The sequence below is a fragment of the Lineus longissimus genome, chromosome 6, assembly GCF_910592395.1.
Source record: "Lineus longissimus chromosome 6, tnLinLong1.2, whole genome shotgun sequence".
Classification (NCBI taxonomy): domain Eukaryota; kingdom Metazoa; phylum Nemertea; class Pilidiophora; order Heteronemertea; family Lineidae; genus Lineus; species Lineus longissimus.
The window spans coordinates 1,852,785-1,957,143 of NC_088313.1; the positions used below are offsets into that span (position 1 = coordinate 1,852,785).

General features: G+C 41.0%; 8 protein-coding genes across 11 annotated transcripts; 6 read left to right on the forward strand and 2 right to left on the reverse strand.

Moving 5' to 3' along the window:
* The first annotated feature begins 5,487 nt into the window (after window positions 1-5,487).
* LOC135489547 (acetylcholine receptor subunit alpha-type acr-16-like) lies at window positions 5,488-9,136 on the forward strand. The gene is made up of 7 exons (XM_064774944.1): window positions 5,488-5,623; window positions 6,102-6,304; window positions 6,804-6,913; window positions 7,045-7,231; window positions 7,556-7,907; window positions 8,298-8,419; window positions 8,709-9,136. Exons 1-7 carry the CDS (start codon window positions 5,527-5,529, stop codon window positions 8,913-8,915), a joined length of 1,278 nt encoding a protein of 425 aa, XP_064631014.1. The 5' UTR covers window positions 5,488-5,526; the 3' UTR covers window positions 8,916-9,136.
* Window positions 9,137-12,864: 3,728 nt separating this feature from the next.
* LOC135489112 (large ribosomal subunit protein uL24-like) lies at window positions 12,865-14,927 on the forward strand. Its single transcript, XM_064774296.1, has 4 exons — window positions 12,865-12,924; window positions 13,764-13,939; window positions 14,355-14,495; window positions 14,757-14,927. The coding sequence occupies exons 2-4, from the start codon at window positions 13,772-13,774 to the stop codon at window positions 14,877-14,879; spliced, it is 432 nt and encodes a 143-aa protein (XP_064630366.1). The 5' UTR covers window positions 12,865-12,924; window positions 13,764-13,771; the 3' UTR covers window positions 14,880-14,927.
* Window positions 14,928-16,072: 1,145 nt separating this feature from the next.
* Window positions 16,073-33,993, forward strand: LOC135489009 (VPS10 domain-containing receptor SorCS1-like). Its single transcript, XM_064774072.1, has 26 exons — window positions 16,073-16,356; window positions 16,825-16,889; window positions 17,157-17,256; window positions 17,554-17,709; window positions 18,153-18,223; window positions 18,396-18,460; window positions 18,720-18,838; window positions 19,525-19,617; window positions 20,089-20,259; window positions 20,762-20,911; window positions 21,238-21,343; window positions 22,065-22,236; window positions 23,046-23,153; window positions 23,480-23,597; window positions 23,891-24,030; window positions 24,339-24,449; window positions 24,775-24,937; window positions 25,295-25,481; window positions 25,838-25,968; window positions 26,630-26,768; window positions 27,307-27,419; window positions 27,731-27,844; window positions 27,980-28,079; window positions 28,454-28,577; window positions 28,990-29,123; window positions 29,572-33,993. The coding sequence occupies exons 1-26, from the start codon at window positions 16,078-16,080 to the stop codon at window positions 29,643-29,645; spliced, it is 3,303 nt and encodes a 1,100-aa protein (XP_064630142.1). The 5' UTR covers window positions 16,073-16,077; the 3' UTR covers window positions 29,646-33,993.
* Window positions 33,994-36,645: 2,652 nt separating this feature from the next.
* LOC135489403 (uncharacterized) lies at window positions 36,646-48,003 on the reverse strand. Its single transcript, XM_064774746.1, has 13 exons — window positions 47,961-48,003; window positions 47,643-47,678; window positions 46,919-47,181; window positions 46,235-46,418; window positions 45,869-45,933; window positions 45,262-45,421; window positions 44,382-44,524; window positions 43,994-44,153; window positions 42,673-42,958; window positions 42,203-42,300; window positions 41,199-41,776; window positions 40,961-41,005; window positions 36,646-39,069 (listed from the first exon to the last, which is right to left on the reverse strand). The coding sequence occupies exons 1-13, from the start codon at window positions 48,001-48,003 to the stop codon at window positions 39,013-39,015; spliced, it is 2,118 nt and encodes a 705-aa protein (XP_064630816.1). The 3' UTR covers window positions 36,646-39,012.
* A 508-nt stretch (window positions 48,004-48,511) lies between these two features.
* LOC135489301 (uncharacterized) lies at window positions 48,512-69,421 on the forward strand. The gene is made up of 2 exons (XM_064774596.1): window positions 48,512-48,543; window positions 49,463-69,421. The coding sequence occupies exon 2, from the start codon at window positions 49,524-49,526 to the stop codon at window positions 51,687-51,689; it is 2,166 nt and encodes a 721-aa protein (XP_064630666.1). The 5' UTR covers window positions 48,512-48,543; window positions 49,463-49,523; the 3' UTR covers window positions 51,690-69,421.
* A 4,021-nt stretch (window positions 69,422-73,442) lies between these two features.
* Window positions 73,443-87,039, forward strand: LOC135489888 (histone-lysine N-methyltransferase NSD2-like). Its single transcript, XM_064775497.1, has 17 exons — window positions 73,443-73,542; window positions 74,410-75,174; window positions 75,618-76,277; window positions 76,527-76,660; window positions 76,964-77,080; window positions 78,291-78,698; window positions 78,931-79,144; window positions 79,801-80,001; window positions 80,303-80,488; window positions 80,650-81,015; window positions 81,263-81,375; window positions 81,748-82,011; window positions 82,394-82,515; window positions 82,699-82,835; window positions 83,515-83,621; window positions 84,187-84,388; window positions 84,849-87,039. The coding sequence occupies exons 2-17, from the start codon at window positions 74,436-74,438 to the stop codon at window positions 85,556-85,558; spliced, it is 4,680 nt and encodes a 1,559-aa protein (XP_064631567.1). The 5' UTR covers window positions 73,443-73,542; window positions 74,410-74,435; the 3' UTR covers window positions 85,559-87,039.
* Window positions 87,040-87,587: 548 nt separating this feature from the next.
* On the reverse strand, window positions 87,588-89,703 carry LOC135489520 (vesicle transport protein SEC20-like). The gene is made up of 5 exons (XM_064774908.1): window positions 89,623-89,703; window positions 89,156-89,248; window positions 88,796-88,887; window positions 88,323-88,549; window positions 87,588-88,076 (listed from the first exon to the last, which is right to left on the reverse strand). Exons 1-5 carry the CDS (start codon window positions 89,701-89,703, stop codon window positions 87,850-87,852), a joined length of 720 nt encoding a protein of 239 aa, XP_064630978.1. The 3' UTR covers window positions 87,588-87,849.
* Window positions 89,704-89,900: 197 nt separating this feature from the next.
* LOC135489889 (ectonucleoside triphosphate diphosphohydrolase 4-like) lies at window positions 89,901-102,620 on the forward strand. Of its 4 annotated transcripts, none has more exons than XM_064775498.1 (12): window positions 89,901-90,005; window positions 90,234-90,358; window positions 90,672-91,072; window positions 92,565-92,715; window positions 92,966-93,156; window positions 94,090-94,211; window positions 96,843-97,012; window positions 97,412-97,736; window positions 98,028-98,110; window positions 99,083-99,154; window positions 100,585-100,746; window positions 101,034-102,620. In XM_064775498.1, the coding sequence occupies exons 2-12, from the start codon at window positions 90,351-90,353 to the stop codon at window positions 101,308-101,310; spliced, it is 1,962 nt and encodes a 653-aa protein (XP_064631568.1). In that variant the 5' UTR covers window positions 89,901-90,005; window positions 90,234-90,350; the 3' UTR covers window positions 101,311-102,620. The 4 variants fall into 4 exon arrangements, with proteins under 4 accessions (XP_064631568.1, XP_064631569.1, XP_064631570.1 ...); XM_064775499.1 differs by having other exon boundaries at window positions 92,966-93,129; XM_064775500.1 differs by lacking the exon at window positions 99,083-99,154.
* The last annotated feature ends 1,739 nt before the right edge of the window (window positions 102,621-104,359 follow it).

The window sequence follows — 104,359 nt, forward strand, 5'->3', positions numbered from 1 at the left end:
TTTGGTGTCGGAAGTGCGCAAGCACACGGCAATCGTATTCATACAGCTCCGTGCACGTGATTTGAAGGGACAGTTTGGGTGTGGGATATAGGTGACCAGAAAGTTGATATGTAATATAAATCTATCCGCGCGCCTGCTCATCACTGTAGTTACAAACTAAATGCTCATCACTGATAATGAATTTAGCGCCCACTTGTCAAACCATTCTCTGGAGTGCTCGAACACCTAAATCAGTGTGTACTTCAGCTTGAAAAGTTCGGGTGAAGGGGTTTTCTTCGTGATAATATTCATAATGGTATAAGATGATGGTATAAGAGGGCCGGCGAATCTAGGAACTGGAAGAAGAGGGAGCGTGCTCTGCATTTCTCACCAAAATTCCTGGACAGGTGTGTTCCAAAATTTCATGAGTGGTAAATTAAAAACATTTACATCAATTAGGAGCCGTGCATCTGGTGCACCCGCTTGGATCCGCGCCTGATAAACGTACATGAATGAATAATAACAAGAACATTTTTCAAAAAAACTCGAAAAAATAGATTCGCTGGGGTTCGAACTCGTGACCATCCACTCCACAGTGCAACCGTCTAACCACCGAGGCCATCAAGGCTTTAACAGTAGACCGGGATTTTCGTTGTTCAAGTCGTCGCCATATTGAAGAAGCGCCATGATTGTGACGAGGTCTCGCTTGCGGAAGGGTAATTGGGTGCAAATAGTTCCAAGCTAACCGTATAATTCGATAGTGCGACCGATTTTTCTTGATATGTCGTATTTATATAGCTCGGTGATATAAAAGATAATGTTCGTAGTTGATTTTAATGTTTGAATGGCTTTCTCAAAAATGTTTTAGAAGCGAGGTCAACAGGGTCAAAAGAAATAGTCTTTGGCGCCTATGATGTCAGCAATGGCGAATTTGAATTAAGATTCGAGTCGATTCTTTTGGTGTCGGAAGTGCGCAAGCACACGGCAATCGTATTCATACAGCTCCGTGCACGTGATTTGAAGGGACAGTTTGGGTGTGGGATTTAGGTGACCAGAAACTTGATATGTAATATAAATCTATCCGCGCGCCTGCTCATCACTGTAGTTACAAATTAAATGCTCATCACTGATAATGAATTTAGCGCCCACTTGTCAAACCATTCTCTGCAGTGCTCGAACACCTAAATCAGTGTGTACTTCAGCTTGAAAAGTTCGGGTGAAGGGGTTTTCTTCGTGATAATATTCATAATGGTATAAGATGATGGTATAAGAGGGCCGGCGAATCTAGGAACTGGAAGAAGAGGGAGCGTGCTCTGCATTTCTCACCAAAATTCCTGGACAGGTGTGTTCCAAAATTTCATGAGTGGTAAATTAAAAACATTTACATCAATTAGGAGCCGTGCATCTGGTGCACCCGCTTGGATCCGCGCCTGATAAACGTACATGAATGAATAATAACAAGAACATTTTTCAAAAAAACTCGAAAAAATAGATTCGCCGGGGTTCGAACTCGTGACCATCCACTCCACAGTGCAACCGTCTAACCACCGAGGCCATCAAGGCTTTAACAGTAGACCGGGATTTTCGTTGTTCAAGTCGTCGCCATATTGAAGAAGCGCCATGATTGTGACGAGGTCTCGCTGGCGGAAGGGTAATTGGGTGCAAATAGTTCCAAGCTAACCGTATAATTCGATAGTGCGACCGATTTTTCTTGATATGTCGTATTTATATAGCTCGGTGATATAAAAGATAATGTTCGTAGTTGATTTTAATGTTTGAATGGCTTTCTCAAAAATGTTTTAGAAGCGAGGTCAACAGGGTCAAAAGAAATAGTCTTTGGCGCCAATGATGTCAGCAATGGCGAATTTGAATTAAGATTCGAGTCGATTCTTTTGGTGTCGGAAGTGCGCAAGCACACGGCAATCGTATTCATACAGCTCCGTGCACGTGATTTGAAGGGACAGTTTGGGTGTGGGATATAGGTGACCAGAAAGTTGATATGTAATATAAATCTATCCGCGCGCCTGCTCATCACTGTAGTTACAAACTAAATGCTCATCACTGATAATGAATTTAGCGCCCACTTGTCAAACCATTCTCTGGAGTGCTCGAACACCTAAATCAGTGTGTACTTCAGCTTGAAAAGTTCGGGTGAAGGGGTTTTCTTCGTGATAATATTCATAATGGTATAAGATGATGGTATAAGAGGGCCGGCGAATCTAGGAACTGGAAGAAGAGGGAGCGTGCTCTGCATTTCTCACCAAAATTCCTGGAAGGTGTGTTCCAAAATTTCATGAGTGGTAAATTAAAAACATTTACATCAATTAGGAGCCGTGCATCTGGTGCACTCGCTGGGATCCGCGCCTGATAAACGTACATGAATGAATAATAACAAGAACATTTTTCAAAAAAACTCGAAAAAATAGTTTCGCCGGGGTTCGAACTCGTGACCATCCACTCCACAGTGCAACCCTCTAACCACCGAGGCCATGAAGGCTTTAACAGTAGACCGGGATTTTCGTTGTTCAAGTCGTCGCCATATTGAAGAAGCGCCATGATTGTGACGAGGTCTCGCTGGCGGAAGGGTAATTGGGTGCAAATAGTTCCAAGCTAACCGTATAATTCGATAGTGCGACCGATTTTTCTTGATATGTCGTATTTATATAGCTCGGTGATATAAAAGATAATGTTCGTAGTTGATTTTAATGTTTGAATGGCTTTCTCAAAAATGTTTTAGAAGCGAGGTCAACAGGGTCAAAAGAAATAGTCTTTGGCGCCAATGATGTCAGCAATGGCGAATTTGAATTAAGATTCGAGTCGATTCTTTTGGTGTCGGAAGTGCGCAAGCACACGGCAATCGTATTCATACAGCTCCGTGCACGTGATTTGAAGGGACAGTTTGGGTGTGGGATTTAGGTGACCAGAAACTTGATATGTAATATAAATCTATCCGCGCGCCTGCTCATCACTGTAGTTACAAATTAAATGCTCATCACTGATAATGAATTTAGCGCCCACTTGTCAAACCATTCTCTGGAGTGCTCGAACACCTAAATCAGTGTGTACTTCAGCTTGAAAAGTTCGGGTGAAGGAGTGTTCTTCGTGATAATATTCATAACGGTATAAGATGATGGTATAAGAGGGCCGGCGAATCTAGGAACTGGAAGAAGAGGGAGCGTGCTCTGCATTTCTCACCAAAATTCCTGGAAGGTGCGTTCCAAAATTTCATGAGTGGTAAATTAAAAACATTTACATCAATTAGGAGCCGTGCATCTGGTGCACCCGCTTGGATCCGCGCCTGATAAACGTACATGAATGAATAATAACAAGAACATTTTTCAAAAAAAACTCGAAAAAATAGATTTGCCGGGGTTCGATCTCGTGACCATCCAATCCACAGTGCAACCGTCTAACCACCGAGGCCATCAAGGCTTTAACAGTAGACCGGGATTTTTGTTGTTCAAGTCGTCGCCATATTGAAGAAGCGCCATGATTGTGACGAGGTCTCGCTGGCGGAAGGGTAATTGGGTGCAAATAGTTCCAAGCTAGGGACGCGCCTGCTCATCACTGTAGTTACAAATTAAATGCTCATCACTGATAATGAATTTAGCGCCCATTTGACAAACCATTCTCTGCAGTGCTCGAACACCTAAATCAGTGTGTACTTCAGCTTGAAAAGTTCGGGTGAAGGGGTTTTCTTCGTGATAATATTCATAATGGTATAAGATGATGGTATATGAGGGCCGGCGAATCTAGGAACTGGAAGAAGAGGGAGCGTGCTCTGCATTTCTCACCAAAATTCCTGGAAGGTGTGTTCCAAAATTTCATGAGTGGTAAATTAAAAACATTTACATCAATTAGGAGCCGTGCATCTGGTGCACCCGCTTGGATCCGCGCCTGATAAACGTACATGAATGAATAATAACAAGAACATTTTTCAAAAAAACTCGAAAAAATAGATTTGCCGGGGTTCGATCTCGTGACCATCCAATCCACAGTGCAACCGTCTAACCACCGAGGCCATCAAGGCTTTAACAGTAGACCGGGATTTTCGTTGTTCAAGTCGTCGCCATATTGAAGAAGCGCCATGATTGTGACGAGGTCTCGCTGACGGAAGGGTAATTGGGTGCAAATAGTTCCAAGCTCACCGTATAATTCGATAGTGCGACCGATTTTTCTTGATATGTCGTATTTATATAGCTCGGTGATATAAAAGATAATGTTCGTAGTTGATTTTAATGTTTGAATGGCTTTCTCAAAAATGTTTTAGAAGCGAGGTCAACAGGGTCAAAAGAAATAGTCTTTGGCGCCAATGATGTCAGCAATGGCGAATTTGAATTAAGATTCGAGTCGATTCTTTTGGTGTCGGAAGTGCGCAAGCACACGGCAATCGTATTCATACAGCTCGGTGCACGTGATTTGAAGGGACAGTTTGGGTGTGGGATTTAGGTGACCAGAAAGTTGATATGTAATATAAATCTATCCGCGCGCCTGCTCATCACTGTAGTTACAAACTAAATGCTCATCACTGATAATGAATTTAGCGCCCACTTGTCAAACCATTCTCTGGAGTGCTCGAACACCTCAGTGTGTACTTCAGCTTGAAAAGTTCGGGTGAAGGGGTTTTCTTCGTGATAATATTCATAATGGTATAAGATGATGGTATAAGAGGGCCGGCGAATCTAGGAACTGGAAGAAGAGGGAGCGTGCTCTGCATTTCTCACCAAAATTCCTGGAAGGTGTGTTCCAAAATTTCATGAGTGGTAAATTAAAAACATTTACATCAATTAGGAGCCGTGCATCTGGTGCACTCGCTTGGATCCGCGCCTGATAAACGTACATGAATGAATAATAACAAGAACATTTTTCAAAAAAACTCGAAAAAATAGTTTCGCCGGGGTTCGAACTCGTGACCATCCACTCCACAGTGCAACCGTCTAACCACCGAGGCCATCAAGGCTTTAATACAGTCCCTCTTTAACGTGAGTGTGTAGTACGTCTTCATTCATCCAGGCATAACCAGTGGTTTTCAATATACTCCGCCTGTCGATATTTTGTAGGCCTATTTTTATGAGTGAGTTGTATACAGGCGTTAAAAAGCCTGATCTCAGGATGGTCTTCATTTATCTTTGATACTCTATATACGCCACTCGATCTTTGCTAAACTAGATTGCGTAATAATCATCGCATGCACCTATCTTTGTAACAGTCCACGACATTTTGTTCATTTGATATGTGACAGTTTATTTTCAACACATCACTTAAACGTGTTAGATAAGGGTTAAGCGTTTGATACGGAATATATTGAGATACTGCAATAAATTGTGACACTAAGTGGAACAACCAGCTGTACTTCATGGTCATTACACATACACTTCATAATTAAATATTGTTCAACGCAATTAGGCCCAATCAGTGCCTCTGCAATCATTGTCAACTATGCATTTTCAAGAACAAAATTGGGCATTGTCCAATGTCTGCTGTTGTCTGCCGGCGCTATGTGTTTTATCAGGCCACTGATGTTTGTCCCGACTGATCCTAACCGACATGTCACACTGCATCATCAAGCCGTCAACGATGTCCATTCCGTCCTTATTTCTCGTCTTTGGGACCTTTTTCATAACCTTGCGATTATCAGAAAAAGGTGAGTATTTCTTTTTTTCCGCTTGACACCCTTTGACCCACCCCTCTTATTGCATGTTCGTGTGCGTTCGCGATATTTCGGAGAGCGCATTACTGAGACCTGTTGCAGCTTGCGCTCGTTTGCCAGACCCGTCGGTGAAGAAGAACTCTTCTCATTGACCTCTTTTAAATCGTTGATTACCTGACATGATGTAGCCAAGAAAGCAAAGATTTTGAAGAAGTCAGGTTCATCTCATTCTCCCCACTTGTTCGACCGGAATATTGAGAAAGCAGTATCAGGACGCTTGGTGCACTAAAAGATTGGCACCGCAACAACTGTAATAACAATGTACACTCCGGACGCAGTGGAGCGACCTTGTCCCTCAAAACTACGTTCATATGTAGGATGACTATGAATTAGTGCCTCCGGAGTATATCATAATGGAGCTCCCAACCTGTATCTGATCAAACTTGTCATTTTTTTATTGATTTGTTTACAGTTTCAGCCTACAAAGGTCACGTGAGAGATGAGATGCGTCTGCACGACCAGCTGTTTGCAAAAGATGGCGGGTACTACCCGCACATTATCCCTGTCGCCAACACAACTCAGCCGGTGATGGTCAAAATTCGGATGACGGTTGATTCGATTGTTGAAGTGAATGCTGTCGAAAAGAGTCTTCTGGTGCAGGCAACTGTAGCACTGGTAAGACAATGTCACAACCTCACTTTCCTGCAAATTATACCCACCTGAAGAACACAACCGCGCAGTATTTACTGACTAAATTAACATCTCTGGCTGCATACAGCATAAAAGTGCATTTAAAACGGCAAAGCCCGTTTCAGGCCTATAGTCTTGAGTCCTGTTGCCGGTGGAAGTGTCACCTAATGAAACATTGTTCTTCAATATTTAATGGTGACGGATTAAGGTAAGCAGAGAACCTTTACCGTTTAGTACATCGGAGATAAAACAGTTATAAGCGCATGATAGTAGAACCCGAGACACTCTTTGCATGGTATAGGACGACTGCACCAATTTGAAATGTTTTCTCTGTCCACAAATTCCCAGGGGGCCAATGAGAGTGGCGTCCATTATGAGGCACCACGGACGAATATCGAGAGGATGTAATTTTGAGTTAACTTTGCGCGCGGTAAGCAAATAACGCTTAGTAGCTGAGATGTAATCTTTGTATTCGTGTCTTCAGCAATGGAACGACTACCGTCTGCGGTGGAATCCGACTGGCTACAGTAGTATTGCCAAGATTCGCCTTCAAGCTAATAAATTATGGTGGCCTGACATTGTCCTTTCCAATGGGTAAGTCACTCGATGATATCTAATTCGAAATTTCCCAATACTGCGCAATTTTGATAAACTGTCTTCGGTCGTCTGATTGTGCCTTTGTCTTTACATGCAAATAACTTACGATTGAGCGTTTGTTTCTACAGGATGGACTCCGCGCCGTTGAAACCACATCCAAACTCCTTGGCTCTCGTAACCAATGACGGGAAAGTGTCCATCACAATGCACCAACGACTAAAAATCATCAACTGCAACGTGGATCTGACGCTTTATCCGTTTGATCGACATTCATGTGAATTCATGTTCATATCTTGGTCTTATGATGGATATAAGGTGAGGATAAGGCAAAGAAAATAACTGACATTTTATAGCATGAAGTCATTATGCTGGGATTCCTATATATGTCACCTAGCACCCAGAGTCATAGCTAAAAGGTGCCGAGCTTTTCACAAACTCAAAACCGTTTAGGATTTTTTTCTGATTCTCAAGAACTGATCGAGAGGTGTTTGTTGTCGGTCTTTGCTTTAAGTTCATTGCGATTTGGCGATGTGGTTGTTCCTGAAAAAACACTGATTTGATGACTGAAATATCAACGAGGACATTGTAATGAAGAAGAAACAATACATTCTGATTTCCAAAATACCATGTTTCTTCCAGGTGGACTTGGACTTCGACACCGATAAATCAATCGGTCTCTATTTCTTCCGACGCGGAGAATGGAACGCCATCGGGTCGAACGCAGTCAAGAAGACAAGTTTCTACGCATGCTGCGAGGAGCCTTTCCCAAGTTTGAGATACTACATTCAATTCGAGAGAACGGCGACCGTCTTGAGTTGGGTTTTCGTCGCCCCTGCTGCTTTCTTTGCTCTGACTATTTCCTTTGTTTTGTTTACAAAGAGAGGGATTGACGATCCCACTGCTGGGTTATTCTCGAGTATGCCAGTGTGTATCTTACTTATTTTGGCAATGTTGAAGCAGCATTTTGCCTCTGAACAGACTCCTCTGATAAGTGAGTACAACCAGTACTAGCCAGAAGTAACATCTCTTACTATGTACGACGCTGTGGTAGCGCGTAAACATGCGCCACCTATAGGCGATTATTTATACGGCAACTGTATTCAGAAGGACGTTATATTGGTGGTCTTAAGGCGACCATTATCCGCAGAAAGGTAACTGAGCTAGGTTTCACAGAGTGATAAAAGAGGTTCCTCGTATTTAAGCTTTCTTGCTGGTGTACTGTGGGAACACCAAATACTTAAGGCGTGACTATAGACTCCCATTAATGCCATCATCAGACTACGTCAGTTGTTATAGTCTTTTCCCCTGTTGATTGCACGCTCGTCACAACCAACCATCATCCGCGCCATATAAGTAAAAATTACTGTTCTCTTTGTTACAGTCGTTTTTTATGTATTCTGCCTCCTGGTTATGGCCGTTTTCCAAGCATTCTGTACCCTCTTCAACAGTATTTTCTCGGGTGACAGCAAACCGTCATTGGGTTGCTTATCCTGCTTATTCAAGGTAAGATCTTGTGAAATGAGACGTGTTAAAATGAAAAGACATTGACTATTCTCTTTTACTTCGCCCAAATGCAGTCAGTGTCGTAACCTTATACATGTAATTTATAAAATGAGTTGGGACTTATGCACGTTTTGGCCGGATGAGAAGTGACTTGAGCATCCTGTCCACTGTCAGGTCTTTGTACTATTCGGTCATCATGGCCTTCAGCAATTAGTCTGAGACTTTTCTTCAAGTCACAACCAGTGAACACTAATTTTGTAAAGACTGATGTTTTGAATTACTTTTTCAGATGTGTTCTTGTTTCGGCTGTTGCAGACGAAAGAAACTCCCACGACCACAAGAAGACATTCCCCTTGGGCGGGTGCAGGTAGCCGTCGCAGACGATACTGAATATATTCGCTGGAAGTGGGTGGTGGTTGCGAACGGAGTGAATCGTCTGCTGTTTTTGATATTTATTGGTGGGACAATCGGTATTGTCGTGAAAGGGTTTATATGAAGACAGAAAATGTTGCAACTTGGAGTAGTCTATGGATGTTCATCTGAATAAGAAATGCAGGTTTCAATACGTTCCAATTAGGGCGTGACGCCTGCAGAGAAAGACTAGGGCCCGAAATAAAGATGTGCTATAAGATTTTAGTCTAAAGCCTTTCGTCACTTTAGTCATTGAACCTTCTTCACCGAACAATAGATTCGGACTAAATCCAGGGGAAGTAAGTTAGTAAGTAAGTAAGTTAGTTAGTTAGTTTATTCACTCCAGACGACCACGTGCGTGATGTACAGGAGGTCAAATAAATATCATATACACGTACATGTATATAATTATAAAGTGAAAAATTAACACCACATTGGCTCCCTCTGGAGTTTTAGTTCATACACATGTCACATGATTGTCAGTTGAAATCAAATTTTGCATACAACTGCTGACATAGATATTTTCCGTAAAAGTATACTCTTTTCCTGTCATGCAAGTATATACTTCAAACATGACCGTTTCATTGGTTCATCCGTTTAAAGTTGACCCCAATAATGGTTATCTCGCTGGTGTTTCCCTTTGTGCTATTTTGGTAAAAGGAAGGTTTTCACCCCGTCGTGTGAACGTCACGAGGCAGACCACGTGGCCAGGTCGGAATGTATAATGAGGCTGTAACTCTAAAACTCAAACTACAATGTAAGACAAAATTCCATATAAGGCATACTCCTTGCGCAGTGATAGTTGTGTGATGAGGCGATACATATCTTACTATGCTTGAATATTATGTCTGTTAAGGAGAATGATCAAAGGATGATTAACTAATTGGTTATTAAAAAAACAGTTAAAAGTTGCGTCGCTGTATTGTACGCGCCGGTCGCCGAAGGTTGACCGCGCTCAACGTTGCTTAACTTCCACTCTGGGGCCAACGCGCCAACCACTGGGCCATAAAGGAATTCCCTCATGGCCGGCGGGTTAAGCCGTGCCATATGCCTGGGGTACTATACAGTCGCCATAGCCTTGCAGGATTCTCAGCCTTGGTATTTACGCGCATTGCTAACAAATCTCCGATCAGACTATACCAGGGATGTTGCTTGTGTATTGGTCGCTGATTTGGTTGAATTTGCGCCAAACATATGTTCGTTTGGAGCAGGGGTAAACCCCACCACCAAAATGTTAATAACAACAGTAAAAAGTGTTAAGAACCCCAAAATGTTATCGTTGTTTCTTACATAGTCACTTTCTTTTTTTTGCCCTTTTTCTTCGTCGCTGGAACATGAATACGAAAACGTAAACAGCATCAAAAAAGCAGACATCATTTGGAAACAAATGGAAATGCCCAAAAGAGCGAGCACAAAAGAATAAAAGTGATGGTTCTCGGGTCCAATGTCCACGACTTCGCGAATCTGGGCGGCGTTTGTCATCATGAGGGTGATGTTGATGAAATGAGTCACGTTATTTCCGTCTTGTTCCTTCTTAATCTTGCTTTCTTGTTCCATCTCGATCTTGCATTCTTGTTCCTTTTTTATCTTGTCTACCCTGCTGGGGCGTCGTTTTAGTTTCATCTGGTTGTCTTGCTTCTTTTTGATCGTGTCTGATTCCATGCTGGCGGATTGTTTCAAGTTCATCTGTGTCAAAGTGTCTACGACATCTTCCTGAAATGAGGCGAAGATTACTGACATTAATCTCAGTCTCACTTGGCAATGAAGTGGGGCAAGCAAAAATCGGGCTCATGACATTACCATCAGAAAATAATCGGGTCAGAGCTCTGGAGGCCAAGCTGTCCTATATACCCCAAACCGTCACAAAACCAGACACTTACCCCAGTCTCAAAAGAATGTGTATGTTCGTCAATTTTCCCGTCGTCGATCTCTCTCTTACAGGGGTTTTCAACCCTTGAATCTGTATGTCTTGCTCCACCGACAGATTCTATCCTGTCATCCATAATTTTCAAATGCCTTTTTTATCTCCGAAAACTTAAGCCCGACCGGCTTACTTGCTGTTATATTATAAATGGCGTATTTTTTAAACTGAGGCTGACACTAAGACTGAGTTCAAATATCTGGAAATGGAGAGGAAATTGATGTCAAGTCTGATTGGGGAATTTTCAGTTAATTATTTTCTCAGAATGAACGGGACAAGGAAACTCCACGCTGCATTCTGAATGGCTGTGATGCTGTCCTCAAAAGACCAATTGGTAATTATCCAAACCATAATTAATAACACACTACGGAATCTATTTGTGCAACACAGCAATGCTTAGGAGGTGGGTGTAGTCTCTTTCTTTCCATTACAACAATGGTCATATATAGCTAGACATAATGCTCAAGGAACATGATGTAGTTGCCGTAGTTTTGTCTCACGCGAGATCCGGGCGTGGGATGTGACTCCTCGGCCCCTTGAATTGGTGTCATGCCAAAGGTCACTTCAAGGAAAGTAAAATTATCAGATGATGTCAAGCTGGAAATAATTATTCATGGGATGAGGATGTTTGTGATGTAAGTCACATCATTTTAGTTTTGATTGTCGACTTGCATAACTAAGTAAGAGTTTCACTGTTTGATAGCGATATGGCAACGCTGAACCAAATCAAGGAAAACCAAGTGTCGGATAAGGTAAGCTTGTCGCCTAGGTTTGTTTTTTTAAACTTCTCAAAAATGGTATCCCATAATGTTGGAGAACATATTGCAGTGTCTAGGCTGCCCGCTGACCACCCTATGCGTGTAAAGACCAAGTAAAAGCAAATATACATCAAGGCACTATACTGGACTCAGTCAACTGCGTCATCCTAATTGGATCGTACTGGCCGACAGGACGAGGCCGGTCCAATGCGTCCGAAGTGTACAAGGCCGCACTGGCTACCAAAGACAAAGATATCTGAAGTAACAGTAATAAGACTTTTCTTTTGCACCAGGCTTATAGTCGATATTCTTCAAGGGACAGAATTTCGTCATACAGACTATGAGCGTGCACAACTACGGACTTATGTAAGGTCCGTAGCACAACCAAAAGTGGTTGTGACCTACATGGATACATAAATCTTACATTCAAAAATACTGTCTCCTCTTTCTCAGGTCGGGCACGATGAGCAAGACGGATTAAATGTGCACCCACTCCCCACCCCGTCGCAAGTCAAAGACTCAACCGACTACCCGGCAAAGGTCTCGGACAACACCGCCAAACGAACCGTCGCTAAAGGTCTCCTAAATATCTCCTTGATGGCTTCGAACACCTCGCAATTAAAGACCATTTACCTGCTGGGGGCGGAGGGACACCCGTATTTCCACCCCTTGATGATCCTACTGCCGCTTTCCCTCTTTATCCAGATACTGGTGGGCATTATCATCATGATGACTGGGAAGATGGAGATTGAAAGTCAGCCTGGGGCAAATGAATCCGGGCCGACGACTGATGCTCGGCGCATCCGCCTGCTGTGGTATTACAACGTGAAGAAGTTGCTGGTTATTTTCATTGTGGTTGGAAACATCTTCATATCGCAATTTTCGTTCATAAAATAACTACGATGACTATGATTATATGTTGATAAGTATGTGAACCTTAGAGACTGGTTGCTCTAACTGTGAACCAAGGACACCACCAGTACGTAGATGAAACAATTCGAATTTCAAGACTCGACAAGAGTGAACATTTTCTTTAGTTTTTCTGAACCTACTGGTACGTCAAGGTAATACGTATTAGTAGTACGTCCAAACTAAGACGGGACACTTGAATCATGAAATTCTATAGAGACTTATGACCTTCAATGCCTGATATGTTAGAGCATACAATTATTCTGGAGGTTCAATAAGATTATTGTGATTATCCAAGGATATTTAAAGGTGTTACCCCGGTAGCAACTCGGGACCACTACTTTAGCCAATTGAAATAGGCTCTAATCCGCTACACACTGTGCTTCTCCAAAGTTGTGACAAAGCAAGAAGCATTTTTATTGATACGCCCTGTATAACGACTGCGAACATCGTGACCCGGAAGTAAAACCTCGCAATTCTTTCTCTTCCGCTGTGGTCATTGTTAGGTCTGTTATTCTAGAATTTTACCAATAAATAATCCCTCCTAATCTGGTGTTCTGATTACTCATCCATCCTTGAAACAGCAATGTTATAAAATATAAATGTTCATAATTGCTATCTCTGTCGTACAGTATTAAAGTTTGCGATGAACACACCTAAAAGTTACATTGTTGTTGTGGGTCGTCTCGGATCTTGTGGGCATTTTGTGTGTGCCATGCATGCATTTGCACTGCGTGTATACTGTATACACGACACAATACTGTCATGACTGTACATGCAGATTTACTGCCTTGGCACCGTTCATGCCCGTTCTAATCATGACTGTGGAGAGATGGGGTGGTGTATACTTTGCCTGCCAGTTATATCATAGCTGACAAGCCTACAGCTACAAGTCAAAACTCGAATGCCAACCCCAAATCCCTGTGCTGAAATCGCCTTAATCGGATCCACGTTTTCGTTGCCGAAAGCCGGCTGGTCTGGCCGTCATCAGATCAGCCACATCCATTGCTTGCACAGGTCAAGCTTGCAAGAACTCCCTCGACGCGTGGGGCCGGCCGTGCAGTTTCGCCGAGATCCACACAAGATACAACATGCATGATGATGGTGTTGATGTAGCGTTGATCAATATGTAGCGTTGATTGATCGAATCGCTGTATACAATACTGGAGTGTTGTGTGATGTTTTAATCAATGAAAATTATTATGTTGCCGTCTCATACTGTGGGTGATTGTCTGTGAGAGATCGGTGTACAACACAATACAATCTGGGTTGGAATCGGATTGGACACCGGTGTCGCGTGATATAGCCTACATCTTGAATTTCACCCCTTGGCTTTTTATTCCAGTCGCCATCATGAAGTTCAACAAGATGGTAACCTCCTCAAGGAGGAAAAACCGCAAGCGATACTTCAATGCTCCATCTCACATCCGTAGAAAACTGATGAGCTCTCCACTCTCCAAGGAGTTGCGACAGAAGTACAATGTCCGCAGCATGCCTGTCAGGAAAGACGATGAAGTTCAGGTATGTTGAAATGAAAGAAGACACATGTAGTTATTTCAGTGTCAACTGGTTCAAATCAGTCCCTCTCAATATTATCTCGGACATTGTCTTTTACCAAAACTACCTCCTCAACCTACAGCAAATATTGGGACGTCTTGTGGCGGCACCTGACTGTTGACAGTGGAAATGGCAAGTGCACTTTTGATTTAGGAATCGGTCAAAGTTTCTACTTAAATTTAAGGTGTATACAAATTTATTCGGAAGGTATTCGAATCACTCGACAGGTTATGAATTTTGAAGATGTAAAATGAGTTTGGGTAGTGATCTTTCATAAGATAATTGTTGGCATGTCAGCAAATGAGTCGGCAGATATATTTTTGGTATTCTTTTTTTCTGATCCTAAGTCATTCATTGTTCGGTCTTGTGTATTTTCCAGGTTGTCCGAGGACACTTCAAAGGCCAACAGGTCGGAAAGATTGTCCAGGTTTACCGTAAGAAGTTCGTCATTCACATTGAAAGAATCCAGAGGGACAAGGCAAATGGTGCGACAGTTAATGTTGGCATTCACCCTTCAAAGGTCAGTTGATTCAATATATTATTGACAAAGCTTAAAATATGATGAGAGGCAGTCTACAAGGTGTTTTCTCTGAAAATGCAACCTTGCTCTATGTGCTACTGCATCTTGTCTAATCATACTCCATGTCTGAAGTTTTTGTTATGCACCTGTGCACCACATGTTATGCTATCGTGTTGGCTTATTCAGGACCATTTGGGTCTGAGCCAGGCAAGCATTATTTGCTAACCATCAGCCTTATGGATCTTCCCTTCGTTCTTTCAGGTGGTCATTGTAAAATTGAAGCTCGACAAGGACAGAAAACGCATCCTGGATCGCAAGGCCAAGTCCAGGGCTTCTGCCGACAAGGGCAAACATACAGAGGAATCCATCATGGAAACATCATAAATTTTCTGTAATATTATATGTAAAAGAAAAAAAATGTACAAAGTCAAATTGATTTGTTTTTGTCGTTTTGTACATTGATTGCTTGGGATGTGGATGTGGTTTGTTGATTGGGACCAAGCAAATCGCAATGTTGCATCGCAAGCATCAACTAGAAATACTGTTGTGGAGAATGTTCAGGGCTGTTAGGTGTTCTTGTTGGCAGCAGCATCTCGGTCCTCTGCCCCCACCACCTTGAATATTTGAACAGCTCTTGCATGGTTTTACAGTACTTCTCAGTCTTGCACCCCTCCATTTTCCCAGACAAGGCTTTCCATTAATTCACTTGATCACCTGAAGGCCAGTCACTAGTGGAATAGTATCTTTGAGAAGTATTCATCGTCCCACCACCCCCCTTGAATTGCCCTCCTGTGTTGGCAATTTCGAGGAGGTTTGAAGACCCTAGACATACCTGGAAAATTTCTCCTGAAGCTCAGCCCAACACTCGGCACTATCATTGAGCGTATGTAACCTGTGCGAGGGGAGGAGGATACGACTGACTCTGGACCACGTGGATGCCCACTTAACAGCCCCACAGGCCACACACTGTCGCCACCCCTCCTCCTCCTCCTCCCCCACTTAACAGCCCCCCCCCCCCCTCAGTCTTATCCATCGGGTCACGCACCTGTGAGGCTGTGTTCAGCACGCGGCAGTTCGAGATCAATGCGTGGTCTCACCATCAGTTGAATGGTATTTTCCATTTTTAAATGGAAAATACCATAAAGATATAATTTTTCCAAAATTGAGAATTAGGTGTGTTTAAAATGAAGAAAATCATGAAATTTCAGTCCAATTGGCTTACTTATGTGGTTTTGAGGCTCCATTCAACCCTGACTCGCGGGTTAAAAGCCGTAAAAAATCATCCCCCAACTTCAGATCCCCCAAACCCTGAAATTATCATGCATAACGTACAACGAAAATTTCAGGGTTTGACAGGCAAGGATAGGCCTATTTGGCTTTGAAAGCGTTCCTCCCGGATTACGTCTCGGAAAAAGTTATGAGCGTGTAGAAAGTGCCGTTTAAAGGGAAAACGGCAGAAAACTTTATTACAGGTACGTGGCCATCGAAACTGCCATACCGATGGAGATTCCATATTTTCTTCTGCTCCCATCCCGGTGGGCTGGGAATGAAGACACCGAACAGGAAATAACAACAATCCAAAATGGAGGTCAAGAAATATTTGTTGATGTTCGCATTCGTTATTTTTTTATTTATTACCAGCTCTGAAAGCAAAATATTCAGTGAAGTACAGAATGAATTATCAGAGCATCGTGTGGTGCATCTGAATAGTGAATCCCGGGTTGATGACCATCCTCATAGATTCAGGAGAGCGGTAGATACTGCTGCTCAAAAACCACCCCCTGGATTCAGCATCCCAACACCACTTCCAGATAAAAACCACAACGAAGCTGTGGTGCATTGGTCTGGAGACAATAGCAGTGTAAGTATTGGTTGACGATGTGCTGCTTGTCTGCGTAATGTGAGCTTTAAATGTTACACTCGCAATACTGTGGTACCAATGATCATAACCCCGGCCATAGGGCGGTAGGCCTAGTCCTACTACCCCTAGGCCCTAGGCCTAATGCTGTGTAGCCCTACATCAATCATGATCGTGTGATGTTTGATTATGTATATAGTTTGTTTTCATGGTCAGCCATGTTGGAGGGCAGATTGATTATAGGGGAGGGCTGATTGATGATAGGGTCTACAGCATAATGAGGAACAACTCCCGGTTGAACAGTGATAAGTGAAATGGAGACCCATGGGGAATGGGAAGAGCTGCTGTACTCTCTACACAACCCCAATGTTGAAATTAATATTCAGTTCCTATTTACGCAATTACAAAGTTTCAAATTCAATTACAAATTTCAAAACGGCGTAGGCCCTTTAAGTTCCAAATTATTTTCAGGTGATATTTGTGCTGACAAGGGAACATCAACCCAATGGGACAATTGCTGATAGCAGACTTTGGGGGTAAGTAAACTATCGGAATAGATGATCACATTCATTCAGCAACATAGTAGGCCCGGAACGACAGCCTCCAAGTATGCCCAAAGTGGATAAAGAAGGTCTAAAAGCAACTGATCAGTGCAGAGGGAACGCTGAAGAAGATGTTCTCATCTTTTGGAACCTTCATCAACGCCCTTGTGTGGACTCTACAAGTGCCTTATATTAAACACCTACACGTACAATGGCTGTGGACAGTGTGGTATCTCAGTGAATTTTTGCCCTTGCTTTCAGGTCAGTCGATTATGGTTCAACATTCCAAGACAAGTCCAAATTGTTCCCTAAAGGAACAGTCATCATATACTTCTATGTAGCTCCTCTCAATAAGGAGAAGGTGAGAAATATTAAAGTGCATTCCCTATTACAAGTACAATGCCCTTCCCGTGCCTTAGTCGGTATCTAAACAATTGATGCATATAATCAAGTTATACGCAAGTTTCTGACAGGAACCCTATTGCGGACCCTATTGTCCAAATGTTCCGCAGACCTAATCTGGCTAACTCATCTCCGCCATACTTATAAATAGGAAATGAGATGGTTCATTTTTACCACAAGGGTGGTGATTTGCATAATCGGAATTATCATCTGCAACAATATCCAAACCCGAAACACAAACATTTGTTTTTTCCAGCTGGTATTTACTGATGTCAAGAACAAGCTTCTCTTCACAACTGACGATGAGGGAAAGACTGTTCACAAACAAAAAATTAGCTTTCGCCCTGATCGTCTTACATTCCATCCATATCATGATGACTGGCTGATGGCATATTCCTACAATGACACTTCCGTAAGTACAAGGGATCTATACGATAAAATAGAAAAGTGACACCAGGTCACCTTTGCTAGTGGTACGGTCCTTTGAATTCGTAGTGGCAGGCCAAAGATACCACACAGGGGGTAAATTTGTAACTTTTGAATCCTCCAAATATGTACACAATCACCAAACAGCAGTAATAAGGACTACTGCTTCAGAGTTTACAAGGAAGAATATCTATATTGTCCCTATCTGAGCTCTGCACTCGTTGAGGCACTTGTGTCATATGATTATGTCCTATAAAATGAGGATGGGCTTTCTGCCGGCTTCAGTTTCATTTTGAGATCATGCTTCCACCTTTTGCAGGTTCCACAATACTGATGTAAGGCCTTTGATGTCACAAGCTGTGAAAATCTGTTTCTCCTATTTTCTTCATCATGAACAGTGAATTCAATTCCTGTACTTCTATCTTCCAGTTGTATGTAACGAGAGATTTTGCCAAAACTTGGATAAAAGTTCAAGATCATGTCGGATCAAGGTCCTATTGGTAAGTGTTATGACAAAATGGAGAAACAAGGCACCTGTGTTGGAATGCGCTTTGTTGGCCTTGCTAACAAAATTAAAGCTAGTGCTAAAATTCTAATTGACAAATCCTTTTGAAAAATGACCACAGAAAGTAATGTTTACAGAAAATGACCAATGTGAAACCTGTTTTTCAGGGCTGTCAAAGATCTTGATAAGGATGATTCCACAATTCACATGGAGGTCCTCGATCCAGTTGAAGGTAAGATCTGTTTGAGAATCTACCGGTATTCAGTATCACTGTTGAGCCCCTGGAAAGAAAAGTACGTCTTGTTCTGACACAAACTCTTCGTAAAATATGAAGAGTTTCTCCCAGTTGTCAAGTCAAAGTTGCAGACTTTAGATTTTCTTTGGTCGGGATACCTTGTCAGAGGTGACAGATGCTGATGTTACCACCGTGCTGCTACGACAGCCCATGGATTAGTTAAAAAAATCAGCTGTGAACCTTTTTTCTATTTCAGTGACCTACTCCTACAAAGCGTGTGCATTTCCCTACTGCAAAGATGTTACAGTCGACAAGAGTCTGGGAAACATTGACATTCATTCACTGACTGTGCAAGATCAATACATTTTCGTTCAGGTTAGAATACGATAATAAAAGAAATATCCACCTGGATTGTAATAGATTAGTTGAGATGTTCAGCTTCCAACACTCCAAACGTTTGCACTTCCGAATCCACAGCTTCCTCCTCTCTCGTTCAACTGGCTTTGGAAATTCATGAAAATGGGTCCCATCCGTCATTCGATTGTTCTTTGTGCTATCCTTGACACAATTCGGAGCCACACAATACACCATAGTGAATGAAACACATTACTTCCAGGTGTGCATAATTGATTAAGGCCCTCCTGCTTTTATGATTGCATGACATGTACAGATAGCCTGATCTACATCACAACTTTTGCTGAACCCGCCGCCTGGCTCTAACAAGCCAGTTGCTAGCCGGATTAGGTAATCAAGTTGTCAAACACATAATTGGCTATATCTTCAAAATGGATGGAGCTAATTGCATTTGGTTTTCTGTATTGTATAAAGTGTTAGGTACACTTTTGAAATCGTCTTACAGCAGAAAATGGCAAAAAACCTGGAGTTATGGCCTTTAACCTGGTGGATGTCACTGCATTATAACCCCTATTCAACTTAGTTGCGGGTCGAGGGGTATCAGGTGAAAGTTAGAACAATATTTTTTAGAAGTCAAGGTCTGGACTGGTGAAAAAAACAAACCAAATTCTGATGCAGATTAGATGACAAATTTTTACTTTTTTCAGAAAAGTACCGATTTTTCGAGGAGTCAGCTGTTTGTATCCTATAAGCGTCAACCATTCAGGGAAGCTCATTTTGCCCCAAAACTTCATCCCTTGGTAGGTATTTCACTTGATTATAAACCCATTCTTTTTCTTGGAACTGGGGGTCTGTTTGATCTTGTGGTTTTTTAGTGACTGTCACTGTCCGAGAATTGCTGTTGCTGCTAGTTTTGTATCAATGTGCCTGTTACTAAGGAGACACTGCAGATGTAACCTTTCTTAATATCTGTCCTGATTAGAGAGGTCAAATTGAATGGAAACAACAAATTTGGGACCAAAACTAGTGTCCTTAATAGAGAGGTTGTCCTTAATAGAGAGTTGTCCTGATTAGAGAGGTCAAATTGAATGGAAACAACCAAATTGGGACCGAAACTAGTGTCTTTAATAGAGAGGTTGTCCGTAATAGAGAGTTGTCCTGATTAGAGAGGTCAAATTGAATGGAAACAACCAAATTGGGACCAAAGCTAGTGTCCTTAATAGAAAGGTGTCTGCTAAGAGAGATTCCAGAATATTCAATTACCTTTTCAGGATTTTAACATCCTAGACAGTGACGAAGGTCAGGTTTTCCTGGCTGTGAACCATCAAGAGAGAGTGGTCAACCTCTACCTCTCCGACGTGACAGGACGTTTCTACACCAAGTCATTGGACAGCGTGGTCAATCAACACACTACTGCAGGCATCATGGTTGACCTGTATGAGGTAAAGAAACGATTTTATCAGCTGTATATTACCCCCAGGTATATGGCACGGCTTAACCCGCCGGCCATGAGGGAATTCTTTATGGCCTAGTGGTTGGCGCGTTGGCCCCAGAGTGGAAGTTAAGCAACGTCGAGCGCGGTCAACCTTTGTATCGGTGACCGGCGCGTATAATACATCAGCAATGAACTAAAGTTCAGCTGAAATGCTTTCAGTTCAGCAAGTTGTCAATATCGGATAAAAGCAAAAACAATTTTAAAGGACAAGTGACGTCACACACAGAACGTGACAGCAGTTGACTGTAATTTCATGCGATGACACCAACTGTGACGTCACCAATGCTCTGACATCTCAAAAACCATTTTTGGCATATTATAACCCAAATATTATTTGATATATATGCATAAAACTTACATATTTGTCAGCGCCACAGTAAAACTTCTCCTCAAATTCGAATAGTGGACAAAGGAGTTTTACTCCTGAAAACTTTTCTTCCTCTTTTCAGGCCAAGGGTATCAAAGGTGTTTTCATTTCCAACCAATTGGTCGCCGAGCAGACGGCAAAGACATTCATCACATTCGATAAGGGTGGTAACTGGTCGCTCATTCCTGCCCCAGAAAAAGACATCAATGGAGAACCAACAAAATGCAAATATGTGAGTTGACTAATACTGGCATATGTTTATACAAGGGTACAAATTGTCTGTGTGGTCAATCTCTCATCAAAATGTTTATAATTATCATTAGAACGTCATCTTGTACCTCCTTCAGAGCACTTTTGTGGAATGATTATTACCCCAGTGTTCACAGAAATCAAGAGCTGACACAGAGTGCTCATTTGAACCAAGTTGAGACTCAGCTGTGAGTCAAATCCACAGTGTCTCGATCATGGACAGATGCCACAACCCCACAACGTCACTGCTGTCCCGTGTTAGAATAATGTTGGCCTGCGTACAGTGATTGACATCCCCCTCCATTTCAGCCCGAGTGTTCCCTACACTTGCACCTCTGGTACAGTTCCAGTTCCGATCGGAACATCCCTTACATCCTCTCGGACCAGAATGCTCCTGGAATCATCATAGCCCATGGTAGGTATGGTGCTGCTCCCCAATTTCGCAAAATCCCGTTTTTTCCCGTTTTCTCGTGCGTCACTTCGTTTCCGGAGAAGAAATTATCTGATTCATGATTTTCATTTCGTTCCGTTGTTATTGATCTCAACTTTCGTTATAAATAAGCTTTTGCGTGTGTGCAATCGTTGGAAGCTAGTAAATCGGCACTTAGTGATGAGACCCGCGAAAACTGGCTCCGTCATGCTACAACATATTTTCAAAAAGTATTTAAGTATAACACCTCCCCCACCCCCACCCGAAGGCTATAAATACAATTTGCACTACTGTCTTGTAAATTGAGATAGTCATACCTGTCAAGAAGATTGAACCTTAGCGATCTCTAAACATAGTTAATTCAACTACAGTAGAACCTCTCTATTAGGGACACCCTCGGGACTGACAAATGCTGTCCTTAATAGAGAGGTGTCCTGATTAGAGAGGTCAAATTGAATGGAAATAACCAATTTGGGACCAAAACTAGTGTCCTTGATAGAGAGGTTGTCCTTAATAGAGAGGCGTCCGCAAAGGGAGGTTCTACTGTAGTTTGTTGTCTTATCTTTCTGTTTATTTCGCCCTTTTCCCCAAATGTGACTTGCGGATCCCTTAGCCAGAGTCGGTCACATTTTGTGGCCGTATCAGGTCTCCAAATGACTTTGCCTCTCCAGCACTTCTGACGGTTCCTGTGTTGTTCCACCTGCAGGTGTTCTTGGTAATGAGCTGACGCTTCAAACAGCCAATGTGTTCATTTCCCGGAATGGTGGTCTGACTTGGTCTGAGCTGTTCAAAGGAAGTTACATCTTCAACATCCTGGATCAAGGAGGAGCAGTAGTTGCTGTTGATAATAATGTCCATTCACCGATGAATGATATTAGGTAAGCTTACAAGTTAAGGCTATCATCGCAGCATTAGTTAAAGTGATACTATGATGTGATTTACAACTTTGCGGAAATACGTCCGTTTTTAATTGTTGATCACAAATGTAAAGCTCAAATTTTCCATTTTTGATTAGATTTATTATAAAATCGCTGAATGTAAACCACCGCGACCGCGAAAATGTTCATGTTGTGACGTCATCAACGAAAACGGCATCGAAGCGAGCCGTCCGGGCGGGATTAAACCATCAATTTCTAGAAAATGTGCATTTTGATTCGAAAACCTTACCAATTTATGAGAAAGTGATGCAGTCATTTGTCAAAAACAGCTAAAACATTATATGGTAAAATTTGACACGAGTTACCCTTTAAGGAATTCACACGGCACTGGCAGGTCCTGTGCTGAAATTGAAACCTGGATGGTCGAGCTAATATGCAGGCCTATTTTGTCGTGGGTTCAGAGCGATCGAAGAATCGATTCCGCTGCCACCAAAGTGAGGCACTGTGTGTAATCCTTGGTTTATTGTTATTAAGTTGTGTTGTGTCGAGAACGGAACTATGGTCAAAGTGCTTAGGTCTCTTATGATATATATACTCATATTGCCGGGCCACATTGAGAATCAGGTTGGTTGAGGCACAGGTGCTGATAGCTCAAGTGCTGGTCCTTGATACTGACCTGGTGGCAGCCAATGTGATCCATCAACCTTTACACCCCCATATCTCTGTATAGACCGCTCTTGGTAATGCACTAGAAGAGTCCATTTGGGAAGGTGGGGGTGTATTGGTTAATCCATCCGCTCTTTTTGCAGATACAGCTGTGATGAGGGGATGACATGGGAAAGTTACAATTTCACAACAAAGCCAATAATCGTTGATGGTGTCCTGAATGAACCTGGGATCACCACTCGTATTGTCAGGTGAATGCCATAAAAATTTACCGTCATTGTCTATATGAGACTTTTAACAGTGGGCACTCAGCTCTTTACCCTTTAAAAACCAAATACTTGTTCTAATTTTCATAACCTGTCCAACTCAAAAGAGTGTAGTATGAACACAGAAGAGTTTGATTCCTCAAAATCGCCATAGAAACGATCTACCACCTGCACGCCATCTAACAGTAGGCGGAAAAACTGAGGAGCAGACGATCTTTTCAATAAAACTCTTGCTTGTTCAGACTGTGGGTTTTCGAAAAAAGAGCAGTCTTCCTCTTTATCAAATCTGTCATTCTCATAACTTTTTGCAGTGTCTATGGTCATGAAAATCGAGATGCAGGATGGATGATCGTAAAGTTGGACTTCTCCAAGATATTAACTGTAAAGTGTAAGAGGAGTGACTATCAATTGTGGACACCTGCAGACGAGGTAATTACGAATGTATCATAAGGTCTTCGTCCTGGAAAGGCACTTTGCTTGTAGACAAGCAACACTTGTTTTAAATTTGACTTGCGCTTGCAAAAGATGCCCCATGCATAAAACTCGAAAGGCAATGTTTGTCAAAATTCCTCAGTGTCCCTGAAAGATCTATTGGTATAAGAATTGCTTGTGCTTCCATCTTTTTTTTCATGTTTCAAGCCTGCATTTTAAGAATTTTATTGCAAAATATCCAACATTTCCATTTCCATTTTTTATTTTATCATATCTGTCTCGATTTTCAGCTCGAGGGCCACGACTGCATACTCGGTTCGAAGATAACATATGAAAAAAGAAAACCGAAGGCCAAATGTTACAATGGTAAAGACTATGTGAGGCAAATTAATACTACAGCCTGTCAGTGCACGGAAGATGACTATGAATGGTAAGGATGAGTGTGTTTATCTGATCACCCTTGGGTATGAAGTCAAGAAAGAGGAATCCAAACTCTCTCTGTCAACGAATGCTCCAATCATTTTGTAGTTTCTGACTGTCGTCGAGCTCCCACCCACTCTTGTTGCGGTGGATATTTCTACTTATTTTGGTGTTGTAATCTAGGAGTAGGGCCCTCCAAAGAAGAAACCCCAACCGAAGACGGAGGGAGGCAGCCTCAATGCTGTAATGGCCATATCAATTGCAAAAGAAGAAGAGAATGACCTGAAATCTAATTTAGCTGAATTTGCTTTTTTGCAGTGACTTTGGCTATGAGAAGACGAATGGAAAGTGCAATGTATCATCGTGGCTGGACCCTAAACTTCCCCGAGGAGACTGTCCTGACAGCACTAGCTACAATAAGACTGATGGGTAAGTATATCATTGTCGTTCCTGGTTGATGCCAATTATGACCTACGATCCCAATTTTTTTCAACATCATGAAATCGTGAAATCAGATTGCCGTGAATATTTTCAAGTTGACAGTAAATTGATTAGTGAATTTTAAAAATCGTTTTTTGCCCTGTGGTAAATTTCATTCAGTTATTGTAGGAGTTAATTTATTGTAATTTAATTTAATTTAATTTAATTTAATTTAATTTAATTTAATTTAATTTAATTTAATTTAATTTAATTTAATTTAATTTAATTTAATTTAATTTAACTAATTTAATGATTTTGCATTGTTCCATTTTAGATATCGTAAAGTCGCCGCTGATAGTTGCCAAGGTGGTGACATCCATCCGACGACAGAAACAAATTGTTCCCTTGTTGCCCCGAGTCAACTTTCCATCATTCCTCCAAAGAAGATGGTTCTTAAAGTGAAAGAGTCGGCAAATTTTACGCTTATTCAATGGCAGGCAAGTGAAATGCAAGGATTTTTCAGTCACAATTGATGTTTCGGTATCCAAACCAAACGATGCCTTTTGTGCAAGATCAATGTTTCATCCAGTTTCTGGAAAATGCTGGTCCATGGCCTAGGGCTTGAAATAATGGCCCTGCGTCCATGTGAGACCTGAATTAGCATTTCAGATAATCCCACTTTACTTAGTCTTGCGATTACAGATGGATACTTGAATAATCAAGTATGATGATTGAATCCCTGCGTCCGGAAAGACAACCCCCAGCAAAGTAACTGAGTATAATAGCTGCCATGAAGAGTTGTGTTTGGTTTGCACAAATAACTTTTATGATAATCTCCAAGTTTCATTTTCTAGGGTACAAAGAAGACAACAACATATACTTGGAACTTTGGCGATGGTCATACGCTGCCTAACCTCAAAGGCTTTGATGGCAATTCGGTGCAGAATCACTCCTACTCATCAAGTGGTCATTACGTAGTTAATGTGACAGCCTCTAATTCGGAAGGACGTGATGTAGCTAATATCACAGTTGATGTGCAAGGTTTGTATCTGGGCATAACCTACTTTTTTTCTTTTTCCTTGGACTTGAGCATTGGGCGCACAGTAAGGCGAGACTTTTTTTATACCTTGGTTAGCATGCTTTTTCATCCAAGGACAAGCTGAGGAGAGTTGAATAAAAAAAAATATTTAAAAAAATTTTGCTCTCGCGGAAGACTTCTGTAGAGACAGCTCAGAGGAGGAAGAAAAGAAAAAAAATTTTTTTCATTTCAAAAATAAAAATTTCTGTTTCCATCTTTGCGTGGCATTGTGGGTAAATCTCGCGCAACTCTAGTTTGGTCTCACTCCACAGTGCGGCCGTTGTCAAATTTTAACGGATTATGGGTTTTTTTCTTGCAGAGGAGATGCTAGCCCTACACGTTATTGTACCCCACGGAGTACACATCTACCACGATATCTCATTCTATGCCACGTTGAGTCCTGACATAAAGTTTGGTGACACTTTTTATGTTTGGCATTTTGGGGACGAGGTAAATATGAGTTTAGTCAAGAGTCTATTTCACGAGTGCTTGTGTGTTTGAAGTGCATACAAAAAAGCCTTAAATTGGCCAGGAAAATTTGGAAGCGTTTCGTTCAAATCACTTGTTCATTATCATGATTTGTACAATTTTGGTAATTTGAATGTTTTTAGATACTTCAGACTTGAATACATTTTGTTCAGCTGCTTTGTTTTCTTTGAGAAATCAACAAAAATCAGAGCATCGCTTTTCATAAAATTAACTATATAAGTTGAAATTGATTTTACAGAGTTGTTAGTAATTGAATTCAGTTTGTTGACTGTTTGAAAAGGAGTACCATAGTCAAATACAGTCTCTCATCTTGTTCTCATCGAGCCCACAACCAGTGAAGACTGGAATAGAACTACTATATACCTGTTTGCCACAAGACCTGAGCCAGTCTCTCATCTTGTTCTCATCGAGCCCACAACCAGTGAAGACTGGAATAGAACTACTATATACCTGTTTGCCACAAGACCTGAGCCAGTCTCTCATCTTGTTCTCATCGAGCCCACAACCAGTGAAGACTGGAATAGAACTACAATGTAATTTATCATTGTAGTCTAGTAAAAACTTGAATATTTTCTTTCGAGAAGTGTATGTTTCATGTCAAGTGTACCTTGATTGTTTTTAGAAGCAACATGACAGACCCTTGCTCTCCTGGAATCCCAGCGTACAACACAACTACACCAGGCCGGGGATGTACACAGTTATGGTTCAGGCAGCGAATGCAGTCAGCACCGTATTCCGGCGCTTCAATATCATGGTCTACGGTAAGTTGTGACTGTTACTTAAAGAAATAAAAAGGAATGAATACCGTTTAATATACTGATACTATGATGTGATTTACAACTTTGCGGAAGTACGTCCGTTTTTAATTGTTGATCACAAATCTAAAGCTCAAATTTTCCATTTTTGATTGGATTTATTATAAAATCGCTGAATGTAAACCACAGCGAGCGTGAAAATGTTCATGTTGTGACGTCATCAACGAAAACGGCATCGAAGCGAGACGTCCGGGCGGGATTAAATCATCAATTTCTAGAAAATGTGTATTTCGATTCGAAAACCTTACCGATTTATGAGAAAGTGACGCAGTCATTTGTCAAAAACAGCTAAAACATTATATGGTGAAATTTGACATGAGTTACCCTTTAAGCCATTTCAGTTCCTTGTGAAAGTAATAACGTCATTTGTTCAATATCATCGTCTGTGGTATTAAGTTGTTACAGTTACTAAAAGCAATAAAAAAGGGTTAAACGCTGTTTTAGCTGGGCCAGTGCATGGTGAAAATTCTTCTTCCAATTCTAGCCAAAGTGAAGACTGTTCGCCTGTCGTTCTCTGTGAATATGGAAATAGCAAACAAGAGGACTCCAGCCTGGAGACATCTATTTGAAACAAGTCTGAAGGAACAACTCATGTCTGTAAGTTAAAATTAGGGAACTATTCAAATTGTCTGATGTGTTCTTTTGCTGTCCAGTTTAGAACACTGACTCAGCTACAGAGCTGTCCACAGTAAAAACCTAATGGTCATGCACCTGTATTGAACCAATCAGCTTGCGATTTTACACGAAAATAGTTCAGTTTGAGATCAATGCATTGTTGCGATGTTGTTAGATAAATCTCCCCGAGGATTTATTTGCTGATTATTGCCAAATCTAATTCAGTTTCATCGGGTGCTGTTTCATGCATCGTCAGATGTTTTCGTCACTGATCTGTCCTTGATGTCATGTAGGTGCTGGCCATTGAGAGAAATCGCCTCGAGGTTGTACTCCTGACAGTCATTCCTTCTCGAGCAGACGTTTCCATTTTGCCCTCACCAGATGGCGCCGATACCGATTTGGACAAGGTAAGAATAAAAGTAGTCATCAGAGTTGTCGTTTTAATCTTAACGCTTTAGCACTCAGTATTTTAATTATTTTTTAATGAAATTTTCTTTACAAATTTTAAAAGCTATTGTTTATGTTTTTTCTCCATTGTTAAGGTTGCTGATGATTTAGTGAACTCTGCACAACAGCATAAGATCTACCTAACAGTGAATGGGTACGGTGTTGTACATGTGGTCAATGCATCCATTCTACCTGGTAAGTCGCGATTCAGGAATTCCATTTTTGCCGTCCATAGAGCAAGATTTGAAAGTGAAAAGTCTCACACCTTAAATTTCAGATGTTTTCTGAAATTTTACAAGGTTTTTGTTCACCATCCCTGAAATCAGTGGAGTGTAGGTCCATTGTTTTTTGCCCGGGATTGCTGTGATCAAGAGAGCATATACCCACTGTCAAGTATGGAATCGATGCTTGCTACTGTCGATGAAACTCTGCACTCTGCAGGTGAAAGCAAATGAGTTGGGTACAAAAGAAACTTTTCCTGAGTTTTAACCCAATACAATTCTTGTCCAAAAAAAGATTGTAACACAACACATGTAGATTACGCTTTAAAAAGTCGTTTCAAATTTCAGATAATCTTCACCCTGCGAAGCCAACTTCTGAAAAGGAAAGGGACTTCACTGCTGTGTACATTTGTGTTCCAATTCTAATCCTTGCCGTCTTTGTGTCTGCCCTGGTGGTAATGCACTACAAGAAGTAAGTATCACGTCTGTTTTCAGTTTCAGGGCACATCAGTTTCAGTTTCACTTCAGTTTTTCTCCTCAGAGCTGGTCGTCGCTGAAGGTCTCTGGTAAAGAGATAATGCCACAAAACGTGCGACGTCCCCGAACTCACTTTTTGGATTGATTTTTTGCATTATTTAGCCCTAATAAGGAAGAAATTGAGGCTGAAATAGACTTGTTTATACTTCTTGCCATGTGTTTGTTGGTTAAAATGTGATTGGGGAGTCAAAAACAAAAAAAAATTTGAAGAAAAAAAAAAAAAAAAATTTTTTTTCTGGCGACAGGCTGCTGACCCCAGTGTTATTGTTTTGTATGCTGCACCTGCCAATTAGTCGAGACTTTGGTTTTTATCCGACTTTTTGCTACATCTCGTTCTTCACTTCTAGAAAATTCATGGAATTCCGTCGGTATTCACTGCTACGAGATCGGAATGCAACAGACGCGTTACTGGATGAAGACGACGATGACCCACCTCTCGACCCTAACCCAGATTTTGGACTCGCGGATGATGACGATTTAGGTTAGTTATGATGAAAACTTATGCTACTTATAATAATGACGCAATTTTGTTGTAATTGAAACTAGAGGCCGCCATCTTTAACTTTCAAGCATTGAAATTCATGCAAGATGTGAGTTCTGTCGATTGAAGCACTCACTCACTCACGCAACATGACATTTCTGTGTCCACTGCACCACAAACTGTCACTTGAAAACCCTTTTTAAATAGTCCAGTGCTTTTTTATATAATTTTCAAAATGAATGCATACATCAAATTTGACATCCTTTTACTGAATTTTACCTGTAATTTGACTTTTAATGATGTACTTGGATTGAATTTTGACACCGCAGTCCTGATACAAAAATAGCATGTGTGCTGGTCATAAGAAAACTAATGTCAAATATAAGATGTGTTATTACACCACAAACAAAATCCCTTCATACACTTATATATTTGGTTCATATTTCAGTTGGAAATGAGCCACCAGCTCTGGTTATGATGACGGGTGATCGCTTACATGGTGAAAACCAGGTAGAATGTTAGCAGCAGGATTGGTGCGTTTCACTTAACCCTCTAACCGCCACCGTCACCGAATTGTGACGAGCACCTATGCGTTATTCATTGAGTTTCATTGAAAAGATCGTCTGCTCCTCAGTTTTCCCGCCTACTGATAGATGGCGTGTAGGTAGTATATCGTTTCTATGGCGGTTTCGAGGAATCTAACTCTTCTCTGTTTCAAGCCACAGTCTTTTAAAAACAGGTTATCGGAAAAATCTTTAAATTTTTTTTTTAATTCTTCAGTTTAAGGGTTAACTAGGACCAAAAAACTACAATTATTGTGATAAATTTTGTACGGAATCTCTTCCTGATACGTTAAACCGTCAATTTTTTGTGGGCGTTTTATTTTTGCGGATTTTCCAACATGTGTTGATTGAGAAAGCTGACTTAATTCTCCTTATCACAGTGCTGCAACAAAGCCTAATTATTCTACAGTAGAACCTCTCTATCAAGGACACCATCGGGACTGACAAATGCTGTCCTTAATAGAGAGGTGTCCTGATTAGAGAGGTCAAATTGAATGGTAAGTACCAATTTGGGACCAAAACTAGTGTCCTTAATAGAGAGGTTGTCCTTTATAGAGAGGTGTCCGCTAAGGGATGTTCCACTGTATTTTAAATGGAAATATGAAGGAAATCAGGCTTATTTTTGGCCTCTCCTGAAAAGGAGGAAATGTGACTTAGGTTGTTTTGGCCAGGCCTTCACAAATGTGGACGAGAATGTGTTAGACATGTTTTATTGGAAAGCTTATAGAGTTAAATATGATTGTTTGGTTGTGATGTGTGTATCATTGATTGAGAGGCCCATGGTTGTGATGTATATAGATAGGTCCGTGATGCATGCTCCTTGCATGCGTGGAGAGTGTCCCAAAAAATACAACAAGGATTTAAGATTTGATTTTTCTATTGTTTGGGTGCAAGTGCATCCATTTTTTTAACGATCAATTGGAATAGTTCGTATCTATATTCTGGTCCAATCACATATGGTAAATTTGAGTTTTTGGATAGTCATAAATTCCAAGGACAATGTAAGTATGAGGTATTTTGAAGGGAATACTGTTAAAATCTTCGTATTATTCTCTCGAATGTAAATCTGGAAGTTCAACTTTGAATATCATTGCCTCAGATGCTTTACATGTGCTTCAAGATCAAACTAAATGATGTGATACTGTTTTATTCTAAACTCTACATTGTCTTCCTGTAAGATGTGACGAAAGTTACTCCTGCTACTCTACACTCAGATCTTCTCAATCTTGTTGAAGTTCCCATCTTTATAAAGCATTGGGTTAAAAGACAGATGAGGTCAATTTTGTTGGCAATCTTTGATGTTTAGAGATAAGATTGTTAAAAAATCATCACTGTGTTATCCTAGACATAAAGAGGATTTTTTAAAGGGAGAGAAAACAGTATTCTTAGTGCAGAAACTCGAGTTTTGGCTGCTAGTCTTAGAAGTTGCTATCATGATGGGTCTACATTAAGACCAGATGAAAATTGTACATGTAAATGTTTCCAAAGATGCTGCGTCAACGTGTTTAAGCCAGTCGGGACAAGGCGTACCTCATCTGGCTTAATGACGTCAACACAGTAAGTTTCCATTTTGTCGTTTATTCATGATTTTCAAAGTCTAATTTTAGGCACTCGGCTTTAATGTCACGGTTTATTGTTAAAGGGGGACTATAGATAGGAACTAGGGGGTCAAATTAGCAGTCTTCAGGTGAATTATATGATCAGTTGGGGGACTTTTTGTGTATGTAAAATATCTTCCTCGTGCAAGCCTGAATAGTTTTGATGTACGGTGAGATAGGAGAGACCTCTAGTGGTGACTTTGTTTAACTTTATCTTGTCTAACTGACTACTGGCTATTGTCTCCCTTTAATGCTTTAGTGCAATAAATGAAGCTTTTGATTAGGGCTTGCTGTATCATATTCGATTAAGGTACACCACTCATGTTTCTGTTTATAAATGTTTAACCTGGTTGAAAGAACTTGTTGACTTTGTCCTGGTTGTGAAATCTTTTTCTGGCATATCATGTAAATATTGACCTTTGTAGCGTATGGAGATTTCGATGTCAGAATGTTATCCAAGGTTTGGATTATTGGTGTCCGATTGTTATAAGGTAAACCTCAGATTTTAAAACCATTAGCTTTTGTTGATATTGCAGACGTAAATGATAATATATTTCATGTATTGATAATATTTCCAAAGAGAAATTTATGGGTTTTCTCTCAAAATGTAGTGCACTTCTCACCAATCTGTCCTGATTAGAGGGGTTGCATTGAATGGAAACAACCGATTTTGGATTAAACTAGTGTCCTTAGTAGTGTGTAGGTATCAAACTAGGGATTTTGAGACCCTCTCCCACTGTACGCACATAATCCTTAACTCTTTCAGTGCCCAGGATTTGGGCATTTTTGGGCATTGTCACTACCCAAAATCTCACAAAAATAATTGAGATACACTCATCAAAATTCTTCAAAACCTTTGTCTTTACCTCCTGTTTCAATAAAACAGCAGTAATAACTAGGGGCATACTAGGATTATGTTCTAAATTTTTTTGAGGGAGTGGTATTTTTGGCCGATTTTCACCATTTTTCACCTAAAATGAGGGGTGGCAAACCCCACCCCACCCTCTCAGTCGAAAAAATTATTCAATTTGGACGCCCCAGGCCAGAGAAACCATATGAACCACATTTGAGTAGCTGGGGACATCTGGTGTCGTCTGGAGGAACTAAAATACCTTAATATTTAGGACGTACATGTACGTCCTTGGCACTGAAAGAGTTAATAGAGAGGCTGTCCTTAATAGAGAGGTGTCCGCTAAAGGAGGTTCCCTTGTATTAAACTTATCCCACCACATCAGTTTTTGGTTTTTCCACATTGGTAAAACCTGCATTTACTCATAATTTTTTTAACCTATCCATTCAGCTCTGTGTTTGTGTATTCTTGTATTCATAATGCACCCTTCCGCCTTGTCAAGTCAGTGTGAATCATGGATGTGATTTTTACCCATATCGAAAGCAAAAAATCATCCATTTCCACGCATGTCCCCTTCACAATGTTCCTGCGCTCAACTTCATCAATTTCGCACACGGCGTATCTCAATATTTCCAGTGTTTTGGGAAATGATCCAAAATTTCCCAAGATGATGCCATGCTGAAACCTTGTGGTGGTGACGATGTATTCAATGGTTGCCAGTAATAAAATGCGTGAGAATATTTGGAGGAAATTTGGGTGAAAATCTGATCCACTCGACACCAGTTTCTGTCAAAATAGAAGGGTATAAATTATAATCATTCTCTGTGCCATTCTTTTCATAATGAATCAGTAAAGACTAGTCTTTATTTATTCTTGATTTCATGTGTATTTGATCAGTGCTTAGATGTCTCGATAGATATTCGGGGTCAGTTGTGATGTTTTTACCAAATAAGGCAACCGCACAACAAAATAGGAATAGGAGTTCATGAATATGAACACTGTTGAAATGCCACTGTTTGAATTTATCAGTTGGGACCAAGTTAAAGATACGCGTTTCCAGTTTTTCATGTTGATAAGTGTGTTCCATTAAGGTCATCTCTGGGGACAGGGTTTGCTAATTTTGGAAAATTGGTGCATGGCTGTATGAGGGTGTGCATACCTGACCTTGATGGAAGACCGTCCCTGCGGTGTTGGGACAAAAAGCATTTCACCGTTTTTTTTGCAACTCTTCCATCCATTGGAACTTTAATTATGCTGTTTATCATAATTGCTTCATAGAATTACGTGTAACTTTTGAAAAGTAAATGTGTTTTTTGTGTCAAGGGTTAAGACCTGTGTGTTCTACACCAGTGGGATTGTGTGTGATTTTCATAGGCATTGGAATAATGGTGACCAGCTAGTGTGCAGGCATCACGTACAAGCACATGGGGTGAGAACTCTTACAGAGACGCACCCCTGCAGGCATCTGGCCCAAACAAGCTTTGAAAATGGGGTTGTGACCCTTCTGACAGCTCAGCTAATGATATTGTACTGTAGAGCAATAAGATCATTGTTAGGTTTGTTCAAGAACAGGGTGTCCCAAAAGAGTGTCACTCTGCAACCTGCGTCGGATCCTTCGATTCTGCTAAAAGCTTTTCTGCGGTGGGTCTGAAGCATTTGTAGATCTGTTTAAAAATATGATGAATTATGTGTTCAAATTTCGTTCTAGTTTGGGAAGCCAAGGAAAACTTGACTAATTTTTGATGGTATTGTACGACACTCTTTTGGGACAGACTGCCATTATGTTGATCAATGTCAGAATGTTCTATCTTCTTTGTTGGGCTTTTCCTGATCTATTGATGATTAAACTATTGTAAATAAACAAAACTGTTACTTGAAAAGTTATTTTCACAAGCTGTTCGGAGCTGAGTCTCCCCCTCAAGCAGACAACGTCCCTTCCTCAGGCCAATGTCATTCTCCCCAGCAACCATATTGCTTTTACAAAAGTAAAGCAAAGTACACAATTCTCAACTCCCATCCTCTCAAGCAGACGCCCTCTCCTCTTCAGGCAGATGATGTCCCCTCCACAAACAGACAACCTCTCCTCAAGGAGATCACATCACTCCTTAAGCAGATGGTGTCCTCTCAAGCAGGCAATGTTGATGTCCCGCCTTCATCAACTCCCATCTTCTCAAGCAGACGCCCTCTCCTCTTCAGGCAGATGATGTCCCCTCCACAAACAGACAACCTCTCCTCAAGGAGACCACATTATTCCTCAAGCAGATGGTGTCCACTACAGCAGACAATGTTGATGTCCCTCCTTCATCAACTCCCATCTTCTCAAGCAGACGCCCTCTCCTCTTCAAGCAGATGATGTCCCCTCCACAAACAGACCTCTCCTCAAGGAGATTACATCACTCCTCGAGCAGATGGTGTCCTCTCAAGCAGGCAATGTTGATGTCCATCCTTCATCAACTCCCATCTTCTCAAGCAGACGCCCTCTCCTCTTCAGGCAGATGATGTCCCCTCCACAAACAGACAACCTCTCCTCAAGGAGATCACATCACTCCTCAAGCAGATGGTGTCCACTACAGCAATGTCCCTCCTTCATCAACTCCCATCCTCTCAAGCAGATGCCCTCTCCACTTCAAGCAGATGATGTCCCCTCCACAAACAGACAACCTCTCCTCAAGGAGATCACATCACTCCTTAAGCAGATGGTGTCCACTACAGCAGGCAATGTTGATGTCCCTCCTTCATCAACTCCCATCTTCTCAAGCAGACGCCCTCTCCTCTTCAAGCAGATGATGTCCCCTCCACAAACAGACCTCTCCTCAAGGAGACCACATCACTCCTTAAGCAGATGGCGTCCTCTCAAGCAGACAATGTTGATGTCCATCCTTCATCAACTCCTATCCTCTCAAGCAGACGCCCTCTCCTCTTCAGGCAGATGATGTCCCCTCCACAAACAGACAACCTCTCCTCAAGGAGATCACATTACTCCTTAAGCAGATGGTGTCCTCTCAAGCAGGCAATGTTGATGTCCCTCCTTCATCAATTCCCATCCTCTCAAGCAGACGCCCTCTCCTCTTCAGGCAGATGATGTCCCCTCTACAAACAGACAACCTCTCCTCAAGGAGATCACATCACTCCTCAAGCAGATGATGTCCACTACAGCAGGCAATGTTGATGTCCATCCTTCATCAACTCCCATCCTCTCGAGCAGACGCCCTCTCCTCTTCAGGCAGATGATGTCCCCTCCACAAACAGACAATCTCTCGTCAAGGAGATCACATCACTCCTTAAGCAGATGGCGTCCACTATAGCAGGCAATGTTGATGTCCCTCCTTCATCAACACCCATCCTCTCAAGCAGACGCCCTCTCCTCTTCAAGCAGATGATGTCCCCTCCACAAACAGACAACCTCTCCTCAAGGAGATCACATCACTCCTTAAGCAGATGGCGTCCTCTCAAGCAGGCAATGTTGATGTCCCTCCTTCATCAACACCCATCCTCTCAAGCAGACGCCCTCTCCTCTTCAAACAGATGATGTCCCCTCCACAAACAGACAACCTCTCCTCAAGGAGATCACATCACTCCTTAAGCAGATGGTGTCCACTACAGCAGGCAATGTTGATGTCCCTCCTTCATCAACACCCATCCTCTCAAGCAGACGCCCTCTCCTCTTCAAGCAGATGATATCCCCTCCACAAACAGACATCCTCTCCTCAAGGAGATCACATCACTCCTCAAGCAGATGGCGTCCTCGCAAGCAGACAATGTTAATGTCCCTCCAACAAGTAGACAACATCCGTCTTCAAGTAGACAAAAATCTGTCAACATGCAGGCAATGTCCTCTGGTCAAGCAAACGAAATACCACCCCCTCAACAAGTGAACACCTTGAGTCTGATCATATTGCTGGTGAGTTACAGGGAGACTCAAAACCGAGGTTCCTTGTACCTGGTGTCTATGCCAGGGCAAGCTAAGACCCCACCAAGTGAGAAACATGAGTAGCTTGCGTGGACTCTATCTCTCTCGCCAAAGTCGGACCACTAGGCCAATAAACCCAATTGGCACCTAACCGTAGTGGCACGCAAGATACGCTCATCCCGCCTTGGAGGAGGATTACTCCTAGGAGAATGACCCCTCCAAGTGCAGAGCGAACGCTGAAGAAGAAGAAGCTGGTGAGTTACAATTCCAACAGGCATTCATTTGTTTGGGAATGTGGTGAATTTGGCAGATCTCTTCAACTGGTTCATGGAACGCCGGACATCTCAAATGATCCTCCCATCATCATTGCATGTTAGTGAGAAAAGACTATTCTTGATGTTCCCAATCGTAGAATAGCATTACCACATAGCTGGAGTAGTCGGTCAACCTGGCCCTGGGACATGTTCTCAGTAGGATACCACGACAACATCTGCAATGGTTTTAGGACATTCTCCCAACAAATGGCAGAATCTCTACCCGTTTGGCTTATCCTTTGAGGTTCGGCCCTCCCGAGACTCTACAGAAAGACTCTAAAACAGTATGACATTTTTTGCTTTTATTCAGGACGCTAACCACTTTACCATCGAGATACCTTGAAACTGTTATCTTACCGGGTACATCAATTTCATTATGACAGGCAACAACATGCCAATCCAGACCGAAGAATGAGCAAGTTAACATTATGAAGTGGGTCCCATGAAAATGGGGTCCGAACATTCAATTATTGAGTGATATTTTAGGGCATGTACTTCTCATGAATTTTCAGGGCTTTGTAACTTGAACACATCTAATGAGTTTATAGCCATTACATGATGAACATTGGTAAAAACAAATACCGGCAAATTTGCCAGCAAAAGACTCAAGCCCAAGGTTATCACGAGGCTTCACTCAAGAGAGGCAGTTCCAGGAATTTACATAGACAGGTAGGCCAAGGTTATGCAACTTTGGAGTCTTCCAAAGATGCTAACCATGGGTCATGTTATTACCCATCCAAGTTTTGCAGATTCTGAATGACCATTGCAGTCTTCATCAAATTTGTCTGCAGTTTTTAATATGATCGCCTGCTTTTGCATCTGATTTTCCAGTCATCAAGATCAATTCATATACAGTGGGGTAAATACATGTATATCAGGGAAATTCAGAAGAGGCCTACACTGGCCTATTTCACATTTCTTATTCCATATAACCCAACATGTATCAAAGAGGGGGGACCACAGATGCAATAATATAGATAAATACAAGTGAAGATGCTAATAATCCTAGCTTATCATACCTGCAACAAAGCCAGTGCTCACCTTCCAAATCAGGAAGTTTCCTCAACACCAAAATCAGGCAACACGGCAATAGACTGTGTGTGTTAAAACCTGTAGCAACACACAACACTAGCTAAAGAGAACATGAAAACTAATTAACATCGAAATACATCATACAGTGTAGCAACAATCCACAGAGCCTCATCTTCTAATTAAGCATTACAGCAATGGGGTAGCAGACTTTCGATAAATGCCTATAGATGGCGTAGCAAGGCCCGTGCAAACCACGTAACGACCACGCCAACTGCTGATGATGAGAATGTCGTCACAGATAAAATCTGATATTTCATCACGATATCAATCATTATAAGCTTGGTGCAACTACAAGATGCAATGCAGCTTTTTTGACGAACTTTATCATCATTATAACTATACATTTATCTCTCATACAATTAACACTACACATGACTGCAATGACAATATCATACATAAAAGAATTCTAACCACTATACTACATGTAGTATGTGGTTATTCTCACTACATTATTAGTACATGTAGAACATGTAAATATAGCTACGATAAAGTTACATTATAACTCTATTAAACATATGAAAGTCACATAATTAAGGCATAATACCTGACCGAAGTTGGTAATTGGGCCCGTTAGCCACAATCAAGAAAAAACAGAGACATGCACTATTGAATATATAATGTCAGCCGAGCAAACAAAACATCTCACACAATAAGCACATTTCAAAGAACCTACAATATGCATTTCTGCAAAATGGTCATTCATCAACTCTCACCAAACTCGGAGAAGAATTTGTATCTGGAAATGCTTTCCTATAGTTTCTCAACAATACAAGTACTTGTAATGCATTGATGCATCAAAGCCTTGTAAGTGAGGGGGAAATACAAGGATTTCTGGTCTGGCCGTCATCTTTTGGTCAATGTCCAGTTACACATAAACACGTCACTCCCAGAATAAAATAAGATAACTTTCTGGGTTGTGTGAGCTGAACAAAAAGTCGTAACTTGATCAACGTTGACATATTCTATGATTAAAAAAGAACTTGGGACTATAAGTCCGAGCTCTTACACTGGACAACCTCTCAACATCTGTTACACCTTGAAAGCAACATCAACAGCAGTTTAATGCTTTTCAAGTAATTCCTCAAAGAAATAATTCTCACGTTCAACATACAGATGTTCAATTCCAAAAATATCACACATATTTCTTTGTTGGTATTGATAATAACACGTGACGCACCCAGGCGTTGAAACAAGAATAGAAAGTTTCCGATGTTTTTACAGTGGTACAGGTAGACAAACCATTCTGACAACAGAACTATTCAACCCTTATGAGACAGGGCTATTTCTGTATCAGAAACCTGTCAACAAATGTCACCATCAATTCAATGGCAAAGATCCTGAATGAACCTCAAGCCAGAAAAAATACGATGATAAATTCTTGAGGAGGAACCTCAAACACTCTACCATACATCCTTGTTTCAAACATTTGTCGGGATTCGTACAGGTATATCACTCAATTCGACTGTCTCACATGTTTATTAAACAGCACAAGATCTGTTCGAATACAAGAATGTGATTTGATCATGGGGACTGCCAGCCTGTCCTCGTTGGGGCGATCCTGTTTAGTGTTTTGACACAGCACCAGCAACTTGTAGGACAACCTTAGCATCACTCTCCGACTGCAAAACAGAGAAGATAAATAGGGTGGTGATTTCCAGTCAGACCAGTTGTTGGTGATCAGATTAATGATAATTATAATATTGAGTTCTTATACAGTGCTTTTCCATGTTTCCCTGTTTAAAGCACTTTTGGGACATCATATTATTACCCTGGTCTCCACAGAAGTCAATCAGGGGTTTCAAGGAGCAACCAGAAGGTGCTCATTTGAACTCGACCAGTAGGGGAACCAAGCAGTGTCTCGGCCAGGAGTCGAACCCACGACCTCTTGATCATGAGGCCGACTCTCTTCCACTGCCCCAGGTTCTGCTGAACAAGAGTGCATCCTACTATAGAGTTGGCATGCCTGCCAATCGAAGTGATGTGTACAGGCGACATGAACACATAGACTCTTTCTTTAAAACCATCCCATAACACCACCCGCTGACATTACCTCCCCTCCACTTTCTACCTGATCCCAAGGGGAAACCTAAAACCACCCCCAAACACCACCCGCTGACATAACCTGCCATCCACTTTCTACCCGACCCCAAGGGGAAACCTAAAACCACCCCCAAACACCACCCATTGGCATAACCTGCCATCCACTTTCTACCTGACCCCAAGGGGAAACCTAAACCACCACCAAACACCACCCGCTGACATAACCTGCCATCCACTTTCTACCTGATCCCAAGGGGAAACCTAAAACCACCCCCAAACACCACCCATTGGCATAACCTGCCATCCACTTTCTGCCTGACCCCAAGGGGAAACCTAAAACCACCCCCCGCTGACATAACCTGCCATCCACTTTGTACCTGACCCCAAGGGGAAACCTAAAACCACCCCCAAACACCACCCGCTGACATAACCTGCCATCCACTTTCTACCCGACCCCAAGGGGAAACCTAAAACCACCCCCAAACACCACCCATTGGCATAACCTGCCATCCACTTTCTACCTGACCCCAAGGGGAAACCTAAACCACCACCAAACACCACCCGCTGACATAACCTGCCATCCACTTTCTACCTGATCCCAAGGGGAAACCTAAAACCACCCCCAAACACCACCCATTGGCATAACCTGCCATCCACTTTCTGCCTGACCCCAAGGGGAAACCTAAAACCACCCCCCGCTGACATAACCTGCCATCCACTTTGTACCTGACCCCAAGGGGAAACCTAAAACCACCCCCAAACACCACCCATTGGCATAACCTCCCATCCACTTTCTACCTGACCCCAAGCGGAAAACTAAAACCACCCCAAACACCACCCGCTGACATAACCTCCCCTCCACTTTCCACCTGACCCCAAGGGGAAACCTAAAACAACCCCCAAACACCACCCGCTGACATAACCTCCCATCCAATTTCTACCCGACCCCAAGGGGAAACCTAAACCACCCCCAAACACCACCCATTGGCATAACCTGCCATCCACTTTCTACCTGACCCCAAGGGGAAACCTAAACCACCACCAAACACCACCCATTGGCATAACCTCGCCTCCACTTTCTACCTGACCCCAAGGGGAAACCTAAACCACCCCCAAACACCACCCATTGGCATAACCTCCCATCCACTTTCTACCTGACCCCAAGGGGAAACCTAAACCACCCCCAAACACCACCCATTGGCATAACCTGCCATCCACTTTCTACCTGACCCCAAGGGGAAACCTAAACCACCACCAAACACCACCCATTGGCATAACCTGCCATCCACTTTCTACCTGACCCCAAGGGGAAACCTAAACCACCCCCAAACACCACCCATTGGCATAACCTGCCATCCACTTTCTACCTGACCCCAAGGGGAAACCTAAACCACCCCCAAACACCACCCATTGGCATAACCTGCCATCCACTTTCTACCCGACCCAAGGGGAAACCTCAATAACACTCACCATGTTCCCAATCATACTCAAAAGCTTCTTCTTTGTGTTACTCTCCTAAAAAAAGACAATAATAGGTTTAACAACTTTCCGACTCTGACTCTGACTTGAACTACGAGATTGATTCGCAGTCAGTTATGGACATCCTTGGTATCAATGATGTGATAAAGGAAAGAATGCCATTTTGGCCACGGTTGTACCTTAGGAAATAGGAGGTAAATGCCACTGCAGACTAAAATCATATTCGTACCTCATTTTGTTTCTTGCCACTCGCTGCCTGTTGTCCCTGCCTCCCTCCCCCACCACGCGGCTTCCCCATCCTATCGTCATATCCCTGTCCAGGGCCAGGCCTTCCCCATGCCTCGTTATTCCTTTGTGAATAGCCTCCGTGAGAATTTCTATTAGCACGATTGTCTCCACCCGGACCTTGATTGTTTTGTTGTGGCATGTTTGGTCGTTTTCCACGTCCTCGAGCTTCCCATAAATCACCTGGATAACAGTCATTGTTGTACATTACATTATTGTTTGACATGCCCTGAAAGTTACTCCCAATGCTAAAATCGTCTCTAGTCCAATCAGTAAATCCATGATCTAAGCGTACGTCTCGTGCCGGCATACGGCGATCCCGCATCCCCATGTTTTGATCCCGCATCCCCACGTTTTGATCCCGCATCCCGATGTTTTGGTTCATCATCTGATTACCCATCATGCCTTGCTGATTACCCATCATGCCCCAGTTGTGATTCATCGTCTGTTGGTTGCCCATTTGCTGCATCAGCAGGCCACGTCCACGACCTTGTTGTTGCAAGTGACCTCTATTGTTGAAACCTGAAAGTTTTGTGAAGGAAAAATGCCTTTAGAATCAAGAATATTTCCTCGGTGGAAATTTGAAGGGTTTATTCGGGGACGAGGGGACAGTCACTATTACTCAATTGTATCAATCACTATTACATGTAACCCTTGAGCCCTCCAAACGCCCGTGGACGCCCACAGTTTTTTCCTTCAAACGCCTGTGACCCAGCGATTTAGGGGTGACGTCTGCCTTGAAAGTGCTGAATGAAAACATTGTTCAACTCGAGCCGATTTTCGGAGCCAAACCTCTGCTCAATCATGGAGTTATCCGTTACTGACGAGTGATGAGTGATCTACAAATTTCATGTTGAAATAGCTCATTTTTAGACATTTTTAGGCATTTTTCTGGAGGATCAGATAGAAAAACAGGTTAAAAGGAAATTCATGCCCCAACTTGTTTACCTTGGTGCCCCATCATGCCCCTCCCCAAACTCAAGGGTCCATAGTGATCCCTGGTCTTAGGTAATGGAATGCTCATCAATGGTCGAACATCGCCACCCCTGAAAAGGTGAATAAATACTTAAACTGATTATGGAACAAATATCAGCAAAATCTAGGCCATCATGTGAATCAATAAGTCAATTTCATATTTTTATATCACGATCCGTCACCTCAAGAAGACAACTCAAATCATTCTACTTTTCAATGAAAAAATTTTCAGAATAAGAAGCAAATTGATTATCAGTATACACATAATATAACCAAGTATAAATTACAATAATTACAATTATAATCCATATTTGATATAACATAAGAATGCATTCATACAAATCTTAAATAGCTGTCCAAACAACAACCTCAACATTACCAAGAAACTTGAACTAAAAAATACACAAATTACATTGTAATTACAAAAAAAAACATCAACACACCAATTTTGCCTGCCCTGTCCCCCCCATCCTCTATTCCTTGAGTCCATGCGTCCATCTCGGCCACTCTGACCACCCCTTCCACTCTGTCCAGCCCTTCCACTCTGTCCACCTCTGCCGGAACTTTTCCCACGATCATTGGCACCAGACTTGTCCCCGGATTTTTGCCCGCTTCGTCTAGCCTTTGCTTCGGCTGCATCCTTTGTGAGGAGATCGGAGTACATTTTCCCCCTGGGCTTTCTGTCCCGATTTTGTCCTTGATTTGTATCCTTTTTCAGTTCCTTAGAGTCTGAAAGAATTGAAAAAAAAGGAGGATCCGCTATAGATTGGTATTCAGGTTCTGATACAGACGACTCTTCATTACAGCAATATTCAGCACTGCCTCTTGTGTTCATTCAAGGCAAGTTCTCACCATTGATGATCTATTCTAAAATACCTTGGTACCGTAAAGTCAACTTTTAAATGGAAAATGCATAAGCCTCGTTCTGAGAGCGGAGTGTTTTGGACACGCAACCAAGATGCTCTACCAAAGTTCCCTCGGGTTGCACTAAAATGTGGAACCATGCACACGTCACGTCAATGGAATTTCAGCTCACTTCAGAAGTTTGAGGCTCTTAAAACACTGCTTCCAACACAAATCAGTCAAGGAAGCATCAACCACCCTAAGTTTTTTAATGAGCACTACACATATTTGCCGAGAAAAACGCTCCAAATAGCCCATTTGCGTGGATTTTAGCATCACTTGAGCGAGCCGATGCGGACTTCCTATGCGCGCTGTACAAAATGTACATGTCTCATTTTCTGTAACGTTGCCGTAACATAATGTAAACAATGGCGCTACCGGCGCTCCGGCCGGGCCGGCGATGGATGGAATTTGCCAAATTCGCATATTTTCGTGGCCTATCTTTTTAAGTTTGAGGTATTTTAGAATAGAAATTGAACCCTCGGCTTCGGACCTTGGTTGAGTTACCAAGACACTCTCGGGTGGAGCTAAAATTTCGTCCAAACCCTCGCCTGTCGGCTCGGGTTTGGACTGTATTTTAGCTCCACCCTCGAGTGTCTTGGTAACTCAACCAAGGTCCTCCGCCTCGGGTTCAATTCCTTAATTCAATATACTGTAGAAACTTCAATGCCGTTTATTATAACTGTAATGATTTCGACAAAACCCTATATCTGGATTTGGATACTCTTGGCCTCACCGGTCGAGCCAATGTGTCTAGTTGGTGCTTTACCCAATCATTGCAATCACGACGCCTACTCAGTATGCTACAGGGTTCTAGCCTATGCCGGCAGCAAAGTAGGATGGATACCCGACTAGCCTTACCAGGTGTTGTATCCTTAGAGTCATCCAGCTTCACTTTAATAATCTGACCACGACCTTTGGACTCGATGATTTCCTCTGCGTACTTCAATGCCAGTTCTTTCTGCGTCGTCGTGTTTTTCTCGGATGCGATTATTTTGGCCCAGTCAGCATAGTGCTTAGCCTGAAAGGTAAACAGGCAGTTGACATGTTACTCACTCTATTTCAAATTCTTCATTCTAAAACATCTTGGTAACGGGATCAGGACAATAACCCCCGGACCTTTAGCCGGCGGATATATACCCCCGGGACATTCACCCCCGGCCATACACCTGCGGACATTTACCCCGTAGGACACTTAACCCCCGGACAAATACCCCCCAAGTAACAATATCAATTCAACCCAACTTACCATGTAGTTTAGCTGGTGGCGAATACCTTTGAGGTGAGGAAAGAGGTCATTGGATCGCAACGAGCCACAATCACATATTGTACAGCAATACTGCAGGACACGTTTACTATTGAACGAGTAAATTTCCGTCACATTCTCAATACCTGAAATTAAAAAGATCCAGTCTTGACGCAAAATCTTTAATTAGACCAGCATTTTTACCAGAGTAAAAATAACTGGTGATAACCTCTTATGCAGTTCATTGACTGGAGTCAGTATTGTTATGCAACGGTATGCAATGTTACCCAGATGCCGAGCTCACATAATCAACTACCTGAGGGAAACTTGAAACTGCGAAGATTTATCAATGGACGCTTATTCCCGCCTTAGGTTTTAACCGGGTCGTTCAAAACTCCCCATTTTTACAAGTGTTTCATGATTGGTTTCCTTTAACAAATTCACTGATATGATATTGATAGGTGATACACCACCCAATGTTTTCTGAACATGCTTACTCATATTTATCACTGTGCAAGATCTACATGCACACAGCAGCCAAGACAGCTACTTCCTGGAATCCCAGTTTATCCAGAACAGCAAATCTGGGTTCTTCCTGGATTTGAAGCAGACCCTAATAGTGGTAGAACACTGATCTTTTTCTTCTGCGTAAGCTCTGCACTTGGAGGTGTCATTATCCAGACAGTATTCCCCTCTTAGGCCAAATGGGCGTTTTAACATGCCACTACAGTTAGGTATCAATTGGGTTTATTGGCACAGTGACTCGGTCTTTGGCCAGACTGATCTGTCCAAAAGTGCTAGCAACTGAGCTGCAAGTATTTGGCTCCTGTGTTCGACCTTCCAAAAGGTTAGATCTCAAGTGTTCTTTCTATTAAAATCTCACCTAGTAGCGGTTCTTTGATATCCTCCAGGTCAAGATTAGCACAGATGTCCTCGATAACAGTGCCGGATATTTTAAGAGCGGCTTCAAGCGATTTCCGGTGGCCTAGACTCCGGTAATGAGCTTTCAGTGTGTCAACTTGTAGGAAAGATTTTGAACAGAGCTGGAAATAAATAGTTTATTGATAATAGAGATTTAATCTTGACATATCTGTCTTTATTAGTGCAATCAATAGATCAGTGCATAGTGGTTAGAGTGCAGGTTCATAATCATGAGGCTGTGGGTTTGACACTGTTGGGATCACCTTTATTTTGTCTTCGAGTAATTGATCAAGGCACTTAACCCTACTTGCATCTCTCAACCCAGGAGTGAATGGGCAGCTGATGCTGGCAGAGATAGCAATGAATGTGGAGTGCTAGCATGGAGAAGCAGCAGGGGAGTCGGGGTTGAAAAAAATATCAGATGAGCTGACTCAGACAGGTCCTTTCTTGTTATCAACAGCTTTTGCAAGGAAAAAAAGATAATAGTATAATACTCCAAGTGATAAGAACAGACTCTTTCCCAATGCAGACTTCCTCTTTTCATGCTCAAAACTACATGATGATCATACCTTACAGTTGAACTTCCCACCATCGTGCTCCCCCTCTTCCTTCTCTTCATTTCCATCACCGCCCGCTGAAAATTGAAATGATACAAAAAATGAGACCTAACATAGCAACAGCCATTAAAATCCTCAAATAAAATTAAATAGCAGGGTAGACAGGCTTTGCACGTAGCCACTCAGCCAGGGACAGTAGAACTTCTCTATCAAGGACACAATCGAGACTGACAAGTGCTGTCCTTAATAGAGAGGTGTCCTGATTACAGAGGTCAATTGAATGGAAACTACATGTACCACTTTGGGACCAAAACTAGTGTCCTTCATGGAGAGATGTCCTTAATAGAGAGGTGTCCGCTAAAGGAGGTTCCAATGTACCTAACAAGTCATCCTGTTTCTTCGCTGCTTGCTTGGCATGGAAAATACCGATGACATGACTCTGGTAAGCGCGATCTCCTTTACAGTATATGGTGCACACATCACAGTATATGAGGGCATTTGCACCAGAACTTTTCTGAGATTCACCATCCTCTTGGTTCTCAATCTCCTCCGTTTCACCATTCTAAAAATAAATCAAATAGCTCAAGATTCATACACAATAAAGACAGACATTGACCGACAATATTTCTGATTGATATAATAACTAATAGGTCTAGCCATCAAATGGAAATGACTATCTGTCCATTGGTCAAAGGCCCTAAGATTTGAACTCACATGCATAGGTGGGACCAAGGGAGTCCACCCTTCCATCTCTTTCTACTACAGCTGAAGAATCTTTCATACAATGTCATACTAGTGACCATGATATTTTGGAATTGGTTTTCATCCTGGATCCCCCTGCCATGTGTCAAACTGCAAGCCTATGTACTGCAGTGTACATGCGTTTAATATCCTAAAGTGTTTAACTAATATATCATGCGAAAAACCAAAGTCTCATGTTTCAAACTCCCAAGTGTCAAATTACCAATGTGACAATAATCTCTTCAAGTGTCAAACTCGCCTGTGCAAAGCCCCAGCTAACGTGAAACCCTCTCGTCACTACTGTCCATGCGAGAAACTTACCCCTTCCTCCATTACAATATCCTCCCCTTTTTCCCCTTCCTCCATAACAATATCCTCCCCTTTTTCCCCTTCGGAATCTGCACAGTGACTACCGGATGAAGACGATTCTTCGTCATCAGCATCCCGCCCATCACCTGAGCAGACAACAGGGGATTCACAAGTCTCAGTTGCAGCGGACCCTGGGACTGCATTGTCGTCTGAGACAGTAAGTCCAATCACCGAATCCACAACATCATCCAGCTCTTCTGCAGCATCTTCTTCACCTAAAGTATAATGAAACACATTTATCCTTAGTGGTGGACACTTGTACATTTTAAAAAGACAACTGTCAACAGCTCTCACCTTACACACAAAGGTCACCAAATGTTCAGGAAATGTTGCTTATTAGGGTAATGACCATCAAGTTTATTTTCATGACAAGTTGATATAAAACCAGGTGTACCGGTATGCTGTTTAGGATGACCCAAGATGTACAAAAACCAAGACAAAATCATTAGGCCTTTTTTGACAAAGACGTATCAGAGGCAAAACAAAACAAATGCGCACACTCAGAACACATCAGGAGGCCTAAGCCAACTTTGGACAATGCCATATAAGCCACTGTCACCATTGTTCCATGTGAAATGCATCGCCTGACTGTGGTCTGCGCCCTACTATAATTTACTTCTACGAAAAGGACGATCACGATGCCAAGATCACCTCATAACGTGCAACGAGTAAATACCTTTTGTCCATTTTGATATGACATTACCACAGGCAACTGAAGTTAAGCATTACATACATGTACAAGAAATAATGCATCGTGGCCCCAGACGGCGGACACTGTAGAATGGGGAACACCGATTTTTTTTGGGGGCCTGTGCAGTCGAGTGGCCTAACAGCCACCGGCCGGCGACTTTTATTCATCATGTTCCTGGACGTTTTTACTGCGATTGCATTGTGCACGCAACTTAGAACGGGCCTTTTTAACAGAGAATTAATGATATAAGTCAGATGCGTTCCATAGCTCAGTGCTTTGATTCTAAATTGGAGAATTATTGACCTTTTTCCAGACAGGAAAGCGATGGCTTCTCGTCGTCGGACATTTTAGTTGTTGTTGTCGTGACAAGAATCCCCCAATGCTTGTCACAGGTCTCGTTAGAGAGTTTTTCCCGAATGTACGCGATGATGACGTGCCCCATTAACAGGACGTAACATCTATTTTAACATGCGCCTGGGACTAATGGTCTGCTTAGACTGAAACCCAGTATTGGAAGAAGATGTAAAGAGCAAGCTCTAGTGAACTCACACAACTGTTTGACATGGGGGGAGCCCCCCCCCCAACCCCCGTCCTTCTGACATATTTAGCCAGTACATTGGGGGATGAGTCTCCAAAACCCTCTCCCCGTTCTCTGAAAGTGACAGGTTTTAGCCAGTACATTGGGGGAAGGCCCCCTAACCCCCCCCCCTCATTGGACTCTAAAATTAGTATTCCTTGGTTGCAGTGATTGTTCACAGATGGCGCGGTACGGCGCACTGAAAATCCCCATCGTGTTCCCCTCGGCAGAAAGTTAAATCACCCGATGACCTAGTTCCAGTGTGACGTCGTTGAAATGGAGGTCTGTGCGGGTTGCTGAACAATTTCAGTAGGTATAAACCGTAATTCGAGGTCCTTAATCTCTACTAATTAGCCCCTGTCAGTGCACGTCGAAGTATGAAATTCCAATGGATACGATTATTCGATTAAACAGTATCAGTTCTCTCTCTTTATGTGTCGATTCCTTCTGAAGTGGGGTGAATTTCCCGACGGCGACGGTCAGACGGTACCGGCAGCTCTGGGTTTTTTTGTCTTCGATCATCTGGATGATGCCGGGCCGACCGCATGCAGTGCCAGTGGTGCACCACGCATGTGATTGATTTGCTAGTCTGATGCATTGCTGGATGTCAGTGCAAAGATACTTTCCTCAAAATCTGTGTGTATAGTATAACCTGGCTGCTTGGTTCAAGCATCATCATCACATTTTAATCAACTCTGTTTCAAGTCTGGGACCCTGGGCTTTGCTTGACTTGTGGATCAAAGAGGTCAAAGGGCAAAATTTAAATGCCTGCACTTATCCCAGACTGGTGCAGTATGCTAGGCACTTCAAAACTGGCCAGCATCAACCTCGTCCCCAGTCATTGTGCCCTCTGCTATACTTGACGCAAAACGGCGTATCACTATCATCAGCAAAAATTTCATTGGGAATTGTATCACCACGTCATCGGAAGATTGTGCATTGATTATATCGCCACTTTTTATTGGGAATTAACATCATGACGTAAATGGCGGTATAACGCAGAAGTGGCGATATAATATCGCATAACTTTATGTAACGACTAATGTCAAGAGTCAAGACGCAAAATCAAATGGCAATGATATGCAGGACACGGCGATATATAAATGTCAGTGCAAGGCTTCGGTCTATCAATGAACAACTTGATGAGTACTATCATGACAAGTGGTCTTCCGAGATCTTTTGGTTAGCCAATAGTGGGGTAATTCTTTTATGTAATTGGTCGTTGCAGGATGATGAATTGTAAAAGATGACAGAGACTACAATCACACAGAGTGGTATGGTGACACACCATGTCTCAGCAGACCAAGGTTCGTTTTGGGCATCCGGTGGTCACCTCATCAATGGGAGCATGCTATACACTTCCATCACGAGGTGAGTTCCAAAAAAAGAAACGTAGGGAGCGACATCCTGCTGGGGACTCGTCCGTCAGTCACGTCAGTCAAAATGGTGCTAAATCAATCACAACACCGGAAATCCCACCATTCAGCAGGTCAAGCTCCGTTTGTGATAGACCCAGCCCAGTACGAGAGGTACCAAGCCCAGTTAGTAGCTGCAGAGACAGTCCAGTCAACAGCGCTGCAGCCAGTCCGATTCTGCCGAGACTGCCAGAAAATCTTAGAAGACCAAGCCCAGAAGACAAAAGCGATCAACGGTTACCAACTTTGGACAGTCCTAGTCCTGCCAGAGAGAGCAACAGGCCTTCACCAGCAGGGTCGATCCCTACAATACCAGAGGAGGAGGAGCCGAATTCACAGGCAGGATCATTCTCCTCGAATCGTAGGCGGAGGCACTCCTCTGGACAACGAGTGGTTCGGAGGACTCGAACACGGCACCACAGGCCGGTGTTTGCCAGTCGGAAAGTGGACGTCTTGGGGCAGATGCAGATTATGTGTGCTGTGCTCATCATAATAGTGGAATTATTACTTGTCACAAAGTTCCCATTACCCGATCATTTTCCTGGGATAGGATTCGTAGCTGGGTTATGTTTCCTGGTCTCTGGTGGCCTTGGTATCTTGTCCTCATGTACACAGAAACATGCACAGATTCTACTGTGTATGATGACTGCTATCATTGCCATGGTGGTGGCTGCGTTTGTTGCAGTGTTCGCTACACTCGGGTTTATGGAATCGCTAAGCTATCAAGGCTATGGAGACGATGGCGATGATCACGAGGTGCTAAATCAACTGTTTTACATGCTACAAGCGATAATTTGTTCTATCGAAATCATTGGCGCGCTTGGCCAGGCTACCATCTGTTGTTGTGCTACTTGTTGTCTGGATTGCAAATGCCGTCGACGAGCAACAGAAATCACGGTGATTTATGCGACATGTCCTACGACAGGCTCATTAGACGACATTAAAAAACCTGAAGAAAGTGCTGGCGAAAAAGAAATGCACGACTTCGTCGACAGAATAAAAGATGAGAAGGATTTTGATGATAAAAATAATAAGGATGAGGGAATAGAAAACGATGAGAGTACAAGTGGCTGTGAAACAATGATGGATGACGAGGATGTGCTAAAGAGTAACGAAGAACTAAATGAATTCTGGGTAATTCCCCGTGTAGTTAGAGGCGGCCAGCGTGCTCGCAGTGATTCTAGTTCTTCGAAAAAGCGTGAACGGCAGCCAAGTGGCAATAGCGGTAAACATCGGCATTTTAGCGATTCTAGTGTAAAAAGTGAGAAACGTGATCGGAATTTTAGTGGAAGTAGTGCAAAAAGTGAGAAACGTCGACATAGTTCCTCTTCAAAAATGTATGACAAAAAAGAGCGCCATGATTCTGGTTATCCAGAAACCCCTGTCGATAGTATTGCACCTACTTTTGATAGAACTACCATATTGGACCCAATGGTTCTTGTGAATTATGGGTCCGGTGATACGATTGTTCGAAATGAACGCGGTTCTGAATCGAGTGTGAGAGGATCACAGCAAACTGTTTGTAGTGAGCGGAACTCAGACGCTAGTAATAGATGTTTGGAACAGGCTGATCCCAGTGCTCAAAATTTACCTGGTTGTTCAGCTCATTCTGTTCAGCAGTGTCGTAGCAATTCCCAGGACGAAGATTCTGTGTTCGTTGACGTGGAATATGTTCCACAGAACACTGTTCGTACCACTGTGGTTATGGATGATTCTTTTACAAACTCAAATTCTTGTTTTGGAGATTCTCGAAATGACATGTTATTAGGAGCTAGTCGCGATGATTCTCAAACGCGTGATATCACTTTATTCGAATCCTCTCTTCGGCGTGTACGGGCGGAAGAGAATCTACAGCGTGATAGTTCAGTACAGAACTGCCGCGGACCTTCACGCCAGGATTCGAACATGTCAAATGTGAGTGATTGTCTTTCAGCCCTAGGTTTACAGTTGAGCAGCTTACAGACATCAGAAGAGGATACATCTGAATCCAGTGGAATAAAGTCCATGAGCAGAGAGTCATCCTTGGAGTACACATCGTGAGGTACAGTGTAGTTTGCTAGCTATACTTTGCAGTTGCATGAAGTGTCAAGAATCCTACTGGGTGTTAATACCAAAGTTATATTTTGGTATGGTACGTATTCTTGTTGGTGTCAGACGCCCTTCCACTGCGACCGTGCCAGGAAGTTACCAAAAGCTGTTTGTATCAGAAAATGCAACAACAATTGTTCGTTTACATTTGGTGACATCCAATGATGACACCCGTGTTCTCACGGCTCGTAGATGAACTGGGTTGTCGCGAATCTGATACAACCTGGTACTGATATTTTTAAGGGCAGGAGAAGTTCTGGTTTTATCATGATGTTAAAACTGCATGCAAGTGTCATGCAGATATTTTTATTGGAGAAGTACATGTGCTTCTTTCCGTCGCACCAGAATGTGTTCAAGATGTTTTTGTTGTTCATCCTTAAAAACGAATGAGGATGGCATGAGAGTGTGGTATTATACTACTCATTATGACAAATTTTTATTTTTGAAACTAGGTCTACCACAAACGTTGTGGTTACTTGCACGTAAACATGAGATTTTCTACTTTTGTGATTGCTGTTTGACCGATTCCAAGATAAGCAAGTCACTAGTAAACTACTGTGTGTATAGAATTTTCATATTTCCACCAAAAGATTTCTTAATTGGTATTGTAAAATGAAAGAGCGAGGTACATGTTTTGAGTTGAGTATCAGTAATGATGCTCGGGACTGAGTTATTTGGAAGAGAACAGACCGACTGACCCCAGACTACCGTTGAGTGAGCCCTGTTTATAGCCATCTGTGAATCTTCAACAGAAAAATCGTCGTCAACAATTACAATGCCTGTAAGAGAGCTGATCTGAGCATTTTAACCAGTGGTCAACTCTAATGCCCATGTACCTCACTCATCAGTCAGGGCTAGAAATTCGTTGCACAAGGGGACTGCAATTTTTGGCCCAAGGAACATACCAAAAAGGGCACTTAACCTATTTTTTTGAAAACGAAAAGGGCAGCAATATTGAAAAGTGTAAAAAGAAAAATCTGCAGAGACTTGCCAGTCAACGGAGAGCAGCACCGAGGGAATCCCACTATTCTTGCTCTGACCAATGCCAATTAAAATCACTTTTTGGAGCTTTTTGCCATACATAAAATGTCTTTGCTTTTAGAGCTTTTATTTGAATCTAACTCTGCCATTGATGATTTTTGTAAAAAATTCAGACTTGCACTTTTAGTTTCAAAATTGAATTCAGCTTTCATGAAAGATTTGACATGGAATTTATCACATTCCTGAGGGAAAATTGGATCTGATTTGGATATGAAGGTGACTGATCAAGAATGAAGAAAGACAATTCTCTTTAGTCTTCATAAATTCTTGGCGATATCATAATACATGTAATAAGTGTACTCAATATTCCGGTTATTGTGGTATTCAAAAAATAGCAGGCATTACAGTGATAACTGATTACTCTTCTTTTTTTTTAATATACACGGATGACAGAATCATAGTTTTTTTACTCTCATGAACCAATGTTCCACCTGGAGGTCTTCTTGGTCAGCTGCAGATCATAATTTTGTTACAGCCAGTCATTGATTGCATTCATATTTGAGCAAATTCATCAAAGCTTCATGTCAGGTAGTACATCCTTCCATAAAATCTATATTAACCGACATATTTCCCCAATCCAATACCCTGTCTGCTTGTAGAACTTTTACAGCATGTACAGTGCACACATATTAGACCATTTTCTAACACTGAGGCTCTGTAATATACATGTAACCATGAAAAATTAGAGCATTTATTGTACTTTAAACTTGTCTTAAGTTTGATTAGATTACATTTTATCTGATAAAATAATAGGCTGAGGAAATATCGGGCATGGGCTTACTTTCACTTTTGGTTAGACGAAAAGCCAGTTCACTTTGGGAACTAGGTCATCCCGACAGTGCCGTGTCTGATGAGGTACGATGTAGGCATATGACTCTATGAGTGAAGGTACACGTAGCCCTTTGAAATACCATTTGGCAGTAATTATACGTTATTTATAGTGTATCACGAAATGAAATTTGTGAGCAAATTCGCCAATGTTTCACTTTCCGTTTCTCGAACATTACCGAGTTTACAGTATGCTTCGTTTCAAAATCGAACTAAAACTAAGTTATCTTTCACAGGTTCGCCTTTGTTCAGTGTGCATCACATGATAATTCCAGTCGATTTTCATTCTCGTCATGTTCCTAGGAAATTGTGACTAAAAGTCGTAAAAAATGCTTTAGATGGAAGAATCCGATGCACTTTAGGGGCCCTGTTGTTGTTTATGAGTCCAGTAAAGGTACTGATCAGAGCGGCTCATTTTGCTGGGAGCTGGGACGGCATTGAGCACATCCTAAATCAACTTGTTTACCATCTCGGTGATTGGGGACATTCGGAATGGGAGTTGTGTGTACTTTTCATGTTCCTTGACATAAAAAGCCAACATTGACCCGTCCTAGACCTGGTTGTCAAAGTGGTTCGATTGTATCATCCCCCCCCCCCCCAACTTTATTTACATTTTCACCTGGCCCAGGGGTGCCTGGGCTACCGTGTAAAGATAGGGCAGTTCCTGGAAATAACCTGCTGACACATTGTGAATATTATTAGAATTGATTCAAAACATGGTTACATCATGACAATGACGTCATTCATCATGGCCATTCTATGCATCCTTGGCTGTCAATTCATATCTAAATTCAGATTACTAATAATAACCACTGGTTAGTTATGCAAATTGTATTATTTGTCAACATATACCTGGTTGATTGTGTTCTATTGAGTAATGTTTGTGGGAATAAGATTTAGAAACCACATTTGAGTGGAATTTCCCCAAATCCTGACCACAGCGTCCCCAAGTTCAGTTGGGTGAATGTTTACACGAGAGCTTCAAAGCTGTGTCAAGGCCATTCAATAGATTTCTCAGAAAGATGATAATTACGAGGTAGTTGTCATGACAACTGTATCCCAAGCAATGCCCAAGGGTTTTATTGATTCTTCATGAATGGGTACAGTGTTTGATTAGATCTGATTGCCAAGGGCAACCCTTGCCGACCCAGTAACCTCATTTCCGTATCCAGATATAGGACTGTGAACAAGCGAAGGATATTCATGGCACATCCGTGACCTTGGGGGAAGGATCCTTTTGTCATTAGCCAAAAGAAGCCCTTCTTTTGCCAGTGTATTAATAAGGCAAGGGTGTGGTGAATAACGACAGGCGGTATTTCAGAAAGGGGAATAATGGCCAATGTTGCAGTTTTGTATGATCAGTTTGGGAACGTTTATTTTGTGAATCCCTATTCAAAAGTCAAGTCAAAATGTGATAATAAGTAAAATCGGTATGATTTTGGTTTTCTACTCGGTGATGAACTTTTAAGTGGTAGAATATCTGTTCCCACTGGACTCTGTTGACTGAACAGCTCCCACAAATTAGTCAAAAGACGAAAAGTCGACAGACCTTTAAAAAATACAAAACCTGATTCTTTACATTATCTGAAAACTGTCCAAGCAAGCTCTGTTGTTGACCCTCAGGCTCAGAAAGAGCCATCACCAATAGATCACCGTCTGCGATAAACGGTGCTTCTGTTTATAAATCTGCTTGATATTTTGTTTGCGATATATCAGAGATCAGTCCCCTTTGTGATTGGATCTCTGACAGAAACAACTGAAAGGAGAATTCTTCTGTTGCTTGACTAGTTGCCTCTGGGTGTAACATTTTCAGGAATAGCGTCAGGTTCAAAAATTGAGAGCACGATTGGGTCGCCTGGGAATTAGCTCTAAGTAGAAAAAGAATGATTATATACGTACACTGTGCAGAGTATTTTTGTCAAAAAGTTCTACATGCAAATTATTTATTGGGATAAACACTACTTGTAGCAACTTGAGAACTGTAATGCCTAGCTATATTTTGATCTTTCTTATGCAAAGTACTTGGTCTTATTTCATACCTAGGGGCTTGTTGTAGGCCTCTTTGAAGCCTCTAATTTTCACTCAAAAGCACTTTGTTGTCAACCCAAAATAGCGTCATTCCTGCTTGTTTTCGTGTTGACCCTAAAATCATGAAATCCCTCAGATTAGTGATTAGTATCGACAATAATAACTTGCTGGTTAGGTTTTTAAAAAAGATAACTCGGTCATTTTATATTGACTGACAACCCCCCCCCCCCTAAAACACACGTTACATGCACTTTAGATGAAGATTTTCAGAAGAGTTTTGCCCCTCCCCCCACATACAAATCTGGTTTGAAATAAGACCCATGGACCTAACTTGTGTTGCAGGGATAATTTCTCCATCTCCAAGATCTCTCTTGGAAGGTCTGTCAGGTCTAATAGTTCACTTTTACTTAAAAGATGTCATGCCTTATCATAGCTTCAGCATTTCAATTTTTTTCCTTTTGTCATGTTTATACTCTGTAAAATTAGTGGTGTCCTTTGTGACTGAAACAGTGTAACATGACTAAGTGTTGTCCTAGAGTAGAATTTCAAGTGTAAGTGAATGTCATTAGGTATTTCAGTGATATTTTCTAACAAAAGTGTTCAAATCTTTGGTAAATCTCTTTGGCCGTTGATTGTTGCCGAAACCGTTAGAATTTACCATTTCAGTCATTCTAGTCCAGTGCCTGTGACATTAGCATATCGTTACGCATACTTTGATCATGTTATATCATAATCATAAACGCACAAGTGTTATTACGTGTTGCAAATGTTTCCCACAGCAGAGTGGAGATTTGGAGGCAAAATTGTGGTGTAAAAAATAATTTAGTCTGTTGATTGAAGGAATTTGCGTTTCTCACCTCCACCCTTGATTCTGTAACTTGTGTTAATATTGGATTATTTGCGCTGATTTATTTTTGTGATAATACAAAAGTTGGGGGTGTTGAAAAGAAGTGTGGCTGTGAGCTTGTCTTTCTTTGAAAAGGGAGGTAGAATCTGTGCTTAAATGCTCCCTCTATGACCAGATAAATGAACTCAGATTAAACGTTGAAAAATGTCAAAAGAAAAATTTCGGAATTCATGATACAAGAGATTGAGATCGGGGTGGATGGTTCAGGAAATCGATTCTTTAAATTCAAGCCTATTATTACTTGATGTGCATTCATCTGAAAATATCAGTGAGCAGTTGATTTGTGTAATTGATTTAGATTTTAATACTGGAAAAGTGATGAGCAGTTTGCATTTTCCCTCAAGTGAGGTTTCAACAGTTTCATTGCGTTTCAGGTGTTTGCAACCTCAAGGATAATATCGTCGCTATGTAAGTCACGTACAATAATTGCTCAGGAAATATCATTGAGCCATCAACTTTCAGCCTCTATCTTGGCAGCGTTGGAGATCAGGTGTTAGGACCAGGGTTTGTGATTGAAGAAGGCTCAAAAACTAAGGCAAATCTCTTTGACATAATCTGATACAGATGGTGTCATTCTGGTACTGGTATACTGTTGCACAAGTTTTCATAGTGTCCGAAAAGAAGGTGTAGCCTATTGGCCTTCTCAGGGCGCTGCACAGTTGGGTTACTGACTTTGATACTGGTAATTATCATACCTCATAATCTTGGTCCTGGTCGTTAGGAGAAAATCATGATTGAAAAACTCAACATATTGTACTTCAACCTTGTCTGTGAAAATATTCTCTGAAAAACTGTAAATAGAAATTGATTGTGTGGTGCTAAGAAGTTGTGAAGGGCAGCAGTTCAAGTTGTAACTAGAGAAAAAAAATAGTAAAAGCAGTTATATAACAATTTTACTCTATGTATATTTAGAAATTCTTCTTGTGAATGTACTGCTCTGTTCTATAAGATCTATTGTATGTAATGATAGTGTCTTGTACAATATTGGTGTGTCCGATATCATACTGTGTGTAAAAATTGACATTTTCTTTTGCAAGAAAATTATGTTTATAATCTGAAATGACTTCAGTGTCAGAAGTGGATGAATGCTAGAGATGATACAGGAACTGCATTTTGAATATGCCACCATTATTCTCGTAAAAAAGTGTGGGAATCTCTTTTGAGGTCACATAACAATACTACTGTTTAGAATATGTGACTCCGCCATGTTATGAATATACCAGCCTAAACTTCCAATGACCCTTTTTGTAATGCAGACTGGAGGCTAGCTATTTCAGTATTAGTCAAGGCACCTTAATGTGCTTCGACCACATGTAGCCTATTCAATAACTGGCGAACAAAATGTTCAATGCTGTTTTTCATATTTCATATCATGAATTATATTATGTTTGAAATGAGCTGGCGATAGGCATATTGTACTGTATTCAATGAGCGTAAAAATAGCTATTCAGGAAAGCTTTTGCCAGTATCTAGGGCAAAGAGAATTACAGGTCCGTAACACACTGCCTTCCATACAGAACCAGCACTGCATAGAACAGCTGGTAAAGTCAGGGACGTGTGGCTTTTAAAGGGGCCCGTGATGGGTTGATTCTTCTGTGTTCTGATCTCGGTGTTCAGGGGCAGTATTGATTATTTGGACAAGGGTAAGGTTCAATAGGCAAGGAACTGGGTCAGTTTTAAGTTTCAAGAACAATTCTGGTAGTGATAAGACCAGAGTTTTATGCTGAGCAGAGATCCCAACCAAGTGCGGTAAACATGAGTAGGCTGTAGCGTGTGATGGGCTCCGTCTCCCTTGGCCATGGGCAAAGTTTCAAGGCCAAAACTCTTATCTCTCAGTTTCAGTTGGCCTATCATTCCTCCTATGTCGAAAAAAGCTTCTGCAGGCAGTCCTGATGCAAGTTGGGAGTTCACATGTGATGAGGGCAGCTGTTACACATACAATTGACCACTCCATTCAGGACACCTCTCTATTAAGGACAGCACTTGTCAGTCGGCAGGGTGTCCTTAATAGACAGGTTTTACTGTATATGAGGCCGGTAACGGTAGCCTGTTGCGAGGTTCAGTACCGGTAGATTAGAACATGTTCCACCAAAACGAAAAAACGTTTCACTTTTAGGCCCTCCAATTCAGGCTTTCAGCTATTGAGCCGAATATCTCGTAAGAGCTTTGTCTGGATTTTTACATTGCTTCATTACTCGTTGTTTGATTTAAGATTACCAGCTGTGACACTTAATGCTGACATTTCATGAACTTGATTTTGACCCAGGCCCTTACAGTAAATTACATGGGCATGCATATAAGCCCATCGATAAGGTTTTAGGTCGCCAAAAAATATGGTTTTCTGTCGGCACACAGAAACTGTTCTACATGCATGTAAATACCCCAATGTTTATGACAGGTCAATGAGGCCTGCACCTCTGGTCAAAATTGATCATGGGGAACAAAGCCTGTGTTGGTAGCTTTGGTCAGAAATCAACTGGTGTTGTGAAGACATTGAATTTTTGGTCGCACAGGGCAAATGGAGGTTGCTTTTGCCACTGATTCTCTGTTGATTATGTTATCCAAGTCCTGATTGTCATATGCTTTGAATGAGATGAGGTTATAAGACCGACTTTTCTTGAAGTACTGCTTGTCAATGCCTGAGCATGAGGACTTTCTTAAAGACTCCAACAAACAAGTAAAACCACAGTCACTCAACCGCAAACCATAATTAAGGCCTAACTGTAGTGGCATGCAACAAAATGCACACAAGGGCAAATGCAACAGGAGACATAATGTTTTTGCACCACCTCTTCTATGCATGTAGGCTTTCAGTTGATTCTGCATTGGCCTTGGCTTTCTTGAATTGGCCTGATTTTTGTTTCCCTGGATAGCTCCAGATAGGTGAACTATCTAGGCTAATGTGACCACATGGATGTACTTTCTTATAGGCCATGGGCCTAGTGTATTCATTGATGAGGGAAGCGGTTTTGTGAGTGCACCCGGTGCAATATTTACCCCAGCTACTGATCCAGTATCAATGTTTTGCTGTGCAATGAACACCAACTAGTTACTGGCCTGTGAAAACATCTTTTTTCAGGGGGTGGGGGGGGGGGGAACACTGCAAGTGGAGCCCAATGTGCTGGACAGGATTTGTTTGACTCATTGAAGCACTCCCAGTCTTGGTGCACACATGAAGTGTCAGAGCTATCTCAGTTTGATTTTAATCAAAATTGCGCCCTCTCAACTTCCTGTCAATACTTTTGTACGCATTTTGTCAATACTTTTGTACGCAGTGACATTATTGTGTGCTTGAAGGTACTCCAAGGTGATAGGTGATTGCAATTGCAAAAGGCCTATATGATGCAAGTATACTGATATAGGGCCTACTGTCAGTGGTGGAATTCTTCATTGAAGAGTCTTTGAGGAGCTGCATCACCTTGCTCTTGAGAAACAAATAAGCCTTTCAAACTGGTTCTCCGGCCTTGACACTGACTTTTAACTGATGCGGTTTTGCTCCAGCAATAAAACATGCGCAGATTAACACTTGACACTCGAGAATGGATAAGTGTTGGGTCAAATTAGTGCAAACTTGTGATGTATGTGTCAAATACTGCAGTGTTATGAAGTCGAATCATTTCCTATTTGGCTGCTGGTCCATGAAACAAAGTTTCAGTGTCATATTCAAAGCATCATCTTCACAAACGCTTGCACTTATTAAGTTCTCTTCTCCTTTAGCCTGTTCCTGTGGAGAATTTTGAGTCGGGTAATCCGTAAATAAAAGTCACTGTTATGGGTCGACGAGCAATACTGTTGATTTTGTTCGCCAGTTTCTTGGCGGTTAACAGGATTTTGAAAACTTGGTCTTGAAGGTACAGCTCTGTGTACTTGAGCGCGCTCAGGCTACTTTACTCTTGCCGCAGGATGTCTCTTTCAGTGATGGCGTCATCTCACCGCCTGTCTCACTGCCTGTCCAAAAGAATGTTTTAAACTGTCTAGACAGGATGACGCATACCTTTGTTGGCTTTGCTTCCCTACAAACTATGAGGAAAGTGAGAACGTACACTGACTGTTCAAAGAGCGCCTGAATCATGGTGTTCTCATTGTCTTCTTAAGTTTCCTTGCTGGTTCTTACGTTTGCCAACGTGGCTCAGCGCTGTACCTGTATTCTTCCTAGGTATCTTCATGAAGAGGAAGAAGAAGACAAGTGAGCCCAGTGATTTGTGATACACAGTGGAACCTCTCTATTAAGGACACCCTCGGGATTGACAAGTGCTGTCCGCAAAAGAGGGGTGTCCTGATTAGAGAGGTCAAATTGAATGGCAACGACAAATTTGGGACCAAAGCTAGTGTCCTTAATAGAGACGTTGTCCTTAATAGAGAGGTGTCCGCTAAGGGAGGTTCCACTGTACAATCTTGTCACTCTCTCTATGAAAATGGCAGCCTCCATTTTTGGCGGGAATGGCCAGACCCATAGCAGCCATATGCAAGCTGATATCCACTAAGAAGTTTCTGTGTTAGTTTATAAAGTTCACTAAGAAGAGCAGTGCATCTCAAATCAACTCACTCTTTAAGTTTTGATATCAACTTTACTGGTAGCTCTCGTCGCTGTTGTCAGGTAGACATGCAAAAATCAACGGGGAAAACAAAAAACTAAAAAGCGTTCATCTTTTGTCCATTGTGCAGCTGTTTCTGGGGCTGAGTTCTCACTTGGAGTGCAGTGACCCAGTGACCTAGTGGATGTGCTCCCGATCAAGGTAAGGCTGGAAAGACTGAATTTTCAGTTTCTTGTCTTGAATGATGGTTTTCAAGACTGAAATTGTTGTGACCATTTCCGATGTGCAATCCTCCCATATGGAGCATTTAGCCAATATGATGCTCGCTTGATTCTCAGCTGGAGGTGGTCTATCTCTCAGTCTTACTAAATATTTGAAATTAGGAAGACTTGGTACACTGGCACTACTTGACAAGCGTCACATCCTGCCCTCCCCCCCCCCCCCAGACCTACAGTGGAACCTCCCTTGGCGGACACCATTCGATCAAGGACAACCTCTCTATTAAGGTCCCGAGAGTGTCCTTAATAGAGAGGTTCTACTGTATTTCATCCAGTCATTTTAATACGTAATGCGCATTGGACCATCAAGAAAAAAGAAATTGATAAGTTAAAAACACTACTCAAAATCCTCTTTGCTATTTCGTATTGTGAGCTGAGTTGGGCACACAGTTTTGAGGCTTTTGTTATGAAGTCTTTCAAGTGTACTGTATTTACAGTCACTTCAGGTTTAAAGTTTGGCTGCACTGAAAAATTCATAATTTTTTGTTCCATGTTTGTTCAAGAGCTTTGTGGTCATATGTCACTGAAAGCTGTGTGTAATTCATCATCTGCTTGGTAGTGCTTGAATGGTCAATGACTTATAATTTATATCTAGGTCAGGCAGCTGCCAGTAGGGATCTCTTAACTTTGCCCCCCCCCCACGTTGCCTCCCTGTCGCTATTGGGTGACTTCAGCCTCTCAGTGAGGGGCAGTCTTTCACACATGTTTCTCACTTGGTGGGGTCTTTTGCTTGCCGAGCATCAGCACCAGGTAAAAGGTGTTTGAAAATATTTCTGGAAGAAAGAAGTAATTTTGGGTTGAGTGTCTTGCTCAAGAACTCAAATGAACCGGCACGGGTATTTCTATTCCTCAGACCCATGACCACCTCTTTATAAGCCCAGCCCTCTAACCACAGTGCTATGGATCCCCCTAAAAGTCAGATGTTGTAGAAAGAAAACAGCTCAACTCATGCAGTCATGGAAACTCGCAATAAAAGTTTTAAAAGTGCCTTGTACGAAATGACAAAATAGTTCCTGATATCTTCTACTAGCATTTTTTCCGGTTCAAACATTGTTTCTCACTTTTGCAAGTGATTCTAATGATCTAAATGTCGCTATATGATGTGCCACTATCATGTTTGTGTGCTTTATGCTAGGCCTACGCAGTTGTTGCTAGTTTAGAAAAGCGTACAGGTAATGCTTGGCTATTGTTGAAAAAAATGTAACATGTAGAGAGAGTCACGGTATTATCTGTCGCCTGCAGTGATTTGTGTCGATTGTGAGTTTCACGAGAAAAATGTTACTTCTCAGCGCTTTCTCAATAAAGTATTAAGCAGAGGCAGAGCAACTATTCTAAGTTCTTTGTTAAAGACGATATTTGAGAAGCAGACGCCAAATCTAATATGCGTATGCTACATGTAGCGGTGTGAGCTAGCAATGTTCGCCAATGGGTATTACTGCATCTTCATATGATATCGTGGCTATCTTCTTTTATATCTCTACTGATGCTAAACCTTTTAAAATCTTTATAAATTTTGTTGTAATATAATCTGTGTTGTAACGAATTGTATCTTTGTGGCAGAGTCTTTAATTACAGTGTTGGGTTGGCGGCAGCAATTTCTAAATAAAAATGGCGGCCCATTTTGCCGAAAAAATTGCCAATTGAATTTATTCTTAGTCGTCCTATGTTATGCATAGCAGACGGGCCTCAATCAGCTAAAACACGCTAACACAGTAAAGCTACCCTTATGTAGATGTACTTTAGTTTCAACGATCGATGGCAGTTTATATAAAGATCACATTTAAGGGTATATTAGGAAAGTTAAATGCACACATGATCTTTTGAAGCCACTCAACATGTAAAGTCGGGCATTACAAGGGGCTGGTAAAACCATATACCCAGTTGTCAGGAAGTCCTGTCCTTGCCCTTTGTATTGATTTCGTACTTGACTAATGAAGGAGTCTAAGATTGATGAAACTTTTGATATATGTACATTTACATATATCAAGAAAGAGTTATTGTCGCCTGTGGTTTTCAAGCTTCTTTTATCGCAGAAAGCTTAAAGAAATCGCCACCGCCAGCCCACGAATTCGAATTGGCAGGAACCATCTGTACATTCGATGCATACGAGTATATGTCAGTGCACAGGTGTGAGTCTGGCAATGTTTTGTTGAAATGAAAATTTTAAGTTTTGAATCTCATCTGCTGAGCATCGCATAGTATTTTCTGATGCAATGAACTCCGGTGACTTTGATGTTAGGATCCACTCCCAAGTTTGTCTGTACATCAGTGTGCGTAAATCATGGAAACTTTTTGTCTGGCCTACTTGGATGAGTTATTTGATGGTTAGCATCTTTGGCGATATTATGTACATAGCCTGTGTTGTAAAAATAACCTGTTCACATGAGGCTTTTCTATCATCTGTCGGCCCTAAGTATCAGAAAATGGCATATAATCAAGCGATAGAGGTCGGTCAGAAGACAGTACTGTATGTTCCAGGGTCACTTATGTCTAGCCTGCAGTCTGAGCAAGATTAGGGCAGTCTGGTCAGCCCCACATCAGTTGTATAATTATCAATTATCAACGATGATTAATAGGCCCCTATCCATTGCTAATTCCATTGGGTCGGAAAGTTGAAGCCCGCCAGCAAAAAAGTTACATGTATAAAGGGTGTCATTTTATCATGTGATATAACAGGTTTTTTGCAAACAATTGTTCATTGATTATAGACAATGAATAAATCAGCATGTCCTGTTTTGTGGACAGTTATGAAGTGAAACAGACGTTTGAGTGTATGTATTGTAAAGCAGAGGGTGGCCTGTTTAGATATGATGTAATGTGTCTGATCAGTCCCCAACCAAATGGAAAGGCTTGCTTGGTAGTCCAGAGTTGACCTTGACATTATGTCTGCCTTGACTTATCTGGGCCAATAACCAGTCCAAAGTAATTTGGTGACGGGCTGCATACTTGTTCAAAAAGTATTCAATTGGATGGTAGTGAGTGCAATAATACTATAAGCGATAGGTTTAGTAGATACCAGGAATCTATTATCGCAGGAAAAAGCTTTAAAGATACACTTTTTACTTCATAACATGTCTGGTGTCAAGAGTATAATCCTGAAAGTCATTTAGCCTTTCGGGCCTTCTCGCTATTTGTACAGTTTAGAACGTCATAGTCAGTGTTCTGTATTGAGAGTGGCTGTACTAATATTGTTGAAGATGTAAGCTCTTTGTTTCCTGTCAACCTGTCCAGTGTAGTTGTCATGCAGTTCTCAGTATTGTTGTTCACAGATTCGTGTGGACATTGGTTAAAGGTATACGCCATTCGTTATAAAATTTTGAATTGGTAATTGAATTGAAAAATGTCCAATTGTGGAAAGACGCACTAAATGTAAATTTCAACATTGCCGTTGTGTAGACTGATACACAAATACTATGAATACCAAGTTTAAACAAATTTACATTCACAATAACTGCACTACGGCATTGTGTACTAGTGCATTTCTATTTAACTGGACCACAAGTAATTACGAACGGTGTACCCCTTTAACCAAACTGGCATGCATGTTATAAAATCTAATTAGGAACAGGAAGCAATTGAATGTATTACGAAAGAAAACAATTCTGTCTTGGTCTAATTGGAATGAACTAGATGAGTTAGTTCAATTTTGACTGGAAACTTCCGTCATTGGAATATTTTAAACAATTTAGTGAGCGTCGATAGTGTTAGATCGTAAAATGGCAGTAGGTCACTGCAATATTGGGCTAATGCTAGCCATACATGGCCTTAAGAAGACATTCATTTGTTTTCCATGTTTCCACTTTCTTAAAAATTCTGTTTCTGTGCCAAACTGTCCTCATTTTGGCAATTCTTTTGTCCACTCGCCTTATTTTTCACACAGGTTGAAGCTTTATGTTGTATATATAATGCTGGTAACAGTCCCAGCTTATTTCAAGGTTTTAAAGGTAGTATATTACAGGCATAAGGTCAGGAATGGGCATGTTTTTAGCATGTCACTTGTCCTATTTCAGCTTGATTCTGTGGCACTGAAGACCAGTCACCGAAATTCAGTGATTTTCACAAAAACAAACTAAACCTCGTGCCTATGTATTCTACCTTTTCAGTGTTCAAATACTTGCCATACAGACACATTTTGTACATTAAGAACTTAGGTATGAGTATGACAAAATGTATTATATAGCTCACACAATTACGGTATCTGCAACAGCTCAGGATATATGAACATTACTGACAGCTGCATTTTTGAGTCATTAGCTATCATTCAATATACATCGTCATCAAATGTAGTTCTAGGGCTGAATGAAACGTCTTCGACTTTAATAACAAAGTGCAAAAAAAAAGTTCTTGGAGTCGCTGCAGTCAAGCACTTGCAAAAATGATGTGCCTCGGGGTAAAGAAGTTGTCTTGATGTAATATACGATCTTGTGACATTGCACAATGTAAATGGTGGCCTGAGTGCAGGTTTTTTTACGGGAATGGCCCGCAAAGTGACATGGTATCTGCTCAGGAGTTTCTGTGTTGTTTAACTGCTCACAAATACAGTAATGAAGAGCAGTACAGCTCTAATCTACTTGCTATTTCACTTCAAAACATGTTCTTGTGCTTTGTTGATTTGGACTTTCGGTCGAAGTTCCTTTCAAAATGAACTCGCAACATTCTTCATGTTGAGGGAAGAATTTATTCCATGCGTTTTAAAAGCTGTGTCATCAAATATTGTACTTGCATGAATTACCCCTACATATCTTTTTGCACTGAGTCAACCTCTTGAATCAAGATAATAGCACACATGCAGGATGCGATTGATTTTGTTTAGGAAATGCTTTTCAGTCCTTCAGCTTTCACATTTCGTTTTTGAGAGTAGTTTGCATAGAGATGGATGTGCCATATGGGTGTTCGTGCCACATGTGCATACAGTCATAAAAGTATGAAATATTCATTCTGATGCATATTCCAAGGAAAGAATGTGATGAGTCCCTATCCTGAATCAGAGGCTTTTAAACTAATGAGTTTGAATTTATGCCTCTTTGTGCTTATTTGCATGACATCAGAAAAAATGGTTTGAAAGATTTGGCGATTATTGATGTAACGAAAGCCATCCAATCTTGACCGAACGGTAGGGCTTAGAGTCATCTACTGTAATGGTCTATCATTCATACATGAAATTAGGCCCTTATGGTGTAAATGCCCTTTGGCTGGCTTAGAAAAGCCCCCACAACTACCAGTAACAGCTGTTAGGTGGCCAGACTTTGACTACAGACTCTTTGAAAGTTGTCTCGTTATGATAAAACATATTCATATCTTGAATCAAGGAAATTTTGATGGCACTATTGATTGCATCAGCTATGTTTTTCTGTTTTCCAAGTAAATGTTTTGTTGAGAGAAACTACTCCCCCAGCAGATGGGCACCTGGCATTGTATTTTGAGACTGGTGTTTCCTTGAATGCACTGATTACACCAAGTCTGATCGATCGTATTGAGTTTTGGAAGAATATCGTCTGTTCAGTGGAAAGCATGAGTAAACATGCATGAAATGTCATTGAACTCTGACCCTCATTTGAATATGGATGAAATCAATCTATTCCAGGAAAGTACTGTATTCTCCCAGACTTATTTTATGGCTCGGCTACTGTGTTCCGGGAAGTACATGTTTTACATACCGCCAGTCATGTGTTGTCTGGATTTCTTACCATGCATCATTGGTGACCTCATCATTGTTGTTGTCTTGGATGACCTCATTATTATCGTCTGGTGTGTCAATGTACTTTTCCGCAGTACTGGGTTTACGATAACGGGAAGGTGTCGAATATCCCCCTTAAAAACGTGCGATATTATTTAAGTTTTCGCATGAGGTAGTTGTGTTGGAGTTTTAAACCCAGGGCAAGAACGCCCGAGATTATGATACTAAAATTCCTCGCTGTTCGAAAGTGTTCTGCCGACATAGTCGTCCAGTGATCACGACACATGATTGGTCGGATTCCGATCGTACGGTTTTTGAATGTGCATCTCTTAACATAATATGGTGGGGTAGTGGAATCTGCTGTTACAGACAGGTCAAGTCTATACAGAGAGTTGTCAGAATCATGGTGTATGTTTTCTGATGCATTCAAGAATCGCCCAACCACAGCAGCTGCAGCCAGTAGTATAAATTCAGCATAATTTTAGCCAAAACAATAGTTTCACACTGTTATTTTTCTTTTGAATTTCTTTTTGGCATGACGCACTTAGTTTTTGTGTTGTGTTTATTTACAAAGGTTGTATTTTTACAATGTTAACAGAAAAAGAGAATATATTTTATAATATTTTGGGGATTTCTCGTGAATTGTGCATAATGCCTATGTATTGAAGAATTATCGATTAAAAAAAGTGTTTACATAAGTGGCTTTAGCATTGGAAAATGGACCCATTCGCAAAAATAAATAACTCAAAAACTGAAAATGATGATTTTGCAAACATGTATGTAGGGTCATGAAAATCAAGGGTTTACAGTATATAACTGTGCTGGTATGGCATAGGCATTGTCTACAATGACAAGGAACCTCAAAATGGCACAGACCCGTATGTTCTTTTCAAGGGGCTGACTTCACGAAGGGTTAATTGTCACTCTACAAAAGACAAGTAGGTTTGCAATAGTAGTGATGAAACTTGAATGTTAGAATTTAAAAGCCGTTTAACCACCAATGCCTTTGTGAATTCAGCTCCTTAGTCCTAGTGTTGGATCGAGAACCCTGTAGTCTGTGCATTCTGTGTACGCCTTTTCCGGTTTTACTTCGGACGGAAAAAGGCACCAAATTAGCATTTTAACTGCCCCGTGTCTGCTCTATATTTCGCTCATGACTTCTGAAAAGCAGAGATCAAATATCTGTAAGCGATCTTTGTTTTTTCACTCATTATTTCATTACCAATGGCCAGTATGATATGAATACTTAAAATGTGTTTTAATTTGCTCTTTTTGCGGAGCATAATATTTTAAATAAACTATGTCAGTATTGTTGGTGGAAATGTAGGCCTATGTATGTTTGTACCGGTTTGTATGCAGGTTGGGACTCAACTGGAATTGGTTGTTGTTGAGTTCCAATCGAGGGTCGACCATTTAATTCAAAAGGTTCACAACAGCTTGTCAGAGTGTTCTTTTGGAAGAAAGGTTCAATGCATGTCATGTACCCTTTGTAATATGATAATTGGTGCAGCCCAACAGAGGTAGAATGGGTCGTTATGACATGACACAGCAGCGGCTGTTGAAAATATATCCGCCCAATTGTAGGGAGGGTATGTGTTCATCGTCTCTGACTTGATCTTAAGCTGTTGTGGAATGGGTGAAAATGGTCAACTTGATTTTGCATATTTACCTCATTGTGTGGTGGTGTGCCTTCTATTCCTATTGGTGTTTGGTTGTAGAGTGTGTTATGTTTTTTCACATCAAGTTTACTGAGAACGTATGTTGTGCATCATTTACAACATTCAATATATAAACCGTTCTAGTAGACCTGCGATGAAAAAAATCCTCAAGCGTAGAGAGGTCGCTTGAATGAAAATTGCTAATTCAAAAGTTGCAGAAATTATAAATTTCATTTTGCCATGTGTTTTCGCGTAGACAAGCTGGTTTCATCGCCAACTTGACCCATTGTGCACTTCCAATGAATTCAATTTGTACATATGTCGGGATATTTGCCAAGTATATTACCTTGTGTATTGTTAAATGATTTTATACCAAACTTGTATGATTTGTCGGAACTACAATTACTACTGTTCCAATGTATACTCACACGTTGAGAATAGTTTGAATTATTAAACGATCAACCCAGTAATTGTCATAATTCATATTAGCCAGGGTGCTCGTGCTTGGCTGGAGAGATGAGATGTGGTTGGACAATGTTATGGTCTCAGGAATGTGTCGGAGACTTAGTCGCTCATCATTCGGACATCAATGGGCATTATCGTTGTATAGAATGATGTTTAAATCATTTCCTTTCATTATAAAGATCATGGTTATTATTAACTGCATGTGTGGTGCAAATGTAATTGTTTTCCATGTAAAAGCTTTTGTAAATAAATAAAACAAAATATTTCTAAAAATGACAGAATTTTGTTATACTTTTCATACCATAAAAAATTGTCATGTGAATGGCTGATCAAACTGATCAGTATTCAGAATCAAGAGCACCTGGTGTCTGAGCTACTTATGCATGACAGCAAAGCATGCTACAAGTCTAGAGACCTCTGCGCTTGGTTCAAAATACAGAGAGTAGAAGTAGAACTTGGCAGCATAACGGCAGTTTACAACTATGTCCACTTGTTGGGCTACTCAAAATACAGTTTGTGCCCTTTCACTGGGAGACTTATTTTTGACTTCTCCCCAAAACATGGCTCCAGGACGGAGAGGCTGTCCATTATGAACAGGAAAAGACACCTAGGTACCACTTCGCTGGTTTTGATTCATTGGGTGATACGAATAAAGGCTAGCAAATGCTTTTACTTCAATTTTGTACAGAAAGGCCAAGTGTAAATGTACATGGAGTTTTAGATAAAAGCATTTACTACTCTTTATTTCATATCACCCATTAATCTGAGTCAAGTAATTCTCTTGAAAGTGGAGGCTCTTTAAGAAACAACACTGAGGGATGGTGGCTCGTTACAATTGTCCTTTGGAGTTCTCTGCCTGGATAATATGCCGTTAGAATAACCCAGTCCAAGGGTTACATTTTTGCTCTTCAGTTCATCACAGTAAAACTGGTTCCTCTGGCTTTAAATCGCCTTTCGGTCAACAGCTACTGGAGAATTGGCCCAGTTTTGTCAGTAATTTGAAAGTAATTCAGATGTTCAACAAACAATTGGACTCTGAAACAATGATTCAGACACAAATGACTCTGAAACAACGCTTTGGCCAACATATTATGCAGATAATGTAATTCGATATATGTCAATGATTATGAGTATTCATGTTATATCAGTTGGCCATTAATAATGATGGATCACTCAGGATGCCACATAAATATCACAGTCGATAGCATTTTGTATATACGACAGCAATCCGAGTCCGAGATGGTGAGGAACTTTCAAATACAGTCCTTTGGACAAGTGATCCCTGGACAATTGACCTGCTTGCTGGCGCTCGGCCGCAGCCTGTCCAGACGCACTCGGGGGATCATTTTCTGATCCAAGAACTATAGATGGTGACACTTTTGAATATATTTTCCCATTCAGAAATAGCATCATACCCACTCCTCTGCATCAGTGAGCACATGCTGAAAAATGGCTTCTGGTGTGAAAGGGTTAACTCCTTAATTGGGACTATTTGTCCAGGAATGAATTGGCATCGGGAACCATGTCCAGGCTTAGTATGCCAGCCAATTTGTGTCTGGTGGCAATTGAAATATGTGAGGCTAGCACAAGAAATAATGCCACAATGCAATCACACAAGTAGGAAACCGTCTAGTCTAAAGTTAATAAATCTGGTAGCCCGCTGACATTTTTGCAACGTCAAGACATTATCGCAACCAGTCCATTTCTGCCATCGGAGGAAGACAGTCACTACCCGTCGCATTCTTCAAGTAGATCAAAGGATATTCTATGTCTGCACAGATTTCCATTGCAGTGACAGTATCAGAGTCAACAGATAAATTGGCAATCGATCAGTCACCACAAACCAATATTTAGTAAACATGCATGTTGCAAACATTCACAATCAGTCAATATAATGAAGACAGTGATTGTTAACAAGACTTGAGTCTTGATGATGACACAACCACTCACAAATTGGTCAATATAATAAAGACAGTGATTGTGACCTGTTGCAAGCCACAACTCTTGAAGATGTCACAACCATTCACAATCAGTCATGTAATGAAGACGGTGATTGTTAACAAAATGTTAGCCCGAAGATGACGACGACGACGACGACATCGACGACGATGACGGACACAGCGGTGTTGTATAGACTCCCCTACGGTGAGACAAAAGGCTGATGTGTCTGGAGGCAATGTGTGTGAGAGCATGGTCACAACCATGGTAAACTCGATGAAGATATTGTACGTTACTCGCAAGCGAGACTTGACAGAAAAACATAACATTATATAGAATAATCGTTTTTTATTACATACATTATCATCATGTATAGAAAATATCACACAGCCAATGCAAAAAGCAAAGACATCTGCTGAATGGGTGAAGCACACTTATGTTTCAAGACACTCTGTAAAACCAATTTGTAGCTTTCAACTTCTACTGCCATACTGGTTAATCAATGTCCACGATTACCCCTAATCTAAATCTTATTTGAAGAGGTCTTTAACAACTTTAACCAACACAAGTAGTTCCCGTAATAGCAGACATTGTTCTCTTCAGTTCAGAGGGTTTACCGACACCCCGTATTCTCCATTTCAGCACATCAACTAAAAACGTCATTGTTCAGTCCCACTTTGATTGCTTCTTTCGCAATTCGAATTCACCATTTTCCTTTATAGCTGCATAAGTCTTTTTATTCTCCTCCTGCACGTTCAGGTAGGCAATAAAGGCTACACATCCGCTGAAGGTAAGAATACCAAATGCCATCATAAGTTTGTTCTGCAAGAAAAGAAGTTGATATGTACAGACCAACATGTTATCATACTTCACCACAGAAGTCTAACTGCTGAGCAAGAGAATCTCGCCTTGTAGACTGTAGTTCAGGAGAGTGTGAAGGTATTATTAAGCTACCAAGAAATGCAGGTTATAATTCAGAAGAAGTGGAAGTTGTTGATGTTTCTGTCATCATCTTAGAAATCCACATGGTTGAAAGACAGTGCTTCCATCTATAAGATGACAATGGAACTGCTAGTTGGCTTGCTAAATCTCTTTTGAATAGATGGGTCTCTTTTGATTCCGGGAAGGTATGTGTGTATTCTGACCCTGGAATTTCATGTCCAAAGCCTCCTTGACACAAATGGGACTTGCTTGAACAACAAGTTTCAAGTCTGATGATCATGTTTATAACACATTTTGTATATAACTGACAAAAACGTCAGTCCAGTTGAGCCAGATAAACACTAGGTTTACAATTATTATATTGTATCATCTGTGCTGATCTCAAGCATCTTATTAGACAGATCATCTACAATTTATCAAATAATTCTACATTTTCCTTTTTTGAAATATCAAATAACTTTATATACATACAGGTTTTGCATACAGCTCAAAGTTAACGGCTCTAAAAACGGATGTCGCATCCACCTTTTTAAATCCTGGTTCCTGGATTTTCCCGAGGGACTTCAGAGCTTCTTTGATGTTTTCTCCCTTCATTCTTTAGTCTGATGTACCATCTGAAATCACAGGAAATAATTGCATCATTCTCTTGGTGACCCTTCCTCTGAAAAATAGAACAGACATTACTCTAGACTAGGCTCTAAGTTTAACGCATCACTCCTTCAAAGAAAACACTGCGTTGCGCCCCTGATTACAGATTAGGCTGATCTCATCTGATCTGATGGCTGAAGCACAATTTGCTCTTTACGGCAATGCAGTGTTTTCTTGAAAGAGATATGGGTTAGAGGTCATCTAGGATATATCCAATCTATTTAGGCCTAAACCCCTTTTTTTCATTTTTGCAAAAGCAAAAGTGAAATACTGGGCGCATCCATCTTGTAATTGCCCGGATGTGAAAAATCTAAAACGCGATGATTGGGGTCTTGCGAGTAAACCACTACTGCAAAATACAACATCAGAAACAAAAGATGACCATCAAGATCTTATTTAACATGTTTGCTTGAAAACTTGGCAATAAGTTTAGTATTTCAGGGCAATTTTGATAATTTTTACAAACAAACATATTTTTCTGCTCTTTTGACGTCCATTTTTGGTCTTATAAAATTATTGAGATGATAAGTGGCAGCTGACAAGTAACTATACCTAAATATTTAAATATTGTAGTTAACTAGGTGAAAATGAATAGGTTAGGATTTTCGTGTATAGCTCACATTTTGTTTTGCGTAAATAGGACCTTATGTGGAATATAGTGAAAAATAATTGAAAAATGTATGAATGATTGCAGACTAAAAACTGAGCGCTATACTTCCGGTTTTTCAGTTGACCAATCAAATTCCAGAGATTTCCCGCTGGACTCCCCGTGTCCATTCGGTTACAGAAATCCTGACTGATGTCCCCCTATAAAATTCTGAAATTTAAGAAAACTAAGTGAAATCTGCAGTTGCGAATTGGTAATTTCCTTTTTCAAGTATATGCAAATACTGTTTACTGTATTTGTTATCTGTGTGCCTGCCTGGATCACCTCTAAATAATGGTCGATGTTGTCTAATGTTCACAAGAAATTTCTGGATCGTCGGCCATTTTATTTTCAGGAAGAAACCATTCCATAGGGTGCATTCGGTTGTATTCGACCCGAATATAACCCTGACTCCCTGTTCTCCGCCTTTTGGAAGAGACCGAGAACAGGCGAACACATGCCCGAGTCTCGGAACGGGTTGGTACTGTTGTCATAGCTACCCTACTGGAACCACCGGAAAACCCTTGTTCGTTGATGAAAATAACTTGCCGGCCGGGGTTTTCCCGTGGTTCCGGTAGGGTAGTTATGAGAACAGTACTAATGCGTTCGAGGCTCGGGAACGTGTTCGCCTGTTCTCGGTCCGTTCCAGAATGGTGGAGAACAGGGAGTCTAATACACCCCATTTGTTTTGCAAGCTGTTACACTTGGCAGAAGATTTAATTCTTGTGCCTTTGTGATTTATATGATAAAGTCCTTACAACCCAAGATTTGAATAGTAAGGGTGTGAAAGGTGTCGTCTCGGTTGACTCACAGGTGGCTGTGAACTAAGCACTGGCCTGGTCTGTCCCGAATCTAAAAGTGAAAGTGAAAGAAGGGATTGAGTTGGTCTTGGGTTGTTGGGAGTTCACTGGCATGTTCATGTTTAGCCGGGGGGAGGGGGGTGTAACGATAACCGAAGATCTCTACTCGGCACGTGTACGTATGAAAACATCCAGGATGTATAGTAGAGTAGTTGCCAAGTAGGCCTAAGTTAAGTAAAATGCTGTTTAGGATGACCGAATGATGGTATTCATATTTGCAGGTTGATGCCAGCTAGTGCTAGGCAGGATGGATGCTGAAGACATATCCCAGGGCCAAGCAGCTCCTCCAACCAAGAAGCTCATTAGCCCTTCTGGAAAGCATTTACTTCACCGGTTACCTACGTTTTCTGGACCGACAAGGATTGCCCAAAGCAAGGCGAGTGTTAAGGAACATGTGGCGGAGGAGACTGCTATACACGTAGTTCCCGTGGAGGAGACGGTCAAGGAACCTGTTCCTGAGGTTGAACCTACTGCAGGAGATGCAGATAAAAAAGTTGAAGCGATGGAATGTCAAGATGGAGAAAAGGCTCTTTTATCTGAGGACGCTCTTAAGAATACAGCAGAGGAAACAGGAAAAGCGTTGGACAGTGTCAATCCTACATCTGCCACTGATGAGAAAGTAGAGAAAATGGATGTTGATGAAACTGCTGCGAAGGCTCCTAATCCTACCCCGATAAAGAAGCGGATCCGTCGCTCCGTCAGTATTAACAGTAACGCCAGCAAAAACGATTCTGAAGATGGGGTGGTCAATTTGTTGCCTGAATCTGGTCCTGTGACAGATAAGTCTCCTGCTGCTTCCGTGTCTGGTGATGCTCAAGAAAAGAAAAAGAAGAGCCGTCATAAGTTGTCCCCAGAGGAACTTTCCAAGCCGTCGACATGGTTGGTTGGTGATCTTGTCTGGTCAAAAGTCAGTGGTCACCCATGGTGGCCTTGCATGATCTCCTATGATCCGATTCTAGGTGTTCATACCAAGTTGTTGGGAAGCAGTAAGTATTCTTGATGTCTTTCTTCAGGTTTTTTTCATTGTCAGTGTGCAGTCGAGAAATGTTGCCTAAAAGTGAAAACACTTGTAATTTTTTGCTTTGCGTACTGTCCCTCCTATTTTGTAACTTTTTACACAAAGGGTATTCATTGATGTGATAGATAAACATCAGCGATCATAAAATGCTCAATAGAATTAGAAGCTCTATAAAAATGTGTCTGATCAGAATATTAATAGAAATATATATATATTTCATGACTTGTCATTGCTTATTTGAACAGTCGGCACAAGGGAATGATGTCTAATTGTTTTAATTTATGAGGGGTTTGTTCTACCCCATGAATAACTATAGTCTGACCCTTGTTCTACAATACAATTCAGTACCAAACACTTGGGTGTGCTGTTTTGCCTGCCATCTTGATTTAATTTAATGATTCTACCTTTCAGGTGTACTGCAGCGTGCTTATCATGTCCAATACTTTGGTGCGAGGGCCGAGCGTGGTTGGTCCAGAAGTGCTGCAGTCATTGAGTTCAAGGGGAAAGATGCCTTTTCAGAACAAATCAAAAACCACGCTTCCCCAGGGAGAAATCGCAACAAGAATGTTTTTGATCTTGCACCGTCCAAAAAAGCACCATGGAACTTCGCTGTGAATGAAGCTGATGAGGCCATGAAACTCACGCGAAACGACCGAAAGAGCAAATTGACATTTCAGTACATGCCGCCTAAAACGAAGTCTGCTTCCACGTCGGGGAGTACCCCGGAAACTCGTCCAAAAGAAAAGAAGGCGCCTGCTAGAAAATCTACTGGCAGTATTGCAACGAAGGCCGCTGACGTTTCACATGCTGATTTGATGAATGGTTTGCTGCAGCAGGGGACGAAGAAAAAGCGTCGATCTGCACCAGCCAAAAAAAAAAGGAAGTCGAACTGTGGCGTAGGGACGTCGTCGGAGATTCTTGTATCTTCTGGGTTTGACGTCTACTTTGAGAAAAATGCCACGAAGGTGAAGGCAGATCATCCCCAGTTCACTGACGATGCCGTCAAGCAGTATCTGCAGCATCACTGGATCTGTCTGAGTCACGAACAGAAACAGGAGTATGAAGGAACAGGTAAAAAACTACTTTGTGATCATTGAGGAGGGGTCGCAACTTTTGAAGTGACATTTCATGAAGAGCCACGCGTCAAAATCAGTCTTTGCGATGTCCGACTTGATCCTTATGAGATTTTTTTTAATTTATGAGGGGTTTGTTCTACCCTATGAATAACTTTAGTCTGACCCTTGTTCTGCCAAGCAGGCGGTTCTAATTCTTGTCTAATCTTGAAGGAGGAAGTATAAAATGTGTGTTTTCTTATTTCAGTTATCCTGGAAGACCAAGGGGGGCGTCGTCTCTCCGCCCGCGTCAAGAAGCCATCCAAGAAAGTTCTTGAGGCAGTGGATGATATGTCTGGGGATCCTGAAGACACAGATGAGGAGTCACCCGCTGAGAAAGAGGTAAGAATGGTTTAAAACAACTTACTATTTTTAGCAGGACTGAAATGGACAAGGCATGGGGAGTTTATGACCCATTTTTTTCGCCCGAGGAGGACAGATGGCACTTTTTGAGTAGATAGAACAAGGGAATGATGATCAATGGTTTAGATTTATGAGGGGTATGTTCGACCCTATGAATCATATCTATAGTGTGACCCTTGCTCTTCTCTTGTAAACTGTTTAAAAACGAGTTAAGTTGAGTTGAAATTCGTTCCTACCAACTGCAAGAAATTAATATTCGTCAACTCTCAATCTACATTTTAGACATCGCCTGAAGCCGTAAGGAAAATCAATGTGTCCGAGTTGGAGGGACCACGACATGTGGAAGACACCCTCGATGACACTATTAACTGTTTCCTCTACGGTGATGACTATCAAAAGGTACATTCAGAACATATCTAGTTGTGTTGTGTCTGTCCTGCTATCGATGCAGTCGTCGAGGTTCCCATTTAGTCAGTGTTAAATAAAGTAGAACCTCTCTATTGAGAACACCCTCCGGACTGACAAGTGCTGTCCATAATAGAGAGGTGTACTGATTAGAGAGGTGAAATTGAATGGAAACAACCAATTTGGGTCCAAACCTAGTGTCCTTAATAGAGAGGAGTCCGCTAAGGGAGGTTCCACTGTACGTCATGAAATGATTCCAGTGATGTTCCAAGTTTTCTAAAGAAAAACTTTTGTTGGATAAATTCTATCCTAAAACAGTGAGTTTCTTCACTTCAAAAAGAAAATATTAAAATTTTGTGACTGACTAAACAAAAGTTTAAAAAATGGGAACCTTGCAAAACTGTACATAGCTAGCTTTGTTTCACACCTCTTTCCTCTCAGTTTACCTTTAGGTCAGTAGTACATGTTGTAGATGCTTCTAACCCATATCCATTGGTTTTCAATTTTTGAATTCCTTTTGGGCTGCAGGACTTTTCTCTATGTGATGTGTTTTCATTGGCGGGGGTTCACTAACTGATTTTCTTCCTCACTGTAAATATTTGCACTTGCTTACTAATAAGCTGTTAATCGGCATATCAGAGATGGATCGAGTGTATTAGTGGCTTAGAGGCAGTCCAGAGTCTGAAACCCATACTAAGCCACCAATCTATTTGCTTACTGATACTAACTTATTCCGTACTGGCTTTCCTTTGTGTCCTTCATGAAGTATGTTTTCAAAAAAGGAAGCCCTCTAAATCTGCCCGGTCTTCAGTAAAACATCCTTGATAATCCTCCAAACTTTCCCTTGGTGTTGGTTTTTCAACAAAACTAACATATGTAGCGGTGCTGGTATAATCTCCTGATATCAATCAAGCTTTGAATGTTCGGTTTTCAATTTCCAGTTTCTTTTTATTGAGAATAAAAATGAAATAAAATTCTTAGTTTTTACACCTGGTACTTACTACTTGCATGTAAGAGGTTGAATATTTCTCCAAAATGCAGACATTCCAGTGGTAACCAATACAATAATGCAGAATTTTTTCCAGTTTCAGCTTCTGAATCTAAAGTCTCTTTCGCTAAAAGAACAGCTCTTCATTTCATGCATGTTCTTCTGACTAAAACTACACGACTATCAACAATTTGTAATGTTGATGTGTTATTTCAGGCCATTGAAGAACAAAGTGTTGTGAAGTCAGAAAACAAACTGCCCAAAGTTAAAAAACCTGCTGCTCTTGGAAAGCCTGTGGAAGCTAAGAAGATCGCTGGAGTGAGGAAAGCTCCCAAGATGAAGAAGCCTGTCGGTACGAATAGGCCCCATAAGGTGGATAAGCGTGGACAGAAACGAAAGCGTACCGAACCGGTACCACTTGATTCCACCGACTTTGAAAGCCAGCACGAGATTGAAGAAAAGCCGAAATTGAAACGCCAGCGGACAAAGGATGGTACGTCGTCGTCGTCTTCGGATGGTGAAAAAGGGAGGAAGAAAGTCAAGGAGGACACGTCCGATACAGATTATCATTCCGGCAAGAAACCGAGGAAGAGGGCAAAAGTGGAGACCCCAACTGAAAGCGAGGTGAGATTTGAGGATGGTGGAAAACTTTAGCCGTGGTGGTTGTAAGTTTTACCGATTTTGTCCGATTTGGTCTAATTTGTGTCGCTTAGAACTCCAAAGGGTGACGAACCACCTAGATTTGAACGACCCCAGTTAAAACCCGGCTGTAACTATCTGCAAAGTAAAATTCTCCTGGTCTGTATTTCCCTGCATTGTGTGTCTTGTTTGATATATTTTAGGTCAACTTTTTCAGTCAGATGCATTAGAAATAGATTACGACGCACTCGATGATGATCCCAACAAGCCCGATGCGTACAACTACAAGCCCGGGAAAGTGTGTCAAATCTGTGAAAAACCCGATGACCTGATCCAGTGTGAGGGTACCTGCATGGTGTCATTCCATCCAACTTGCCTGGGCATGACTGTTGCTCCTGTCGCAGAGTTTAAATGCGATGAGTGCCTTTCAGGTAAGGTTACAACATATTTGTCTGTTCTCGAGCTATGGTGTATTGTTAACTATGCAGGGTTTCCGCCAGGATTAAATTTGAGGGGGAGAAAAAAAAAAATTCTAAAATTTTTTTTTTCTTAAAAAGGGTATATGACCCCTCCTGAGACGTTTTTTGGCCCTAAAACTGCTACAATTGGCTTCCAAATGCTCTTATTTTACATATCAAATCATGAAAATTACTCATTTGACAGTAAAACAAACTTTAGTGCTCAAAATTAAGGGGGATATCCCCCCTTGAAATATTTTAGGGGGGATGAATCCCCCCATCCCCCCTCTGGCGGAAACCCTGCTATGTGTCGGTCGTCAGATGTGGGACGCTCTCCTCCCTTTGCTGTTTGGTACCAAGTTGTCTAGATTTATGTCATTTTGGAGAGGTATGCATCTTGCCAAGTTAAACCAAGGCAGAACTATGAAATTCATTGTGGGGCCAGCTTGCCCACTTTGATTTTCCTACGCACCTGCATTAAGTTCTTACTGATAGAAAACTTCTGTTGCCTGTGTTTCTATACAGTAGAACCTCTCTATTTATAAGGACACCCTCGCGACTGACAACTGCTGTCCTTAATAGAGAGGTGTCCTGATTAGAGAGGTCAAATTGAAAATTATCTCTTTCAGGTGTCCACACGTGCTTTGCGTGCAAGAAGACGGACAAGGAGACGAGACGATGTTCGATCGCGATGTGTGGCAAGTTCTATCATGAGGATTGCTTGAAGGGGATGAAGCAGGCCCGTATAGAGGGAAAGAACTTTATCTGTCCACTGCATGGATGTGCTACGTGTTATGCAAACAACCCTAAAAGTATGAAGGCAAACAAAGGTAACCCATCTTTGATACTTGTTAAAAGCCTCAAACCCATGACGTCATAAAGGGGCCCAGCATCACGTCAACCACTGCGTCTTGACGTCAGTTCCAACAGCCCACACGGTTTAAGAGATCAAGCGAAGACTTTTGAGTCTTCACAACGGTCACATAAGCCAAGCTGGTCGCATCTCATCACATTGCCACGTCGAAAACATCTTTGATACTTGTCTTCTGATCTCAACTGTTTCTACTGATTACTGTGAAACGGGTATTTCTTAAATTGCGTCTGAATTTCAAATCCACTTCCTACTTTCAGGTCGGTTGGTGCGTTGTATTCGATGCCCCACGGCCTACCACACAGGCATTGGTGACCAGTGCATAGCGGCTGGTTGCGAGCAGATCACCGCCTGTAGTATGATTTGCAGTAAACACTTCAAACCGGAGAAAAACAAGGGACATCACGCCCATGTCAACGTGAGTTGGTGCTTCGGTTGCTCAAAAGGTGAGTCTCTCAACTTGTGATATTCATGCAAGTATTATTAACAAGGTCTAAAATGTTAAGTTAAGATGGCTCTTATTTGGCTCGATGAGCTATGAAATTTTTCGTATCATGTCTCCGGGCCTTGAATGAAAGGTGATTATTAACGTTGTCCTCGATTCCAGGTGGTACTCTACTGTGCTGTGAGTCATGTCCCGCGGCCTTCCATCACCAGTGTCTCGGCATTGACTTCCCTGAAGGCAGCTGGTATTGCAATCAGTGCGCAGACGGCAAACGACCGCTGTACGACGACATCGTTTGGGTGAAGTTAGGGAATTATCGGTGGTGGCCAGCTGTGATATGTCATCCGAGGAACGTCCCCAAAAATATCCAAGACAAGAAACACCAAGTTGGAGAATTTCCCGTCCATTTCTTCGGTTCCAAAGATTATTTCTGGACGCATCAGGCCCGAGTGTTTTTGTTCCAAGATGGTGACAAGGGGAGTCGTGAAACTGCCAATACAAAGAGGTTGGAAGAAGTGTTTAAAAATGGTGAATATTATTTTTGATGATTCGTAACCTTGTCGTCCCACTGTAAAAGCCTTATGAATAAACTACAGGGTTGCCCAGAAAACTTTCCCTCACAGATGGATGCACAAGCTACAGTCTTGTGTGTTGAACAGGTTATGAAAATTAGAAAAGTTAAAGTGTTAAATTTGGAAAATTTGTTGGGTCTTCAAAAAAGTTGTGTTGCAAGTCACAACAGTGGTGTTTATTTTCCAATTTATTTCCCTTGCAGCTGTATTAGAGGCATCTGAAGCATTCCAAAACTGGAAGAAGATAAAAGAGGCTAAAAAGCAACAAGATACACTAAGAATTGAGAAGAAACCCCCTCCATATAAATACATCAAGGTGAGTGAAAGAAAAAGAGCTTAATCTGGTACAGTGACTTGACCAGATACTTGTTGTAGGTAAAATATGTACTTGTGTAGGATGGTACAAATTGGAAGCATTGGTGTTGCACACCTGTCCTAAGCAGATGAAATAAATCTAGCTCTTATTTGCCAAGTGGCCCAGTTTGCCCCTAAATTGTTTTGACACATACATGTTAATCTTCAAAAGCATTTAGCTGGTCTTTGTTGGAAATGTGCACAATCCAATGGAAAAGGGGATGAACTCTGAGAACATCAGAAATTAACATCTGAAATGTTTGCTTAGAAATGCTGTGAGGACATGTCCCTTGCCTTGTTCTGTCCTGAAATAACAATTGTCTTTGTTTGACAGGTGAATGTACCTGTTGGTAACGTCACGGTTCATAAGGCCGACCTCACTAAAATACCAAGATGCGAGTGTACGGAAGAGATGCCGTGTACCAAGGAATCTGACTGCCTGAACAGAATGCTCATGTACGAGTGCCATCCGACCTTATGTCCAGCAGGTGAAAAGTGCCAAAATCAATGCTTCCAGAAACGGCAGTATCCCGAGGTCGTGCCATATAAAACACCTGGGCGAGGCTGGGGGCTCAAGTGTAGATTTGATATCAAAAAGGTGAGAATAAATCACAGTGGAACATTGTTAACTTAACACTGTGACTGTAGATACGTGGTTATAGTGACTTGTTTTCGATTTCTGTTCTCACTCAATGCGTTGATGTTTGCCTTGGGTACAGGGAACCAGTTCTCTTGGTCCCAACGTGGGATTGTTGTAGTGAGGTTCCACTAAAGATTTTGTTGATGAAGGTTTTACTACTTAGAATAGATTCCCACAGAGATTTCCCACTATGAATACCAGGGAGTGATTGCTTCATAAACTTTGATATATTCTTGTTATTTCCAAGGAGTACCATTTTCAAATGCTTCGTAAAACTTAAAAAATACTGGAAGCTTTTATTCTCAGAAGTAATTAGAATATTTGTATCATGTCATTGCAGGGTGAATTCGTGAATGAATATGTTGGAGAGCTGATTGATGACGAAGAGTGCGCCCGTCGGATTAAAAAAGCCCACGATGACAACTTCTCGAGCTTTTATTTATTGACACTTGATAGTAAAAGGTAATAAATTAAGAAAACTTTTGGTAGTTTTGACTATTTTTAACTCGGTTTTACTTGAAATACCAAATTTGGCCTGGGAGTCAGTTAAATGACATCACAGCTATAACACAAGATCGCTTTGAGAGATATTCCTTTTGCTTAGTGCATATATAACTTGCTTAATCGTCTATCTTGATATTTCAGAGTGATAGATGCTGGTCCGAAAGGCAACCTATCACGCTTCATGAACCATAGCTGTGAGCCAAACTGCGTCACCCAAAAATGGAACGTGAATGGCGATGTCCGAGTGGGTTTGTTTGCGACCTGTGATATCTCCGCAGGTAAGAAATGACAACAAACTTGGACAAAGTATCAGCTTCTCGAATTTTGAGTTAATGAGTATTTTTCACCCTGGCTGAGAGAAAGTTGTCATTTAAAAATAACCAATTGCCTGTTCTTGATTAATATTTTGCCTTGGTCTTATATCGCACTGTCTGTTGCAAGGCGCTGCAGTTGTCTGCTTCAATGTGACAACTCGGCCAAGAGAAGTATCGTTATCCCCTCTGATCACTGACAATCTCATCAAAATAATAGCTGGCTGAAGCATTTTAGCTCAAGACCTGACTATCATCACGATTTTTGTGACTGCCATTTATATTTGTGTAACTTATAATTTCATGTTTCTCCATGGCCTTATCAAGTTTTTTGTGGCTGCCATTTATATTTGTGTAACTTATATTTTCATGTTTCTCCATGGCCTTATCAAGTTTTTTGTGGCTGCCATTTATATTTGTGTAACTTATATTTTCATGTTTCTCCATGGCCTTATCAAGTTTTTTGTGGCTGCCATTTATATTTGTGTAACTTATATTTTCATGTTTCTCCATGGCCTTATCAAGATTTTTGTGGCTGCCATTTATATTTGTGTGACTTATATTTTCATGTTTCTCCATGGCCTTATCTGACAATGACCAGATCCTGTAACCCAAAAGATCACTAATATTATCCTTCCCTTTCTAGGTTCTGAGCTGACCTTCAACTACAACCTGGACTGTTTAGGCAATGATAAGAAGGTGTGCTGTTGTGGGGCAACACGATGTAGTGGCTTTCTTGGTGTGCCTCCCAAGGTAAGATTCATAAGTTACGAATAGGATGCAGTCAAATTTCTTCGCTATATCATACCAGTTTCTCCTTGTCATTCATGGAGACGTGTACTTTCCAGCTTCAGATGGAAGAGTCTTCAATCAAGGAAAGTGACCTGTCGCCTCTAGTTGATTCCTGGAACCTTCAGTTCCTGTAATGGCAAAAAGTTACATTACATCAACATCTGTGTGTGAAATTCTTGACAACCGAAACCCTTTTCTGCTGATTTGCATTCAGCATTTACTAAAGATACGCTTAAAATCACACATGCTATACATGCTTCCCGAAATTGGTGGCTTGCATTGGAACTAACTTTTTCCCTGATGTCCGTCATTAAAAGCATTCAAGTGTGTTGGTCAACCATGACTATCTCCTTTGTCCCTCCACCATAAGGCCTAGTTTCCCCTTATGACATCACTATTTCGGACACTCGGCGCCCCATTTCTGGAAAGGTGTATAGATGTGGTTCTTGTTTACAAACTGTGATGCCAAAACAGGCCTATGGTATTTTTTCCGAACAAGTCATTCCATTTCTCTTATCTCTTCCAGACTGCTTCGGCAATGGACCGGGTAGACGATGGCAAGAAAGACAAGAAGAAGAAGAAAAAGAAACGAAAGTTGATCCACAAACCTAAACATGAAGATGACTGTTTCCGATGTGGAGAAGGTGGCACCCTGGTCATGTGTGACTTGCCAGGGTGTACGAAGGCCTACCACATGGACTGCTTGACGCTCGATAAGTTGCCATATGGTACGTTGAAACCTAGAAGTGATTCTAGCCTTCCTTTATGAAATTTAAAAAAGATAGTTTGGTAAAATTGGCAGAAGTGTTTTAAACCCTTGAAAATATAAAGACAGGTTGTGATATAGTCAACCTATGGTTTAATCCCGCCTGGACGGCTCGCTTCGATGCCGTTTTCATTGATGACGTCACAACATGAAAATTTTCGCGGTCGCGTTGGTTTACATTCAGCCATTTTATAATAAATCTTGTCAAAAATGGAAAATTTGAGCTTTACATTTGTGATCAACAATTAAAAACGGACGTATTTCTGCAAAGTTGTAAATCACATCATAGTATAACTTTAAATTGTTCATTAAATTGCCCTTTGAATACCCTGTAAAGGATGTATTCAGGAAGAATTTATCTAGGAGTTACTTAGCGTAAAGATGTATCTGGTGTCATAATGTGTGTTTTTTCATGATTTCAGGAAAGTGGATATGTCCATGGCACCACTGTGACGAATGTGGCAAAAAGGCAGTCAGGAAGTGTACAGAGTGTCCGAATTCCTTTTGCCTGGCTCACACCGAGGGGCATATCACAGAAATGGCAGACGGTAAACTGTTCTGCCGGGAACATGAGGACTTGATTGAGACGTATACGTTGACAGGTTCATCAACGTCTGCTACGAGTAGTGAGGGGGAAACGAATGGAGAGGACGCCGCTTGTGAGGACGCAGAACCAGGGGACCAAAATAAGGAAAAACGAGACCAAGCAGTGAACACTGATACGAACTTAAACTCGAACGGTGATTCTTCGAGTTCAGAATCGCATCTGAACGGTACAAAAAATTCTAGTGGGGGTGAGAAAGGTTCAAGCAAGTCAAAAGGAAAGAAAAAGGGCCAAGGGCGTCCCAGAAAAGCTAGTGTTGATACCGAGGACCAAAAGACACAAATGCCTGATAAAGAGGGGCCTGAAAGAATAGGTCACAAAAAGATGTCAAAAGTTGGGAAAATAAATGAGAGTTTGTTGCGATTGAAAATGAAACAGAAGATGAAGAAAATGAAAAAGGCGAATGGGAGCGTAAAAGCGAAAAAGACTGAGAATAACAATGATGTTAAGCCTGGCGAGCAGAAAGACTCGACTACGACGGATGATGATGAATTCCCTAGTCTTGTGATCGATATACCAGGTTGCTGATGCGTGTGATGTATAGGGTATCCTATTGTGTTCAGGGAGAGCTTCTTGTCCATCTCAAATGTTAGGCATCTAATGCGTTTTGTAGATATTGTTTTACATTCCCCAAAATTTGCATGGTGTGAATTGCGATGCGATTACAAATATATCTGTTTCCCTTGTTGCCAGCTTGTCATCATGTCCGCAATTTCAGAGTAAGTTAGTGGATATATATTTTTTCAATCATGTTCAAATTTTGAAATTTCCTTATCGCTATCATTATTTTCAATGATCTGACCATATCGTTAAGCCTGATCAGTTAATTTACTTGGAGTTTGCGCCAGATAAGGTCTTTCTCTGTATGCCTGGTATAGGCTGGCATAAAGTGCTCTTAGAAAGCTACTTTACCTACGATGTATATTCTGTGCTTCACAACAACCCGCAGTTTGGTCTTATGATGCAATGAGACACATGACACATTGCATCTTGGAAGAACACTTGCTTTTAAAACTAATCTTGAAGTTCTATTAAAATTAGAAGATTTGATCAGAAATAATTTTTCCTGTCCTGTAGTTTACTTATACAGACCACTTGGATTTGCAGTGACTGAATAAGTGATTGTCTTCGTCACATTCCTGGCTATGGTGCTGCACAGCCAAGTTTTCCGAGATCCCGTTATAAACATTTTTAGGGCAACAGATCAGGTAGCAGTCTGACCGAAATGGCTCAAGTTGAGCAAGGAAAATGCGTAACGAAGTTTTCCGTATGACCAACCGTTCCTGGTGCTGCTTCGATATCACAAACCTGTTCCAATCTATGACCAGATCAGTAATCACTCCTGCCATTGAATTTTGAAATATTTGGGCATAAGTTCCCTGTCTCTTGTAAAAGTTCACAACTTTTTTTGTGGTAATACTTTCATTTTAGCGCCATAAACCGGTGGCACACATATGCTAATGATTTGGAGTCTTGCCAATGTTAGAGTCCAGATTTTATTTAAGGGTTGTTCCAAAATGCATGCTTGATGGTGGGGGGGGTTTTCTTCAAAAGGACCTCGTTTCTTGGTTTTGAGACATTCTATTTATTATCATGGAAAATAGTTACCATGATATATTTTGTCTTGGGCTTCCAATCAGTGCCACAGACTTTGCTGGCAGAAATTCTCAAGTGCCAATTCATACTTCAGTGAACAGTTTGTGTATCAGTTATTTTGTGGCTGAGCAATCGCTATCATTCTGGTATCTTCACCGGCCTGTAATAACATCCCAGATTTTTTGGACCTCTGTCACGGCAGCTTGTAAACCGGATCTTTCATTCTCATGGCCTGAGGTTAATTCTGTATGCAAATCAGGTCTGTTGGCCTGAGCTTCAGGGAATTTGAGAGTAAACCTGCAGTGTTGGAGTTTTATACAATATCTTGTACAGAGTTTTTACTGTTTGGAAACAAAAGGTGTATATACAAGTGTAAGATAAAAGACTGTTAATCTTGGGAATAAATTTTATCTAAAAAGCATAAATATAGTTTTCTTTTGTGTTATGTTGAGTCTAATCTGTTCAGATTAAGAAGTGACTGTGCCTGACGAATGAACCGTGAAATCAAGCCCTTTGACTGATTGATTCTATCCCTACACCTCGGTCATTGTGATGTAATCGGGCCTTTTCCGTGGCCGCCAAGTAGGTGACCTAGTTCCTATATCAACACTGGAGCAGTCCAACAGTGAACAGACTGGAGCTTGACTGAAATGCTAAGTTTACAGCTTGTGTGTTGACATTTCTGCCCTGGATTACTTCAAGAGATATTAAAGGTGCATCAATGGATAAGGTATCTTCTTCACATTCACCTCCTACAGTCGATCCTGTTCGTTGGATGTACCCGGGAATTGACTCGGACAGACTGCTATAGGAGACAAATTGACTTGGACAGACTTTGCTATTTGAGACAACTTGATAGATTTTATCCTAGAAGGCCAACACTTCCATGGCAGAATTAGAACTTGGGACTGCAAATAAACTTCTCACCAACTTGACCAAAACCATTGAAAAACACCTTAGATTTAAATAACATAATGTCTTTATTTACATATAAATACATGTAACATTTATATCATAGAATATATTCTAATTAACAAAGGCAGTGTACATTAATACCGTAGCCAAGCAAAGTTACATAATTTTGTACCATGTAATAATATTACAGGTTTCTTCTTTGACTACATGTAGTCATAATCATAATCATCCAGCTCTGATATCAGTTATAATAATAGTAAACACAATCAACTCATGGTCACAACTCAAAAGTCATCACCACCCGATCATTATGAATTGACACCACTAGCTGTGTTCTCAACCGATACTCCAAACACACGTCGTTTCGTGATGTATAGCACTGTGGCAAAGAAAAAGACAAGAGCCAGAAAGATCAAGAGTTTATCAGTGAATTCTCGTCTGTTGTATTTCGTGAGGAGTTTCCGTGAGTTTTGAACGTGTCCTGACATGTTTTTGAACTCCTCATGTGTTCCTGCAATCTGTCCTGATGAAGACACTGCAATTGAAAGGACTAAAATGGATTGAGGGGTTAAACAGTGAGAGTACATGTATGTGGATCTAGTCATCATTCATTCCATACATAAAGTTTAATAGGATTAATGGATATTTGGCCTCCATAGTAGAGCAATAGCCTGATCTACATCACGGCTTTTGGTGAATCCGCCGCCTGGCTCTAACTAGCCAGTTGCCACATGTAGCCTGATTAGGTAATCCAGTTGTTGGAAAAAAGGATTATTCCTACCTAAATTTCCCATGGTCTGTTCACTTTGCTTGACTGAAGCTGACATCATTCGGCTGATATTCAACAAATTATCTGTTATGTTGCCAGATGTTTTAGCTAAGGCTTCTTTGCTGGATTTTTTTCTTTTCTTTAAGTCACTTGTTCCCCCATTGAGCAGTATTTCTTTTTCTTTCCTATCTATTGTCATCTGTGAGGTTATCACAGCTTTCCGCAATGACTGTTGTGTGCTATAAATTGGAATGAAATCATTGAAATAATTTGATGGCAGATTCAAATATGTCGACGGCTAAAAGTATGCAGCACCTGTTCAAAGGATTGGAGTGTAAAGCTTTATTTAAACAAAGTCAGGCCGGGCAGTAGAGCATTCTAATGATTGAGATATATCACAATAAATTGAGTTGTATCTTCTTATAGTCTAATAAACACTAATAAACATATTGAAGGATTAAATTTTTTATCGAACAGATGCAAACCTTGACAACTGTTTCCTGTAATTTTCCACAGTTTTCAATATAGCTATTTTGTCTGTCTCCTTTTCTTGTTCCCTTGCCAAGTTGTCAAGGTCCTGAAAAAGGATGGAAAGAAAGTTCTTTAAATTAGCATAATCACGTCAGATTGTATATTAGAATCATATGATGATATCTTAGTCAACTTTGCCAAGACCAGGATGTCTCGAGTGTAACCCACTGCTGGGTTTCAGTCACAAAAATTTGATCATAAATATTCAAACTTTGTGGCACCAAATCAAATCAAAGAGCACATTACCTTACAGAAAGGTAAATATCTTAATCAAAGGTATCCTCTTTAACAATACAGAGGATAATGAAACATACATCAATCCTATTCTTTACAGCTTGAATTATTTCCCTGGCATCACTGTTTAGGTCTTCAAGTAACTCGGTAGGTCCATCACATTCTCTGATATCCTGTAAAGAAATGTATATGACATATTGAAATCAAATCGCAAAGAGACATTGTCACAATCACAGCGACACAGGGACAAGTAGTCTGGAAGTGAACAACATATCATCTTTTCCACCATAGGGCAGGAATTTTTCACAGACAACATACAATCTTGGCCTAACCAGTGTCTGAACAGATTTTGTCTTCATGGGGATGAGAAGGACCATTGGTTGTGACAATGACAGTGTGGTAGTAACACTATTATCCGCAAGGCGGCGCTACACATATAAAAAATTGACAGTTGAAGGGCGATTTCTCTTCAACTAGACATAGGATATACGTGGTGTTAGATTCCATGGATTCCTTATAATGCATTCTACCGTTTTAAAGTATTCACCTGAACCAAAGCTTTGATTTGAAGATCTGATTTGACAATTTCTTGGATGCAAAGTTTAACTTGGACGTCATCGGAAGCCATCTTGAATTTAAGTACCCACTTGCGGTAGCCCATTCTTCAAACCTATTTTTCTCTTTTATTCAATAAAAAGTAATAAACCTGTACGTCTGTTAGCTATTAACTGTTAATAGTCTCTTATTTTACACACAATTTATATTTATTTATATTTCAATAAAGACTTCATTGGCGTAAAAGCAACCAATGTCGTTCAATTTCCATTTGACACGTCGTCCAAAGAGTCACTCTTCAAATTGTCCTTTCTTGGCGTTTTGCCCCACCGTGATCAAGATGGATTTAATCCTAAACGTTGATTATTGATTACTGTAAGTATCAATAATAATTAAGTGGTATCCAAATGCTTGATTTTCAATTGATTCATTGTAGTAGTACAAGTACTAGTGAAGATCCTAGACCTAGAGAGTAGGCCTATAGACTATAGTCTAGAGAATAGAATAGATGGATCATTCAACATCTACTACTAGTACTGCCCATCCCTCTGGCACTTCAACAGTTCCAGTGATCACATATGTAACATGTTGTTCATTTTTCAGATTGCAACTTGAATTGCAACGCTAGTAATAGTATTATCATGGTATCATCAACCGCCATTGAGGAGAAACGATAGAAGTTACATGCACATGCAAGGGAGATGACTCCAGTTTCTGACAATGCCGTCGTAAGTTCATTAAATAAGATGTCCATATCCTTGTAGTTGTGCTAGATAATTTTAGGTGCTTTAGTAGTATTATATGTTGAACTTGTAGATATGATAATTCAATTGTGATGCCTTTGGCTAGCATCAGTGGCAATAGCATGTTTTAGATGTGATATGGATTATTCTCCAGGTAACTTGGGAAAAAAAGATGCAGAATAAGGAGATGATCCCTCCCTCTTAGTCTTGAATTATATTGTTTGTCCAAATCAGTCAAAATTCTTCAAAAATAAACCAAAACTACAATAGAATAACCTTTTATCTGTCTCTGTTTCAGGTGTAATATCCACTGCCCATCTTTGTGGCATTTCAGCTGTCCCAGCGATTGCATGTGTAAACTGTTCAAGCGGACTCGTGCCACCGTCTTCTACGGCACTGTCACTGCCATCGTTCTCGTCACATTCGGAGTCCTACTCTACCTTTCACAGAACTTCTTACCGAAAGAAAACCTCGCGCCGCCACCAGTGACAAAAAAGAAGGGACAGGCTCCGGTGCATACTGCAACCGACCTGTCAAACCCTTATCATCATTACGGCGTAATCATCGACTGCGGAAGTAGTGGCAGTCGGGTGTTCGTCTACTTTTGGCCGACGCATGACGGGAATCCAAACGAGTTGCTCCACATTCATCATGTGATTGATAAAGATTTGCAACCTGTGATAAAAAAAGCTACACCAGGTGAGTCAATTGAAAAAAATCTGGACAATAAGATGTGGAGAATTTCTGTCAACAAATTCCAGTTCATGATTCTGATGATGATGGGATAGTTCATGTGATTGCAGTGTGAATATTCAGTCTGCCAATAAGTGTCAATAAACGCCGGCAACACAGCTATTTGTATTGTGAAATTTTCATGAGCTGTGTACATAATTTTGTCAAACGAAATCAATAACTTTTATCCTAGTTTTATGCTTCAGCTTAATGCGTTTTAATTGTGTCTCTTGTAGTTACAAATATTGGCTGCACAGCTGTTTCTTTATGGGATATTTAGAATATGTTGCAGTGAACAGCTTTTGGGTCAAAAACTATATAGTAACTGTAGACAAGGCCGTCGCATGCATACCCTGCTATACAGACAGAAAGAATAGTGCCACAGATTGTTTTTTTGTTATTTTCATTTTATGGCACCAGTGTATAGCAATGGTACGTTCCCTCATGGTATTGAAATACCCTGCAAGTGCATGACAAAGAATAAGATCAATGGACTCTTCTCCTTGGGTGTATAGCATGGTACGCATTTTCACAGTGAAAGTCAACCTGGCTAATTATCAGGCCTGCATGATGTGTTCTTGTAACTACTCCAATATTTGATATAGTCACAATTGCAAAACAACCTTATATCCAGAAATTTCAAGAGTGTATCATGATTGCGCTTGATTTGCATAAGGGTACATTAATTGCCAGTTGCTGCCTTTTGCATAACTGTTTTGAATATAGTCACAATTGCCAAAAAAAACCTTATATCCACAAATTTCAAGAGTGTATCATAATTGCGCTTGATTTGCATAAGGGTACATTAATTGCCAGTTGCTGCCTTTTGCATAACTGTTTTGAACACCTGGTGTTTGCACAGACATTGTGTACTTGTCATATGGAGGCCATGCTGAGTCATCGTTTAAATTTTCATGGATTTTTGCATAATCAGTCCACACAATCTAAATTTCCCTGGATATGACGTTCCAAAGTGTAAACTCTGATTAATTGATTTGAATAAATTTTAATGAAATATGATACATGAAGCTCTGAAGAATAATCCACCGAGAATCAGCTTCTGATGCATTTCATACCAACATGAGAGGTTATGCATGGGGCAGCTGTAGTGCAGTGGAAGAGAGTCTGCCACGTGATCAGGAGGTCATGGGTTCAACTCTCGGCCAAGTCACTGCTTGGTTCCGCAATTGGTCAAGTTCAAGTGAGCGCCTTCTGGTTGCTCCTTGAAACCCCTGATTGACTTCTGTGGAGACCGGGGTAATAATATGATGTCCCAAAAGCGCTTTGAACAGGGAAACATGGAAAAGCACTGCATTGTTTATAAGAATTCAATAGTATTATTATTTTATTACTGTTATACTTATCCAACCAAAACATCTGTTGTCAAAATGAGGCTGTACAGTATATATATGAACCATTGTAACCAAGTTGTTTCAGAATTTACTCGTTTTCACTCCAGGTTTGTCATCATTTGCCGACAACCCCAAGGATGCTTACAACTATATCAAACCATTGTTAGACTTTGCCGTGCAGCACATACCAAATAGTAAATACACCGAGACGCCGCTGTATGTGATGGCGACTGCTGGGATGAGGTTGATCCCTCAAGCGTGAGTACTGCAGAACCTCTCTATTAAGGACACCATCGGCACTGACAAATGCTGTCCATAATAGAGGGGTGTCCTGATTAGAGAGGTCAAATTGAATGGAAACAACCAATTTGGGTAATTTAGAAGTAACACCAATTAAATTTTACATCGCCTTGCCAATTTGAACCAAACTATAATGTTCTAGTTTACACTCTGCTCTCAACTGAATATCTTTTTGTCGAACATAATTACAAGTTTCTATCATCTTCAGTGCCCAAACTGCCATCATGGATAACATCCGCCTCAACATCCGCTTAAACTACCAGTTCCTATTTTCGGACAATCATGTTGAAGTCATCACCGGGAAGCAGGAGGGCGTGTACGCGTGGATTGCGACAAATTACGTTCTTGGGCGGTTTCATCATGAAGAGGATGGTAGGTGGCTCGCATTTTGTAACTACAGTAAGTTGCTTCGCAAGATGTATTAGTAGTGTACTAACAGATTACTCCTAAGTTCTTAGGTCAAATTTTATTTTGAAGGGACACTTGTCTTTTTGATTAAAGTGTGGATCTAACCTCTTACAATTACTATCCAGAGTGAACTTACCAACCACGGACAACTCATTTTTGGATTTGAATAAGGATATGCAAAGTGGTTTTCTGTTCTTTTGTGTAATCAAGCATAGATTGAGAGATTAATCTATGCTTGGTATAACGTATAATGATGCATTTGTCTCTCAGTTTCATGATGAGACAATTTTCTTGAGAAATATATTGATGAGTAAAATCTGTTGTATGTCAAGGTGCTTTGGTTTTGCAGTTTTGTGTTTTTTGTTTTGCGTGTTGTTTTAATACTCTATTTGATTTTTTTAGATTTAAATTGCTTAACTTTTGTGAGTGCTTTATTTTGGCAGATTTTGCAAAAAAAAATAGTTGAAAAAAATAAAAATTGAAAAAAAAAATTTCATTGGAAAAGTGAAAGAAATTGTGTACGGTACTGCAATCTGCCAAAATGAAAGTCGAGAAAATTTAATTTTTTCGGAAATTTCTGCAAATTACCCTACATTGCAAAAATGAAAGTGCATGAAAATTTGTTGGTTTTCTGTCGTGTAAAGGTGTTCGGTTCATTTTATTTCCCATTGGTGGTTTTGGAACTTTAAGTAGATTTAGGTGAATTTTCATTTGGTCTTTGGGTCCGGTGTAATATAGGCATGCCAATTGTGTAAAGACGCCATTGTGTCACCCAGCAGTCAAGGATTTACAAAAACGATGTATCCAGCCTGGACAGAGGTATAGATTAGATATATTGTCAAAATTGTAATCTGTGCATGATTCTCAGTGTTTTAGCTGACAAAATCATCAACAATCATGTTTGTTTGTTTTTTCTTCCCGCAGGCACACCGTTGATCTCTGTTGATGTCCCAGGGAAAGAAAAACCCCACGTTAGGAAGAGAACGGTCGGAATCATTGATATGGGCGGCGGGTCGGCCCAGATTGCATTCGAAGTTCCCAAATCTGTAAGCATTGAGAAAACGTTATAGCTATTGCATGGTGGGTTAAATGAAAAAAATAGAGGTATTAAATTGTGTGACGATCCTTCTCTTTAAATCCGTCTCAAGGGGTGATACTGGGTTCTGATTGCTGCATGGTGTACCCTGAGAAAATATTTGAAAAAAGCATTTTGAAGAGAGAATACCTTGGCAGAGAATTTTACCTTATTTTTCAATGCAAGTCCCTCCCTTAACTGAAACGTGTCAGACGAGATATTTTTGCTGCAGGGACCTGTGATAGTTATCACGTGAAACAAAAATCCTTGCCTGCAACAAGAATTGGCCATCGCTTTGACATGCAATAAATATCAAGCCCAACGATTACCTTTTTATTGGCAGATGAGTGATCTTTTTATTGCTCATAATTATCACCTGTCACATAGAATTTTACCTTACCGGTACTTTCCAATAAAAGTCCCTATTATCTGTGTCCTTGTCAAAATTCTCTCGTTAATGTGCTCTTAAGTGACAAGATTTGTAATAGGATATTGTTTTTCGCCCTTAGCACCAAAAGGTAAGCAGGGAATGCATGTCATCTCGTCTGTCTTGCTAACATCATGGGTGTCTGTCACAAGCGGTCATCCTAAAGAGCGTCCACCAGCGCCCACCAGCGTCCTCCAGGTTTAAAGTCGGCTATTAAGTCATGAAAATAAAATATATCAGCCATAAGCAAAATGAGTACACCATAAAACACATCTCCTGAAAACTTCTTGACATTTGGGTGTGAGAAGGGAATTCAATATGGTCATCGACTGGGTGGTGGATTCTGGTAAATTTTAGACAACAACTCGCTTTAATATCTTGCATACAAATGTCATCAAACATTCACAATGTTGAAAATGTCCTGCTTATTTCGTTTATGACCATTAGATTTTATTTTTATGACTTTAAATTCGTTTTTAAAGCTGGTGGACGCTATTTAGGATGACCCATCACAAGAGCATAAGGGTTTCATAGCTATTCATGGCCTGAGTTGGGGCAGGAGTTCTCAGTTCTGCAATGGAGGGGTCGCATTCACATCCGGTGCACCCCAGATCTTTTCAGTTAAAACTTGCATGGGAATACATCTCTATCATAACTCTGTCTGTACTATCACGCCAAATTCAAACTTGAGAACTTTGTCTGTCACTTAAGCATACAGGGCCAGGTTGTTCAAAGCACAAAATTCACACTATCCCTAACAATTATGTTCAGTATCCTTAACACCTTCAATGCCGAACCACGCAGATCTTCGTGGCCCAAATCCCGCCTCTTTGAGCTGGTTATCGCAGTCTTATGGACTTCATGAAAGAACTTCGCCATCGCCATCTTCAGGGCAAGACAGGACTGAAACGGTCTTTTCAGTTCCTACTGTGCCCTGAAGATGGCGATGGCGTAGTTCAGAACTTAAATGACTTCATGGACGAACTACGCCATCGCCACCTTCAGGGCAAGGTAGGAACTGGAAAGACCTCTTCTTGTCATTTCAGTTCCTACCTAGCCCTGAAGATGGCGATGGCGTAGTTCTTTCATGAGACTCCGATAACCAGTTCAAAGGGGAGGGGGATTTGGGCCACGTTGGTTCGGCGCTGAAGGTGTTAAAGATGTAATCTGTCAGTTAATCCTATTAAAATTTGTCACGTTACATGTACATGTCAGATTAACAACCCCATAATTGGGGCAATTGGTCTGAGGCGATTGTCAAATTCTGTGTTATTTGTGTAACAGAGGAAAAACATCAAGGTCCAACCGGGGATTGAACCCGGGACCTCTCGCTTATAAGGCTGACGTTACATAGGCCTCATTCGTTCACTTCCCACATGTCACGTTCCCCTTAATGCGTTCGTTCCTCACTGAATGCATGCCACAAGGCCGTGCATTCACCGAGGAACGTTAAGTAAAGCTGGAACGTGACATGTGGGAAGTGAACGAATGAGGCCTATGTAACGTCAGCCTAAGGCCATCACTCTACCGACTGTGCTAAAGGGAATTTCCCTCTAGCCTGGGCTAGAAGGAATGATACCACCACTACATTTGCGCTTTAAAACAGATGCTATGCAGCATGCAAACAGAAGTACTAATTACTAAATTAGATTAGGAGAGTTTGTGTGTGAAACTGCTTGAATACTCAAATCTTATGAATGTAGGCTTTGATTTTTTGGGCGAATTAACTTAATCCACAACAACATGAGGCCTGTAGAAGTGGGTCAAATTTATGTACCAGATTGGAATTGCTTGCTGGATTTGTCAATACAGGTCCATATCTTTTTTGTTTTCTTGTCGTGCTGTGTGGTTGCTAAATGGAGGATCGGGCTCTGTCAATTGATGAAATCGGAATGTTTTGGGTGATTCTGGACAGAACAATACACACATCACTCTTATATATTAAGGTTATATGGGTGTTTGATGGGGACTGATTGATTGTTATTTGTTGATGTTGGTATCTTCATGCGTCTGTGACGACGTGGTGAAGTAGGAATCTGGGTTGGACAGAGAATCATCCTTCAGTCGACTTTAGTATGTATAATTTAAAGTTTTTTGTTGTGATCAAAACTTGAATTATTCAATCAGTATTTCATCAGCATAGGTATATCTAATAATGACATCATACTATTTTAGGCGGGCGTCAACAAGAACCTTATGGCCGAGTTCAACCTCGGCTGCAAGAACTCCGATGCTGAGCACACATATCGAGTCTATGTGACAACATTCCTCGGATTCGGAGCTAACGAGGCCAGGAACAGATATGAACAAATGTTTGTTAATGAGACTATCAGTACGAAAGCTACGTAAGTTTTTTTGAATGGATCAGCATCAACACTGAACAGTGCTGAACAGTGTGCCTTTTTACTAAAACTTCGAAAATGTTAGCCTGAGGAAAAATGTTGAATTGACTATTTTTGAACCATGACACTTGACTTTACCACATTTTTGACTTTATGACTGATACCCGGTTGGCCTATCTGGGTCATAGGTCGTCCATGTTCTTCCTTTGTCTCTTCAGTCTTGTGATGCTGCCGTAATTTGCCTCCTTGGCCAGCTGCAGGGACTTCATCTCATTCTCTAAAGAATCGTCTCTATATCCTGCAGGGTCTGTTAGGTCCATTTGAAATGTTGCTGATAAAACTCTATTAATGCCCTGTAGTCTCGGCCTCCTTGCTCTTAATAACTCCCCCTTATCTTTCCAGGCGTATGAATGGCTCCAGTACAAAACAGCCAATAAACGACCCATGTCTTCCAAAAGAAATGAATGACGTCGTCAAACATGACGGGAAGGATTACTTCCTCCACGGAGTAGGAGATTTTCGGAGTTGCCAGCATAAAATTCAGCCGTTGTTGAATAAAAGTCACACATGTGACTTTCCGCCATGTTCCATGAACGGCGTACACCAGCCAAAAATAGACTATGCTAATAGCGAGTTTTATGGCTTCTCGGAATATTTCTACTGCATGGATGATGTATTGAGGATGCCGGGAAAATACGATTATATCAAATTTGTGAAAGCATCAAAGGTAGGCTTTGAATAATCACAAAGATTATCATGAGGCGTGGAAGCACAGTGGAGGTGTGTCCAGCATGTGCTCAGAATGTCATGGGTTCGAGGCTTGGCCGGTGCCATTCAGAACTTTCAATTGACCCAAATGGTCAAGTAAACATGTAGTGTGGTGTGTTCGATCCTTGGTTTCTTCAGAATAGTTTCTGGGCTAGTTGATCTACAGCCTGTGAGACATGAATAAAGTTTGAACATAAAAATGACCTTTTAGAAATGCCAGTTGACGTAAACTCTTATGCTTTTCTTTCAGGATTATTGTGCAACGCGATGGCCAGTACTAGAGGAGTGGTACAAGAAAAAATTATTTCCTAAAGCTTCTATGCACAGATTTAAGTAAGTGTCAGAAACTAATATTTTGCATCCCATCCTAAGTTGAAGACTAAATTTACACTATTACTTTTGCTATCCTTTTCATTTGCTTTCAATCCTACAGTACAAATCACAATTGACATCCTTCCTGCTTCGCGTCAGTGATGCGCTGTGTACGCGCGAGTTATGCGTCAATCTCCTTAGAGATTTTATCCTTCTGCAGCTTTGATCATGAAAAGTTTGCGATGCATGGAGGGCCATAACTAGTGGGGACAGGTTCCCAGATTCTTTTGCCTTCTGAGGGCTAAAGGGAAAAAAGATGTCTTTTGCCCCCCAAAACCAAAATGCTAGCTACAGGCCTGGCTAGTGGCCTTGCCATAGACAGGGAATCCTTTTCATGAACAACCTCCTGACTCCCGTGGTTTAAAATTTTGCCAGCCCAATGAATCCCCACTCCGCTTGAGTGTGGATTGGAAGGGCCGATTATCTGAGTTTTCCCCCTTTCCTGCATGACTGTCTAACACTGACCGTTTGGCTTTTGGTCTGGTCTGACCTTGGGGATTCCTGGGTCTACCCCTGTGTTAGCTTGTGAATCAGGTTGATTGTTGTGTTTTTAACTCTCTTTACTGCTTTGTTAACCTGCTGTGTCATAATTTTGTTTATTCAGTTCTCTACAGTTAACCACTGATTGCAGTACATTTTGTATGAAAAGACATTTTTGGGCCCCAAAGTTAATTGAGCATATCTGTTGAGGCAATAAAAAAGATAAAAGGCAAGGGGTGCGGTTAGCCCCTGAATTAAGCATGGTCCACTGATCCCACAAAGCTACAATTCAAACATGTCTTTGGGCTCTTGAAGACTACTTTCTTGTATCAAAAGTTCTGCTACAAAATGGCCTGTGACAATTTCTCGAGCATTTTTCCTAACCTTCCATTTGATTTTTGGTTCGTTCAAGCATGACTATATGTATCTATTGTCTATATATGTCTTTTTAAGTTTCATGGAGCATCTAAGGAAATATCACGCAAATCGTATAGCCGATCTGTCGACCATTTATATGTTTAAAAGGTATCGTCAATTGATATGCATGGCATTGGCTGTGGTTTGTTTGTTATTGTTTTATTCTTTGAAAACCTCCCAGTGTTATTTTGCTGAGGTAAATGTACATTCCACTGAAGTACAAACCCCTCTTTTTTCACGAGTCTAATATATTGCGAGTTTTGTGTGAAGGCGTGAAAGATAAATAGCACAAATAAAAGCATATTGGCTAACAACATTGATGTGTGTTATAACTGTAAAATCGCTTACCAGTCTTTATAATCTGCGCACACTTCAAGAGATTTTAAATTCCCTTGCTATAGTACTCGTAAAGCCCCTTCTGGTCAGCTTTAAATGATGTTTCCCTTTTTGTTGCTTATTTGCTCCAAGAAGTTATGAACCTTTGTTGTAACCCCCTCACAAAAGTAATCATCCACTTCTTTGTGTTTTTAAAAATGACCTGGGATGTTTTTGAATGTTGGTATTGCTTGATGTTTTCTTGTATTCATATGGTTGTTTTGTGGTAATATACATGTACATCAGTTTTCTAGGTGATGTTTTTCATGCATTTTCCGACACACAATTTTGGGTTTTGAGAAAGTGGCATCGCTAGTCGACCCAGGTATATTGCACAATAAATACTACTGCATCTTTGAAGAGGTGAGCACTCCTGCCTGTGACTCTACTGGTACAGCTCGTATTGGTTCCAAGCATTGATCATTCATGTTTCAAGGCAAAATGTTCAAATGATAAAAATATTAAAGAGCTTTCCGTTCTGCATGCCTGGATTTTGGTGGTCAGTACTGGTACTATAACAATATTTAAATCGTAAAAGTGTTTTTAAGTAGCCTACTCACTTTTTGTATGGTAGACTACCAAGTTGTCTCTTATCACCTGACAACTTATGATATATATAAAGAAAATAGAGCTTTTACTCTTTTATGTTTAGCTACAGTGTTTCAATTGTGATTTATTCTGCTTTAGATAATTCTGTCTTTTGGTTGTTTTGGTAGTTTCATTCAGAGTCTTCTGCTTAATTTTGTCGATTTCTCAGTCTACTGGTTTTAGTTTCGTCAATTTCTCCAATTAGGATTCATACCAACCCGAGCTCATGGTGAAAGCGCTTGAACGTTATCAAAATTATAGAAATGAAAAAAAATTCTGTCCAAATTTTTGGGAGTGGTAATCATCAAGTTTGGATATCACGTTCTTCTATGATGATTTGTACCAAACCTAGTTCACTGTCAATGGCTCAAACTTTTTGAGTCGTAAAGTTTGTTTTTTTCTTCACTTTCCAAGCTTTTTCATTCTGTACTGGCATGTTTCGTCCAAATCATACAGAGATGCCCCAAAGAGGTGAGGCTTGCCTATTGTCCCAGACATAACAACAAACTAGAATCCCAGCCAACTTCACCCAAACGAGGACCTACCACTAATTCATTTTCCCGATCTCCTTGCAGATATCAGTGTTTTAAGTCGGCGTGGATCATCGAGGTGCTACATGAAGGATTCAAGTTTCCACGGCTTTATAAAAACTTCCAGTCTGCTCATCTTATCAATGGTCAAGATGTACAGTGGACCTTGGGTGCTCTTCTTTTTAGGACGCGGTATTTTCCACTGCGGTATGTATATGTTCTGCACTCTCTCTGTAGCGGTGGTTATAATTTTGTCAGTTTTGACTTCTCTTTTTTATTTCTTTTTTGAACTGGTTGGAAGCAGCAAATTAGGGAAACAAACTTGTTTAAAACTGAACAGAAGATGCTACAATCAACAATAGATCATACCAAGCGAATATCAAGTTTATAAAAGATATTTCATGGTAGTGTTAAGTAATCAGGAATTGCATCGTGAAGTCTCTCCTGATTTTAACTGCTCAACTCATGCTAACTATCTGATTTTGCATTTCCAGGGAAGTCCAAGAACAAGAATTTAAAAAGTACAAACCACCATGGAAGCATCGTGGACTGGGGCTCTTCATGAACCAATATATTCTGCTGATGTGTTTTGTTCTAGTTGTGGCGGCCATCATGATCTATCTCCGTCGATTACGGGTGTATCCAAAACGTGGCATGAGCCGCGTTCCGTCAGTGGCATTCCTGCTTCCAATGCCGGAGGAAGAGACTCATAGTCATAATGAAGAGACGTTTTCAGAAAAATCCGAATTGGAGAGAGTTTTCACAAGATGATGATGGTTAGAGATGAGAATTTCTATTCATATGTTGTTATAGTCTTGATTATGTTATCATCATCATCATCATCATCATCAGCGTATAAGGAGTGCACATTACCTGGGAATGACCTCGGTGGATTTTAAACAGTGATGGTCAAAAGAAGCAGTCACAGCGTCTGTTGATACACAGAGGCTACTACATGTTGCTAATATACTAGTCTGAATGTGCGTTTATGCTGCTAACATTCTTTGGTAGGCCCGAAATGACCAAATTGAGATCTGCCGGTAGTTCTCATCAAGAGTGTCCAAAATTGTTGCAAAGATTCCGTCTGTGATAATTCCTGATTCATTCAATAGTTGTGTGACAATAATTGCAAAGTTCCACACTTTGATCTGGAGTGGCGAATTGGCCCACTAGTTAGAAGTTTATTTTGAAGACTCTGTTTTTCAGCCAAAGCAAAGTCATGAGTACATAATGGTCTTTATAAAGAGGGCCAATTTAAGAGTCCTTACTGTCTTCTTTAGTTGAAATTCTGTGGGAAGCTGTTTTGACCAGAAGGTATTAGCGACATTTGGGTATGGGAGTATTAAAAAATGTATAAGTTTTGGGGCATTATGTAGCAAAATGTGGGTCATTTGTGATCATTTTCTTGCTAAAAGCATTCACATCATGTGATTTGAAGTGTATGGTAATGTGTTGTATTTTTTTAAAGTCACAACACCTGCCTGTACTTTTACAGTATTTATGTCGCATTTAGCTAATATTTTGAGCAATTTTGATATCAAGGCACAAGGCATGCAAGGTTTTGGTGTAAATAATCTTGGGAAAAGTACTTTTTTCTTTTTGTTTTAATTCATTCACTTGTAGAGCTTATCAAGACGTTTAAATGTGTTTGTTTGTTTTTTTTAGATATGAGACTTTGTCTAAACCTGGTACCATTAGTTTATAGTTCTTGGTACTATGTATTAACTAAGCAGCAATTTTCAAAATTCTCGGGGGGGGGGGGGTATAAAGGGTATACCTGGTCAACATCTATTGTGAAATTGAGCCACCTGGGGTAAACCAGTGTTGCCAATAATTACATTTGGGACCATCTCAATAACACCTTGAGGCCATTGAAGCAAATATGAAGGGAAATTATGAGACTGACATTGACAACCCCTGGTGAGTAATAATTCTCATCATTGGCTTCACAGTATTTTTGAGATGGTTCCTGATCATACATAACACTGTTGAGCATGTTGAGATAAATCATCCAATTATTGATTATTTTTCCAAAAATGAAAAATGTGATGAGTTATTTAAGATAATAAATATTTTATCTTATGAAATTGGTGGTTTTCTTTTCGATTATGTTTATACATGTTCATGGTGACTGAGGTCTGGATGCAGAAGTGCAGTATAAATGAAAACTAATGCTGAAGGTTTAAGGAATGGATACCGAACCTGGAGGGTTGTCCCACTAAACCCACAATAGTGGAGCTAAAATATCGGCCAAAACCACAGCAACAAAGGAGATTTTGGGCAAAATGATGACTGCCAGAGCTTTTGCCACATGTGACAATGGATCAACCATTCCAGGTGGTTTGAAGACGCCAGGGCCTTTTGTCAAATGGTACTTGCAGAAATGTTCTGACATGACCTGCTGGAATAGATTTGAGGCAAATAGAGGTTTGCTAGAGGCGTTTTGCATCATGTTACGACAGTGACTTGAATCGTGGCTGAGACAGTTTGGGCCGACGAGATATTTCAACACCAGAGGCAGGTTGTGACATACATGGCTACAGTAGTCATCAACATGCGTCTTTGCCCTGAGGGCATTTGAAGTGGTGAGAACCAGAGTCTACTATCAAAGTGACAATTTGGTCAAAAATGAGTTCAGTGCATGTGGCAACCTCACTGAATACTGTTTTCTTACAGCAGCTTCATCCGTTTTAACTTGTGGCGTTAATTGGAGAGTAGTAGTCTCCAGGAGACTTTATACCCAGACAATTGTGGATAAAACGGAATACCAGTCTTCAGGCAGATGCTCCTGCAAGGCCTATAGAGACAAGACATCACCAGGCATCATTTGTTCAAAATGAGAAGACAATCTTTTGTCGGACAGTCGTCCGTTGTCCGACAATGGCATGGTTGTGAAATTCATGGCGAAGACCATTTTGCCAGTTGTGACATTTGATGGGACGGAGTAGGGATGGGTTATAGTCACCAGGTCTGCCGTTTTGTGTGACTCTGCCAATAAGCATGATCAAAGTTGTCTTTCAGGTATCCTATCAGCTGGTTGTGCCTTCTTCTCAATATGAATTTTCTTTATGAATTCGGAACACAAGCCAGCAGGCTGGTTGTGCCTTCTTCTCAATATGAATTCTCTTCATGAATTCGGGATTGGGCACAAGTACTAATGCAGTTATCGTTTTGAATCATACTAAATTTCCAGCGTCATTGCCTCCGTAGCCTCCGCCCATATTGACACGCGTTGTCTGGAAGCTGAGCAATGTCAATATTGAGCAAAGGGATGTAGCGTATTCAGACAGGAGAAAGTCATGTGTCATAAACAGAAAAAGTATTTAACACAAAGGTCAACTTGCGGTAGATATTAATGTAATCATAGGCCTAAAAGGAAAAGACAATTCAGATGCACTCATATCATAAAAACGTTTGTTGGGCCTATACTGAGATCGAATAGAGCATACTTCAGAACTTTAAATGACTTCATGAAAGAACTACGCCATCGCCATCTTCAGGGCAAGGGAGGAACTGAAAAGACCTTTTCGATCATCTGTGGCTGTGCATCATATCTTTAGAGACTCGGTGTATGTATCCTGCGCCGTCTTGAGAGCCTCCATCGCAAGGTCTCGTGTATTGTTGTATCGGCTCTCAGCTCCAGTTGCACTGAAAACAATCATAGTTGCAGCTATTATTTTGCTCTCAAGCAGATGTTGTTGTTGTGGTAGAGATCACTCACAACCAGCCCTTTATTGGAGTACTCAATGTAACTGAAAGCGAAATCCCCCAAAAGATCTTGTGACTGTCCTTGCTTGGATGTCTTGTGCATGGGGATGCC

Excerpts from the sequence above, each read along its gene's own strand:
- LOC135489547 (XM_064774944.1), top strand. The coding sequence starts at position 5,527 with ATGTCACACTGCATCATCAAGCCGTCAACGATGTCCATTCCGTCCTTA. Across the intron at positions 7,908-8,297 it reads TGAACAGACTCCTCTGATAA|TCGTTTTTTATGTATTCTGC; the intron begins GTGAGTACAACC and ends TCTTTGTTACAG. Across the intron at positions 8,420-8,708 it reads GCTTATCCTGCTTATTCAAG|ATGTGTTCTTGTTTCGGCTG; the intron begins GTAAGATCTTGT and ends TTACTTTTTCAG.
- LOC135489112 (XM_064774296.1), top strand. The coding sequence starts at position 13,772 with ATGAAGTTCAACAAGATGGTAACCTCCTCAAGGAGGAAAAACCGCAAG. Across the intron at positions 13,940-14,354 it reads GGAAAGACGATGAAGTTCAG|GTTGTCCGAGGACACTTCAA; the intron begins GTATGTTGAAAT and ends TGTATTTTCCAG. Across the intron at positions 14,496-14,756 it reads TTGGCATTCACCCTTCAAAG|GTGGTCATTGTAAAATTGAA; the intron begins GTCAGTTGATTC and ends TCGTTCTTTCAG.
- LOC135489009 (XM_064774072.1), top strand. The coding sequence starts at position 16,078 with ATGGAGGTCAAGAAATATTTGTTGATGTTCGCATTCGTTATTTTTTTA. Across the intron at positions 19,618-20,088 it reads CCCCAAAACTTCATCCCTTG|GATTTTAACATCCTAGACAG; the intron begins GTAGGTATTTCA and ends TTACCTTTTCAG. Across the intron at positions 22,237-23,045 it reads TCACCGATGAATGATATTAG|ATACAGCTGTGATGAGGGGA; the intron begins GTAAGCTTACAA and ends CTCTTTTTGCAG.
- LOC135489403 (XM_064774746.1), bottom strand. The coding sequence starts at position 48,003 with ATGTCCGACGACGAGAAGCCATCGCTTTCCTGTCTGGAAAAAG. Across the intron at positions 47,182-47,642 it reads CATATCAAAATGGACAAAAG|GTGAAGAAGATGCTGCAGAA; the intron begins GTATTTACTCGT and ends ATTATACTTTAG. Across the intron at positions 45,934-46,234 it reads GAAACAGGATGACTTGTTAG|CGGGCGGTGATGGAAATGAA; the intron begins GTACATTGGAAC and ends TTCAATTTTCAG.
- LOC135489301 (XM_064774596.1), top strand. The coding sequence starts at position 49,524 with ATGTCTCAGCAGACCAAGGTTCGTTTTGGGCATCCGGTGGTCACCTCA.
- LOC135489888 (XM_064775497.1), top strand. The coding sequence starts at position 74,436 with ATGGATGCTGAAGACATATCCCAGGGCCAAGCAGCTCCTCCAACCAAG. Across the intron at positions 76,278-76,526 it reads ACAGGAGTATGAAGGAACAG|TTATCCTGGAAGACCAAGGG; the intron begins GTAAAAAACTAC and ends TTCTTATTTCAG. Across the intron at positions 82,012-82,393 it reads GTAGATTTGATATCAAAAAG|GGTGAATTCGTGAATGAATA; the intron begins GTGAGAATAAAT and ends ATGTCATTGCAG.
- LOC135489520 (XM_064774908.1), bottom strand. The coding sequence starts at position 89,703 with ATGGCTTCCGATGACGTCCAAGTTAAACTTTGCATCCAAGAAATTGTC. Across the intron at positions 89,249-89,622 it reads AAATCAAAGCTTTGGTTCAG|GATATCAGAGAATGTGATGG; the intron begins GTGAATACTTTA and ends ATTTCTTTACAG. Across the intron at positions 88,550-88,795 it reads TACAGGAAACAGTTGTCAAG|CACACAACAGTCATTGCGGA; the intron begins GTTTGCATCTGT and ends TCCAATTTATAG.
- LOC135489889 (XM_064775498.1), top strand. Across the intron at positions 97,013-97,411 it reads ACTATCAGTACGAAAGCTAC|GCGTATGAATGGCTCCAGTA; the intron begins GTAAGTTTTTTT and ends TTATCTTTCCAG. Across the intron at positions 98,111-99,082 it reads GCTTCTATGCACAGATTTAA|TTTCATGGAGCATCTAAGGA; the intron begins GTAAGTGTCAGA and ends TGTCTTTTTAAG.